This window comes from Myiozetetes cayanensis, unplaced genomic scaffold, assembly GCF_022539395.1.
Source record: "Myiozetetes cayanensis isolate MyiCay16 unplaced genomic scaffold, myiCay2020 scf15, whole genome shotgun sequence".
NCBI lineage: Eukaryota > Metazoa > Chordata > Aves > Passeriformes > Tyrannidae > Myiozetetes > Myiozetetes cayanensis.
This window is the reverse complement of record NW_026087159.1, coordinates 4,335,515-4,465,373: the sequence shown is the minus strand read 5'-3', so window position 1 is coordinate 4,465,373 and position 129,859 is coordinate 4,335,515. Positions and strand designations below refer to the sequence as shown.

The window sequence follows — 129,859 nt, the reverse complement described above, 5'->3', positions numbered from 1 at the left end:
GCTGCGTCCTCGCGTTTGCTCAGGGCTACTCCCAGCTGGCCTCCCCCGCAGGACCTGTGTGGTGAGAAGCCACCTCTCCACGGGTGTGAGCCCCACGCCCTGTCCTGCCGTGCGTGCTCGCAGTTCGGTGTTGCCTGTGCTGCCGTGGGCTGGGACGAGGGGCCCTGCCGGGACCATATCTCTTCCACGAAGGACAAGGGCAGAGGCTGGAGCCTTGCGGCGGGAGGACACCACGGCCGCGCGGCTGCGGTTTCAGTCCTTCTCCTTGGAGACCCCGGGAGGGACCCCGCAGTTCTGGTGGCGGTGGGCTCTGTGCTTTTCGCGATCAGCTGCGCTCCCAGCCAGGGCCGTGGGGCACCGGGCCCTGCCCAGGCGTACGGGAGAAAAGTGTCCCGCGGTGCAGGGGCCGCAGCTCAAGCGGGGAAAGGGTTGGAGGTCGCGGGCACCGCCCCCCGCACGGGCCGCCCCGTCGGTGTCGCAGGTGCAGCGGGCGCTGCTCCTTTAAGGCTCCGGTGCCGCCCTCTACCACCCCCCCGGCCCCACCTTCCCGCTCCGGGAGGCGCCGGCCGGAGCCGTGGCAGGTACCGGGAGGGTCGTGGGGACCGGGGGTCCCTCCGCTGAAGGGGGGTCGGGAGGTCCAGGGGGTTCCTCCGCGGACGGGGGACACCGGGGATCCCTCGGTTGGGGGAGGTGTCCGGGGATGCCGGGGGTCCCTCTATGGTTGGGGTGTCGAGCCGCGGTGTCCCGGAGCGGGGTCGGTCCCTGCCCTGGTGGCCCCGCTGCGAGCGCGGTGCCGGCGGCCCCGGACGCCCCCCGAGAGAGGAGCCCGGGGTCCGTCCCACCGCCTCCTGTTCCCCGGGGCGCGGCTGCGGGGACGGGAAGCTCCGTCCCGGCGGTGCCGGCAGTCCCAAGTGGGCAACGGGCTGAGCTGCAGGCCCCCGAGTAGGCGCCCCGGCTCCTTCGGGGCTGGAGCGGCCGCGGCCACCCGGGTCCCGGTGCCGGCGCCTCCGGACTGGATCCTGCCCCCGCCGTGGCTCCTGGAGCGTGTCCGCTCCCGGCGGCTCCGCGGGGCTCGGGCAGCTCCGGGCCCCGCTGCGTTCGTGGGAGCGGCAGCCCGGGGCGGCTCCTTCCTGCCGGGGCTGCCCGCGGGTGCTGGGCGTCAGCGCAGTCCCACGGAGCCGGCTGAGGTCACCGGGGCGGCGGGGCTGGCAGGCAGCCCGAGCCCAGCCCGGGGCAGGGCGGCGGAGGCGGCGGGCGGACCGCTGTCCTGGGTGCCGCGATCCGGTCCAGCCCCGGGAGCGGGCACGGAGCACCTCGCGGGGCGGGAGCCGCCGCGCTCAGCCGGTGGCATGTTCCTAGCACGGACACATCTGGCCAGGGCCAGCGATCCCGGGTGCAGCGATGTCGGAAGCCGTGGATCTGTCCTTCCTGTCGGACGTGGAGAGAGAATTGATCCTGCAAGTCTTGCAGCGCGATGAGGAGCTCCGTAAAGCAGAGGAGAGGAGGATCAGGTGTGGACGCGTCTGGGACTGGGCAGTACCTGGTTCCCTGCTTTGCTCTGGAAGTGGGTGGAGGAGTGAGAGTGCTGGTGATGGGGGTTCCCCGGGACGGCTCTGACAGCTCCCGGTGTCGCGTCTGAGCAGGCGCCTGAAGAATGAGCTGCTGGAGATACGGCGCAAGGGAGCCAAGCGGGGCAGCCAGCGCTACAGCGAGCGGACCTGCGCCCGCTGCCAGCAGAGCCTGGGCCGTGTCAGCCCCAAGGCCAACACGTGCCGGGGCTGCAACCACTTGGTGTGTCGGGACTGCCGTTCCTACAGCCCCAACAGCTCCTGGCGCTGCAAAGTGTGCACCAAAGAGGCGTGAGTACCTGGGGACAAGTGGCAGAGACCTTCTGCGTGTGCTTCCTGTTCCCTTCCTTTTCCCAGTCTCCCCAGCTAGATGCCCCATGGCTGGCCTTTGCTAGCCTAGCCACTGGTCCTCTTCACTGCAGGACAGCTGGCTCTGCTGTTGCTCCTGGAGGGGGTTCCCATGGTTGGGTGACGGTGAATTGAATCACACCCCAATCTTGTGTCTCCTCCATGCCCTCCTTGCTCCTTTCCTCCCTTTTATTTGATTCTAGCCTCCCCCTGTGCCTCTTGCACAGCTTCTGTTTCAAGCATCCCAGGTTTCCTCCTTCTTGGCCTCCCTTGTCCTGTAAAACCTATCGTGTTCCCATAATTGCTGGGGATGTAGCTGAGCCCATCAAGTGCCCAGTGAATTGTCTCTGCCCAGTCGCCTGCCAGTCATGCCCATTGTGCCTGTGTTCTCCTTGGGTGGTGGGAGCACCAAGGGTGGGTTGGGGTGCAAGGATCAGCCCCACACTTCCCCTGACTGCCCCTCGCCACCTCCCTGCCCTGCAGTGAGCTGAAGAAGACAACGGGTGACTGGTTCTATGACCAGAGGGTCAACCGCTTCGCCAACCACCTGGGCAGTGACATGGTGCGGCTGTCACTGCGGCACAGGCCGGCAGGTAGGGGTGCCACAGCAATGCCTCCTCCCACAGCCCAGCCACCTGGGATGCTCCCCCTTTCCCCAGTGTGTTTGAACAGTGTGGAGTTGGATGGGAGCAGCTCCTGCTTCAGGCAATGGGCTTGGAGCAGGGGTCCTCCTGATGCCTCTCTCCTTCCAGCCAGCAAAAGAGAGACTGTGGGACAAACCCTCCTCCAGAAAGCTCAGCTTGGTGAGCCCAAAAGTTCCTCTGCAGCTCGGCAGCCAAGCCCCCCTGCACCCCGAGAGGGGTCCAGGTAAGAATCCCTGCTGTCCCCCCTGCTCCAGGCACCAGCCCTCATCTGCTGCGGGGATGGGAGCGATGCTGCCACCCCGCTTGGATTATTGATGGCGCAGAAGCTCTCTCAGACCAACCTCCTTGCCAAACAGGACATACCTGTGGTTTTGTTTGTCTGCAGTTTGTTTCCAGATGCCTCAGACCCTCGGGATGGCAAAAGTGACACAGAGTCCATGGAAAACATGAGCCTGGATGGCTACAGATCTAGTCCTGGTGATGGGGGGGGCAGGTGAGGGTCTCCTCAGGTGGGTTGTCCTTGGCAAGACTGGCTGGCAAAGGATGAGGACTTTCATCTGAAGTGTGTTTTTCTTGGTCTAGTGAGGGGGAGCTAGCTCCTCTGGCTAGGCTGAAACTTGTCCCTGGGCAGGCATGTCCTCTGCTCCCAGGCTGGTGTGCTATAGGGAGCTTATGTGCCTCCAGGGAGCCTGTGAGGAGATGATACTTTCCAGCCAGTACTTGCTCTCCCAGCTGGGCTCGTGGCCTGGGACAGATCTTTCTGTGTCCTCTGCAGAAGTAACTCCCTGGAGAGAACCATCCCTGGAAAACAGGTTGCTGCACCGGCAGGACCTGCTGCCTCCAGCCTGACCCTCCCTCTCCGCTCCAAAAACACGTACTCTGACGGACGGGTGCGTGACGCTGCTCCAGCAGGCCCAGCCCTGTCCTGGGGCATGGGGCTGGGAGTCCCGTGGGGTGCCCAGCCCTGCCCTGCTCTGAGGGAACTCTCCTCCCCAGGATGCCACTGCAGGGACCCGCAGCAGCGCCTTGGTGGATGAGCATGAAACGATATTCAAGAAGAACCCCCGGCGGGTGGTGAGGCCTGCAGGTGAGAGCTGCAGGGGTGCAGGGGGTTTGGGTGCTGACATGGCCAGGGTGGGCAGCTGCTTCTCCTTGGGCTGAGGTGGGCTTTTGGTGCAGGTGGGAGAGGGTGGGGCAGTCCCTTGCTTGAGAGAACAGCAGGGCTCTGCTAGTCTTGCTCCGTGCTGTTGCCTCCTGCTCACCACCTCTCATGCAGACTACACCAAGTCGGTGATCGACCTGCGTCCCGAGGACTTCATGGGGGATGGTGGATCTTTGGGGGACAGGAGCAAGTCGGTCCCTGGCCTCAACACGGAGCTGGTGAGACCCTCGGAGTGCTGTGGTGGAGGAGCCGGATATCCAGCCAGCTGTGCCCTGCTGCTCCACACACAGTTGGCTTGTCTCCCTCCTTGCAGGAGGAGGAGGAGGAGGACATTGATAACCTGGTGGAGATCCATCGGCAGCGGGTGGCCCGGGGCAGCATGCGCAGCGGCACCTCCTCGGTGAGTCCCCGTGGTGTGGCTGTGCTCTGCTCTGCTGCAGAGAGGAATGATGGAGAAAGGCTGTGCCAGTGGGTTAGGTGGGATAAAGGCAGGGTGGTGCAGAGGCAAAAACGTGAGGCATGGCGGTTTCTTTCCCTTGAAGGGAATTGAAATGCAGAGACCCATCTCTCTTCTGGGGAACCTCCATGGGGGTGGGAGTCACTCAGTGGCCATCCCCAGCCACAGAGGGTGAGAGAGGCTGTGTGGAGGAGGCACATGAGGTAGCCTTGCTGGGGATGAAGAGGGGCCACCAAGTGATGCTGTGCCAGCTCAGCCCCGCCATGTCTTCCAGAGCACGCTGGGGAGCATGGTCAGCATTTACAGCGAGGCCGGCGACTTTGGCAGCGTGGCAGTCACTGGAGGCATCTCCTTCTCCCTGAGCTACGAGCAGAAGACACAGACCTTGTTCATCCACGTGAAGGAGTGTCGCCAGCTGGCCTATGGGGACGAGGGCAGGAAGCGCTCCAACCCGTGAGAGCTGGGGGAGTGGTGGCTGCTGGCACCACTGGTGGTGCCCACCTGGGTTGTGGGGTGTCTGCCAGAGATGGGAGCTGTAAGTGGGGGGTCTTGGCAAGGCAAGGAGTCTGGGGTTGCCCTGGGGAGCTCGGGGGGGGTTAACTGTGGGGAGACCTTGGTGAAGTGCTGCCTGCTCCTCCCTGCAGGTATGTGAAGACCTATCTCCTGCCTGACAAATCCCGGCAGGGGAAACGCAAGACAACAATCAAACGCAACACCATCAACCCCCTGTACAATGAGCTGCTAAAGGTGAGCAGGGATGGATTGGGGTGCAGGTACTCAGTCCAGGGGATGCTGCTGGAACAAGCCAATGGTGGGTTGGGCTCCTAACCCTGAGGCAGAGAATCTACAGAGAACCTGTGCCCAGAGACTGCGTCCTGAAAGCTGGAAAGACTTAATCCCAGACTGGGTCACTGCTCTGGTCTGTCCGTGATGTCAAATCCCGGTGCCCTGGTGGAGTGGAGGCACAGCTGCAGATGTAAACAGTCACAGGACATGTCCCTGGTTCCTCTGGCATTCCCCAGGGGCATCCTGCTTACTCTGGGTATTTCCTTCCGTGGCAAGGGCTTCCAGGCCACTGGAAACAGGTTATGTTGGTGGGAGGGCAGCACAGCTGCAGAGGCAGAAATAAGGCAGCTCTGGGCCCCAGGGCAGAACAACTTTTCACTGTCCTGCTGCAGCCACTTTAGGGTGGTGCGACTGGCTGACTCTGTCCCCAAGCCTGGCAGTGCCTTGCTGAGGCCAGGCTCACTTGGACAGGAGGAAGTGGGAGCTGTGGTTTGGTTTTTAGGCTCTCACAGAGAGGTTTACTAAGGTCTTATGCTCTGCCCCCCGAGGCTCTGTGGGCTGGCAGAGCTCTGCTTGCTGTGGGACGGGTGGACAGATGCCATGAATCCTGGCTCTGAGGTCTATCTGTCTGGAGAGCGTTGGCTCCTGCACCACTGCTCCAGGACTCTGAGATTTCAGCAGGCATGGAAAGAAGAACAGACTTCTGTGCACATCCGTTGCTCCTCAAACCTTTTTCCTCTCCTGATCAAGAGCTGTGGCTGATGGTGTTTGCCAAGCCTGTCCCTGCCTGCTGCTGGTTGCTCACCAGGGGTCTTCCCGTCTTCCTCCCTAGTACGAGATTAGCAAGTCCCTCCTGCTCACGAGGACACTGCAGTTCTCGGTGTGGCACCACGATCGCTTTGGCCGCAACACGTTCCTGGGGGAGGCGGAGGTCCCACTGGATGCCTGGAACTTTGACAGCCACCTGGAGGAGTTCCTGCCCCTGCATGGCAAGGTGAGCTGTCAAAAGGCTCGTGCCGTATCAAATCTTTGGAGAAGTGAACAGCCCAGAAGCAGACAGCAGTGCTATCATAAAAAAGGGCCTCGAGCCTCGCTTCCCACCTCTTCCTCAGGTGGTTGAGCCTAAATAAGCTCCCAAAGGAGCTGGGGTGATCCGGTGATGCTGGGGAGGGTTTGCAGGCACTTGAGCCGGCTCAGCCACATCTAGGAGAAGCCAAGCCCTCTATCCTGTCTGCCGTGGCCTCTCTGCAGTGTTTGGTAAGTCTCATGTCCTTTGCAGGCTGGGGCAGATGCTGCTGGTCTCCACCAGTACAAGGGAGAGTTGGTTGTCTCCATGAAGTACATCCCATCTGTCAAGCACCCTGGGGCTGGGAATGGCAGGAAAGGTGAGTGCTGCAGCTCCAGGTTGTCTGTGTAGCCTTGCAGGATCTGCTTGTGGCCACACGATCTGGCTCTGCTTGGGCTTCTTGGGTGGTGTCACTGCAGCCTTCTCCAACACCTGCAAGGCTGCTCTGGGTCAGGGCAGACCTGGCTGTCCTCAGGCTGGCTGAGCCATGCCAGTGCTTCCTTGGGGCTGGACCAGGCTGGATCTGCATGAAGCAATTGTCCACCTTCACCTCAGCAGGCACGGCCAGTACGGGAGAAGGCAAGAGGAAATGGCATCCCAGCCTCATCCCTGCCCCTGGGATGAAGGGTGTTCAGCAGAAGCTTTCCAGAAGTTTTTGTGGTGGTGGAAATTGAAGTTGATTAATTGGTGTGTTGGGTTTTTTCCAGGCAAAACAGGGGAAGGTGGTGAGATCCAGGTCTGGATCAAAGAAGCCAAGAACCTCACAGCTGCCAAATCTGGGGGGACCTCAGACAGTTTTGTCAAGGGGTGAGTGAGGGTCCTGGGTGGGCGAGCAATGAAGGCACTGTCCTCCCTGGCTATATTTCCAATGCTGTTGTGGGCTCCTGGCAGCAGGGTCTCTCCATTAGCTGCCCTGCCCTGCCTGTGTCAGTACCGAGTCACCATCTGACCAGAGACAAGGTGCTCCTGGTAGCAGGTGCTCTCCTGGATTTTGGCTAGTTGAGAGGTTGTGGTGGAAGGCTCTGTGCAGGGCAGGGCTCCAGTTGCCATCCAATCATCTTCCCAAAGGTCACCATGCTATGGGGCAGCATGACTAGGGGCGAGGAGGCTCCAGTCTTTGCCCTCCCCAGACCACTTCCAGTCTGCTGAGTGACTTTTCAGGAGGCAGGGAGAGACCACCCCTTTCAGGGTGTCATAGTCCTTCCTGAGCCACGTCAGGAAAGGTGGAAAGAGCAGCTCCAGGCCAGGTCCTGGGGTGCTGAGGTGCTCCAGAGCAGAAGGCAGTTACCCATGTGCTGCTAACCCAAGGGATTGCTTCCCCCAGCTACCTCCTACCACACAAAAACAAAGCCTCCAAGAGGAAGACACCTGTGGTGAAGAAGACCCTGAACCCTCATTACAACCACACCTTTGTCTACAACGGTGTCAACCCCGAGGACCTGCAACACATCTGCCTGGAGCTGACAGTCTGGGACCGGGAGCCACTGTCCAGCAACGACTTCCTTGGGGGTGTCCGTCTGGGGGTGGGCAATGGTGAGGAGCCCTGTGGTCCCATCAGACCCTGGGGACAAGCAGCCTTTCTTGGGGCTGCTGCACTGTGAGCAGGAACCTGCTCTGGCAGTGACTTCTGCCCACTTCCATCCCTTCTCCCAGGCATGAGCAACGGGCAGGCTGTGGACTGGATGGACTCCATGGGCGAGGAGCTGAACCTGTGGCAGAAGATGTGCCAGTATCCAGGCTCGTGGGCAGAGGGGACGCTCCAGCTCCGCTCCACCATGGCCAAGCTGAGGCCATAGGCTGTGGCACCAGCACAGGATTCAACTGAGGGCTGGCACCACTGCTCCGGAGCCACACTCTCTGCAGGGCTTGGTAGGGCTGCCAAACGTGGGTTGTATCATTATTTTTTTTTCTTTAATAAACATGACCTTCTCTAAACAGGCTTGGGCAGAAAGTCTTCTTGGCCTAGCTTCATTTGAAGGCTTTTCCTTTTGTCATAAGCCTAGCACCAGATTTCAGGCTGAACTAAAGTCCTTGTGGACCCTCCCTTTCCCCCCCCAGGCAAAATGCTTTGAAATGTCATTGGGTTTCTATTTCTTTCCATTCTTCTTCCTCCCACCCTTCCTGTTTCACAGTCTGCTCCCTCCCTGTCCTCTCCACCCACCTCGCTGTGCACAGCCCAGCCCCAGCCCCAGCCCTGGCTGCAGGGACCAGGATAGAACCATGTGGGATCAGCTTGGGGGGCCAGGGGTCAGGGACCCCAGGAAACATTTGTTTTCCAGGCCTCTCAGCAACACATCTGCCAGCATAGACTTTTTATACAAATTTATTTATTTCAAGTTAATATTCTACTGCCAAAGTAGTTCCCAGGAAGGGTGCCCTGTGGGTGGTGGAAGGGGGAAGCAAGTGGCAGGGGGGAGGGCGAGCCCTCGGGATGGGCTGCATTCCTGGCTGGCTGCCACAGGCTCTGCTGAATGTGGGGCCATTTGCTTTTAATAAGGGCTTTCTGGATGGGAGGGTTGTGCACAGGGTGAGGGTGGCCATGGGGAGGCTAAAGCTGCTGTGTTAGAGGCTGTTGCAGTGCTGCCCTGCCTGCTCTCTGCTCTGGCTCTACATCTTCCCCCTGTCCTGGGATTTGAGCAGGAGCGCTCCAGTGTCTCCTGCAATGGTCCTGGCCAAGCTGAGCCATCCCACTCCTCAGCCAGAGAGCTCCTGGCTGCTGGGCAGTGGGGACGCTGCTGGCACACGGCCCCTGTCCTCATCCCTATTCACCTCCCTATGCCAGAACAGTCAGAGAGGGGCTCCCCTTCCCTGGGGGTCCTTGGCACCCTGTTTCTCCTCTATGGTGGGCGACTAGAAAAGCAGAAAGGAAGGTGTCCATCCTCTGAGGGCAGTGGAGCGGGGGGGGTTCTCCCTGGTGCTGTCTCACTCGCAGGGGTCCCCGCTCTGTGCCCGCCGAGCCGCCTCCCGCTCGCCCAGCAGGTACGTGTCGATGAAGACGAAGAGCTCGTCGGGGCTGACGGGGGCGATGTAGCGCTCGCGGTCAGTGCCCGCCTTGTCCAACAGCACCGCGTTGAAGTGGGAGCGGGTGAGGTGCAGGAACTGCCTGGGGGCGCAGGAGGGGTCACCACTCAGGGCTGAGGGGTTACACTGAGGGCTGAGCCTGCCCACTTCAGGTCCTCCTGAACTGGGGGCTCCCACTTCTTCCTTGGGGCTGTGAGCAGTGTGGGGCTCTGGTGATGCTGCATTCAGACTTGCTGGGGGGTCCTCCCATTGCATAAATCCCTCCGGTGCAGGAGGAAGGGACTATCCATGAATCCAACTGCAACCTCATGCTCTGCCATCCCCGGAGGTGTCCCCATCCCCAGAGGTGTCCCCATCCCCGGTCCCCTTGCACAGGCACCTGGCTCTGCAGGAGAGCCTCCCATCTGCCCTACCTGAGCTCCTGGATGATGCCAAGGGACAGCTGGTGCTCCCGGATGCGTCCCACCTCGTGTGGGGGCTGCCCCACCAGCTCAATGATGGTGACATGGCGCAGGTCCAGCCCACAGGTGGCTTGCTGTGGAGGAGGGGGGCAGTGAGGGTGTGATGGAGGTGGAGGTAGGGAGGGGAGCAGCAGGAGGTTCTCCTCACCTGCAGCATGGAGATCTGCATCTTGTAGTAGCGGTTAGAGGGGTCAGGGGCCGAGATGACAAAGAGGCGGCGTTTCTCATTGAACTGATCCAGCAGGCTGGCGGCTGAGTTCACAGCAGTGTTGATCTGCATGGCTGTCGCAAGACAAGGGTGTGGGGAGGTGCCATTGTGCCCCCCATCACCCCTTTGCCCTGCTGGGCAGCATCTTCTTGAACTGCCAGGCATCACCATGGGCAAGTCCTGCCCTTCCCACACCACTTACGTGTGCAGAGGGGCTGGGAGCCCGTCCACTGCTGGGTGGACTGGCAGACCCGCAGAGAGGTGCCCTGGCGTTCATAGCCCCCATCACACAGGTACTCGCAGGTGGCACCGTAGTTGTTGCCGTCGGAGGTGCAGGAGATGTACCCGTTCTGCGGAGGCTTCAGAACAGGGCAGCGCCTCACTGCGAAGAGGGGAGCTGGGTGAGGGCTGGGGGTGATGGAGCACAGCCCCAGCCGTGGCGTGTGGAGCCTGGAGCCATGGGAGAGACAGCTGGGAGCCCCAGGGTAGCCCACTTGCCTTGGACACGGACACTGAACTTGCAGCTGGCTCGGTTGTACGCCTGGTCGTGGGCGGTGTAGCGGATCACATGCTCTCCTTCGGGAATTCAGAGCCTGGCTCTGGGCCCCGCAGCATCACCCTGAACCCAGCAGACGGGTTTCTCCATCAGGGCCCCATAGCCTCCAGCCCTTGCTGGCAGTGCCTGCGGCACCTCCACCCTCACCTCTTGATGACACCGTCAGCAGAGTCCTTCACGCGAGGAGGGTCCCAGTAGACAGTCGCAGTCAGCTTGCCTGGCTCGGCTATCCGCTCCCGGGAGTCCGGACAGCGGATCTTGGGAGGCTCCAGGTCTGCCCACAGGGAGGATAGGGTGTTGGGGAACCTGTGGATGCTGGAGCTGGGCTATAAGACTCGGGCACCAACCCCAGCACTGAACCACCACAGGGATGCTGCACATAGCCAGGTGCCCTGGAGCCATTGGGAACTGCTGTAAAGCCAGTGCTGGGTGCCCCAGTCCTGGGCTGGTGCCTGCACTTTGGGGCTAATGGCACCATGAGGAGCAGAGGGACCAGCGGTCCCATGATGGGGAGGTGTAAGAGCTAGCACCTGGCAATACCCATTTTGGATGTGGGGTGACACCTGCAGACACCCCAGGGACGGAGGTGTGCCCCAGAATCTTGGGTTGAAAATTTACCTACACAGATTGGCTCGGTCCCACTCCAGCGCCCATCCTCCATGCAGATGCGGCTCCGGTCGCCCTCCAGCTGGTAGCCAGGCAGGCAGGTGTAGTCACAGCGGGAATCCATCTGCACTCCAGCTGAGCACACGTAGGAGCCCCGCAGCACTGCTGGCAGCACGTGGCACCGGATTTCTGGAATGGAGAGAGCAAAGAGGGGAAGGAAGTGGCAGCCAGCCATGTGAGTGGGCAGAGCATCCAGGACTGGCCTCTGGGGGAGCCCGTGGAGGCTCTGGCAAGGCAAGAGCTGGGCACACTCACGTCGGCAGTACGCCATCCCGGACCAGTGGCGGTTGTGCAGGCACTGGACCACACTGGAACCCACCAGCCGGTACCCACGGGTGCAGCTCAGCTCGCAGCGTGTCCCCAGGCTGCTGCGGTAGGAGCTGCCCCGGGGTGAGTAGCAGGTGGCATCTCCACGGTGGATGTTGAGTGTGGCGCACCACTGGGGCACTGTGGGAGAGGAGGAAGGTGAGGGAGACTCCCACTGTGCCTCAGTTTCCCCATGAGGACCCAAAGGACTGGTTGGGTGCTGTTACCTCGACGGTAATCCAGGGCAGGTTCAGCGGGGGTTTCTTCTGCATACACCTCATTGGTGTGACTCTCCGTGTAATAGCCAGACCCTAGGGAGGAGGAAAGAGATGGGGGCTGTGGGGTGGTTCATGGCTGCAAAGCATCCCCAACAAACAATCCCATCTCCCGGCAGACCCTGTCCTGTATCCTTGGGGCTGCTGTCAAGGGTTAAGCCAGGCTGACTGAGAGCACAGTCCCCAGTGACATGGTTTGTGCTGGCACCAGCCACAGACTAAACAGTGGCAGAAGCAACTGTGGTTATGGCAGGAAACGGGTGCTGGCACGGAGTGGGCTGGCACCGACCCCCAGCTTCGTGCTGCTGGGAAGTCCTTCCACACGCTCCCATGGCACCGTTCCTGCCACGGGGTATCCCAAGGGAAGGAAGAAAGCTGTTCTCTCCTGCCCATCCCCTGGTCAAACGAGGGATGAGAAGCACGCTGCCCAGCCCCCTCCAGGGGGCTGGAGGGGATGCAATCCCTTGTCTGTGCTTCAAGGAAGGATGAAGCTACTGGAGAAGCTTGGCCGGAGCTGCTGGCCCCAAGCCATCCACGCTGCGCAGAGGGGCCCCCCAGAGGGGATGAAGACAGCCTTGCGCCATCCTTGCGGGCCACCCTCTAGCCCACACTGTGTCTTCATGGGCAAGGGACCCGCCAGTGGGGAGAGAACCGTTCAGGGGGAGAGGGCTGACTTCCTTCCCCGCGGCCCCTCGGCGCCTCGGCCGGCCGCGGCATTCCCGAGCACTGAGCTCACGTTTCCGCCGCGTTTCCTCTGGCCCCCGCCAGCGCTGCCCCCTCCTCTCCGCCAGCCCACCCCACCACGCTCCCCCTCTGGCATGGCGGGGATGCTCAGCCTCGAAAGAACCCCAGGAGAAGCGGCAGCCCCGCTGTGGCTGCACCCAATCATCTCCTCTTTCTCCCCGTTTTGTGTTTTGGGAAGGGGATATCCGCCGGGACCAATCCAAGCAGCAGCCCTGCCGTCACGGGGAAGAAGCTCCATTACAAATCTTTCAGACGCGAACTTTACTACAGAGTGACTCTCCACTGCTTCTCACAAGTCGCCCACTCACTGTTCACAAGCCTTTTGTCCTGATGCCTTTTCCACACTGCGATGGTGCCCTGGAGAGTGGAGGAGCAGGGGGTGAGCACAGGGATGGTACCCACGGGGCTAGCCGTGGGGATGTGTTGGTGACCTGGTGAGAAGGGTTGTTTCCCAGGGGCATACGCCGAGCTCTCCACCGGGGCCCTGGGGGCGGCGTGCACTGTGTCCCCACAGGCAAATGTGCCATTTTTATGGAGGCATTACCTTTTCCTTCTCGCATGTGGTCAGCTCACAGCCCCAGCTGCACCGGGCAGGAGCATCCCCAACCAGGTGTGCTGGCACCATGGCCAGGAGAGGGGATGAAAGCAGGGAAGGAGGAAACTGCCCCAAACAAGGCTTGCAATCCTTGAAACAGCTGCCCAGCCGTGGGGCGGTTGGGACTGAGTGCTCCTTCCAGGCAAACATCTGCTGGCCGATGGCTCCCGTGGGAGCAGAGAGTAAAGGAGAAGCTGTGCTCCTGCAAGCAAGGGTGTGATGGAGAGGCTGGTTTTCTGCTCCTCTCTGGATGCCTCCCAGCACCCACTTTGTTCCTCCTTGCACCCCTCAGCGCACCCCTGTAAGCACCCAGTACCCCCAGGCACAGATGCTCTCCCGGCATTGCTCCAGGCACGCTCCCTCCGCCCCCAGCACGAGCCCCCGACGCGAGAGAGACCCTGCAGGCTGCCATGCCCGGGAGCCCCGCTGTGCCCACACTCACCTTCGTGCCACGTGGATGACACCAGCCTGGCAAGGACAACCAGCAGGACGGGGGCCGCCTCCTGCGCCATGCTGGGGGTCGGGGGTTCGGGCAGCCCACCTGCCGTGCTGGGTCCAGGGGCAGCCGCGAGCCCTGACGAGGATGGAGAGGGGCTGGAAGCAGGACGACGGCCCCCTGCGTCGCTTGGTCACCGCACAGACGCCTGTCTCTCCTGCCTGGACGTGCTGCTGGTGCTGAGCAAACTTACTTTCCCCCTTGGCTGCCCGTCCCAAACATTCAAAAGCCGTGAGTCAGGCCCAAAATGATGAGATTGTAAAAAATTACAAGTCCTAGGATCGCCTGTTTTCTAATGCTCCTCCTGCTTTTCCGAGGCTTTAAAAAGTTGTAAGAGGTTTTTCTTTGCAAGCAGAAGAGCCAGGAGTCTGTTTAAACACAAGAGAGAGCCAAGCCGAGCCTCTGTCAGCCCTGCCGGGCTCTGGGAAAGTGTGTGTGTGTGGGGGGGGGGTGGGGGACACACAAGTACAAAACCGCAGGAGCCAGGACCCTTTTCCCACCTCTTTCCAGGAGGGAGGGGGAAACTCTGCTGCAGACGGCGGGCTCTGAAACTGCTCATGAGGCAAGCACTCCCAGCTGGGGTCTGTTTTCCAGCTGAAGTTCAGCCCTCGCGAGACAGAGGTAACAAATTGCCTTCGATAGGACCCACCGTTCCACATCCTCCGGGGTTGGGGGTCGGAGCGGAGCTGGAGCCAACTGGGATTTGGGCTCTGGAACACGGGACTGAGTAAGGAAAAACGAGGGATGAGCCTGGCACAGACAGGTAGGAGCACTGGCGTGGGGTGGTGAGGGGGGAGGACGTACTGCCTCAATGGGCTAATTATGTGTCAGCCAGGCCAGTGAGCGCACTGATTAATAACGCTGTCCTGGGCAGGAGAGGGCTGCCGGGAGGGGCTGCTGCTGCCGACTGTGGGGAGCCCACACCCCCCTGCAGCCTGGGGACATCTCCGGGAGGTGATGGGGATGTTCACCCCACGAAGGGCAGGAAGCCCGCCGCTTGGTGGCACGGTGGTACTGCCATGTGCTGGGCCACAAGGTGGCTCTCCTGTTGGACACCTGGTCAGGAGGGGGCTCCCTCTGGGGTTGCGGCTGCATCGGCGGCCGCTGGGGCAGGAGAGCAGGAACTGGCTGGCACCGAGCAGGAGGTGGAACGGGGAAGGCGAAGGGTGTCACGGGGAGGCAGGAAATGGTGGTATGGGTCGGGCAGGGGGTGGCAGGGGTGGCACGGGGCGGGTAGGCGGCGGCACGGTGCAGGCGGTGGCATCGGACAGGGCATGGCAGGGAACAGGCAGGGGGCGACACCGGACAGGGCGTTGCACCGGAGAGGTAACACGGGACAGGCACCGGACAGGGGATGGCAGGAAACAGGCGAGGGGTGACACCGGACAGAGGTCGGCACTGGAAAGGGGGTGACACGGGCCAGGCAGCGGGCGGCACCGGGCAGGGAAAGGCAGGAAACAGGCAGGGAGTGACAGGGGGCAGGCAGAGGGTGGCACCAGACAGGGGGTGACAGCGGTATCCCGACGGGGAGGAGCTCCACTCTTCCGACGTGCCCCGCCCTTTCCGTGAGCTCTCGGGCCCCTCCGGAGGGTGGGGCGGGGCCGGCCCCGCCCAGGGGCGTGTCCTGGGCGTGTCCCGGGCGTGTCCCCGCGGCCCCGCCCGGCCCCGCTCCCGGCAGTCGCGCCGTGTCGGCCATGGCGTCCCCGTCGCGGCGGCTGCAGACGAAGCCGGTGATCACCTGCCTCAAGAGCGTCCTGCTCACCTACACCTTCATCTTCTGGGTGAGCGCCCACCCCGCCCCGCCCAACCCCCCGCGACGAGTCGCGGCCGCGCCGCTCTGTCGTGACAGTCGGTAGCCACGGCAGCTTTCCCCTTTCCTCAGGTGTCGGGCATTGTGCTGCTGGCCGTGGGCGTCTGGGGCAGGGTGAGCCTGGCCGTCTACTTCTCCCTGCTGGACGAGAAGGCCACCAATGTCCCCTTCGTCCTGGTGGGCGCTGGCACCGTCGTTGTCCTCCTGGGCACCTTTGGCTGCTTTGCCACCTGCCGCGGCAGCACCTGGATGCTCAAGCTGGTGGGTGGTCCCGAACAGGGCGTGATGGGGTCCCATCCTCTCCTAATCCATCCTGACCTGCCCTGATCCATCCCGAAACGTCCCAGCCTTCCCAACCCTATCCCTATCCCATCCCATACCAACTTGTCCTGTTCAAACCCCATCCCTACGAAATCCAATCCTGTTCCAACCCCTCCTGTTCCAGCCCCGTCCCGTCCCATCCTTCCCTGTTCTGTCCCATCCTTCCTTGTTCTGTCCCATCCTGCCCTGTTCCGTCCCATCCTGCCCCGTTCCGTCCCATCCTGCCCCGTTCCGTCCCATCCTGCCCCGTTCTGTCCCATCCTATGCCATCCTGTGCCGTCTTACCCCATCCCATCCCATCCCATCCCGTCCTATCCCATCCTATCCACCCCCTCCCATCCCACCCTTTCTGCCCACAGTATGCCATGCTCCTGTCCCTCATCTTCCTCATCGTCCTGGTGGCCGCCGTCGTGGGTTTTGTCTTCAGGCACGAGGTGAGTCTGGGTGGCCACTGCCATCTCGGAGTGAGTTTGATGCTGGTTTTAACCCTAGTGCAGTTGCAGGTGTCGCTGGAGGGACAGGGGTGCTGCTGGAGAGTGGTGCTTAACTTAGTAGAAATGGTATTAAAACAGCCCAAAGATCTTGGTCCCTGTAAGGACCCAGAAGGATGAGCCTAGGTCGGGGTCAGCCCAATGCAGCACACTGCCCCTCCACCAGAACAGGCAGAGTAGCCCTGGACTGTAATTTCTGCCTCTGATCTATCTTCTGCAGTAATTTCAGTAATTAAAGCTCCTCAGAGGGTTCCTGCACCACAGAGCAGCCTGCTTGGGGGGAGTTGGCACTGCGCAGGTTCTTGTTATTACATGCAGCATCCCTGCTGCCATGGTGCATCCAGCTGCCCTTTAATACAGCCTCTAATTGCCTGGTGGCTGGGAAGTGTCTGCTGGCCACAGCCAGAGTCATTCCTGCCATCACGGAGTGGTGACTAATGCGGGGACTTGGTCCTGGAGCGTGGGAGGGGACAGCACCACCACTGAGACCTTTCTCCTGCAGATTAAGACAAACTTTGAGAGTAACCTGAACCTGGCCTTGGAGAACTACAACGTGACTGCAGATCGGCACAGCGAGGCCGTCGACACCATCCAGAGGACAGTGAGTACTCCAGGCTGGCGTCTGGCTGGCATAAGGTGGGAATGCTCCCCTCACCCCAGGGTCTCCCCATGGCATCAGTGTCCCTGTCATATGTGCACCATCTCACAGATGCTGGATGAGATCCTGCAGTTCTTGGAGAAGCAAGGGCTGGGGACCCATGGGAGTGATGGTGGGACTAGGGAGTCAGTACCCTGGTGTGACCATGCTCCCCAAAATGTGCTTCCACCTCCAGCTGCACTGCTGTGGGGTGCAGAACTACTCGGACTGGGAGAGGACTGAATACTTCAGCCAGAAGGGCATCCCCCAGAGCTGTTGCAAGAGACCAAGTGACTGCTCGGAGAAAGATCTGAAAGACCCAAACAAGGCCAAGCTGAAAGTGTTTGTGGATGTAAGTTATGCTCAGAAAAATCTCCCTGCCAGTCCTAGAGGCAGGGATGGGTGTGTGGAGAAGGGCTAGTTTGTCCCTGGGAGGCTTGAAAGGAGAACTGCTCTATTAGTGCAGCTGGTCTGTGGCCGAGAGACTCCTCAGGAGTGCAGGCAGGGGAAGGGTCTGGAGTCCTCTCTGCTGTCTCTGGTCTCCCCACTCCTTTCTTGGAAGTCAGGGACCAGCTGGACCCAAGCATTGGCACTTGGGGCTGTGTGTTTTGGAGAACAGGTGAGTAAGGAAGTAGTTTCCCAGTAAAGTTTATTTCGGTAGTGCTGACACCTCCCATTGGTGCAAAGTCCTGACCTGGTGGTGAGCACAGGTGACCTCATCCGGCAGAGATGGTTGGATGATGCAAGGCACATTGCTCTGATGAGTCACCTTGTTCAACATAGTGCTCTTGCTGGGAGCAGCTCAAGGGCAGTGTCCCCTTGATAAAGTGTCTGGGCTGGGAGTCTGTCTGAGGCAACACTGATAGGGAAATTGCTTTGCTGAGGTCGGGCAGCAGAGGGACAGCCAGAACCCCAATCTGCCTGCACAGGAGCATCTTCCCCTGGAGCTGCTGGTGCTCTGGGGAGGTGCTGCTTTGTTCTTCTGGGAGTGAAAAGCACTGGACCCATATGCTTGCTTTCCCTCCTCTGCAGGGTTGTTTTTTCCTGGTAACGTCAACAATGGAGTCCAAAATGAGTATTGTGGCTGGAATCTCCTTTGGCATCGCGTGTTTCCAGGTAAATCTCCCTTTCCTGGCTCGGGAGAAGTGCAGAGTGAAGCTAGTGTGTCTCTGGAGGTATTTAATTTCAGTTCAAAGTCTGATCTGTACAAAAGGCACGGCCGGTTTCAGCCCGGGAGGAGCAGCTATTCCGCAGATTCCCCTTGGGTTTAATCTCACCACTGTGCAGGCTCCAGTCTCTTGCACTCAGGGCTGAAGCAGCAATTCTCTTTCCATGAGCCTAAGATGTTAGGGAAGAGCCTCCATCTGAAACCACTGACTTAGGGAAAACCAGAGACAAACAAACTCCCCGTGCCTGCTCTTGGCAGGGATCAAATCTGAGCCCTTTCTTTTCATACCCACCAACCTTTCCTGTTATCAGGGAGGTGTTTTGGCATTGCTTCTGTGTGACAGGGTCCCTGCGAATACCTGTGGAGCACAACACTTGTGCTGGTGGCTGACACCCCACGTGCCACCCTACCCTGCCATTGTTTCCCCTCCCTCCCACTCCCCAATCTCTCCTTTGTCCTGCAGGACACTTCCTGCAGGAGCCGCAGCAGCAGCACGCTCGCCAGCCCCTGCTCCGGCAGGCGTTATCCCGGCAGGAAATGAGAGGCCCCTGCCCCCAGCTCCGCCAGGCTGGGTGTTGGGCACGCTGACGCTGCGGTGGGGTTTCCCAAGGTGCCCAGGGTTTTCCAGTGCACCGCTGCGGGAGCTGCAGGATGTGCAACTCTCGGCACCAAGCGCCTGGCCTTGGCTTTGGAGGGGCTTGAATTCACCCTCCCCTTGACCCAGCACACAGAGGCCATAACATGAGCACTGCTGGCCAGCACCACTGGCTGCCGGTGCTGGCGTGGGGAGAAGGAACCCTGCCAAGATCCTCTGCTGTAATGAGTGCGTTGCCGTGTGTTTTCCGTACCGGATGGACTGAACTGGGGGAGAGGCATGGGCTGACAGCTCGTGCTACCAAGTGCTTCGAGAGAGCCTGGGAGATGCAGCTGCTCTGCTGTGCCCAGCCACTCGCCCCATGCTCCTCCTTGGTTGAGCTGTGCTTGCTGTGGGGCCACTGAGATGTGGCTGACACACAAATGGTGAACTCACACACACTCCCAGCTGCAAAAGTATCCAGGCTTGGGAATTATGACCAGTTCCTACCTTTTATTGCTCCTTCAGCAAGCCTTGCTGGCTGTGTGGCTGACAGGGACTCATTGTGCTGATGTGCCTCCAACTCCACTTGTGGAGGCCAGGCTTGTGCAGGACCTGTCCCTGAATGTCTGCACGGGTGCTGGGGGGCTGTGTTGTGATAACAGAGCATGTTGTGGTAACAGTACCGTGTCCTTCAGATGCTGATGTGAGAACAGCAGCCTTGCTTCCCCCCTGCCCTTGTAAGAGGAAGAGGTACTGCCATTCTCTGGTGGCTGTGTAATTGGCTGTGACTCTCCTGATATCTGTGTAATCTCCACAATTACCATAAAACAGTAGATGCTTCATGAAGCAAAATGTAGCAGGTTTGGATGTGGAATGTCTCTTGTGAGGAGCTTGTTTGGCTGGTGCCTGCCAGGATCCTCTGCTTCAGCCACTTTCAGTGATTCCAAAGCAGGGCACAACAGCCCCTGTTGTGATTTGTAAACACCACTGTCCATCTTTGGATTTTATATAACTCCGGAGCAATTTCTCAGGTTTTTCTCCTTAAAACACCTCATCTTGGTTTTGGCCAGCCCTGATATGTGGGATTTTTTTTCTCTTTTTCAGTTGATTGGCATCATTCTTGCCTGCTGCCTGTCCCGGTACATCACGAATAATCAGTACGAGATGGTGTAGCTGGCCCCCAGCACGCTGTGCCTGTGGCTGGGTATGTCTGTAAGCTTAGTGGGCTGTCTCTGCATCCCTGTCTATGCCTGGTCACCCCTGGGATAGGGGCACCATGTGTGGGGCATGTGCTTGGAGGCAACCTGCAAGACCATGTCTCCTATGTAATTTTAAGCTGTGTATAAATCCATCCTGTCTGTTAACTTCTTGCTGTTGTGCATTGCAGGGAATGCTCTCCAAGGCTGGGGAGGATGCCTCCACCTCAAGTTTTCCTCTGGATGCCACCTTGTGAAATCTTGCTTTGAACTGACTGATCTTCTTCTCGACTAGCTCATAGAAACGAGTGCACGAGCTGTCCTGGTGTGCTCAGGGACTTGTCCTGACACTACTCTGCTGTGCCACTGCCTGGGATAATTAGTGTAGCTGCGGTGGTTACAGCCAGCACGTTCCTCCAGGCGCTGCAGCCCCCGGCTCTTTCCTTTACAGTGCAGAGTGCTGTGCCGTGTTGAACTGACTGTGCTGGTGTCCTCGTGGGACTCAGTGCTCATCTTCAGTGCCTCCATTGGGAAAGCGATGCCTCCCCTCCCCTCTGGCAGCCCCTTGAGATCCCCTGACTCTCTGGATATGGTTGCTCTTGAGATGAGGCCGTTGCCCCATTAACACACGGCCCTGCCTGCCCAAAGCCTTGGCTCGGCCAGGTCTCGGCTTGTTGCCAAGCTCCCTCTCATCCCTACCCGGGGTTTTATATACTTTTTTTATAGTTGTACTTCTTGAAGTACAGGCTGTAGTGGTTCTTTGTAAGCTGTAGTGAGATTTGGTGATGTAGCTCCTGGTGCCTTTACCTTGGTAGGTGTCCTTGCACCGAGTCAGCTGTGACTTGATTGTCAGTATTATATGCTGCTTCAACTCATTTTATGTATTGAGTAGAACTCTTTTGTCCTGAGACACAATAAATATTAAGATATTTTAGTCTATGAAACCTCCTTGACTTTTCTTTCATGTCCTGGAAATTCCTCTGCTTGAAGAGCAGCAAGCCCCCCAGGGGATGATCTGCTCACCCTGGGCCAGGGAGGAACCTCTGGCCATTGCAGTTCGCATTCCTCCAACGTGCACTGGTGCACTTGTGCTTGCAAATAACTTCTGTAATTGAATTTTCTTCATAACAGAGGTTGTGTAACAGTGCTGAAGCAGAGGGCCTGGAGCATCCCAGCCCAGGAGCCAGGTGGGTTAAGTTCAACCCATTACAGACGTGCATCCTTGGCTGGCCACTGTCTTGGAGTGAAGGGCACGGCAGTGCCAGCTGCTCCCCAGGGCAAGAAATGTGGATTTAAGCTTTTACGTTCCTTTGTTACTGCTCCTCTCGGGGCTGTTCCATCAGCAAACCTTTGCCTTGCTGAGCCTGATGCTGCAATGATGTAGTGAATCTGCCCTCTGCCAAGCTTGGGGGATTTTTGGGTCTCAAACACTGAACTCAAATGAGCTGTGTCTGGCTGGATGCTGGGCTGCCCGTCCTGTTCCTGGAGAGGAGGCAGGTGTAAACAGAACAGTGAAGCCAGGGGTGTAGCAGTGGTGGCCCTTTGTCAGTGTCACCATTCTGGCAAGCACTGCTGGGTGAGCTGTCCCAGCCCAGGCACCCCAAGGCACGGGTCAGGCTCCCTGCTGACGGGGGAACCTGCAGGGGAACACCCAAAATCCTTGTGTTGCATTTAACCTAGGTGAGTAAATCAAGACTGTTGTCAGCTCCTGGCAGGCTGAAAGCCTCCTGGCTTAGGATGGCGAGGCAGAGTGCGTCAGAGTATAGAAACTGGGCTGGAGATTGGCTGATGGCAATTAACGGATGGATGGAGACAGGGCAAGGACATGTGAGAAGCAGAGCCATATTTGGACAAACCCCTCCTCATCTGAAAGCCTGCACAGAGGGAAGGACAGTGCCCTGCCCTGGTCTGTGTCCCTGCCTCCACAGGCAGATCCCTTCCCAGGGTGGCTGGAGGAGGTGATGCCAGGTGGAGAGGATAGTGCTGGCAGAGGGTGACATGGGGAGCCTGGAGGTTTCTGAGCTGCTGCAGGAAAAACAGCACGGATTGTGCCAACGTGGGGAGTGTGGAGGCTTGTTCAGCCTGCTCATCCCCATAGGCAGCAACAGCACTGTGGCCATCAGAGTGTGTGGATCTTACCTGGTTGAATAGCATCTATATAGATAACTCACTTTATTTTGGAGAGAAGTTCCAGAGGAACAGGCATGTGCCTGGGGAGGTGCAGGCAGACCTGGGACACTGCTCTCCTGGCAAAGGCATTGTATGCACCTTGGTCACCTGTCTGGACCCATGGAGCAGGGACAGAAGGGCTCTGGTTTCTTGCACCAGCTATTGGTTGGCTGGGCTTCACACATCCCCCACTGTGTCTGAACCTTCCCTCGTCGGGGGATAAATGTCTCAGGGGACTTGTCAGAAAGCTGATTGGTGTCCCTTGGGATGTCATGTGGGGAGTTCTGCTGCACCATGCACCCAGTGTTTTAACCACACTGTCAGCACAGCCATGAACAGGGATGAAGGGAACTGCTCTGAAAATGTGCTTATGTCCCCATGGGAGATGCGGGAATGGTGGGAGGGTCTGGCTCTGACCTCTCCTCCCTTCTCTGTATGTACATTCTGGCCATGGCAGTGTGTGCTTCCTTGGTGACACAGAGAGGGTTTCACCTGTGATACCCATGGGATGTCAGAGCTCCTTGGCTGCTGCTGGCTGCCTGGGATGAGAGCTTGAGCTTGGGTCTGGGGTGAGCCCCGAGGCTGTGGGCTGGGGACAGCTGGTCACCCTTGGGGTACTCCACACCCTCTGATCCCTCTAACTTTGGCTGCTTGGTTCCTCGGGGAGATCCTTGCACCAGCTCCTGCCTCTACCTCTGCTGAGACAACTCCAGAGGGAACTGGTGGCACCCCTGGGCTGTCAGTAACAACTACTGAACACATCACAGCATGCTGGAACAGGGGGTCAGGACATGCTGAACAACCACAAGTGCCATCAGAGAGCAAATTAGGGACCTCTGCACGTTCCCAGTGAGGTGAGTGCCGGCAGATCCAGTACCTGAGTTATGGATGCTCATGACGAGGTAGCCAAGCCATTAGATCACTTCTCGGACCCATTAAGCATCAGACTGAGACTAAAAGACTTTCCATTTTCTTTGCAATCGCTCATACAAGACGTTTATTGTTTGCCTCTTGCTGCTCAGCGTGGTGGCGATGCGCTCGAGCGCGGCCTCACCCAGCCCCGCCGGAGCAGGGCAGGATGCTGGGGGATACACATGCTGAGGGTGCCGCAGTCGGCAGGTTCACACCTCACTGGACATCAAACAGGTATTGACCCGCATGTTGGCTGTGTCAGGATGCACCTGGCTGGGTGGTGACGTGGCAGGTGGGCGCTACACCCTGCCCAGCATGCGCGCAATCCACCAGTTGCAGGGCATGATGATCCGGCAGATGACCCTCCCGCCCTGGTAGCAGTAGGGGTAGGGGTAGTAGCCCAGGAGGGGCTCGCAGACCCGCCGGCAGTAGCGGTTGGCACGGCGGCACTGGGCACAGCAGTAGCCTCGCTCGTCCCACAGGGGATGGAACTCCAGCCCATTCTCTGACTGTGGGGAAGAGGCAGAGTCAGTGCAGTGAGGGGAGTGTGAGGCTGGATGGACAGGACATCCTGGGAAGGCAGCCAGGGTACCCCAGAGGCATGGAGAGAGCACCCCAGGAACAGGGACAGGGCACTCTAGAGGCATGGACAGGGCATTCCAGCAGCACAGATGGGACATCTCAAGGAGCATAGCTAGGACACCCTGGAACCATGGCCAAGATACCCCAGGGTTGTGGCCAGGGCACCCCAGACCATGGGCAGGGCACCCCAGAGTGTGATTCTTTCACTCACATAGTCATTGACAGGTAGGTCCTCCTCAGTGAGCTGCCGTGCTCGGCGCTTGGGCCCCAGCTGTGCATCCTTCTCCGCCTCGTGTTCGCTCCCTCCATCCAACCAGCTCTGGTTGTCTACGAGCAGCTCAGGGTCTTCTTCTTCTGCCCCTTCAAGGTTGGCCAGCTCAGGAGCTAGAGGAAGAGCCCAAATGTTGCTGTCAACAACTATGGAGCAGAGGGACAAAAGCTGCAGCAAGAACTAATGTCTCTACCGGAATTTGGTGCCAAGATACAGAAAAAAACCACCAGGAAATCAGTACTCCATTTCCTCCTGCTCTCAGCCAACCTGAGAGAAGGGCTGTAGGAGGTAATGGCCCATTCCATCCCATTCCCATGCCCGTGGGTGATGGGTGTCCATGGGTGCTGTTGACATTTCCTGTGTGAGGCTGTGGGTGTGTAGAAGCACATCTTCATGGTGGGATCTGCTGCTGGGAGGTGGATTTGTAGGGCCACAGCAAAGTGGCAAGATTTGGAGCAGATTATGTCCAGATACAGCATTCATAGCTTGGGTAAGACCCACAGCATCATTAATTTCCTTTGCTGGGGGAGATGTCAGGAAGCCTCGGGACACTGCTGTCCTGGCAAAGGCACTGGATGGACGTGGGTGACCCAGCTGGACCCACTGACCTGGGACACAAGCCCTGCTGCAGACGGGGTCTAAGAGCAGGGATGAGGAAGCAGAAAGGGGACAAGTCAAGGATACCAGCCTCTCTCTGCACCAAGGCTCTCTGATGCCCACCTGCCCTCAGGACCACCTGTGGCTGGTACCTGTGGGGGACATGATGTGGCTGCAGAGCAGAGGGAGTTTTCACAGTAGGGATTTTTAAACTAGCTCATTCGGCTGGAAGTGGGTTAGAGAGAGCGGGTAATTACACTGGCAGATCTCAGAGGCCACAACCTCTGTGAGGGCTGTGTAGTGAGCAGCTGGAGGTGGCAACCCCGCCGTGTGATTTAGATGCAGATGTCTGCTCGCACTCTGATGTTCATGCAGTGTCGAGAATTTAGGCGTCCCAGTTTCCAGCAGTGCTGGTTTCTTTGCAGGTACAAAGGATTGCTTTTTTTTCCCTCTTGTTATGAGGAGGGTGGCCACTGCAAAGTGCATGTCGGTGGGGAGCTGGCAGAGACAAGCACTTTGCTGAGAGAAACTTCAGCCCCTGCTATTACACTGGCTGAGATCTCCTGCGGTCACGGGCAACATTGTGTTCATGTCTGAGATGTACAGCAAGGAGGTGAAAAAGGGTTCCCACCATGTCACAGTGCGGGACATGGGAAGGGGGCCATGAGTGTGTGACAGAGCTGCTTCTGGTGAGAGGGCTCAAGAGCACCTTGGGGAGGAGATGGCTCCTTGTACCTGCTATTGGTGTGGGGTGGATCCAGAAGATGGTCACATTTCTGCAGATGTCAAAAATTTTTGAACTCTTCAGGAACTCCTTGTTCTGAATGGGCTTTTCCCCAGGCACCCAGACTACAGACTGCTCAAAGTAGGTGGTGGTGATTTCTTCTCCCTGGAAAAAGAGCAAGATTTGACCCTGGCATGCTCACCGACGTGGGAGACTCCCTCTCCCCACCACTGGCTGCTTCTCCTTCCCTTGGTTCACCCAGAGGCATCTGGACTTTGTCTGCCTTGGCTCATGGTGCTTGCTGGGTGCACACAAAGTACCCAGCTGGTCCTCACATGGGGGACCCATCACAAGCCCTGTCTTTCCTGTCCACCTTCAGTCAAAACCACTGTGTTCTCTCCCCTCCTAGTTGATCATCCGAGGGCCTTATCCTGTGCAGTCCCCACCATCTGGAAGAGCCTTTGGAGCACCCCAACTCATTCAAAACACAAGATTAAACATCTCCTCTCTGCTCTACTCTTAGTACTTAATGCCTCTCTCCTTCTGCTACTGATTTTGTGATCGAACACTTTAATTTATTCCTCACAGAAATTCTTTGCACGGCTGTATCCTGTAATTTATACCACATGTCTCTGTCGTTGCATTAGTCCGTGGTGTGTTTTGGCAGGCACTTAGGGAGGGACATATATAAAGATTATTGGATGGATCTTTGCTGAGTTCTCTGCCAGGGCAACGCTGTCTGCGTTGGTGGTGGTAGCCCTTAGAGCAAGCTGGCAAAAGGTGTTTTTCTCTCAGAAGGTGTCTGGAGCTGTATATCTCTCTTATAGAGTTTTTTTTCTTATGACTTTGGGAAGACACAGGAAGGAGCCAACACAACCTGACCCAGTCTGGGTCATTTTGGGATTCTCTGGTAGAAGCTGCAGGGTTGGGGCAGTGCTGCTTGCAGGACCTGGCAGCATGCAGGCTCTGAGAAGAGATGGTGGAGCTTAAATCTACATTTATCTCGCTGGGTTTTACATTTCAGCTCTCTACCCGGGGCGATGTTCTGCTAAAGCCTGGGAAGTCATATCCCTTTTATGATGGTAGCTGAAAAGATCTATTAGCTTCTTAGGGCATAATCAAAGAATCGGTGTCTGGGAATTTGGGTCATGATTCAGGGAAATGTTTCTGCCCACGCTTCCTTTCAAACACATGTCCTGGTGGTGTTTTATCTGCGGCAGCGTCCTTGGGGGGGATTCAATCTGCTAACACCCATCGTCTCTCAAATGGGGAGGCAGGAAGGCTGTGCCACCAGGGGGGCCTTGGGGAGGGGGACAGGGCCAGGGGACAACTGCCATCAGAGGACTGAGCCATCACTCCGGGGCACGCTGTCAGAGAGGGGTTAAAATAGGGAGTCCAACACCTTTTTCCGCGTTGCATACAAAATGTGAGGCTCCTTGCAGCAAGGTGCAGAGGGCAAAAGATAAATGGATGCAGGAAGCAACCAGGTACATCAGTGGGAGGAAAGTCCACACAGGGAAGTGGCCCCAGACTGGTGCTTCCCACCTCTCAGGTCTATATGCCACGAGTTTTCTCGAATTGCATTTCTTAGAAGTGGCTGCTCTTTAAAATCCCTTACTTCTACCTCATTCTGCTTGAGAACACGAGGCTCAAATCTTGGAGAAAACAATTTGATTGACTTTTTGGTGCCTGCTAATCCTGAGCTGCCTTGCGACCTTTTGACTACAACAGGATTATTGTTCTTGATCTCCGGTATTGTGCTGAGAGGTTTTTGTCTGTCGCTGTCTAATCCCGTCTCTTTTCACTTGTTTTTATAAGCAATCCTCTGAAATAAGAGCATTTTATGAAGCGATCACAGCTCATTATTTCTTTATTGCAGCATCTCTGGGAAGGCTGGAGCAGATGGGAGGGTGGCAGGAATGGCAGCCACTCTCCTGTGCCAGGGAGAGGAGTGGGTTTCACTGGGGACAGAGGTACCCCCTGTTTTATTCACCTACCTCAAGCTCGGGGATCTTGGCCTCTGTCGTCTCAGGTAGGACTTTAGTCTGAGTTTTGATGAAACATTTTTGAAGTCCCACAAAGAAGATGCCGGTTATTCCCTATAGGATCAAAGCAAACACCCAAAAAGCAGTCAGGGCAAAGAGTAGGACGAATAACCCATTGTACAGAAGGTACAGCTGGTGGAGGGCTTAGTCATATTTTTGGTGTTGATGTTTTTGTGCCACCTCTGTTCCACAGTGGTGCTAAGATGCACTAACAGGTTCTCCTAAGGGATATTTCATTTTATGGTTTGGGAGAACTGGGATTTTTGCAAATATTTTAAAGCAGGTAGTCATAAAATTTTACTCCGCTCCCCTTCTCCTTATGACTATCATGAGCTCTCATTATCATAAATAAAAATATGCAGAATAGCATCTGACCGTTATGGTTATATGAACATTCAGCCCCCAGTTCCTGCTAGGCTATTAGCTCAAAATTTTGCCATATGTCACTGCACCAGGTATTTCCCTACAAATTTTAATTAGGTTTCAGAGAGAGCCTACAACAGTGTCATGAGGTTTTAATGCTCTCCAGACAGATGAATGTACTGGGCCTGGATAGACTGATGATGGTTGTGTTCCTTTGCAAGGGTAAATCCGATAACCAGGTCTTGCTTGAAGATGTATTTCATCGGAGCTGAACCATGCCACTATAAAATACCAGTGGAAGCTTATGTAGATACACATCTCCTTTTCTTTGAGGGCATCCCCAGAGAGTTTGAGCATTTCTCTCCCTGATGAAGGAGAAAATAGTCCTCCACAGCACTCTAAGGGATCCCATCAGTCCTGCTGCAGGACTGGGGGGTCTCAGGAACAAAGTGCCACACTCACATTTTTGAAGTCATGGATCTCCAGGATTTCCTCGCTGCCGTTCCCGCTGGTGAAGGTCTCTGTCCTGGCCAGGGGGTCAATCTCCATCACAATCTTCTTCTTCTCACCATTGCTGAAGAACGTGTGTTCCATATCATAGACCTGTAAGGGCCAAAGTCACACAAGGGTCAGCTCAGAACCCCTCCCAGTTTCACACACTGCCCAGTGGGTGAACAGGTTGGTGCTTGGTGCGTGATCACCCATGCTGGGTATCCTGCCATGGCTGCTTCCTCACGTGGCGGCTTGTGCCAAAGCAACCTTCTGGATAGCACAAGGAGAGGCAGCTCCCATGTGCCAGAGCTCGGCAGAAGTGCAGGATGCAGCCAGAATGAGGGGCAACTTGTCTGTCAAGCCTGGGATGTGTGTCAAACCTAGGAAAAAATGCTCATCGCACACTTGCACCAGGAGCTTTGCCACAGCTCAGCCTTTGCTAGTGCTTTCTGTGGCATGAGCCTGGTTACAGCCCAGGCTGGACTGAAGTCCTGAACCCAAGGGGACCTCATTTTCCCTCCTCCCTGCCTTGCTTGCTCCATCACTGTCTCCCTGTCTTTCTTGCTCCGTCATTGCATCCCCATCTCGCTTACTCCATCACTGTGTCCCCAGCTCACTCGCTCCATCTCTGCGCCTTCTGTTTTTCCTGGAAAGGCAGAGGTAAGAGCCTTTCTCTGCCTGGAGGAGATGAAGGATTGCCTGCGGATCAAAGACCTCCTTGAGGGCTGCTGAAGAGCTTCGGGGCGTAGCAGCCGGCTTCCCGTCGGCACTCCTCCCCACGGGGAGCCGGGGTGAGCAGCGCCGGAGGGAGCAGCCCTCTCCTCCTCGCAGGTGCTCGCCGCACTCAGCCAGCCCGGCAGCCCTCCAGTCTCTGCGGATGCCTGACCCTTAAAGGATGAGTAGTGGCAGATGCTATTTGAAGCACAGAAATGATCCTGCTGGCACAGCGAGAGCTGGCGAGCCTCGGGGAGCCTTGATTCCAAAATCAAACGGTGCTGTGTGGAAGCAAAGGGCTTGTGCAAAACCCCTCAAGTCCACTGGGCAGGGAGGAGGGGTGGAGGCACGGTGATGGGAAAGCCCTGTTAATCCCCTGACATGGCCATGGAGCCAGGGAAGGAGCACCCTGGCCCACTGGTGTGGGGCAGGGGCTCAGCCTTCAGTGCTAACCCAAACCCCCTTTCACAGTCTCCTGATTCCTGCACATATCTCCCCATTTGGGAGGTTCAAAGTCTCTTAGCAATGTTTCCAGCATCAGCATTCCCCATTTTGCATCCACCTGGGCACAGAACTGGCTGTGGGAACTGCTAGGTACCTTCACCCCTGCTTAAAGGTTAGAGGAGTGATATGTACCTTGGCAGTCATGAGCATCTCCTGTTGGTCTGCAGGAAGCTTTTACAAAGATATATAGCTCTCAATGGATTTTATGATACAGTAAAAACAGTCTGAAGCCTAAAATGACTGTATGGCTGCTGGTTTTGACTGACAAAATGTGCATGGTGCCATGAATCATTTCTAGGAGGGCAGGATCCCAGGTGGCACCTTACCTTTGAGTGCCTTTCCATTTACAAAGAATTACTTTGGCCAGTGCAGCGTCCAGCTAACCCACTTGGGTTTTGCCAGCTCTGTACTGTTCAGGGAGCTGTGAGATATTTTCTAGGGCTACAAATGACACTTTCTGGCGAATCATTGAAATATGTCCCCCTGTGAGGCTGCGATGAACCCCTTGTCAGCTGCACCATCTGCCTAGCTGGCCGGCGCGGGTGCTGCCTTGCAGGGGGCAGAGCCACATCCAAGGCAACCCCTCGGAGGCACAACTCTTCTTTCAAGTTTTTTTCCCCACTCTCTGGTTACATTATGGGTACTTGAAGGGTTTCTTGTTCTTTAAAGAGTTTCATTCCCCTTGGTTTATATTTTTGGGTGTTAGGAAGTTCCAGCCTCCCCCATCCTGCTTTTCCCCAAGTGCTCCTGAGTCAGGTGGAGAAGACACTGCTCTGCAGCCATGGGGACACAGCAGTGCTGGACACTGGGAGTGTCAGCATGCAGCTCCACCACAGGAACATCTCTGCTTTCCTGTGACCTCACACTCCACTTGTCTGCCCATCAGGTATTGGCGAGGGCTGGATGGACTCCATTGTCCACCAGTGCCCACTGGTGAGGATGCCAAGGGCTGCTGTTCTGGATATGCTTTCTGAGGCTGTGGCAATGTCTCTGCACTGCTGGCTTGGAGAAATTCTTCCCTTCAGGGGTTAACAGCCTCTTCCCCTCATGGCTGGCATGACCTCTGTTTTTCTAGGAACAGTAAAGGCTTTATAACCATCTTGGCAGGATCCTGGAGGCACATCTGGCTTTTATTGCCTTTTCTTTTATTTTGGGGGGTATTTGTTTCTATTTGCTGATAAGAAGATGGTTTCCAGCAAGCAGGGTGCTTCCTCTGCCCAGCAGGAGGGCAGCCTGGCCACGCTGGAGCAGCTCCGGTGTGGGGCAGGGAGGAGAGATGAGATGCCAGTGTGGGAAAGAGGCTGCCTTGGCTGCACATGGGAATTTTGTAGACATTCTTGAGAGTTGTCAAAACCTGCTGGTGCCAGGGTGCAAAGTGAGGCCTCCTGGATGAGCATGGATATTCAAAGGAAAGGAGAATGAGGGGTACTGGGGAGGCTGTTGGCTTCAAGGTTAAGCAATTTACTTGGGGTATGGGATAAAAAAATGGTTTGGGCAGAACTGTCAGGATGCTGGGCAGCAGTGGGCAGAGACGGATAGGGGATGCACAGTCCTTCTGCCACCCTGACATGCTTGGTACTTACAGAAGTGTCCTTCTGGAGCTGGGAATAAACGAGCCCAATCCAGTTAGCAGGAGCTCCTCCAGAAGCTAATCCATCTCACCATCCCCTCACATTGCAGACACATTAAAGTAAGAAATATAATCCATGACAATCAATCACCACTGCGTCCTGGCTTTCTCTCCTCTTTATGCAGTGGCATAATGACTTTTCCACCAGTTTCTGGCAAGATAATTGAAATGAAATGGAAAATATTTTCTTACTTGTCATAAAATTTGCTGCCGGTGAAATAAGAGTAACTTTAACTCTTCGTGGCGTAGCTCCCATCCCCTGTAATTGTCAACTGGGGAAAGAATGCGGTGACAGGGAAAAAACTCAGCCTGTATTAAGTAAAAGCTAGTTATGAATAATACAGAGGTTTTTAAAAGTGCCATGAATACTTGTGGTCTGAGAAAATGCACTTTGTGAAGTTGCTTGGGTTTTGGGGAGTAGTTAAAAGTTTCAGGGGCTAAGGGGAGGGGGACGACTCTGTCTGGGGAAACAAGGCTTTGAAATGCTGTATCAAAGAGTTTTTACTTACTTTTCTGGATGTTGGGTTCCAGAGGTATTTGACACCAAAAAATATCAGAATAAGAGAAAGGAGCAGCACGCTGAGGAGCAGTCCACAGAGCTGGTACCTGGGGCAGCTCTTCTTCCGCGGCTTGGCTGCTTCTGCCTAATTAATGACAAAACAGTGATAGCCAGGGTGTGCTGAGGATTCGAGGAGGGAGGACGACACGCACGTATCAGACATTTGTGGTACTGTAGCGATGCAGGGTGGCAAAGCAAGCCATGAACTTACGTCCAGAAAGCGGCAGTGCTCCGGGCTATCCCGAGCCGTCCCTCCCATGGTCTCCTCCGTGTGCGAGGACGCCAGCCCGCTCCGAGGTGGAGTTAGAGAGGCTCTGTCTGCACACGCGGTGGGAAGGCTGGGTCACGGCCGCCCCCACGGAGGTGCAGCCAGCTTTCCCCACAGCCTGCGGGGCCCCAGGCACTCCCACAGCGCTCCTGTCTGCAGGCACAAGCCATTCCCACGCTGCTGGAGATGAGCCCACATGAAGCCTCACAGCACGGTCGGTGTCCATCACTTACGTCCAGGGTCACATTTTTGGTTTAATCTCTGCTTCCACCCTACACTGTTGCTCATGCACCAATGGCTGGAGGTGCTCAGGCTGTGCAAATGCTGCCGGCCTCCCTGTAGCTTGGGGACGTGGGCACTGCTGCAATCAGGGGGTTGCTTACCTCTGCTTGTGCATGTGAGGGGGGCTCTGCAGCGGGTGCCCCCCAGGAGCTGCCAGTGGGGCCACTGTGTGGCAGGGGGGACATGGGCATGGTGGGGGGAGAAGGGCATGGCAGGGGACCAAGTGTGTGTGGGACGTGTGTATGAGCATGTGTGTGCAGGCACACGGGCACGGGTGGGCATGGGTGTGTATGTGCATGCACGTGTGTGCACACAGGAGAGTGCGTGTGTGTGTGCAATGTGTTTGCACGAACATGCACACGGCTGTGCACGTACACGCGTGTGAGCACATGTGCAATGTGTGTGCGCCGTGAATCCTGATCTCTCCCAGCGGAGGGCTGTGGCATCCCACGCCCGCCTCGTGCAGAGCCTTGCCCCGAAGTCGGCCTAGCCAGGAATTTCCTGACTAATTTTTTTCTTTCAATATGCTCAAAAATTTCCCCGTGTTGAAATCGTGACGTTTCTTCATGGAAATGAACCCATCTCAGGAAAGGCTTTCAGAAATACCGAGTGAGGTTTCTAGTCTGAACATGATGAGGCTCCCTGGTGTAGAAGGGCTAGCATGGAATTCTTTTTCCAAGCTGTTTACTCTAATAAAAACCCAGAGAGCATCATGTACTAATTAAAATTGCACAGAAAAAATTGAAAACCCACATCGAGTTTTGCTTAGGATGAGAAATGGAGGCAGAAATTGCTTTTAGCAGGTCCAGGGCTGGCTTTGGAAGCATTGGGAACATCGCTACCTGCAGCCTGGGGGTAAATCCTGGAGGGACAGAAGTGGAGATGCTGAATAGCTTGTGGAGAGCATTGTGCACTTGTGTGTGCCCTGGTGTGTATCTGCTCCCTGAAAAAGGGTTTGGGCTCCCTGGTCCTGGAGCAGCAGGAACTCCTCGCCCCTTGGCAGTGCCAGGGGTGTGAAATGCACCAGGGGAGTTTAATATTTGAGATGCCAATAACAGAAGGGAATCATATTGATGAGGTTATTTGGAGGAGGGAAAAAATCCCTTTTTAAAGGAAAAAAATCACAGGCAGCCTTTGAAAACGTCTGAGAGATTTTGGAAATCTAAATGCAGCAAATCTGTGCACACACCAGGTTTGTCTGTCTCCACTTCTCACTAGAAAGTTCCATCTCAAAAGCTTTTGTTATTCACTGGAAACTGAAGTATTTGAAAACATTTTCCTTTCTTGTCAAAATTAGAGTTTCAGAGGAAAACTTTGGAACAGCTCTACTGAAAGATGGTTCTGATTACAGGAAAGAATTACAGCAGTGGCGTTAAACAGACGTAATTGATCAGCAGAGCAGGGATCTTCACCATATCCCCCACTCAAGGCACAGGAAACACTGCAAATACCACTCGTAAACTAAATTAGGCATTATTATTTTATTACTGTTGTAAGGTAAATGTCAAGCTTTTTAATGGCAATCACTGTAACTCCAGCAGGAGTCAGGTGTCTGAATTAGTTGGAAGAGGTGAGAACCTCCCAGGGCCAGGAGTTAATAAAACTCAATAAATATCACCAGTCCCTTCCAGCGCTTGGAATGCCGGGGATGGAGCAGCCAGGGTGAGCAGTGGGGGCGTGGGGGGATCCTGCAGCTGGGCTGGAGACCTAGTTCTGCTGCAGCCTGTAAAGTTGGGCACTGCTGCCCAGGAGGGATGGGGAGCTGTGGAAGTGGGCACATACAATGCAGACATACACATGCACACACACGTGGAGCCCCAGAGCCAGCTCAGCACTCTGTATCCTTGCTCCATACAGGGCAGGGAGCAGAATGAGACCCCTCCACACTGCTGTTCTCCACAGAGAGCATTATGAATACTCAGCCTTGAACGGGGGGGGTCGACAGGAGCAAAACCCCGTGCAACCCCAAGTGTCCTCAGCTCAGCGGCTGTGGGTGTGCGACAGCCACTGGATCCTGACAAGGAGACAGATAGTTGAGATGCAGAGAGTGACAGAAACTGCAGGATGACACTCATCAAGAATGGTTCCCCCCCCCTTCCCCATTCCCCAATGCTCAGAGTTGAGGGTTTTAGAGGGGAAAAAAAAAATTATGAAAAGACAAAAATTTTGGGGAAAAACCCTCAATCTCTTTAAGATGACAATCAGGTTCCCTGTACAAAAAGCAGTTCTGATGAAAATCTCTCATCAATGCCAATGAAGAGGGAACAATCACTAATTTTCCTTGAAGCTAATGAGCACGAGTGCATATGACAGGGGAGAATTTAATCTGATGCAAACTGAGGAAGAGAAGCAATACTGATATTAATGTGTGACTAATTGATACCCAGAAGAACATTTGAAATGATTAAAAGGCATTTGATTTTTGTACAGGACAATAAGAGGCTCATTGGCTATGACTGGTGCATCCTTTCAGTTTTCTACTCCTTGTTCCAATTTGCCTGGAAAAATCCATCATATCTGCAGCGTAGCTTGACTGCTGCATAAAATCTCTGTGCCTGGAAATGTTATACCAAGAAATTCCTCCTGGACAGCACAAAGGATGGTACACAGTGTGAGCGGGGGTGAAAAGCCCGGCAGAAATAAAACAGGTCCCCGAACCACTGAAAAGCAGCTCCCCAAAGCAGTGGGGCAAGGGCAGCAACCTCCAGCTGAAACCCCCTCGTGATTAATATCGTGCTCTTCTTTATAATGAAAAACCCATTAAGGTCAGTGGCAGCATCTCTGAGCAGCACTAAATTGGAACGATGGAGACAGTAAAGTTAAAAATGAGGCATAATATTAATGTGGATAGTGAATTAATTGGGCAATTCCATGGGCAGTAAGTAAATCACATCATTTACCGTGGGATGGTGCTCTTTCTGGAGGGTGGTGTGGTGGCAGTGGTGCCACCTGCTCCTGGACAGAACCAGGGGAGTGACACAGAACCTCAGCACCTGAGGGACCCCACTGTGTCTCCCCCCACACCAGGCTTTGCCCCTTCTCCTTGTTTTCCACAGAGGAAAAATGCCTTTTTTAGGTGCTTAAGACCCAAAATACATCCAGAGGACTGGCTGACAGCCTGTCTGAGGTGATATACCCATGGCACAAAGTGCCTGTCCCTTGATTCTCAGCTGTGGTGCAAGGTGTCTGTCCCCCTCTGCAGCTGCACCCACAAAGCTTTGAGCAAGTTGCCAGTGGACTTATAGAAAGGCTGTTCCTTTGGTTTGGGTGGGTCTCTCAGGAAAGGCTTCTTCACCATCAGGAGGTGTGTAGTGCCACTACACAGCCCTTGGCCATCTTCTACTACTTTTGTGCCTTGGACTGGGACCAGCTGTGGGGGCAGAGGGCAGGGATTTGTACCAGAATAAAGCATTTGCATGCACGTGGCTGAGGTTGCCATCTCCTTCTCTACTTCCAGCATTCCCAGACCGCAAAACAGAGAAAGGGAAAAATCACATAAAAAAGAAAATTGCTCATTAGCCAGAGCCTGATTACACAGAACTGTCTTTGCTTCAAACCATCCTGTTTTTTGTAACATTTGTCAGATGAGAGGACAAGCATCTCCTCTTATCAACCAGTCATACATGGCCTTAACTGAAAATTTCAGTAAGGGAGGTTTCAGTAATTGGCCTATTCATCATTCATTGTTTATCTTAAGTTCACATCTTCGTAGGGAACTCCAGAGACATCCTTGATTTAAGTTAAGAAACTTAATCATTATGATAAAACTGCTCAGGGAGCTGGAGTTCGTGTTGGAGACGTGCGTGGCCATGTGGCACTCCAGCAGCCGCTACTCCCAGCAAATTATTCAAAACTGACAAAGCTTTCTGGAGAAAAAGAAAAGATAAATTCGTGGTGGCCGTTCTGATGGAGGCACTCAGAAAGTTATTACTGAAGACACACGCTTCTCCTTGCTCATAGCCCATGAAAAATCCCGCTCCTCGGAGCCCAGGGGACGGCTGCCTCATTGCTGCTGCTGCGACTCCCTCGTCAACAGAAGTTATTAACAGCGCTGGAGAATTTTATCCAAATGCCAGTTTCATCTTGATAAATAACAATTTCATGTCTCTGTTCTACCAGACGACTACACGGTTTTATTTCAAACACTTAACTTCTTCTGAAATGCTTCCCCATGCAGAAGGCTTAGCTCAGCTGCAGAATGTGTGCTGAGAAGTTTTTATTTTCACCGGGCTCTGAATACCTGTAGCACAAAGACCAAACCCATAAGTCACTTTTCCCAATAAAGAGCTGCTTCCTACGGGGAGAGCTAAAATGTAATTGAAAGCCACGTGTGTGTTGGTGTCACACTAAAAAGCCTTTTATTAAAAATAGTTGGAGGGTTATTTAGATCTGAAGGAATATTCTGCAGTTCCTCTTGGGCGTGCAAGAAAGGAAAGCAGGAGGAGGGTCACCTGAGAGTGATGGGTTGGTGTCTCCCCTGCCCTGCAGGGATCTTCCCCCTGTCGCCCATTCTCCAAAACCACCGTACAGGGTGGTGTTTGGTTCGCCATTCACAGCAGCAGATGATGCTCGGAGTGGTGCCAATGCTCTTCTGGCAGCAGCTAATTGCCAGCCTGCTTCATTAGAAGCTGGTAATTTTGTAATGACTATGTCTGAGGTGCAGGAGAAAGGGGTGGATGAGGCCAGCCTGGTTCCTCAGAGGGTTGCAGGTGTGGTACCACAGGTCTGGGGGTCCCTTGCAGGAGGGAGGGATACTCTGGGTCCCTCCAGCAGCAGCACTAAGCCCAACGTGGAAAGGCACCAGGTTCCCCTTTGAGGGACTGCCAGGTCAGTACCTCACCTCAGCTGAGAACTTGACAGTGAGAGAGCTACAGGGAGAAGAAAAATTTTGGTAAAAATGACTTCATTGCACTGGGATTGTGTGAAGAGAATAACTGGTGTGTTATCACTACTTAGCAAACCTAAAATATTTCATATTAACATATTGAACATTTCCTGCTGAATCAGTTCAGTATTGCAGAGGCTCCTGCCTTATTTTATTGTCACCTGATATACATAATAATGTTACTTACTTACTAAAGCAAGAAAGACAGAGTTGAAATTACTCCCAAATGCTACGAATCAAGAAAGAATCCATTAAACTAAAGCATTTCAATGCAGTTAATTTTTCTTTGATTGTCATTAAATCTCCCATCGATGGCCTTTGCCATTAATTGCTCTGTGTTGCTGCAAGCACTGTTTTCCCTGGTCCTCTGAGACCACATGCAGCCACAGCCCAGAGATGGGAGGATGAATTCCCAGGTGTACCGGGTGCGCTGAGGTTCCTGGGAAGATTCTGAAACTCAGGAGAGGAAGGTTTTCCTGGTCCTTTCTCAGTGGTGTCTCCACACAGCCTTACCTGTTTCCCTGTGCCTCCAGCTCTACTACTACCTTTTTCACAGCTCTCACATGTACAGTCAAGCTGTTCACAGCCCCAGAGTCCTTTTGGGAAAAAAGCAGCTATTTTAAAAATCAATAAAATAAATAAAACTATCTAAAGTCAGCATGATTGCCCACCTCTGCCTCCAACAGAGAGAAGCAGTGGAAAGCTCTGTAACTCTTTTGGGGTTCATCAGCTGGTGCTGGCTCCCCTCTGGATGCTCACTGGAAGCCAAGGGGGCCTGGGGGTGTCGAGGTTGGGGGGCACTCCAGACAGCTGTGCCTCCACCTGGGGCATCAGGTGTTCCTCATGAGCAAAGGTGATTGGAGCCAACGTTGTTCAGCTGGCTGGGAGGGTATATAGGGGATGGGGTGGGTGCAGGGGGTTTGGGTTCTGCCCCGGGCTGTTGGGGACGGGGGGGCTGCAGAGCTCCCAGGAGTACAGTGTGCTGAGTATCCGAGTGAAGAAATTGGGACAAATGCAGAAAAGAAGGTAGGCAACAGAGCAGGGGGAGGCTCTGGTGTGTGCGGGTGAGGTGGGAGCCGTGGGGTCACGGCAGTGATGTGTGTGACTGACCAGTCCCGTCCCTGTAGGGCAGTGGCACCTCTGTCATGCTGCGCTGTGTGCCCGCGGGGCGATGATGGCAGGGGAGGGTCTCCTCCCTTTCCCCTGCAGCTTTCTCTCCGCCTCAGCCATGTGTGCTCGCAGATGGGCTGCCGAGGGGGTGCAGAGGGGAGACGATGAGCATATTGTTGCTGATGTGCCGCGGCGCTCGCCCGCCTCCGGGATGGGTCTGGCTGCCGGGGCCGCGGGCACAGCGCTCCTGCCGCGCTCCCTCCAGCCCAGCTGTAGGGGCAGCCCTGTCCTAAGGCTACTCCGTGAGGTGTAGCTACTCCGTGGTGAGTCTGTGCCTTTGGGATCACCATCACACACGTCTGCTGTGTTTGGGGTGTCTGCCCTTGCCTTCTGCACAACATACACATAAGGGTCTGCTCCGGAGGGCTTGGCTTGCTGTCATAGCCTGGCTGTGCCACACAAAACCCACTTGTAGCGGACTGAGACAGCCTCTGTACCTTTGGAGCAGTCTGGGAATGCAGAGAGCATCTGCAATGCCCTCTGATGACGCATCCCTCTCTCCCTCCTGCTCTTATTTTTTCCCTGACACTGGGGTTTGAAGCTCCATCTCACCCTCTTTCTCTCCTACTGCTCTGCTCTCCCCTTGCTGTACCTGGCAGGTCTTTTTTTCCCCTCCCTCCTCCCAAGGTGCTTGCCTTTTGTTGAATTTTAATCTTTCTTCACTTTGTTCCTGCTCTCTCTCCTGGTTCCCACTGCTTTCTCCTTGCTCTTTCCCTCTCCATGTCACCTGCAAAGATCTTCTCTTCCACCTCCAGCATCTCCCTGCTCCCCAGTTCTGCGGCAGGAGGGGCTACAGACCCTGGCACTGGTGTCTGTCCCTGGTGAGGTCTTGGCTGGGAAGTGGAAGTTCCCAGGAGAACTTGCTTTACTTTGCTGTCAGCTGCAGTGATTGGTTTCTGCCTTTTCACAATTCTTTTTGTTCTGTGAGAAACTGCTTGCTAAAGAAAGCACATTTTTCTTGCTTACTGGGAGTTCCTGTTTGTCATTTTTATAAATCAGTGTTTATTGGCCTAATTATTGTAAATGCAGAGCCCAATAAAGGTGACTGTGATTGCAATATCTGATAATGAATTTTATAACAAACCTGCTGAGCCTGAAAGCTGCCAGCAGGAAAGACATTATGTCAGGTTAATGACAGAGAGGAGAAATCTTCCTCGCTAAGCTTTTTTTCCCAAGATGTGAAGGATCTCTGGTGGAGGCTGCTGGGGGTTCTGCTGGGCTGGAGCACCTCAGGCTGCTGGCATCTGGGTCTCCAGTGCTGCACCCCAAAGCTTTTGGGGCTCCTTCACTGCTCTCCCAGCCTTGCCCTGATGGAGGGATGCTTTACCAGGGTAGAGGGCTGTGAGGAGGCTCAGACCTCACTCTGGGTGTGTAGACATTGGGTACCCAGAGGTGCTCATTTTTCTGCTCCTGCTCCCCCCATTTGACTTAATCCCACCAAGCAAATGCTGAACATGACACATAGGGAAAGCAGCTTAAATAACACCTAAAGCTAGCTCAACTCAACTCCATAAAGAGATTAATTAAAAAAAATTAATTTTGCTCTGCAGGGGTAGGTTTTTCAGGGAGATGCTGGTGCCTGACCTAACCTCATGACCTTCCAGGTGCCCTGGAGGAGGAGGAATCTCCTCCCTGCCCTTATTCAGCCTTGAGTGGGGCTACCCCTCTGTCATCCCACCTTTTCCTACCCATGGTGTCTGCTGAAATGGTGCAGATAGGAGTAATTTTTCAGGAAAATCAGGGGTGCTCTTGCAAGGTCCTGGTGCTGTGAGGATGTGGGGGGTTCATGGGCTCCTTTTGGGTTGTCTAGACAGCCTGGTGTGATGGCATTGCAAGTGCTCCAGACCCACATGGTGCTCAAGTGAGGAACCTGGGGCTGTGCTGGTGTGTGGTGTCTGCCCTCTTCTCTAAACACTGCCTGACATGGTGGCCTCAGGCTCATGCTTTGTCTTGTGATGGTTCTGGGAAAAGCCAGTGGCAGCTGCCCATGTGTGTATTCCCAGGGCATGGCTCTTTCCCAGAGTTTGGACCTGGATCTGCAGTTCAAAGCTGCAAGTGTTGGGCTCTGGGCTTTTAGTCCATGCATGGCAGCTGTCGGCTCTGCTGAGCCCAGGTCTGCGTGGCTCTGTGTCTGTGTGATCTGAGAGCTGGCTCTGCCCTGCTGCAGCAATGGGGATGACTTACTAGGTCTGGATTAGACCCAGAGTCTAATCAGAGTGGTTTTGTGAAACCTGGGCTTGGAGCGTTTGATTTAGTTCACTTGCCTGCAGTAGGAATTAAGTGCAAAAGGAAAAGAGTAAAGACTAGAAGAGAACATGTTTTCTCTTAAATAATGCAGAGGAGCATGGAGGAGGATGGACAAGTGTGATTTAGTCCTTTTCCCCTATGTTTTTTGCTGCTCATCACCGGTGCACCCCAGGGGACCAAGGGAGTTGTTTGCCCTCTGCAAAGTATGATGCCCCTGCTGAGCCTTCTCTCCCAAACTGTGAGCAAGGGGCTGGAGCTGCTTTCTTTTGCTGTCTTTAATATTTGGTTGGCAGCTGCTGTGTTTGATGCGACTCAATGTGAGAGCAAATTGGATTAACTGAAACATTTACTGGGATAAGCAGTGAAAAAACAAAACAACCTGCACAGGGTTTGTTTGCAGAAACTGGTGTCTGCAGATGTGGCTGAGCTCACCAGGAGCTCCCAGTGGACAGCAAAGAAAGATCCTGGGGTGGAAAGGGGGGTGTGGGGGTCGAGAGGGTCACAAACCCACTGCTAGGTGGCCCATCAGGATCTCCCTGGGAGCAGTGTGACCCAGTGATTTACTGGTGTCACCCGCCACACTTGTGAAAACACTTGACTTTAGCAGATAACCCTTTCAATAGTGCACTCAGCAGGAGGAGGACATGGACACCTTGGGAAAATGTAGTGAAATTTGGGAGATATTTGTTTGGATGGATGAGCACCAAGCACCACAGTGAACAAAGCAAGTTGTGGTTTGGTGTTCTTGAACAGAGTAACTTCTTCTCTCTGCACCTGGAAATGACCCTCCTTTGCCCAGGAGGGGACAAGGCACAGGAGAGATGCAGACAGAAGAAGTTCTTGCTGCTGGAGGCAAAAGGCTGGGGCAGAGGGCTGGTGACTGTGATTTCCCTGCCTGCTGCTCAGCCTGCTGCCAGGAGCACTGCCAGGGTAATACCCTGCCCTGCTCCCCACTCAGCCCACAGAGCACAATTATTTCATTAATCTCATGTCATCTCCTCCTCGGTTGATCCAGCTGCAATATTGCAGAAATAACTTCCTGCTGCTCCCTGAGGAGGAGCAGACTTCAGAGGCCAGGAGAGTTCTTCCCTCTACTCCCTGCTTGCAGTGGGCTGTGGGCCCTAAAGCTACCAGAAGGCTTGAAAGTCTTTGATTCCTTCTAACTCCTACAGTCAGGGATGCATAAAAAGTGGCTCATGAAGAAAAAAAAATCCAACCAGTTATTATAATCATCAAACCCTTCAAATTCCCAGGGCAGCTTATTGAGGTCTAGATGAAGTCACGTCCCCATCCCAGACACCAAAACATCACGCTGCATCAGCCGGTGGCTGGCAGATGCTGTCAAGCAAGTGGCGTTGCAGATCATTCCCCATTCTCTTTGTGCACCCAGTTTCTTTGGATGCTCATCTGGCTTCTCCCCCGAGTTACTTCCCAGACCACATGCTGCTCCCTCTGTGCATGCCATCCTGGTGTCATGATCCCTCTGGCTCTTGCCCGGCCAGGAGCGTTCATGGGGTGCTGGTTTGTGGAGCCTCGTTAGCTGCAGATAAATGAGGAGTCAGGTGAATTCTTACTCCAATTCTTAAAATGCTGTTTTAATGCATAATATATGTCCAGGGGTAACTCTGTTTCTATTTAAACGTGGGGAAGAGTGCACTGCTGAATTTTAAGTACGTTATCACAGAAAACAATGACTGTGCCGAGTGAGTGACATGTTTAATGAATATAGCAAGGGGAGCAGGGCTAGCATCGGCACCCCTTCGTGCTGGTGCAGCCTCCATTAGCTGCATGAGGGATGTTTCTCCCAAGCACAGTAGTGACAAATTATATGATCAATATGCAGGCTGATCTGTGGTCTAATCTTACTTAGCCCCAGTAAGCCTGGGATTGATCCAGATCTAATCTTGCTTATCCTGGACAAACCCAGGAGCAGATCCAGATCCTGAGGTAATGCATCCCATGCAAATCCAGAATGGCTCTATTGGTTTGCTGGCATTGTCACTCTGGTTTCCCCTTGCTGTGGAGGGGTTTATCTGCGTTATCTGCCCCTTGATGTGTAACGCAATCAAAGCAGCTGATGAAACTTGATGAATCTTGATTAACTGTTGGCAGTGAGTGTTGGGCGTCTCCAGCTGCAGGAGTGTGGTTGCTGCTGCAGCTGGGAAAACACGGGACTTCCTACGTAAGAGCAGTACAATAGAGGGAGGAGATTAAGTGCTGGCTGTGAATCAAGGCACCCTCTGTTCTCGTTGCACCTGAGCTGAGGGAACTTTTCTTTTGCTGCCAAAGGTGGTTGTGGAGTCATGGATGCCTGCAGAAGGTACAGTCTGTGTTGATGAGCCTCTGGCTCCCACTTAAAATGCTTCTTGGTCTCATCTCAGTCCCTGGAGGTCTCCACCCGTGACTTTAGTGAGAGAAGGGCTGTAACATCCGATGTCCCCTGACTTTGCTGCACTGCCCTGCAAAGGCTGGTCCTTGCAGCCCACTATGCCTGTGTGCAGCCCATGGGCTCCAGCTTGCACAGGGCTGCTGCTCCTGTGGGTCAAGGGGCTTCTGCTTCAAGGCCTTCCTGTGACTCTAATAATTTCAGGAAGGGGAAAAAAAGGTAATTACTTTCTGGGGTGGAATTTCTCAAGCCTTTATTCAGACCACTGGGGAATTTGTCAGGAACACGGATTGTGGTTTTATTCAGTGATTCCTGAGTTATACCAGCACAGGGAAAATGGCATGTCTTGCAGCTTGATGTTGTTGTGATGTCTTTCTTTGCTCTCAGGTTTGAAAGAAAAATACCAGACCCCCAAAATCTCTCTTCAAAACATAAAACTTGCCCTTAGCTTAATTCAGTGGAGATTCAAGCAGCTGCTCCTACAGCTTAAAGAGAAAAAAGGCCTTGTGCTATTAACATGTCTAAAGAAATTGGATGTAGAAATATGAAGGTCCCTCGTCTTTTAAGAGCTGTACTCAGTGCCTCTGGCTCCTGGCTTCTATGTGAGCTGTGTGGCATTGTGGGATGCAAATAGGTTTCAGGAGCTGACCCTGCTGGGCTGAAAGGGGGATGTTGTGCCCCGGAACCTTGAGGAGAGGTGCTGGGAAGTGATGAGGGCTCTCTCCTATCCTACAGCTTTTACAGCCCCATGCAGGTGTGTTGTCAGAGGCTGTGGGACTGAATCCTGGAGGCTTGATGCCAGAGCTGAGCTACAGCTGTGTCTGCAGCCTGGACCTGTATTTTTCAGAGTGCTTTGATCTGAAAAGTGCTTTAGCAGTGTAAATATAATGTAGAAGGTTCTCAAATGCCCCAGAAATGTTCTCGAAGAAAATATGCTTTCCCCCTTCCTTTCCCTTGAACAGGAAATAATTCCAAATTCATCCAAATGTGCTTTTCTAATCAAAGGGGCCACTTTGTACTTCTGAATCCAAGGGGAGGGGATTGGAGCACAAATAAAACAAAACTCCTTCTCAGTGCTGCGTTTGTAAGACTGATCTCCCATGGCTAAATCCATCTGTGTTTCTCCTTTGGCGAGAGCAGGAGGATCTTCCCACTGCAGCTGGGCACTTCACTTCAGAGGCTGAGCTGGTGCATGGGGAGAAGGATGAAGTGCTGGAGTAGCCCAGGTTTCTATGGCAGTGTGCAGCAGCCGCTCTCCTTATCTTTCCAACTTGATCGGGAGAAATTGCTTTTGTCAATTTTAATTTCAGCTGAGCTGAGCAGGATAAACAAAGGGAGGTGCAGGAGAAGCAGATGGTTAGTCACAGAGCACGGAGCAGTCAGGAAGACTGTGCAGCTTTTTATAGCATATAATGGCCTTTCCTTGCATTTAGCTATCCATCACCATGTAATTCCCAAAATAAACTGGGATTGTGCAATATATGTGAGGTATGTAAATGTCACAGCAGGTCTGGAATATTCAGCCCACAGAAGTTTTGGCAGTAGTTGGGAGCATCCACACAAAAAGCTTTCTGCTGGTTGGTGTCAGTTCCTGGTTTGGAAAACCCCCTGAGGAGGCTGCTCATCCCATGCTGGGTCAGGGCATCTCTGCTAAGCCTGGCTGAGACCCTCTTCTGCAGCTTGGGAGATGTGCTAGTGACACTGATGCTTCTTGGTGTAACCAGGTTTAATAAGGGGTTTGTGTCTTACCCTGCAGTTCTCCCTTCTGATTACACCAATCAGGGTCATGCAGACAGACCCCCTGGAGACTCCACCTGTCCCAGGTCAGGAGGTGGCTGAAGAAGCAGGGGAAGGAGACATTTCATGGCCCTGCACTGTGCTTCCTTGCCTCACATTAATGGAGCTTTGTTAGCCACACAGGAATTGTTGGGAGGGTGGAGAATCAGTGCTTGGTGCCTACAATGACCTTGTACCTGGACTTGGGTGCTCCCACCACAGGAGATATTTTGGTCGTGGGATGTCTCCTCATGCCCTCCAGCTGCACTGCCCTCTCCCCTTCTCCTGCAGAGCTGGTCCCAGGGTGGGAGGGTGTCCTGGGTTCATGCCCTCTGGCACGTGCAGGGTTGGCAGGAGGCTGCCTGTGGCTGAGATGCCCCAAGGCTGCTGCCATGGCACCGTGTCCGAACCAGCTGGGGAGATGTGATCTTTCCCAGAGCTGGTGCACTCGGAGTACAGTGCAGATTGGTGGATATTTGTTTCAATAAGAACCATGCTGGTGTTTGCAAACCCTTTTAAATTGCTCTCAGCAAGCACTGCTGCATCTGGAGCAAAGTCTGCTTCCAGAAAAGCCTGTGGGAAGAGGAGGTCTGGGGGGCAGCAGTAGGAGCCTGAATCCTTGCCAGGTTTCCATCCTGCAGAGCCTGTCGGGGCCAGACCAGGGATGTGCTGTGGCTGCTGCTTCCTTTGAACAACGGATAGGCAGTCCCCACTCTGGAACACCCCCATTAAAGCATCCCAGTGCAATTTCAAATAATGAGCAAATATGAAGAAAATCAAAGTGTGTTTGAACTTCGTTAATGAACAGAAAGAGGACTAAATGTTTTCAATAAACTGTTTGCTGCAAATTTGCAGAATACCTAAACCAACTCTGTCCGTTCCAGCTCAGGTTCTGCAGCGCCTAAAGCCATGAAAATCTCAGTGCTGGAATGATGGGAGCAGCCAGAGCCTGGTGGGCGAAGCTGCCGGTGGTGGCTGTGATTTCTGGAGATAGGAGACTTAGACAAAATCCCAGTAAGTGTGTTCCATTTCTTGGTGTGAGCAGGAACATCCCTTTAGCGAGAGCAGCAGGGGACAGCTTGCTGGTGCTGCTGGCTGGAAAAGGGTCCTGGACTTGGAAGAAATCAAAGTTCAAAGGAGGCAACCGCGGGTGGACTGGCTCGCATTAAAGACGATGATCCCCATGGCACTATTGTGCACTGCAAGGGAGCCGTTTAGTATTTATTTCCCTTTATTAGTTGTTTACTGGAGGCTGAGAAGTGGTGTTGCTGCTTCGTAGGGTCCACCTGAACTCCCGGCCGTTCAGGCAGATCCGGGGGGCTCCCAGCCCGGAGCAGCAGCGGGCTTTGTCTGCGAAGGCAGCCGGAATTTCAACGAGCTGTGTTTTCATTCTTCAGGGCTGGAAACTTGATCTCGGTCACGGGCTGGCTGCTCATGGCTTTTCCTAGGGACAGACAGACAGGGAAGGATGGTTGAGCCCCCCCAGCTGCACTCTCCGAGTTTAACGCAGGTTCGGGGCGCCTTGCGAGGGTGGCTCACACCGGCGGCTGCCTCCACCGGGACCCTCGGTTGTCACTCAGTGCCAGCCCTGGCTCCACAGCGCCGTCAGCTGATTAGCTCGCTAATTAAAGTAAATCATGATGGCAGGGCTGGGGTATATGTTAGATCTCTGCCGTGGGGGGTGTGTTTTCACGTAGTGTATCACGTAACTCTGACGTGTGGTCTCGGCTGTAATTGTGACTTTGCCCTTTGAAGGTGGTGCCTGCCTTAGGTTTAATGGTTATTTCCTGTTTGCAGGAGAGCTTGGTGCCCTCAATAAATCACAGCTTGGCTGCATGAGGGTCCTGGATGTTGTGTAGAGAACCAGGGAATCATAGCAAGGCTTGGATTGCAAAAGAGCTTAAAGTTTGTGTCGTTCCAACCCCCTGCCGTGGGCAGGGACACCTTCCACTAGACCATGTTGACCACAGCTCCTTCCAGTCTGGTCTTGAGCGCTTCCAGGGATGGGGCATCCACAACTTCTCTGGGCAACCTGTGCCAGGGCCTCACCTCCCTATCTTTTACAGGAATTCTCCCTTACATCTAATCTAAATCTCTCCTTTTAGTCCAAAATCATTACCCCTTGTCTTATCATTATCTACCCATGGACAAGTGTGTCAGGAGGATGTGCAGGAGGAGCTGTGCTGTGGGCAACTGCTTTCTCTGGAATCCTGGTGTGCTCCCCACAGGTTCCAAGGCTGGATCTCTGGTCCCAGCTCTGCAGAGTTCCTGGGCATCTGTTGCCAGGCTGCTGCCACTCACTTCTCTTTAGCCAGAGCTGGGTTGATGGCAGTGGAGTGTCTCCTCACTCCAGACATGTCCTGGCTGTATCCACGTGGTACCTGGTGCTGCTTGTGAGTGTGTCACATATTGGAGTAGGTCTTGCTTTAAAGGCAGCTCCTCCATCAGGTAGGATGCTGTCCCTCTCAAGATCCCCTCCTTGCTTTCAGGGGTGACTCAAGACTGCAGAAACACAAAATTTCCCCAAATGCTCTCAAACAGAAGACCGGTCCCTTGGTCTTGTTTACATCACCTGTAAACAAGATGAACAAGAGAACAGATGCACCTTTTGCTGTTAATAGATTAAAATTACAGATGATCACAAAATAACAGCGTACAGAATAAATGCTTAGCTGATGTAAATTACTTTTTCCTCCATTTCTTTCCATTAGCCACCAGTCATTTACCCCAGGGAGAGCTCTGTCCCTGGGAAACACCCAAGCTAGATGTGGAGCAGCAGGCTGGGTAAGTGCTGGGTAAGATAGCACTGCTGATGGACTGAGATGAAATGAAGTGAGAAAATCAGAGGGACTGGGAGATGGAAGATGCTACCTGTCATATTATCTCTATTTCTTAAAAATGAAAAAAAAAAAAAAAGAGATATGAAGAAAGGCTGAAAGCTGTTTCTGCCTTATTTGTGGTCTTCTGTTCTGAGTATCACTTGCTCCAGGACAGGATTTGGCCTGCAGAGCAGTATGGAAAGTTTGCAGCATTGGCAACAACACTGTGTGATTCAGGAGCGATCCCTTAAACAAGATTATTACTCATTTTACCAGGCACAGCTATCCATTATGGTTAATAAAACACTGCATAAGTGATTCTCAGCCTGACCCAAACAATATGTCTTGTGGCCCAGCTGGGCTTATGTTTATCCTGAGTCTCACACTTAGGATATATTGGCATCAGTAGACATTGAGATGTTGGTACCTGATGTCATGGACAGACAGGATCTGTCTCTTACTTTCCAAAGGGGTAAGTGATGTGAGATGCTGGATAGGCCTGGTTGCCACCTCCCTGCTGTGTCCTTTTCTGAAGGATAGGGTCCATGTCAGCTCTGGTAGCATGTTGTCCCAGGGTTCCAGGGACAAGGCAGATCTGTCCCAGGCTGGGCACAGTGCACACCAACTTCATGGCAGGTGGGTGGCCTCCTGAGGGACTATGCTTCATCCTTTTGCACTTCTGGAGATGCAGCTGCTGTTTTGGGTGCCCAGAGTGTGGTGTTTCATCACCCCAGAGTAAGTGAGGTCTGCAGACTGGGGAAGGGGAGGAGGACCCGTCTGTGCTGCAGAAGGAAGGCTTTGCCTGGTATTTCTGTTGGAAATGAGGCCCAGGAAGTTGTTTGTGGAAGTGCACCCAATGTAGGGATGGTGATAAGGCTACCTCTGCATGCTTGTGCTGCTCAGCAGCCTGTGCTGTGGGGGGACAGAGCCAACAACCTTGCCTATACATTGCCTTTTGCATCCAGCATTCCACCTGTTCTGTGAGGCACTGGGAACAGCTCAAGGAGAGCTGGGGCAGTGGTATGAGCTGGTCCCTGCCAGGATGCTGTTACCCACAAATAAGGAGCAAGCCCTTGCTCTGAGGCGTGCTGGTGGCTGGCTGGGGGGCTCTGCTCCAGGCCATCCATCTGGCATCTTTCTGAGACGCTGTGCTCATTTTTATCACCGTGCCAAAACAAATCCTTGCAGACTATTAATCACTGGCTTGGAACAGCATCCACCCAGGTTCAGTTGTGATAAGATATGCCAGCCCTTGTCTGACACTGTGTAGCCATTTCAAGAGGACATAATTACAGCGATTGTTAGGCATTTTTCTAGCTTTTTCTCCCTTCCCTCGCAGGTAATGTTATGTGACGAATCACTTTTCCTGACATCCCACATCACTGAGTACTCAGCTCAAACACTACTGGTATCCTGGCTGTGCTGCAGTGTGGGAACATCAGGCTCACTGCAGACAGCACAGGTGGGGTGCCAGAACGTGAGAATCTCAGTTTCATGGGTGAAAATGATCCATGTGGTGATGCTGGGGCAGAGCTGGGGTTTTGACAGGAGTTTCCCTATGTCTGCAGTTGCAGGAGTGGCAGGGGGTGCTGGAGAGGAGGGAAGCACACCATGACTGGTGCCTGGACTGCTAATTGCCAGGTGGAGGATAAGGCAGCCAGTGTTTGAAATGTCAAACTGTGGGATGCTGCTAAGTCAGTACCAGTGAGAAACCAGAGCCGTGTTCTCCAGTGGGCACCTTGGTGGGATGGAGCTGTGTCCTGGCCCTGCAGCTACTTCTCATCTGGTGCTACATGTCTCCACCAGCAGCTCTGGAGCTGGGGCAAGTTGCACCAACTGAGGAATGCTGCCGAAATCTCCCAGCTGGCCTTCAGCGCTGCGGCAGGAGGATGTATATCCCAGAAATGTGTTCCCCTGCCTGTTGGCATGCTGGCCAGGAGGCTTGTGGCTCAGGTGTAAAGGCAGATGAATGTTTGGGAGCAATCAACATTCTGCCAGTGCCAGGTATCTAATTTGTGCTGGAAGATGGAAGCATTGCCCTCTCTCTGACCCCTTGCATGGGGTCAGCAGCAGACGAAGTAGCATGCAGGAATAAAGGGGGAGAAAAGTAGAAAGAGGAATGTAGAATAAGTGATTTAGTTGTGTTCATGACTGTTTTGAAAGATGGGATGGGCGTTGCTGGAGCAGCTGTGCGGAGTTGGCTGAGCTCTATGTGCTGTCTGTGAAGCTGTTCAGACTAGAGGCACTGCACTTCTCCGTTTCACTAAATCACTGCCCTTCCCCAGGTACCTTTATTCCCCGACCTTCGCAATCTGTTTGTGCATGAGGGGACCCAGGGACTGAATTAAGACGTGCTATTTGTAAGCAGGGTAGAAAGAGCGGAGATTCTGCCATCACCCGGGATAACCTTCGCCAGCAGGCGGGTCTCCTGCAGAGAGGGTTCGGTTGCCTCTTAATTCATCCATGGCAGTGCTGCCTTGTAAACCCTGAGGCCGTCTGTTCTTCACCTGTGTGGGGAACAGCACGCGCGGTTTGTAATCCAGGCAGGCGTCCAACGCGCTGTGCGGAGGGTCCACCATGGAATTGTGCACGGAGCTGCACCGCCGCATTCCCTCGACTCAGCTCCTGCATGTGCCAGGGGCACGCATTCCAGTTGCCTTGTGCTTCATTTTCTACCCTCCCTCTTCTGTCCTCCTCGCTTTTAATCTTTGCTTAACTTGTTGTGCAGGCAATTGCAGGGCATTTAGCGCATGGTGATGTGTGTTTGGGGCCTGAGCTGGAAATACGGCTCATTATCTGGAGTGGATAATATTAAGCACTTCTCTCTGTTGGCCATTTGATCACAAGGTTATCCTGTTTGATGGTTTTATACCCTGGAATTGATTGCATGGGAAATGTTTAGCCAGCATGGCTGGAACCTGTGTCTCCCCGCAGGCTGCCAGGTGCAGGTGAGCTACAGCACTGTGGGGAGCCACTTGTGGGGGGGGTGACCAGCAGCCCTCTTCAGACCCTCAGGTCAGCTTTTCTTGCAAGCTATCGGATTAAATTATTCAAGCTGCACGGTGTTGTGGTGTGATCCTGCAGCAGCCAGTGGGGCAGAGGCCAGTGAAGTGGGGGGAAAGGCTGTATCACTTATTACAGCCCCTGAATCATGCAGCATTTTTTGTTTCAGACCTTGAAGGCTCCAGAGAGACCTTGGAGCACCTTCTAGTACCTAAAAGGGGCTACAAGAGAGCTGAAGAGGGATTTTGCACAGAGGCATGGAGTCGTAGGACAAGGAGGAATAGCTTCAGGCTGACAGAGGGTAGATTTAGATTAGATATTGGAACGAAATTCTTGCCTGTGAGCGTGGTGAGTCACTGCCACAGGTTACCCAGAGAAGATGCGGATGCTCTGTGCGTGTTCAAGGCCAGGCTGGATGGAGCTGTGAGCACCTGGCCTAGTGAAAGGTGTCCTTGCAAATGGCAGGGGGGCTGGGAAAGAGATGATTCTTAAGGTTCCTTCCAACCCAAACCATTCTGTGATGCTGGCTGCCCTTGCCTTGCTATTGCTCTGTGCAGGCTGCAGAGAGCCAGTCACTTCCCAGCTCCTTGCTGTGCCCTATGCTGCCTTTGTTCACACAGGATGTGCCTGCTTGGCTCCCTAGGTACTTCCAGAAAGGACCATCCAACTATTTCTCCCCTTTCCCCATGTTTTTCTGCCAGGCAGGCTGTGTACATCGGGAGTGGGTCCAGCGGGCTTCCTCTGGACTGACACCAGTGTTGGAGCGGAGAATCAGCCCTGCACCTGTCACTTTTTAAATATAGACTTTAAATCTGATTATAACTGCCTGTCTGGCACTGCATTATGTGCTTCATGATTATTCAGCATTATGTAATCTTTGATAAAAGATGCTGCATCAGTAAAAGTGAATTAAACTATTGAGTGATAGGAGTTTATCGAATTCCTCAGAGTGATGTTGTCCTCTCTTTGGCACTTTAACCTCTCCTGTGGAAGGAGCGTGCCAGACGCTGCCCTTGCTAACAGCCAGGAAACCCTGCTGACTTGGGTGGAATTGCAGGAGTACAAATAAAGTTAGATTTCAGCTTAGAAAGACAGTTTTTTATAGTCTAAAGACTCAATATTTTACAGCAGCGGTCCCTTATCTGCATTATGTGCAAACTGCTAACAGAGTTACACAGACAGATGTCTGCAAGTCCTGAAGATGCTCGATAAAGTTTGGCTTTCAGAGGGCTGATGGGCAGAGCTGGCCAGAATCCCTTCACTCCAAATCCTCTTGAGAATGGACACTGAATTCCCACAAGATCAAAGGGAAAAAAATGGGTTTAATTCTAATGTCTTATTTTCTAAATGTTCCCCTAAATACAAAATCTTGTGTTTTTCTCCAGTTAGGCCTTCCCTTTTTCCTCCCACAGTAGATGTCTGATGGCTGAATGGTCTAGGGATTTTGTTCTGAGTTTTCCTATTTCTTCATTTCCTTTTTCTATACTACAGGTTGGTTTTTTTTTTTTTTTACTTTGCTGTGATATTAGAAACATTGCTAGGAGAAAAAAAAGCACAAACCTAAACCGTAACTCCTGACACCAGATGCTTTGAAAAGCTTTCAAGTTGTGCAGAACTGGATAAGCAAAGAAAGGAAAAAATAAACCTACATCATTTATTTTACTTCACCTAGAAGTTAAAAGGAAAAGGTGCTGGAAAGGGGAAAAACAACACTTTGGAAACATGAAATTAAAACAAAGGTTCTAAAAAATTAAAAAGATAAAGTTCCTTCTTGATGTTTAAAACAGATTTCAAAATTTCAAACTATTTTGTGCATGTTCCTGCAGAGAAATGGGATGCCTGGGGAGTCTGAGAGCCTTTTACTCCCCCCATCCTGTAGCAGAGGATGTGAGTGATTGTTTGGGTACCACCATAGGAGCCTTGGATATGGAGGGATGCAGAGTGGGCATTGAGCCCCCCCAAAGCCCATCATCCCCTGCAGTCTCACATCCTAGGAGAGACAGAGATGCGAGCAGGAGCTCGGTCAGGCAGCAGATGTTTGTGGGCAAGGGCCCATCCCCTGTTTGTCCTTTTCCCTCATCCCTGCACAAGGAATGTTTAATAAAACCCCTAGGCTTGCTGGCCCTCTTATATCATAGTTTTAAATATACATGTTTCAGATGCTGAGATTTACTCTTTGACAGGTATGACAGAGACAGCTATAAATATTAGGCTGGAAAGGAGACACCATGTTAGTGCTCTAACAAAGGGCTGCAAGCTGCAATGCTTGCTTTTGATTAAAAGCTTTCCTTATTCTCCAGTGTGGGCAGAACCAATATCTCCATTCCATGTTGCTTGGACCCATAAATGTGGTAGGTGACTGACAGGTCATGGTGCTGTCCTGCTCCTCAGCCTTCAGGCTGGCCCTGTGCCCACCCTGGACCCCCCCAACCTGATGCTGGGGTCATCAAGCTGGCTCCAAGAAGGGTGATGCAGCTCCCCAATTGCAGCAGGACTGGAGTAGGGTGCTACAATACGGGCTGCTGTCTTACAGAGAGCTCTTGCAGGGGATTTGGCCAAGGGGGGGACATGGGGACCACTAGTTCCTTCCCTCCCAGCCAGGCCACCAGGCATCGATGCTAGGGGCATCGTCAGGTGCATTGCAACAGGAGTGTTGGGCTTTGGATAAACTAATTGTGTTGCAAGGAGTGGAGCGAAGCTTTTAGATTTCAGAGCCAAAATGTGGCATCTTTATTAATGTGTCTACTTGAGTTCCCTGGGACGCGATGTTTTCTCCTCACCCTGGCCATCCATCTGAACTGATAATAGGACTATTAATCCATTTTGTTGACAGCACGCACAGACCTCCAGTGAGGCAGGAGATGGGGATGGGTGGGGCTGCAATCGATGCTGTTTTGTTCCAAAGGGATCTTGTCACAGCCTCTGGCAAACTGAGCATTAGCTGGAGGTGAAAGGATGGAGTGTTAAGGTTATGGGTGATCTGCAGCTGGCCAGCTGTGGCCTGGCTTCTCCTTGGCTAACTGGAGAGCATCCTGCAGAAAGCCACTGAGATAAGAGATGTTCTACAGAACCCAAACCTGCAGGAGACCTTGTGCTCCAGGGCATATCCCACTGTGCAGGTTCTACGCTCAGCAACCTCATACCTGTCATTAACACACCTCTAATCCTCCTCCATACCCACAGTGAAGTTTCTCAGAATTTCAGGCCTTTTCAGCCCTGCCTGGCACAGCATTCATCATGTCAGTGATTTTTCTCTACAGTAGCAGAAGTACATATATGCAATAAATAAAAAAATGCATATGTTCTATATATGTGATATATGAAGAAATATTTCAGTGGAAAAAGAGCTGGGACATGAGGTGTATCCCTGCCCAGCTCTCACTCCTCCACAGAGTCCCTGCCAGTGGCTGATCCCAGGCGCCTTTATATTCAGACTGATCCTGTCTGGTTTTAAATATCTCAAGCCACAGAACTTTCTCCCTCCAGGGAACCACGTCGCAGCCTCATAATTTTCGCTGTCAGCAGAGGGGATTTTTTCCCCTGTGACATTCAACCTAAATGCTCCATTTCTTCATTTCCTGTCATCCCTTCTGGTGATGCCCCTTGTACTCTATTAAATAATTCCTTCCCTCCCTCTCTATTTACTCCAACCAGATCTGTAAGGCTCTTAGTTTGTCTCCCCATGGACAGCTCTTAACCAAGCAATATATATATTTAAGCCTTTTAATCTTCTTTCAGAAATCAGTCTCCCTGTGCCTTTGATCATTTGTGTGGCTTCCCTCTGAACTGCCGCCAACACGTCTGTGCCGAGGGAGCCCCGTGCTCCAGCTTCGGCCACACCTGAGCCTCCCAGTGCCTCGCTACTGCCCTCGGATGGACCGGGCCCAAACACCAGAGGCTGATCCATCCCTACTGGCTTTATGCACAGCACCCTCCTGCATCCCCCTTGCTGACCCCCAGGCCCTTCACCGGGGAGTAGCTCCAGCACTTGGCTCAGCCCATCCTGCTGTTGGCTCCTGCTTGCCTTTGCCTTCCAGCCGCGCTCACTCACATCTGTCCAAGGCACAGCTCCTTTAGTTGCTTCCTGCCCATATTTCTAATCTCACTAGGCCCTTTTTGTGTTAATTTTCTATGCTTGCTGGAGCTCACAGCACCTCCCAGTATAGCATCATCTGCCAAATTCATTAATGTGTAGTTTACTCCTTCTTTCCAGGTCATTAATGAGGGTATTAAATGAGAGCAGCCCTAACCTAGATCCCTGCAGTACCCCATAAACACCTCCCCCTGCTTCTAATTACCCTTTGTTTATGATCCTTCAGCCAGGTTTTCAATCCACATGGCACAGTTCAAGTCATCAGAATTAATTTTTTCATGGGAGACTTCGAAAAGGCTTTGCCCCTCTGTGCTGTCCCCACCTGCCGCCTCCACGTGTCCCACCCCTACTCCCCCGTGGGTCACAATGACCTACGATGCTGCTTTCCAGGGAGGGTAAGAATCACCCGGCAAAGGCTTTTTTCCTCTGCTGAGGGATTGGTGTCCGTGGATGGATGCTATCCCGGGGGATGGCGACCGTAGATGGGTGCTGTCGTGCGGAACGGTGTCCCCGGAGGCAGGGGGTGTCCCGGTCCCCTCCTAGGCTCTGTTCCCGGCGGTGGCGTGCCCGTGGCCGGGCTGTGCCGTCCGAGGGGCCCCGCCGTGCGCCGCCCGGGCCGGTCCCGCCGCAGCTCCCGCGGGCGGCCGCGAGATGGCGCCGTTGTGCCTGGGAAGGAGCGGCGGGGCCCGACGGCGCGGGCGGGGCGGGGAGCGCCGGGCCGGGGACACCGCGCTGTGCCCGCGGGGCGCGTCCCCGTCCAGGCGTCGGGTCCCGCTGCCAACCGCCCCGACGGGACCTGTGCCGCCGCAGATCCGCTGAGCCCCTGCCCCGCTGCCGTTCCCGCCGGCCGGCCGCTACCGACGGGTGGGCTGCGGGGCTGTTCGCGGCGTGGATGCGCAGGCACCGGCCCGTCTTTAACCCCGTGGCGGGGAGCGGCGTGTTGGGAGGTTTCCGAGCCGGGCGTCGACCGCGCCCGCCATGCAACGGCGCCGCGCCTCCGCCCCGTCCTGGTGACACCTCCCCTGGGCGCCGTAACGAGACCCCGGGACCCTGCGTACGGGAGCGCGGAGTCTCGAGGTGAGGCACCGGCACACGGACAACGAGACACTTTATTTCGTTGTTAGGAGGAGGCGGCACGGCAGGGATTTGTCCAGGGTTCAGCAGGGCGCAGCGAGCGATGCCGGGGCTGGAGCCTCCCGGGAGCGCCCGGCGTTCCGGGCCCCCAGGGGTGTCACACTGTCCGGGGGGGCGGGCACCCTCCTGCCAGAGAGTGAAAGAGACCGAACGGGCCTGGGGGCGCTCCCGCTGCCCGCAGGGACCCGCTGCCCGCAGGGACCCGCTGCCGCCGCCCCGCGCGATGAGGAAGGAACAGTCGGTGACCGCGGCCGCGCAAACAAAGCGCCGGCGCGCCTTCAGCTCGCGGGCAGCGGGGCGAGCTCAGCGGCGCAGGGCAGCACAGACAGTAGGGGCAGCAGAGGCACCCACGCTCCCGGCCGGCCGGCAGGTCCCTCTCCATCTCATCCCATCCCATCCCATTCCCAACCCGTCCCGCTCCGCTCCCGGGCCCCGTCGGCCCCGCCCCAGCCCCGCCCCCGCCCGGCGACGCCTTCCCATTGGCGGCGACGCGGAGGACCGGCCACGCCCCTCGCGCCCATTGGCCGCGGCTCGGCCCGCCCGCCCCCGCGCCGCCCGCCCGCGCCGCCCGCCCCGCACCGCCCGCCGGCGCTCCGGACTGCGGGCAGTGGCGCGGCCGCCGCAGCGAGCGCCGGCGGGAGCGGGCTCGGCTCGGCGCGGCTCCGCTCGGCTCTGCACGGCTCGGCTCGGCTCGGTGCCGCTCGGCTTGGCAACCCCGCACTGGCTCGCCATGCACGGTCCTTCCGGGGCGCCACCGGCGCGGGCGCCTGAGCGGGCAGCGTTGGCGTGTGCGCGGCGGGACCGCGGCTCCCGGTGCCCGCAGCCGCCCGCCCGCCCGCCGCCGGGGCAGCCCGGCCAGCGCTGCCCGCATGAGCGCGGCGGGCGCCTGAGGCGGGCGGCCGGCGGCCGTCGGGGCGCGGCGCGGCGGGCGGAGGGGGCGGCGCGGCGATGGGGGCTCTCCCGGCGCTGCTGGGGGCCGCCTTGCTGTGGGCCGGCGCCGGGGCCCTCGTCAACCTCAAGTACTCGGTGGAGGAGGAGCAGCGGGCCGGCACGGTGATCGCCAACGTCGCCAAGGACGCCCGGGACGCCGGGTTCGTGCTGGACCCTCGGCAGCCCACTGCTTTCAGGGTGGTCTCCAACTCGGCCCCTCACCTGGTGGACATCAGCCCCGGGTCGGGGCTGCTGGTAACCAAGCAGAAGATTGACCGGGACCTGCTGTGCCGACAGAGCCCCAAGTGCGTCATCTCACTGGAGGTGATGTCCAGCTCCATGGAGATCTGCGTGATCAAGCTGGAGATCAAGGACCTCAACGACAACGCGCCCAGCTTCCCCACTGACCAAATCGAGCTGGAGATCTCAGAGACAGCCAGCCCTGGTACCCGGGTGCCACTGGAGAGTGCCTATGACCCGGACTCGGGCAGTTTTGGTGTGCAGAGCTATGAGATCACCCCCAATGACCTCTTTGGACTGGAGACCAAGACACGGGGTGATGGGTCCCGTTTTGCTGAGCTGGTGGTGGAGAAGAGCCTAGACCGTGAGACTCAGTCCCACTACAGCTACGTGATCACAGCACTGGATGGTGGTGACCCACCCAACTTTGGCACCGTGGAGCTCAGCATCCGTGTCATCGACTCCAATGACAACAACCCGCTCTTTGAGGAGCCAGCCTACACCGTCAGTGTGCCTGAAAATGCTCCCCCAGGTACCCCAGTCATCCGCCTCAATGCCTCTGACCCGGATGAGGGCACCAATGGCCAGGTCCTCTACTCTTTCCACAGCTATGTCTCAGAGCGGGCCCGGGAGCTCTTCCAGATCGACCCCCAGAGCGGCCTCATCACGGTGAGCGGTGCCATTGACTACGAGGAGGGTCACGTGTATGAGCTGGATGTGCAGGCCAAGGACTTAGGGCCTAACTCCATCCCTGCCCACTGCAAAGTGACCATCAGTGTCCAGGATGCCAACGACAACCCGCCCCTCATCAACCTGCTGTCTGTGAACAGCGAGCTGGTGGAGGTGAGCGAGAACGCCCCGCCGGGGTACGTCATCGCCCTGGTGCGGGTCTCGGATCGTGACTCCGGGGCCAATGGGCGGGTGCAGTGCAAGCTCCTGGGCAATGTGCCTTTTCGACTCCAGGAGTACGAGAGCTTCTCCACCATCCTGGTTGACGGGCGGCTGGACCGGGAACAGAGGGACCAGTACAACCTCACCATCCAGGCCAGGGACAATGGCATCCCCTCTCTGCAGGCCACCAAGTCCTTCACGGTCAAGATCACTGATGAGAATGACAACCATCCCCATTTTTCCAAGCCCTATTACCAGGTCATCGTGCAGGAGAACAACACCCCAGGGGCCTACCTCCTCTCAGTCTCTGCCAGAGACCCTGACCTGGGCCTCAATGGCAGTGTCTCCTACCAGATTGTGCCCTCCCAAGTCAGGGACATGCCTGTCTTCACTTATGTCTCCATCAACCCCAACTCTGGAGATATTTATGCTTTGAGGTCTTTCAATCATGAACAGACAAAGGCCTTTGAATTCAAGGTCTTGGCAAAAGATGGGGGTAATCCCTCTCTGCAGAGCAATGCCACTGTCAGGGTGATCGTCCTGGATGTCAATGACAACACCCCTGTGATCACGGCCCCGCCGCTGGTCAACGGGACGGCAGAGGTGTACATCCCCAGGAACGCGGGGGTCGGCTACCTGGTGACAGTGGTCAAGGCAGATGACTATGATGAGGGTGAAAATGGCAGACTTTCCTATGAAATGGTGGAAGGAGACAGAGGGTTTTTTGAGATAGACCAGGTCAATGGAGAGATAAGGACCACCAGAGCCTTTGGGGAGAATGCCAAGACAGCCTACGAGTTGATTGTGGTGGCTCATGACCATGGGAAAACATCTCTCTCGGCTTCTGCCTTGATTTTGATATACCTGTCTCCAGCCCTGGATGCCCAAGAGTCCATAGGATCTGTTAACCTCTCCCTTATTTTCATTATTGCCCTGGGGTCTATTGCAGCCATTCTTTTTGTCACCATGATCTTCGTGGCAGTTAAGTGCAAAAGGGATAACAAGGAAATCAGGACCTACAACTGCAGGTAAAGACATATTTGTTTCTGTGTACCTGCGGGTCTGCTTTGATTTTTGCCATCACAGTTACTTTTGCATTTGCTGCTACATATTTGGTGGGGGTTGAGGGAGGTAGATTTGCTTTAGGAACAAAAGTGAGGTTTCCATCCCTCTAAGAAAATTTCCTGCGAAGCTTTAAAAAATTGCTCTCTGGGAGGAGAGCAGGAGAAATCCCTGCCGAGTAACGAATCGACTTAATTGTGCGGCTTGACAATCTGTTGCAGCATCCCTGGTTTTCCGCGCTCCGTCGCAGGAAGCGGGGAGAACGGTTTTACCGGGGACGTGGCTGGTTCCCCTGAGCAGCCCCCTATCTCCAGCACAGCTTCCAAGGGCTGGTGAGGGGGGAAACCCCCCCAGCCACCGCAGCATCTCCACAGCCGACGGTGCGAGCGGCGCGGTGGCATCCCTAAGCCCTCGCTCGCCGCTCAAAAGAGCTATTGTGCGCCCGCTGCGGCTCCACGCCACGGCCAGCGATGGGGCCAACTGCATAAAATAGTGGCAACCCCCCCCTCCCCGGCTGTCCCCGATGCGCAGCTCCAGCACCCGGCATGGCTGGCTGGGCTGGGAGTGCTGGGGCGAGGGAGGATTTTTGCAGTGCTGTGTCATTTTGCCCTGGCTCGATGCGTGCTCCGGGGTCCGAAATGCCGGAGGGGAGGTCAGCCCCGTGCCCGGAGCCACTGAAAGGCTGATAGGGGAAATCCAGTCCCCCTGAATATGTAACAGCCTGGCGATTATTGTCTCTCTTTTACTATTCTCTGTGTTACACAAGTTAGGAGACAAATGCTAACCACACATGAATATCAATCAGATGCCATAAAAGAGCAGCTGCAATGCCTCATAAATGGTTTAATCCTGTTACTAGTGAAATAGCCATGACTTCTCCATTCCTTTGGCACTGAGTCGTTTCAGAGGGGAGGGATGGAAATTAATTTTGCTCTACCTTGGAAACGCACGCTCGGCCCTGGCAATTCAGCGGCGCGGGGGGATGTGCGGTCTTTAAAGTTTTATTTACGCAGAAATAATGCCGGAGAGTTCGGGTATTGTACCCCGTTTTCACAGTGTAAAGTGCGTATATAAGCCTTTTTGCTCGATGGGGGAAAAATCATCTGGAAATAAAGGTCGGTCTGTGCTGTATTATGGGATGTCTAGCTTCAAGTGAAAGCTCACAGACCAGATTTCTTGCCAGCTCGGCCCATTAAATGAGGATAGGACTTGAATGGATAAAAATCATGTTGTGGTGGTGCCCCTAACAGCTTCCCACATATGTATAAGCGCTGGGTTTACTGTGACGGCTTAGGGATTAATGAAGTGCGGTTTAATTAAATAATTGGTCAATAGAGAAAGGACAGCAAAATGAATGCCTGCAGGAAATAATTGGGCTCTCGCATTGCCAAACTTAAACATTTAGGTAAACAAAACAATTAAAGCTTCATCAAGCATTGTTAGACGAGTCAGCAGCATATAGATTGTTGGCACAACAGAAATCCCTGCCTTCCCCTGATTTATTTGCACACTCAGGGGGATGCTTGGGCTGTTGTCAGTGTGTCTGAGCAGAAGTCAGCTGCAGAGGTGGGGGAGCACCAGGCAGGCTCAGCAGTGGCTTGTGAGCATGGGGCACCCTCTCCCCGTGCCTTTAGGCTTTGCAGTGCCTTGTTTTAGAGGTTCTTCACACGAGCTGCTGGAGAGTCTTCAAAAATGTGTTAATTTATGGGGCATATATGAGGGCTCTTCGACTTGGTGGCATTTTCATGCTCAGGCAATTAGCTTTCTGGAACGAGAATATTTGTCCAATATTTGCCTTTCCAGATAAACTGTATTATTTATTCATCCCATTATTTCTGTTGCAGCTATCTTTTTTTTCTTTCTTTCTTTCTCTTTAATGCTGTTATCATAAAAAGAAGAGGAGCAAAATCCTGGCTTTCAAATGTGTATTCTGACTGTGGGTAGCATTTGATGTGCCTCCTTGGGAAATACTGAGCTGCCCAATGCTGTGCATGTACAAATTCATGGCAGGGACTGTTTTGTTGCTCACTACAGAAAGCGAAGCCACAGTCAGTCTGAGCTCAGCATAGCCAGCTAATGCAAGGTGCAAATAATTTGTCATTATTTGCTTGGGTGGTGTTTTGCAGTAACTTTTTTCCTCCGATGTTTTGCAGAACACAAACAAGGTACTTCATCAGTTGATTCTTTTGGCAGGTGGGAAGCAAAGAGGGAAAGCAAGGCAGAGAAAAACAAGCTTGCAGTAAAAAAAAAAAAAAAAAAGGTCAAAAAGCCTAATTTCTCTTTGCAAAACACGGTTTCTGTTCTCCGATTTCCAGAAGGTAAAAGCATTTCCCAGTAGAAGGGGATGTGTGTGTCAGGGGGTGAGGAAAGAATGGGATTCGGTTGGATAAAAGATTTTGAGTTATCAGGTATGATCAGGAGATAGTCAAAACACCAGCAATTTATATAAAGCATTAATAAACAAACAGCCTTTGGAGTGTGAGAGAATACAGCTTGCCAGCTAGGACTGCTTCTGGGTCTGCTTTATTTACTGCTATGGAAGATGAACTGGGAAAGAAATCTGCTATTCATTTTGAATTTTCATTACAAGGAGCAAATTAAATCACTTTTAAAATCCTTATTACGCATGGAAATGAATGCAGGTACCCTTTTCAGTTCATGGATTTTTAACATCTCCATTTTTCTCTTCTGTAGGCTGGACTTTACTCCTAGTAACTAAATATCAGCAATTACAAACACTAGAATAAAACAGGGGCATTCTTCCTTCCCATTATTTTTCGTATTTGACCTGAAAACATTATACATATAAAAATAAACTAAAGACGGTGTCGTGCCACCAGACCCAAAACATGACGTAATATGCATGACTAAGAAGTCTACATGGAGAAGGGGGCCAAGCCCTCTGGGTTTCTGCATGTGTATTTAGCAGGGCAGGATTTCGGATGCTCTCAGCTTCTCATTTTCTTTCTGCCCCCCAGAATCGCAGAGTACTCCTATGGGCATCAAAAGAAATCAAGCAAGAAGAAGAAGATCAGCAAGAATGATATCCGCCTGGTACCGCGGGATGTGGAGGAGACGGATAAAATGAACGTTGTGAGCTGCTCCTCTCTCACTTCATCCCTCAACTACTTCGACTACCACCAGCAGACCCTGCCGCTGGGCTGCCGCCGCTCCGAAAGCACCTTCCTCAACGTGGAGAGCCAGAACAACAGGAACGCCGGCTCCAACCACATTTACCATCACACCTTCACGGGGCAGAGCCCCCAGCAGCCCGACCTCATCATCAACGGGATGCCGCTGCCAGAGGTGAGTGCAGGTGGACAGCCCGAGCCCTGGGAGCATCGGGAATGGGTTTGTGCCTGGACTGCACGGACCGCGGAGTGCGGGTCTGTTTATGTAAGCGCTGCCAAAACGAGGTGTGGAGCAAACGGGCAGTGGTGGTTTCTGTGTGCTGGACACGCCAGGGCATGGGAGTGATGGAGGATGGACGGGGGGGAGCAGCAGGTACCCGCCTTGTGTGTTCTGGGGCAGCCCCGATGTGTGGCTATGGGTGGATGTTTCACCCCCAGGCACTGCACAGAAGTGCCCAGGTGGGGATGGGCCAGGCCAGGCTGCCTCAAGGCTAGAGGTGGCTGTGTTGCAGGTGGATTTTGAGTGTGGAGATGCTCAAGGCAGGAGACACTCGTTGCCTTCACAGGAGTTTTCTTAAAAGGTTGAGGACAGTGGTGTTGGTAGCTGTTGCTCTGCAAGCAGCTGGTTGTGCTGGGGATGCAGACAGCAGAGGATGCCCCAGTGGGATTACCTGTACACCTGACCCGCTGCTGTTCCTTCACCATGCAGGATCCTTGCTGGCATGGGAGGGATGGATGGTACCTGCCGAAGGCAGGGAAAGGGGCCACTCTGATCCACTCCATCCTCATCAGTTTCTTCTAATTCTTCAGCTTTCCTGTACATCACAGGCATCATTTAATGTTGCTTGTTTGTCTCTCTTTGAATTATTGTTTCATATTAAGCAAAACAATCAAAGGTTTGTCATGTTTCTCGCTTTGAACAGGATAACAAAGCTGGAGAAGCAGTTGAAATATTTATGGCTTGCTCTGTTTTGTCTTGAGTGTGCTGGTGCAAATGCAAAACGGTGCTGCTGAAGTCAGTGGAGCTGCTTCAGATTCATCCTGGTGCTACAGAGAGCAGAGCCCAGCCCTCTGTGAGAGTCTGCAGGGCTGCTGGAGAGGGCTGGTGCTGGTGGCCTGGTCCTGCTGTGGTTGTATTGGCAAAATGCTTATTGAACCCTGGTGTTTAACCTCTGCTGAAGCCTCACAGAACCAGCTCCTGAGAGGCTGTGTACTGGTGTGGGCACAGTTTTGGCCACTTGCTCTGTGGGAATGACCTCAAATTAAGTACTTATATATTCTTCTTGCATGTTTTCAGCCACAGATCTGCGTGGGCATTTCTGCTCCCAAATGCCCTATTGGGTAGAAGCAGGAACTTTGCATCTGAGACTGGATGGGAGCAGTTTGGGATAAGCCAGTCTCTGGTCAAATAAGGCAGAAGAGCTGCTAATGAATCCACCAACTCCTTGTGCTGTGCCTGGGCGGGCTGGGGGTGGGAAACACCACCCTTCATGTGTTAGGGGGTCTCCACTGATGCTCAGATTTGCCTGTGCTCTTTGCTGAAGTCTTAGGATGCCCAGCTGCCTGGGTTTGCATCCCAAGGTTGTGGGTGAGCACCGCTGTTGGGATGCTGGGGGCAGCAGTCCCTGAGGAATTCCTGCCTTCCTGGAGCAGTGTCCTTTGGAGAGGGTTCTGGTGTGCATCTCTGGCTGGTGCCTTGCTATGGGCACTGAGCACTGGAACATCTTGTCAGCCTCTGATTCACTGCCACCAGTCATAAAATCCATCACATGTTGGCACTATCCAGAAGTGCATGCCAGCAGTGGGAGGTCTGTGGTGCCGGGGAGGAGGAAGGACCATCAGCAACATCATAGCTCAGCTGATAAAGTTAACAGCCAGCTGCAAACAGAAGGCAGTGCTGCCCATGCTTTTCCTGCACAGAGCAGATAGCCTGGGGTTCCCACAGAATGTGCCCTCCAGAGACTCCCCTGCCTTGTCCTCATGTGAGGGATCTGGGATGGTTGTTGTCTCTCCCTGTGGCTCCAGCTCACCCCATTTCCCTCAGGCAAGTGGGATATGCTGCAAAAAGCCAGTACCTCACTTGGAGAAAGAAGTTTGTCTCTTGTAATAAGTGCCCTGGAGTGTCAGTGAAACAGCAGGAGGGCAGAGGGCTGCTCACCAGTCCTGCAAAGGGACCAGCAGCTCTTGGGTGAGAGAAGCATGTCCTGGTGGGGTCTGCTCACTTCCTGGGGATGCTTTTGGACAAAAGGGCAGAGCCAGGGCAAAGGGAGGAGAAATCCCAGCTGGAAGCTGTTTGGAAGTTTGGTTTAGGGTGGGAATGTTTTTGTTTTTTGGCAGAGTCCCACCGTTGTGCTTCCAGCTGTTGCTGGGGAAGTTATTGCACTGGAGGTGTGGGTTCTACTGGCTTCTAAAAATCCCAGTGATCCACTGAGGATGAGGAGGTTCAGCAGTAACTAGAGTGAGAGCCCTGTTCTAGCACACAGGGTGACATGGAAACCCCATAAGAGATGCTTCCATGGAAAACCATCACAGCCTTTCACCCCTGTAGCCCATCGCTGCCGTAGCAGGTGCTGCGGTGTAATGCGGTGGCTGTGCAGTGTGCTATTGGTACACCTCCAAGTGATGAGGATTTAATAAGCACAGTTCCTGCCCAGGGCTTCCAGAGCAAAGCCATTCTCTGCACATCATCCAGTGGTACTTTGTCTGGGCTGGTTTGAATCACCTCCAGTGATGAAGCCGCTGGCATTTCCCTGGGGAGCCTTTATGAGGTGTCAGCATCGGGAAGATATCACTGCTGCTCCCCCTAGGAGTGACTTTTCCTGATGGGAAGGCAAAGCATCAGTTGATAACAGATAAAATTCGGAGGTAAATGTGTTGCTGGCAGTGTCACTTAGCATATGATGGTTGTGGCTGGGGGTAAGTGATTGCTTCTGCAGGCATGCACTGCCCCAGCAGCGGTGGATTTGTGATGTGGCTGGTCTTTAATGTGAGGCTCATTTAGTTTAACAGTCAGGCACCTTGAAATAAAAGTCCCCAGGGATGGCTTGTTTGTGGAGCTTCAGGAAATGTTTCTTCCCGTGAGGTGGCAGGTCTCAGGACTGGTGGTGGTGCCGTGCTCGTGCTGGCAGTAATTGGGTTTGTTGGTGCTCCCCACCTTTTCCCTGCTGACCCAGAAAGGATTAAACACTAGTGTCTAGCGGGGCTGCAATCCCACTCTGAGAATGCAAAAGAAGTTTGAAACCATCCTTAATAAACTTTTCCCTTTGGGTGGGGACAAGCTCGGCTGCTGGCTCTGCTTGTGCCAGGGCACAGCTTCCAAGGGAGCACTGGGAGGCAGTGGGGGTTATCCTGGGATGTTCTGGCCCTGCTGGGGTTCAGTGGTGCCTTGGTGTTGGGGTACTGCTGGAGAATGCCTGCCTGCAGCCTTTGAGCATCCTTGTGGCTGTAGGCAGTGATGGCAAAAAGTGTTTGTGAGTAGCTCTGGTGATCATGACTGACAGAGGGAGGCTTGGCCCCCGTTAGTGTTTTGACTTGTTTTACAGGAGGGAGAGTGGGACATGTTGGAGCTGCAAGGGCATTGCCGGTCAGAGTCTTTGCTGCTGCCAAGGGCTCTTTTTTATCTTCCTTCTGAGCTGGAGGAGAAGGCAGCTTTGAAACCAAAAGGGCTTGTTGTCAGGTTTTGCGTGTGCATTGCTGGGACTTGTACCAGGAGATTAAAAATCAAAATTAATAGGAGCCATTAGGCAGCTTCCTTGATAAAAATGCGTGTTGCATTGGGGTGGTGTGGAAACCGGTCTGAATGCTGAGCCTTTTAGGATCCTGGGAACACGACTTGCATGTAGAGTAGCCACCCTTGGGTAACACTTACATGCCTGGATTTTGGCTTCAGGGTTTGAAAAGTAAACAGTGTATGTGTAATGGCTGCATCTGCGTTTCAGAGACAGTTTTACATCCCAAATCTGCACCACTTTGGGAAACGCTGCCAAAGCATTGTTTGCTGCCCTGGGTTGGGGAATATACCCTGGGGCATGGCAGCTCACTCTGCCCCTTGGTCTCCCCTGGGGCCACTGTGGTGGCCAGTCCCAGGCAGGACCAGCATGGGAGAGGTGAGGAGGTGTGAAAGAGAGTGGGTGAGCCTTCTTTGCCAGATTGGATGTGTGAAGGTGGAATTAGCATGGAGGTTTTTTACTGACTCTTGCTGGGGGTCCGGGATGGCTCCATCGTGGCAACGCTGGGGAAGGGAAGCAGCAGTGCTGACATTGCACTGTAAGCAGGGTGTGGATTAGTCATGGTCTTGCTCTGGTGCTGCTTTGGTAGCTCCCACTGGAGAAGCGGGGCAAGGTGGAGCAGCCCCTGACCCAACAGGACCTGAGTCCTCTGGGGACTCACACACCCGGTGGCTCCCAGACCTGGATCTGGAGCCGGGGGGGTCATGGTGATCTGCCGCCTCCTGAGCTGATGGCCACCATCAGTAAGATGGGGAATTACTGGTTTTAGTGATAATCCTGGTCTAATCCCCCAACCTTGATACACTCCCGCGTAATCCTCACTCACACTGATTTAGTTTGGGCTCCTCGTGGCTGCAGGGATTATTTGAGGGAGCAAGAGTTGCAGGATAAGGCCCTGTTGGTTTCAGATCTGCTTTGTACTACCTGGAAAGTGTTCTCCTCACTGTGGGAAATGGTTTTCTAAGCACAATAGAACAATTTTCGTTTCAGGCAGCACCGGCAGCTTTTGCTCTGGCTATCTGACGGTGTTAACTAAAGCACATTTCTACAACACACAAAGATTTTTGTTTTGTAAGAAATGAAATCAGCGTGGCTGTTTCTCTTTCTCTGTCATTTCTCTACTTGTCAATTCTTTCTTCCCCTCCAGCTTATCCTCCTCTTCTCCGCTAGCCTTAAAAAGCCCCCAAAGTGTCTGTTATAATCACATTTTGTGTGTTACAACCAGAATGAATGTACTCACTTTAATATGCTGGGTTTGAGGAAATCAGTTTCTGTCTGGTATAACAGACAATTTGTTATAAACCATGCCATTTAGAAGTGAAGGGCCTTGCTTTAGTGCAGCGCTGGGGAAACGTCATGATACATAATTGGAAGGGATTTGGCTTGCTTCTGAGTAATGCTGTGTATAGAGCAGGGGGAAAAGGAGAAAAAGGAGATGATTTCCAACACGGAGAAAGTTTGCAGTGTTGAGACATGCCAGGCGGATGAAATAAGGCTTATTTTCAGCAGGGATAATAATTAAAGCATTATCAGTGATGATGTTCCACGAGCAGGAAGGCTGACTTCGCAGCCAGCGTTGCCAGTCTTGTTTTCTCCTTGGGAGGTCACTGTAACTCAGCACTTTTTTGTGCCTGCGACGTGATGTGCACCGCCACGGGTAAGCGCAGGTCACAGCTCTCCTCCTGCCTTGGTGTTTCGGTGCATCCCTCTCTGGGAGCCAGCCCCAGCCTTTATCCTCCAAGAACCCATCGGAGAGGAGCAATGCTTTCAGCTTTAGACAGCCATGGGTTATCCCCTCCCTGGGGACAGCTCCCAGTCCCTGTCCGGGCAGGCAGCGTCACGCTGCATCGCCGAGGACCGGAGCCTCTGGGGTGGGAACCCCAAGCTTCTCCCCTGCTCACTCCAAATCCCAGCAGATCGCTCTGCTTAACTACTCCCAAAGTGTTTTGTGTATCGCTGTAGGTTCCCTGACCTCTCCGAGCGTTGCAGGCTGACATTATGGAAATCAGCCGCTTTTTATTCCATTGCGAGGTCAGCCTAACCAAATTATACATCTCCTAATGTAATCGCTCCAAGCTGTTGTATGGAGAAATTCATTTGAATACCTTGCAACAGAGATAAATACGCCAGCTCCCATTCATGTTTATCCACGCCACCCTTGCTGTGCTGGGTCCTAGGGAAACCTTTAGTTCAACACACTCTGGCTTTTCCTAAGATCGTAGAATCATGTAAGTTGGAAAAGGCATCTAAGATCATCTAGTTCAACTGGCAGCTGAACACTGCCAGGTTCACCAATTAACCATGTATTTTTTTCGTATTGATGATATGGGGCTGTGACCCCATCCTGGCAGCTCTTTGGGTTTTCCAAGGGTTTTCCAGCCTGCAGTAGGGTCCTTGTTGGGTGGGTTTGCTCCAAGGCTCTGTGGAGGATTAGGGCTGGTGTGTGGTGTGGGGGCAGTAGCCGTGTTGGATTTAACAGTAAAACCCCTCTCCTCTGACAGCAAGTCCTGAGTGCTCCCATGGATATGATTATATTGTTATTTATCACATACTGTATATTATATCTTATACATCATAGGTCATATACTATGTAGAATCAGAGAATCATTTAGGTTGGAAAAGACCTCTAAAAATCAAGTTCAGACATTAACCTAACACTGCCAGGTCCACCCCTTGTATCCATATGCACATAAAAAGTGTGTATAAAAGTTTTACATGTTGCACCTAATTAGGTAAATGAGTGTAGAATATGTCATATAAGCATCTTGTTCGTTTTTATGCTGCTGGTTTGGGTTTTATGGTTCATTTTTACTGAAAGTAGAGAGGCTCCTCTTGTTTTCATAGAATCTTAGAATGATTTGGGTTGGAAGGTTCCTTAAATATTTCCTCTTAGTAAATTTGAATTTCTGATTCATATTTCTGATGCATAACTTGTGAAGTCTATAAAAAAGATTTTGCATGTCAGATAAGAATTCTCCCTTAAATTGGGAAAGATTTCTACTAAGCTTTTTTAAAAATTACATCAGAAGGGTGATCTTGTATGCTACTTACAGGCTTTCTTATAGCAGTTTCCAAGTGAACTTGTTTGTATTGAGCAATTTGAACTTTGTGGTTTCTCCATCTTGTTTCCTTTACATATAGCACACGCTCATGCAGAGGCATCGTTGAGGCCAAGTGCAGTAGCCTTTGAATAACCCTGTGTGCATCTGCTTGGCTGGGTGGAAGAGCTGTATTTTCCAGCTGCCATCTCCTGAAGTCCCTCCTGAGGGCTTTGAGCCAGAGAAACTCCTCAGCCAGGTGCCCTCCCAGGTCTTTGGGCTCTTGCCCTCCATCACTCTGCTCTGGTCAGGTTTTTGCTGAATTCCCATCAGCCAGGAAGGGCAGAACCCAGCCCACCCATCATCTCCTGTATGCTTCCATCCACTGGTTCTGCCTTCAGGGTCTCCAGGGATGAGGCCTCCATCTTTCTTGCTCCTGGGAGTCCTCTCTCCTGACTCCTTGTCTGCTCTGACAGCAGCTCCTGCTCTCCTGTGAGAGCTCAGGTGGGCAGGACCCCCATCCCTGCCTGCTTCCTCTTTCCTGCCAGGCTGCCTAGGGGGCTGGGCATGGCCTCGCTTCAATAAATTATTAGATATTGTTCCCAGTAGTGGCTATAGTTGAGTTCCAATCATTTTCTGTTAATTAAAATACAGGATGGTCTTATTGGTAGCATAAACAGTTGTAATCTGTGTACTTATAAGTGTAATTATAATTTAAATTAGAGCATGCTCTGAATTGGTGATAGATGGGGTGCTCTGCAGGCAGTGCTGCCCTCGCTGTCCCCAGGAGAACATCACTCTGGAAAAGGGACACTGAGGCTGTTGATGGCTCCCAATTTTGCTGCTCCTGCTGGGGCAGAGCTTGCCAATGGCACCTGTTGGAGGGTTTGCTGGAGAAGAGAGCACAGCATCATTGCTTCAGTGTCTTCCTCCAGTTTCTTGTCTTAAGTTTGGAGCAAGATAATGGCTTATGTCAGCCAGGCAAGTGATTAGTGCCGAGCCTTGAAGTTACTCCCTGTTTAACATGGAATTGTGGTGAGTTCTCCTTAGGCTGCTGAAGGCTGGAGTGCAGTGACTGCTGATGCTGGCAGATGTGCATGGCAGGTATTGCACTTCATACACTCTGCTGGAACCCTGGAGCACCCCACAGGTAACCCCAGCGCTCCTCCACCTGACACCTCATACCTGGGGCAGGTCAGTGTTAAATGGCAGAGGTCAGTGTGTGCTGGAGCCCTGTAGATGAGGTCCTTGTCTCAACATCCTGTTGGTCACCAGAGACCTGAATGTGAATCCTTCGTGTTTCTCACTGGTATCTGGAGCTTGCTGGATTATACCATCTTTTGTAATGGCAGGTGTATGCCACAGGGCAGGTTTTAAAATTCCCGTGTTGGAGGATTGCATTAACCCATCCTAAGTCAGGTATGTAAAATTCCATTAAGCGAAACCCCTCTGGCATTTTCTCACCCGTGCTCGAGCTCTGCAGGCTATGCTAATGCAGTGTGTTTGCTCATCTATTAGAAGGATGATGGCTTTAAAATAATAACATTTATCTTTGGCAGCAGACCTACAATAGTGCACTCCGAGTACAATTTTGTGAAAGGCTCTGCAGATGTTGCCTCATTCAATCTGGGTCAAAAAGAGTGCTTAGAATCATAAAGGTTAGAAAGAGATCAAATAATTTGGTGGTTTTATTGCTGAATAATGTACTTGGAAAATATCATTCACCGTTATTAGACTAAGTGAGTACAGAAAACACAAGGCTCAATAGTCATTTCTCAGTATTGGCTGATTTTACTGTTTTTATAATGTAGCTAAATTCCCTGTTATTGATTCTAGCATCGATTATCGATCTGGAAATCTAAATGTATGTGATGGTGGGAGCGCACGGGAGTTGGACAAGCAGGGAATTAGGCTTCCACACCTCCCTGCAGTGCCTGGTGGTGGGCAGCACACCCTGGAGGAGATTGAGGCTGCTTTTGGGGAGCTGTCAGGGTTCTGGGAGCTGTTCTCTCAAGCAAAGAAGAAAAAACAGGAAAACACCCATTATGCGTGTTCTTTTCCATGCCTGAGAGCTTATGTAAACTTGGTGAGACAAACCCAGATGGGCTGGGACGCCGGCACCAGGACGGGGCTCGGAGCCCACGCCTGCGCCTCCCATCACCTGCTCCCTCCTGGACTTTTCATATTCAGATTCACATCTGGATGCTCTGGCAGGGACCCAGATTAGGCTACATTCAGTAAGCAAATCCGCACGGCTGTTGGCTTAGAAACAGTATCCAAACCTGTCTGCCCAGTGAAACACTTTTCCAGGCGTTTCCAAGTGGTTCATCTGCTTTCTTGTTCCCCCCCAGTGTGGCTGTGTTCCTAATCTGAGGGAAGTACTGTGCTTGGACTGAGATCTCTCCCTGTACAACAACTAATTGCAGGGGTTGGGTTAGTGAGAGACCAAAGCTGTGTCCCATACGGGCTCTGCATCCCGTGGTGAGCCCATGGACCAGAGCTGGCAGCATCGCTGTGGGAGCCGCTGGCTCCTGCCGGGCTGGGGCTTGTTCAGCCACGCAATGGATTCTTTTGTTTGGAAGAAAAAAAGATGAATTTTGGAATATGTTCATCTCTTGTTCTTTGCACTTAGTTGTTGTCAGCATTAATATGCCATTAACACATGCTCATTAGGAGGAGAATGATTGTACCCTGCAGAGTATGGGGGAAACCTTCATTAGGCACTAACATATTGAACTGAGCTGCAAACTTCACTTGGGAAAACTGGGGAACGTTCTGCTCAGCATCAAGTTTCTCTGATTTCTCCTTGTTGGTCTGATAGAAGCACCTCATCTTCTAGCATGTGTATTTGGCCAGGACTGGGGGATGTGCAGGAGAGCCTGGGCTCAGCCTGGGCTCAGGCTCCAGCGCTGAAATCCTTCTCAGGACCTCAAATCCATCTTCCCTCAGATCTAAGATGTCCTCATCAGAGCTTATATTGGCACACAGTGAGGACACGAGCCCATGTCCCCCCTCCAAGGGCCCTGTTGGCTCTCCAGGCTTAATGAGATGAATTCTTCGCAGAGCTGGGAGATGCTCTGGGAACAGATTTGTTGAGAAAGGAGGTGCCATTTCTACATCCTCGCTTTTCACACTGTAACGACGTTTTAAGCGTTCATCTGGCCTTGCTGCCTCCAGTCTGAAGCCATAACCTGCCATGTGTGACAGGGCAATTGCTCGCCCCAGTAATGATTACAGCGGAGCCCGGCGTTGTTCCCTTGTTTGCTCGGCGCGTGGCAGCTCGAGGCATGTGCATGGTGCTCTCTTAAAGTCAATCAATAAGAATAATTGCAAGTTCAGGTGGGGGTGAGAGAAGAAAGGGCTGTAGCAGACAAATATTTGCCGATTAAGACCCTGTTTACATGCAGATGCCTCTGTGATAGGTAACAAGGGACGTACAATAAGGACCATATGTGGTGTTTAATCAGAATTTATTCTAAATGGGGCGATTTCCTAGATTTCCACAGAGCTGGCAGCTGTACTCTATATTAAAAGTGAACGTCCCTGCCCTCTCTGCGCTGGGGTTTTGCAGGATTTTTTAGTGTGGGTGCAGTCTGGTCCCATCCCCCCTTTGCAGAGGAGAAATGGTGTTTGTCATGCCTGGGTTTCCTGTCATGAATGTGATGAGAGCACAGTCATGTCAGGAGCTCAGGAAGGTGCTGGAGGAGGTAGCCCCTTCTTCTTATGCCCTCAGCAGCCTTAGGAGCAATAACGCTGGGCTGAGTGGTGCCTGCTGCCCACAGGACAGTCGGTGATTGCAAGGGTGTGCTGGAGCTCCAGCCAGTTGTGGGGAGACCCAGTCTGCAGGCTGGAGGGTCTCTCTGTCTTCAAAGATGAGAGAGGGCTAGAAGTGCCCACCCCCAGCTCATGTTGCCTTTGGTGATCTGCCTCCCTTTTGTCATTGATCCTGAAACCTAACAAGGAAGTGTGCCAAAACCAGAGAGGTGACCCACGATCATCTGTCCCTGACAGGGAGGGGAATGAGGTGTTGAGGTGAGATACCACCACGCAACAGGTCAAGCGTGTGGAAGCTTTTCAGTGTCTACCAGTGCCATCGTTAGAAGTACAGCACCGTGTCCTGGTGGCTGGCAGGGCAGACGGACGCTCCCGCCGTTGAGGAGGCAGGTCGGTGGCTGTCCTGGCTCAACCCAACCTCTCCATGGTTGTTTCTCCTCCGACCCCTAATGAAGTCCCCCTCTCAGCCTGCCGTGCTGTCTGCAGGCAGAGCAGCCACAGGCTCCCATCTAATTGCGTCTCTCCCATGTTGGAGATGTGGCGGTGTCCGTTTGCTGGATGCTGCGTGACTCATGTAATCACCATGCGAAATGCATCATTCATAAACTGTTTAGTGCGACCTTTTGTACAGTAGCACTAATTATTATTATCACAGAAGCCCAGTAAACTAGACTAGTAATTATCAGGGATTTATTTGAATGGACAGCTAAGCTATTCTTGGCAAGTTAGTCAAAGCAGTTGTCATGACAGCCACACAAATGTGTCTTATGAATTGGGTTAATTAGGGTAATTAATAACTGTTGTTTTGCCCTTTTTAACAAGGTATGGCTTAGACACTATCAAAAAATAGCAATTGTACCTAACAGAAATAGTCTTCTTCTAGCAGCATCCTTCACATCACAAAATAAAAGTAGTAAATACCTGTTGAGTTGTTGTTTCACAAAGAGATGTGTCATGCATCTTTCTCCTTGAGAAAACACAGAGGGTTAGAGGCTCTGTTGTAATTTTTCTGCTGTACTTCCTCTCCTGGGCAGTATTACCTGGAGACTGATCATCATCATTATTGATATTATCATTATTTATTGCACTGCTGGGCTGCACTGAGCCATTGTCGCAGAGAGGCCTCTACTGTGCCCAGCTCCTTGTGAGTGGTGAGGGCAGTCCCAAGGTGCTTCTGTCAGTCAGAGCAGGCCCCACAAGGACTTAAAGCCAATTTCAAAGTCATGACCATAAATTATTGCTGTTTTGCTGATGCATCGTCACCATCGTCATCAGGACAGCGGGTGCCAAGTCGCCGCATCCTCGCTCAGCAAAGCATCTGCTTCTTTTGAAAGGACGGTTTTGCTGAAGAAATGGTTTGATTCTCATAGAATATTCCGAGCTGGAAGAGACCCATGAGCACCATGGAGTCCAGCTTCTGGCTCTCTTCAAAAATCACACCATGATTGTCGTGGTTGTTGCTGATACTGAGCAATGGTGATCACTAAAGCTCTTAATAACCAAATAGCAGCAAAAAGCCTCGAAAGGAAAAAATCCATAGTCCCCATCCCAGGGGCATAGCTGTGTGCCTCACAGAGGGTTGTAGCCTGTGGTGGTGCTGATTATTGAAAATGGCCCAAGATTATGGATGCATCTGAGGAATATTACATAAGTTTCGTAGGAAAATGACCTGAATAGATGAGTGAAGGCTCTGGCTGGTTCTTCAGCTGCACCGAGCCCTGTCTATTTATATCACCTCTGGGCTTTCAAAGCCCTCTTTTAACTAAAGCTTATTTGATATTGCATGTCTTTTAAAAAGAAAATAATAATAAAAAAAGAGGAATAAAAAAAAAAGAAGGAAGGTGGGGAAAAAAATGCCTAAAGAAAAACACCTCTATGAAGAAGGTAGGGTTTTAATGAAGAAATATTTTATACTATTCTCCTACAACCTTAGGGCTAATAGCCTGGAACTGGTACTTTGGCTCCTTAAAAAGCCCAACAAGACAAGCCAATTACGGCCTCTGAAACATTTTTATTTTTAGTTCCTTGTAATAGCAATTTATCCTTGGCTATGGTACATTAACTGGAAGGAACAAGAAGTAGTAAGGTTTTGGCATCTTTGTAATAACCAAAGGGCTATGTTTACCAGGCTGTTAATAACATGAGGTGGCTGTGGGCAGGGGAGAGGGCAGTGTGGGAATGGGGAGAGGGGCATCCAGGTCTGATCCCCTAACCTGGCACGTGCTTTATTATCATTTATTTCCCTGCAGTTTGTTCTGGGAGAACACAGGTTCCTGGTGGGCTGAATTCCTCGGTCGTCTACCATCTCTGAGCTGGTAGCGTGGCTCAGAGGGGAGGAAAGGCTCTTTGGAGGGTGCTGGTGTGTCCCCAAGGGTGCTGGCACCTTTGGGAAGCAGTGGATTTTGAGGGGGGATGAGCTGAGCTGAGCCAGGCTTCGCACCTGCTCCCCACCTGGACTCTGCCCATGGTGCTGTGGTGCCAAGGACAGCGATGGCAGCGGGAGGAGGGCTGGTCCTGCTCAGGTTTACAGCCAGTCTTATGGCTGCAGGGTAATTTTGTGGGCTGGAGAGCTGTGTTTTTCTGCCCAAGTACGTAAAAAAAAAAAATTAAAACAGGGGAAAACTGGTTTTGATAAAGAGTTTTGTTGTGAGCAAAATTCCCTCGAGGCTTTGAGTGGGAGCTGCCTGAGGCTGTCCTGATTGCAAGCCTTCCCAAGCAATTCCAGATAAACAGTGTAAGTGATAAAACTGTGAGCACGCAGGACAGTGTTTGCCTTGGTTTTATTATCCACCAGTGCTGGGGGATTTTAGCTGAAGCCAGGTGGGAGCTGCTGGTGTGGAGGTTCCACTCCAGAGCTGGGTCTGGCTGCGCATGACTGTGTGCCCTGGGCACACGTGGGACCAGATCCAGCCTCTGGTGAAGCCATAGCATGAAGATGTCTGTGGGGTGTGTAGGTGATATGTGAAGCCCTGTCTGCTTGCCCAAAAATCAGAAGAAATGGGCTTTGCACCGAAAAATGGGACAGGGCCAAGGTCCCCATTCCCCCTGACTGCCCTGGAACTTGTGCACACTCGGGGATGCATCCAGCGGGGTGACCAGCCTGGCAACTCATCACTCTGATGTGCAGAGTTGGCAGCAGCATCTCACACCTCCTCTATTTTTAACTGAGCTGCAATGATTTTTGGTTTTTCTTTTTTCTTCTTTCTTTTTCTTTTTTTATATTTGTCTTTTTTTGCGGTGACAAATCTGTGATTTCTCCTGTTCCCTACAAAACGCATCGGCCTGACCTGCCTCTCCAGAAGGTGAATGACAAGGAGTTTTATTTAGCCCTAGCGATGGGAATGTTTAAAAAAAGGTTCATCTGTTATATTTGTTTTCATTCCTAATGGCAGGAGGCAGGGAAAGGACAGTTCTGAAAGGTTTTTTAACAAATCTGTAAGTCATGCCCCATTACCCTGGGGCTGCTGATTAGATCCAGATTGTTTTTTGCACTACTTAGGGAGGGGTGTAGTCTGTGCTGGGAGCTGCATGCATGGATCCATTACACATCTGAAAGTCCCAAACATAGGTGATGGGAGAAAAACCTTTTATTAGGTTTATTTGCTTTATATCCCTGCAGGGAATTTTCCTTGGTGTATTGAGGCAGCAACCCAGTGCAAAAGGCTGTGCCCCAGGGGACCAGCAAGCTGAGCCCCCTGCCCTTCAGTGGGCACATGGGATGGAGACATGGCCCCCACTGCCCCCAAATCCCTCCTGTCCCAGCCAGGGGGGAAGCTCTGGGCAGCTCCTGGGGCATCACCAGACTCCTGGATGCTCTCAATCCAGAGAATGTGTCTATAAGCTCTTCCTTAGAAAGCCTGCCTCACTTCTGGGCCAGTATTTTGATTTTCAGTCGATTTTGAGGGGAGGTGTCAAACGAGTGCTTGCCCCGATCATTCTGATGGAGGGACCTCTGTGCCATGTCCACCAATGAGTTCTGGGTTATAAATGCCATCTGGATGTAAGGCAGATTTTTAGGATTACATTTTTGCTCTTCATAACCATACTGTGTATATCTGATCTGTTGACAAATCCAGCTGGGTGATGCTATTTGTGGTTTTGTAGGGTGCAATTTTGGCTTTGTTGTGTGTTGCTGCTCTTGGGATTCAATCTGGGGTTTTAATCCTATACCCTTTTTTGAAATCACTTCTCAGCAGCTCCTTTCCCCTTGCCTTGGATCAATTTTCAAACAAAAAATGACAAAGCCTATATTTATTTGAGGAGGGGACAGGAGTTCAGCACGGATTAGTGGGATAACTGCACTGTAATAGTCTGGTTTGATACTTCTGCTCATTCTGATGTGTGGAGTGATGCTAAAATCACTCTCCCAGTGATTTCTCTGCAATGCTTTTTATTTCATCAAGAGAAAATGGAGGCTGGACTCTTTTCCTTCGGTGTTTAATAAAGTCCATCAGAACCAAATGCCCTTTATTTAAGCTGCAGTAGTAATTAGAGGGTTGGTGGTGTTAAGTAGCCATAGAGTCTAGCTCTGAGGAATGTTCATTGTACCTCATTAAATTTGAAATTACTGCTTAAAAGACCAGAAATAAATATTCTGTTTATATTTCGGGGATAGTAAATCTAAATGGATGCTGTGTTTGCACATCCTTGTCTCTGCTCATTCCTGCTGAAGCGAGCGAGGCACTGCTCCAGTAGACTTAGGCAGCAATCAGAGTGTCTGCAAAACAGCCCAACCCCAAAACCAACCCTGGTTTCATTGATCAAGGGCAGGAAAATGATCTGCTGTATTACATCTAATTATAAAACATCAATATCAGATGCTAAATGCACTTACTTTTTCGGAGACACTATGTTGGTAGTTCACAGTTTGCAGTCTCCTGTATGAGAGGCTTTGGCAGCAAGCTGGGTATGGGGAGATGGCTGCAGAGGGAGATGCCAGAGGTCAGGTCCTTTCAGCTCTTCCAGGTGACTGGCTCTTAAATGCTGCTTAGAAGCTGAATTGCTTCATGTTTTCCTTCCGTCTTGCCTGGGGCTGTTGACAGTCAGAGGTGCATCCTCTGCCCCTCTCCCCCCTGGCTTGTGCTGTACCCATGTAGCTGGAGCTACTCATGGACTCAGGTGGCTAGATGGGTCCTTTCCACAGGCCCCGAGCCTATGAGGGTCCCAGAGCCACAGCATAGCTTGGCTGTTGGAGGAGAGGGTGGTGGGCTGCTTGGGGGTGACACAGGCATCGCTCTCCCCACCATGTCCATCAGCATTTGCTGACTTTCCCCCACGGTGGAAGCCCCAGTAGCTATTTGGGTGGAGTTTGCACTGGTGTTTAACCCAAAACCTTGAGGTGCTGCTGCTCTTACATCTCTGACACAATGCCAGGAGGTGCCAATGCTGAAAAGTCAGGAAATAGGAAATACAGGTCTGCTCCCTGACACACCTTCCCAGGCTATGGCCACGGTGCTCAGACCCTCACACGCGGTTTTGGATGTCGATGCTGTCAGTGCCTGAGCTGAGCTGGTGGTGAGTGCAGGGAAGGAGAAGGAGAACTCCTCAAGTGGGTCAGGCACTGTGTATGGTCACCGGTCCTGGCTCCTGACCCACGCTCTGAGGCAGCAGTGGCCTCGTGAGCAGCCAGTAGCACAGGGGCTAATTACGTGGCATCACACACAACGGGGGAAAATCTCTCCTGACGTCCTTTGTGATCTGCTCCCAGCCCGGAGCTGGATCTGACGAGTCTTCTACCGGTGTGCAGAGAGAGACCAGCTGCAGTGCTGGGTGTGAGAGCATGAGGACCAGCCTGGCAGTTCCTCTCAGGGCCAGGGGGTTAGGTTTCCATGGGGTTTCATAGAGCGCCTGCTCCCAGCGGGAAGGAATCTCAGACCGCTTACTTATTTCCCCTGGGCTAAATAAGCAGCTTGGTAAATGATAATGACTTTCCCTCATTGCTGATGCATACTTCATTTGACCTGGGCCCTACTTTGAAATTTTCTGTTTCCCAAGTGCAGCTGGAGTGTTCTTATTTAATTTGCATGAATTCTATATCACCCACAATATAATTCAAACCATAAGAATTAAATGCTGGCGAGATCTAATAGGCAGCAACAGCTCTATTGCAGATGCTGGAGCCTGTGATTGAGTGGCCCATGGAGAGCAGGACCGAGGATACAGAAGGACCAGGAGAAGCGGTCTTGTAAGCCCTACCCTTCCCACCAGGGAGGCCCAGTGGATTTTTGGGAACAATTTGCCATTTCTCTGGTCCCCTATGATGCCTGCAGCATGGAGGGAAAGTCAGGAGACCAGTGCTCCAGGTGAAGATGTGCAGGTTGATGCAGAGGATAAGGAGCTGTCGCGTGTTTCTGGAGGACTTTCTGAAACCCAAAAGGAGAGATGCACATTGCAGCCTGGGAGAAAGGTCCACTTTGTTTTTTAGTAATATAGGGTGACATGCAAGCTTTATTAACAAGGCACGTAGAGGAAAAAAAGGCTCAAGGGATAACCCTGAAAAAGTGGCGCTAAATGTGTCATTTTTATGAAGCTGATTTTGTGAAGTGTCCATACATGCTTTGGCAGGAGGTTGCAGCAGGTTTACAATAATTTGTAGAAAGATAGAAATGTTTTCACCCTGAAGTGAGAAGAAGGGCAAAAAAACCTGCATTGAGATGCTTTAGAGTCGTCTTCTGAGGCAGAGACTGGCAGAGGGATGGATACCTGTCACTTTGGCTCAGGAGAGATGGGTCTGGCTTTGAGCAACTGTGGACTTTGCTGGGGGCTGGTGTGTAGACTGAGAGACCAAACCCTCCATCAAGAGCCTGGATCCAGATGCAGTGGCGAAAGATGGATTTTCACCTCCATGGATATTGTTCTGGAAAAAAAACACATTTGAAATAGCTGAAAAGAGGGAAGAGTAGTAAAGAACCAGATCCTGGGCATTTGCCCTGAGGCAACCAGGCTACACAGGCATGGCTGTGCTGATCTGAGCCTGCTGGCATGGCCCAGGCCACATCTCTTCCACCCTGGGGACCAACCCCAGCCAGCATCCTCTGTTTCTCCAGCAGTCCACAGCAGTGGTCGTGTCTGGAGTTGTTGCAGCCTGCTGACCTTTCCACTGGCACTTGCATTAATTCCCCTTAAACCACCTTTGAATCTTCCGGGATTCATTTCTGTTTCTAAGGCAGAGTGAGCAGTTAGAGGAGTGCCCTGTTGCTAACAGACCTTTTGCTGTTGGGGAAGTCACCCCCATCAATATCTGAGTCAAGAGGAGTTGTACTGATGTTTGTGTATCTTTTTTTCTTTTTTTTTTTTTTTAATTTAATGGAATTGGCAGTCCTCAACTGAAAGCAACCACTGGGGGAAAAAAATATTTAATATTTCCCTCCTCATTGCTGAATTCTGAGTGTGTCTGTTGTTGTATTTATATTTGTGTTGCTAAGGCAGCGGTTAAAAACATTTTTCAAATTAGGCACTGGTAAGCCGTATGCCGAGCCAGGGCTCTCTCTTTGGTGGCATTGACACCAACACTCCTGCATCTGGAGAGCAAATCCTGAGCCCGGAGACCAGCAGGGTTCCTCTCCTCCCAGAGAAATTCAGGCAGAGACCACAGACTTTATGCTAGGTGTTTATCCAGTGCTTTCCAATGTCTGGAGTGTATTGTTTATTCATAGCACAGAGACTGAGGGGCTGATCATGACAAGTGTGAGCGTCCTTTATTTGTGTCACAACGAGCAGGAGATAAGAGTTGGCAGCGTGTTTGGGAGGTCCTTGCCATACCCATCTCTGAACATGGAAAAGAGAGGCTGGACTTGGGGCTGGGCTCCGCTTTGATTTCTACAGGAGTGATGCTGATTAGTGAGAAAGTGACAGGTTGTTTGCTTTTGCCAAAATAACGAAGAAGATGAGGGCCAGCCTCTTGATGATGCACTTGATGAAGAGCACACTTTTCATCAGTGCCAGCCAGCCTTACCTTTTCCCTCTTTTTTTGTGCTTTGAGTTTGTTCTTTGGGTCTCATTAAGAGAGGGAGCGGAGCCTTTCCCAATTAAAATGTTGACATGTTGAAGATGCTCTCCTTCCCCATCATTTTGCCTCTGTTTGTAAGTGATTGCACCTTGCAGAATGAACTAGAATTAAATCAAGTGAACTTCGATCGAATAATGCAAGCTATAAAGCAGCCGTTCTCCATGAAAAATCTAATTTCTTTTTTATTTTTCTGTTTTGATCCCCTAGTCTGCATGGAGATAACCTTGACAGATAACCCCATGGCTAAGGAAAGGTCTTGCAAACTGCTGGGCTGCCCCGTGCACCAGCAGAAGTGTGCTGGTGTGGGCAGGACAGGCAGCTCGCACCGAGAGTGCAGACCCTCAGCCCAGGGGAAGCGGATTTCCCATCCTTATGGTCATGTGGCTCCTTGCTTTGTCTGAAATCTGGAAGCAATCAGGATTGCTCGTGCTGTGTCCAGTGGACGGGGCATTCGAAGCCTGGGAACGGATGTTGTGACCGACCCCGCGGGAACACGCTGGCTCTCACGTGTGGATGTCCGGGCTTGCATCAGTGACGTGGTGCAGAGCAGCCCGTGCAGGGGGGCACGTGGGGCGGGGAGCTGACAGGAATGACGTTACTCCAGGCCATCAGACATAAATCATGGGGAATTCACTCACTGGCGAATGGTTTCAGTTGAGCCAGGTCTTCTTTTTTGGTCTGAAATCAATAGCAAAGCTCCCAGTGATGTTGCTCAGAGGGGGACTTAGTACCAGGTCTGTATCTGGGCTGTGGCAGATGTGATGGCATCATGTGAGGCATTTCCTCAGCCTGCAGAGGGGTTTTGGTGGCAGTGGTCAAGCGTTCCCTGCAGATGACCTTGGGTACTCCTTGTCCTCTGAAGCCTGGGTCGTGCGGTGTCAGTGCTCTGAGCATTTTAAAGCTCTGTGATGTACCTGTATATATTAACATTTGTTGTCTGAGTCCTCTGGCCCACCTGTTCCTCTCCTGGTTTTCCCAGGGCTGAACTGTGCACATATAGGGATGAAGGTGATGGAGGTAGTGGTGGGTACAGGAGTCTCGCTGCTGCCAGGCATGGCAGTGGGGCTGAGAATGCAGGAATGGAACCAGCTGAGGCTCTGGGCTTGTGGGAAGTGTTCCTATGTCTATGAGTGCTGGGTGATAGAGGGGGCTCCCCAGTGAGCAAGGATTGTGTGGAAACTGGCTCTGATCCCTCCTGCCCTACACTGCTCAGCTACCCTCAGTCCTTTTGTGGGGCTGAGATCTACTGTGCAGCTGCTGGGGCTGGATGCTGTGGGGTTGCATCCCTCCCTCTGGGATGGCTGCGTCAGAGCTGATGGATAAACACAGGATCAGGTATTTTCTGCGGCATTTAAAGTCTTGAGCATCATATACTTTAAAAATACATGTGTCTGTTTGCTCCTGAGCTCTAACCATCAAAGTCGTCCAGCAGGACTGAGGATGCAGGAACTGCAGGGACCAGTAGTTTGTGCAGTAAATCTCCTGCGTGACTCTCCAGCAGTAATTACTGTGTGAAAGTAATAACTGAGCTGTGCTGAGTGCTAGGCCAACTCCCCCAGCTCGCAGCTCCTCGCATGTTTCTCTCTGGGAGGTTCCTGTTTGGTAAATTAGATATTGTGCTGTACTTCAGAAAAGGTTACACTTAACCAACGCTGCCTTTGCTTTATTATCTTGGCAGAGCGGTGTAACCTCTGCTGGGGTACGATTGGATTTCACGTTCGGCTCTGCTGCAGTGGCTCCTCTCCCTGCCTCCTGCCATTGTGATTACGTTAGCAGCAGACTCTGCTTTCCTTTATTTATTGAGACATTAAAGATGCATGCATTTATTTTTACCGTGTTCATAATTGCCATAAAAACAGGCCATAGTATCCCAGAGCGACTCTTTGGGAAGGAGAACAACTATGGGGATGGGGTAAGGAGGAGCCACAGCAGAGAGGAGGCAGGACATGGCTCTGGGGCAGGTGAATGTGCCCATTTCTGTCCTGAGGGAATGGTGCTGTTGTTCTAGAGGAAGGAGGGCAAAGTCCCACCACATGGCATCCACTGTGACTCACCATGCATCTCCTACCACGCCCTACCATGCCAATACCACTGCATCCCACCCCACGGCTCCCATCATATCCCACCACGAAGCTCCCACACATCCCACCATGCAACAGCTGCTGCATCCTACTGCACAGCTCCCACCATGTCCCACTGTGCATCTCCCACCATGTCCCACCATGCAGCACCCATCACGTGCCCCAAGATGGCTCCCACCATGGCCTTCTGGTTGCTTTTTTTTTGTTCTTTACCTGCTGCCAGCACCAGAACCCTGGGACTGTGTAATCTGAGGTTAAAAGAGGGCGTTTTGAGTGCAGAGCGAGTTAGTGGGTTTTGCTTGCAAATGACAAGTCCTTTGACTTTTCTGCCTACTTTCACTCCCCTCCAACTTTTAAGCATGTCACCCATTGTTTGCTTTTTATTAATAACAGAGCCCACTGTCTCTGCAAATGAAATGAGGTAAAACAAAGAAAAGTACCGGCATTAAGTTCTCTGGCAGGGGATTACCTTGCTGGCATTTACATATCTATGCAATAAATATTGTAACATGTTAATTATACACTAATAAGAAAAATACCTTTTGAACTTTCAGTCAAATTGACACACACAGAACTGAGTCCATCTGGGAATTAAAAGCAATTAGTTTTGTAACAGAGCATAGTCACATTGTTTCTTCTCTGCAAATTGTTCGGTGGTCATCAGCCAGCCTTTCTTTCTGGTGAAAGTAGGTGGAAAGACTAGCAGGAACTGGAGTTTTCCATGGCTGGCTCTGTCCTGCTTGCGGGGGCCTGTCCCATGGTGTGATGCTCCTTCCCTCTTGTGGGGTTTCATCCTGGCCCTGCAAACCTGACTGTTCCTGGTCACAGAAATCAGACTTGTAACCATCTCTGTTTTCTTTTCCTCCTTCCAGACTGAAAACTACTCCTTTGATTCCAACTACGTGAACAGCAGAGCTCATTTAATAAAAAGGTATGTAGGTTTGCTTGGAGGTGCTTGGGTTTGCCCAGCCAAATCTCCAGTGTTTGATGCCCTTCTGTACTGTGTTATATACTGCTTGCTTATTTTAACATGCAAAACTTTTCAAGAGTGATCATTTGATTTTAAAAACAGTACTTATGTCCCATTAAGCCCCCCCTGCTCTTGGTTGGCAATAAAGGAAAATCTTTTTTCCTTCTCTTTGGTTCCTTCACACCAGGAAGGTGCAGTGAGTGGGGTGGAGTGCTGTTACCCTGACAACTTTCAAATTCTGAGAGTTTATTCCATTTGACTGAACAGAAATAAAAGGGTAGATTTGAGTGGGGGAGTCTCCCTGCCATGTAAAGCGGGGAAAATTTAAAAAAAGTTGTTTGGGGGCAGGTAATTGGGTTGTGTGCACACTTAGTCTTTAGTTTGAATACCGAGACAAACAGCACTTGGCTGAGCTGGTTTCTTCCGTGGGTAAAAAGAAACAGTTCAATTGCAACCTGGCAATTGCCTTTGGGGATTTTAACCCTTTGGATGAAACATTGGTCTCCTCAAGGCTTAGCAGTGGCGAGGAAATGTCTCTGGGAGGTTAACGCCGGGGTTATCTGGATGAAACCCGCTGGACTGTGTTAAACTGGAGGTGAGCATCCCCCCGCGGGGCAGGAGGTGAGGTTTGCCGCTGCCTCCCGGCGACTGCCGAGGCAGGGAAAGGCACTGACACAGCACGATCAATACTCATCAGGAGCCGCCGCCGCGCAGGGCTGGAGGGCCGGCTCCCTGCGCAGGATGCGGGCGCAGGAGGTGGCCGGCAGCTCTTTGCCCACCTCCCCTCTTCTCCCCAGGGACCGGCCGAGGTGTGCGGCGAACAAGCCATGCCCGTGCCCCTGCCCGTACTCGGTGGCTCTGCAGAAGCCGTCGCTGAAACAAGGGTTTTACAGAGGGCAGGAGCCGGCTCTGAAGTGTTAAGATCTGATCTGAACAGTAAAAATATCCAATTATCTGCCTGGCTGAGATTCCATTTGTTTACATCTTAAAAATCTGAGGAGTAAGGGAGTTGCGAGCGCATTGTTTGAGCAGCGCGGGTTCAGCCGGAGAAGGGCAGGTATATTTGCCCGTGTGGCTCGTGATGTTTAACGATGCTAATGCGACTGCGAGAGTTGGCTTGCCTGCACCACGCTGCTCCTCGCCAGAGTGTCTTCAGGCATGCTGAAAAAAACCCAAATCTATTAATCTTTCCTCGTTCACACCTAAGATAAAGGCAAACAGCGCTCCCGCCTGCCGCAGCGGGGCTTACTCCGAGGCTGTATTGTTTGGGAAATGCTGCCGCCGCCGATTCCCCCAGACCTGCCCATCCTTTAGAGAAGTGTCAGCCGCGGAAACATGTCGTGTGGCTGCTGCATTACGGTCTGGTTCACTGCGGGGAAGATAAATGCGTTGTAACACGGGTTGCCTGTGCATTATGAACAGCAGCTCCGTGTAGGACAGCGGTTCCCCTCGCTTTCTACCTTTGTCTTGTATCTTAAGTACAACGGGTGCCAGGAATGCTGTGCAGACATCTGAGAACAAAAATTATTTTCTGTAACATACTGCGGCATCATTTTCATCCTTTGCCTTTATGAAGATGTTTTAGCTCTTCTATTTTTGGTGAGTGAATCTCCTCAAATCCACCACTTAATTAATCTATTTGTACTTTTCCTGTTTTGTCTGCCTGCCTCTCTCGCTCATCTACACACACACAAATGAATTGTAGATTTGTAGTGCTTTCTTAACTTAAAAATCTTTGATGTAGCCTGGAATCAAAGTCAGTGGCTTCAACAGGGACATCGTTATTTAAAAGGTAATGTTTGAAGGTTTACCAATTTATATGTATTTCAGAGCTCCCCCCTCACGTGCTTTTGCAGAGCATCAGATGGTAGGTGGTCTGCTTGGTTTCCGTGGAGACACAAAAGGGCTTTTCAAAGTAATGAAAATCTCCAGCTCTTTGGGGCTTTGAAGCACAGGCCGTGTCTTCCACTGATGTTTCACACCAAACCAGCCAGAGAGAAAGTTCGGAGTGGTGGGTGCAGGTGGATCCTCCCAGTGAGTGCAGATTTCCCATGTAGATTTACATTTCCCAGGAGTGCAGAGTGGGTGTCCCAAGGGACACCCCCATGGCTGTGCCACCCAGGGTAGGTGCATTTCAAGATGTCCCTGATGCTTGCTGCAGCCCAGTGTCCCAGGGCATTGCCCCTCCCAGGGCACTGGAGAGCAGCAGAAGGAACCTGAATGCATCCAGAAATGCAACTCTTCATAGAGTCTAGAATGGTTTGGGTTGGAAGGGACCTCAAAGATCATCTAGTTCCGCTCCTCTGCCATGGGCAGGGACACCTTCCACTAGACCAGGTTGCTCAAAGCCCTGTCCATAAGCACTTTCAGGGATGGAATATTCACAGCTTCTCTGGGCAACCTGTGCCAGTGCCTCACCACTCACACAGAGAAGAATTTCTTCCTAGTATCTAAATCTCTAGATCTTTCTTCTTTCAGTTTAAAACCATTCCCCCTTGTCCTATTACTATCTGCCCGTGTACAAAGTCACCTTCCCTCTTTTCTATAAGCCCCCTTTAGGTACTGGAAGGGGCTCAAAGGTCTTCCTGAGGCCTTCTCCAGGATGACCAATCCCAGCTCTCTCAGCCTGTCTTCGTAGGAACCATCCCTCTAGCCTGGGAGCTGGGTACTATGGCGTGATGGAGCTGCTTAGCCCTTGGGGGAAATCTGGGAGCAGCTCAGCCCTTGGGTCTCCCCAGGAAGTGGATGTGCTTGCAGGGGCTGTCAGGGATGTTTGACTGTGTATCATATTTCCTTAAAGCTGTGTGAACTTGGACCCAGAATCACTGGCCTATTTTTAAAAATAAGAATGGCATCATCACGATGAAAAGAAATTCCCATTTCTAGGAAGACTTTTGTTTTCAAGCATTAAGTGATTAGGATTTGACCTGTAACCTGAAAAAATAGAGTTTAAATCCCATGTCATTTCAACATGAAGTAGTACTACATGGGGGAGTCAAGTTATAGAAACAACTGATTTTAATGTATATTTTTAAAATTTTAATTCAAAGCCTGTTTCACTCTCAGCTTCCATAAGACCCACAGCAGCCTGACTGTACCCACAGGCTCACACCATACCCACGGGCAGAAGGGGTGGTGAAGGCTGCATGCTGTGTTTTGGGGTGCAGAGGTGCCGAGCAGAGGGTGCTCCACTCACATCCCCAGCTCTCCATGCCTTCGGAGCAATCCCAGGGACCTTCCCTTCCCAGCTCGCTGAGGTGTCAGGGCTGCCTTGTCCCACCCAGTAAGTGACAGCTGTGTTTCCCCAGCAGCTCCACGTTCAAGGACTTGGAGGGGAACAGTCTGAAGGACAGTGGCCATGAGGAGAGCGACCAGACAGACAGCGAGCATGATGTGCAGCGGGGCCTCTACTGCGACACGGCTGTCAACGACGTGCTGAACACCAGTGTCCCTTCCATGGGGTCCCAAGGCCCTGAGCAAGGTGAGCCACTGCCCTGTGCCCTGGGGGGCTGCCCATCGCCCCCCAAATGACCCATCCAGTGTCTCAGCCTCAGTGGGTGTGCGATGAGAATGCTTAGTGCCTGCTGGGGATAATGCTGTGCATCATCAGAGGGCTGGGTAGATATAAATTAATCTTCATGCCCCGCCTGTCAGGTAAGCAGGCAGTTAGGATTATCCTGTTTCACAGGCAGAAAACTCAAGGCCCTGAGCATCTGCCTGACAGTGAGTGAGCGAGTGGCAGAGTTGGGATTAAGGCAGGAATTAGGGATGCTGTGTCCAGGGCTGATCCCTGCCCACACTCCCCTCTGGAGCACTGAAGGTGTGCCCTTGTCCACACACTGCTCTCGCCACCGCTGGAGCTTGTACGCAGGCGCTGTGTGGGCAACTTTTCCAAAAGGTCAGCACAGCATGTAGGCAATTAGTCAGACATCCCACGAGGGATTAGCTCAGGCCAGTGGGTGAGGGTTTGCATCCTTTCCCTTGCATAGGCGGCAGGTTTCAGCTCTTACCATCCCCATGTGCAGGGGTGAAGCCCTGCTCTGAAATCAGACTGGTATTAGCTAGAGGAAAGAAGTCAGAGGAGTTCAGCTGAGCCCAAGTGTCGTTTGTACTTGGGCATGAATGTCGCTTTTAATGTCTGAGGGATGCAAACATCCTATGCAAACATCCTGTCTTTTTCAATTAAGAAGCCTGAATGCAGTTTGGTGCTCCAGCGCAGGGGAGCCTCGGGGCACTTGGCTATATCTTGAGATAAGCTGTAGCTGAGGCTCAACTGGAAGCCCCACTGCTAAAAGACTTAAGGATATGAAAACAAAATGCTGTGATTATGAACTGGTCTTCAGCTGTTTAATTCAATTCATGGTAAACATCATTAAAAGCCTTTGTTTTGCTGTCATAAAAGAGTCAAACGGGGGAGAGAGAGTTCTTGCCATCTGCGCCACCGAATGTGGTTTTTTTTCTGGAGAGAAGCTGATCGCTGTATTAATTCTCGATAGAGTCTGTTAAATGGCCGTAGTTAACCCTGTAAGACTCCACAAGGAGGGGAATGCAGAGGTCACCTACCCATTCCACGCTGCCAGCCACACTAATTGGAGAGGGATGGCATCCGCAGCGATAATGTATTTCCAGACAACCCTACTGTGGCCAAAGATGAAAAAAATTAAACATTTATACAACTGTACAGTGGCAGTTTAATTCTCTGCAGACCGGTGCCGTGTCAGAGAATGCGGGCTGATAGCTATCATTTATTATTCTTCTACTACAAAGAAATGCTTTTTCATTTCGATCAGGAGAGGGTTTCCTGAGATGCGTTTGCAGTAAGGGATGACTGTTGGAGCAAAAATGTTCATAATTGATTCCCGTCCTGGTGAATGGTCTGAGCAACATCTGTTAATTTTTTGTCACATTTCTTCAGCAAAAAAAACAATCTCAATGGACTGCAGATAGGGTTTTACAGGGATTACATTTCTGATAAGTCTGCATGCCGGCTCTGATAACAATGCAAATAAGTTAAAGAGGATGAGTTGGAGGCAGAGCTCATTGGTACAGTCAGATGGGAATAAATATGGTTCACTCCACTGTAGCATGAACTCCTCGTTGCATGTAAAATACACCCCAAAAATCAGGTGTGTTTCCAGAAGGCAACTTCCAAAAGCAACCTCTGTCTGTCTCCCAGTCCTGCAATGGCTGGGGGGATTGGTGCTCCTGGGTCTGGCTTATTTCTGGGAGGAAAGCTGCATTGCCATCCAGCTGCACCTGCAGGCAGGTGTGCCAGGGCCAACTCTCCTGACCCTTGGGGCCCACGCTGTCTTGTGCAGACGAGCACAGGGGCTGTGACATTATTGGGGTGTTGGTGGAGCAGTGAGAGGAGCAGCACAGGTGGGAAAGTTAATAGGCAATGTCATAGAAGCTGAAAAAAAGGGTAAAGAGAGTATTTTCTCAGCTGATTTGTCAAGCAGAGACTGCAGAAAATAATCAGGAAAATCAAGATGCTGAGATGATGGTGATGACAGCGGTTCCCACATGATTAAAGCGATGGTTTTGGCATGGTAATTTTCACCCAATTTTGGGACAGAATGGCAGGGTGGAGAGAAAACACAGGAAGATCAAAGACAAGGATGTGCAGGACCAATGGCTGACTATTGCCCCAAATACACAGTCTGTGTCTGAAGGGCAGCCTGCTGGCTCATGTCCCCATGCATTGCTTTTGCTTGCTGTCCCTGCCCAAACTGCATCTCATGCAATCCCAGATAAATGGGGTGGGAGAGTCATTTTGGTTGGAATTTGCTTGTCAGTGGTAGTGATCTCCTGGCTGGGAGCTGGTGAGGTGCTCCTTTGGCCAGTCTTTGCTGGCCTTGGACTTCAGCTTATGACACCATGAGTCCTGTGTGGATGGCCAGCTCTCAGAGTTTGTCCCACTAATTTGTGAGCCTTTATCTGCTCAGTGGGTAAGCCTGGATCTGCCAAGGCAGGCAGTGGTTGGCAGAAATCCTTGTAGCTAGGGCGTAGAATACAATCCCTCTGTGGTGGCTCAGAGTGGTTAGTGTGGACCTGTCCGGCCAGCCTTTTCCTACTGAGATGCTGGATTTCCTGCAGAAAGAGGTAGGCTTGGATGGGTCCAAGCTCCTTTGTCTTCTTAAACCAGTGCATGAGCTGGCACTGGTGGTGGATTCATGGGCATGGAAGCCCCAGGGAGCTGCTGGTGCTTCGCTGTCCTGGTGCCACTCTTGGGTGGGAGTGACACCAGCTGCCAGTCCCGCTGGCAGAAGCCCTTTCTCCTCCTTTGGGAATGACCTAGATTTCCAGAAAAATGGCAAACCATAGTGTGGAGAGCGTTGAGCTTTAGTAGGTAGCAGTAGGTCATCAGAAATACTGCCTGGAGCTCAGCCACATCGCTTATTTTCGGAGCAGGACTTCTGCCCAGTCCCTCTTTACCTCAGGATCTTAATTATTGATTATAAATTCATCAGATGAAAAGATGGCTTTAATTGCTCTAATATGTACCCAATTTGGAGTTCATTATCGCCCAGAATTGTTTTCCCTCCCTTGCTAATTGATACCAAATGGGATGCAGAGGAAGGCGGGCACCGGTGCTGCTCCACCTTCGGTGATTGCCTCGCTGCCATTTAATTGTTTGTTTATTTGAGGAGGTGTTAAGCGCTGCTAGAAGTTTGTATGCATTCTTTTCCTAACGGCGTCCTCAGCTGAACTTCCAAAGGGATTTGTCTGAGAAAGGGGTTGCTTTCAATTGGCTGTTGGATCTCGGCAACGTTTTGGGTTGACTGGAGAAGTCTATTGGAGGATGGGGATAAATCCTGGGGTCCCCCTTCGTGTCTTGGCCTATTTCATTGCAAGATGGGGTGGATTTTCTCACTTGTCTTGGTGTAACCTTGACTCGAAGTCCAGCACTGGAGGGAACTCTTGACTTCCAGCAAGGAGCTGAAGCAAGGAGACCCACCTCCACTTTGCCTCTGTGGACAGCTGTGGGGGATGCCGGCGTTCGTGGGAGCTTTGCCATCAGGTTTGAAGCTCCTGACACCTGTTCCTCCCAGCAACACGGGGGAGTCTCAGCATGAAATGTTTTCCAACGCTGCAGTGTGGTGGTGCTTTTCCCAGGAAATGGCAGTGTGGACCAGATGTTTCACAGGGTAATTGAAAATTCCATTTTATCAGAAAGTGTTTGCTGTCAAAAAGTTTTATCTTTACTTCAACAAAGAGGTTGATTAGATCCCTCAGGACCTGAATTAGCATCTTTGAGGCTAGATGCTCTGTTTTGTGATTCAGGTAGTTATTCCTCCCTAGGTTTTGCTCATACTGGGATTTTTTTTTCTTTAAATCCCTTTACCCTCTTCCAAACATAGTGTTTGTGCAGGTTTGGCTTGTTTTCTTTGTGTGGATGTATACGAGCACCTAGATCTGCTTAAATGCATTCTATTACCTTTTTCACCTTGCCTTGGGCGAGAGCCATTCTTGTACACTATAAGTCATAAGAGTTCTTGCCATCACAAAAATCAGAAAGGAAATATTTCAAATATATGTTTTTAATGTTAGAAGCAACAGATTTCAAACTTATCTTAATTCCCAGTGCGAACCATCAACTGTAGAAAGAAAATCATTGGTCCAATGAGGCAGTGATTTGCTGTTTAAGATAAAAATAGAAATAGAAAATACAAAAATAATAAGCACTCACTAATCATAAAAAAGGCACTGTTAGAAATGGTCCCCACAGCCATAAAATAGTGGAAAAGCTTTAAAATCAAAATGAGAGGGTTTTTAAGCAATGTCAGTAATGGATCTCTACAGAGAATTGCTTCTAAAAGCATCACTTCCACTTTTCTGGTGCCAGATCAGCAGTAAAGGTTCGCGTGAAATGTCATCTGGAAAGACCTGATCCTGCATACATTTCCACATCTGCATAACTTTGCTCACAGAGGTGGTTTAATTGTGTCAGAGTCCCATAAACTCTAGCAAGACGAAGAGTTCTTTGAATAGAAATGAGTTATATTTAAATGGTTATGTTAAGTCATCTTTATACTGTCACACAGTATAGAAATAAGCTTTGGACGTGAAGCAGAATTGGGCACATGATATTCACTGAAACTTTTCTTGCTGGTTGTATCCCAAATTACTCACATATGTCATCATTTAGGGGATCAGGTTTTATCTAGAATATTCCAATTGGTTCTTATGCTCATCTCCATACTATCTGGAGATAGTTGTGCATTTCAGTTGTAAATTGAGAACATGACTAATGTTATTAACTGGAGGCAAACACAGGTATTAGAAACTGTTGATTTTTTAAGCTGATTTCCAGCAGTCGTTCCACCTGCATCTCCATTTTACTCTGCAGAAAAGGCTTTCTGTAAAGCTGTATGTACATGAAGACCTAAGTGACATATTCTAGGGCTTTGGAGGCTGCATTTCCCTGGGACTTTCTACAAATTAATAAAAATACCTACTTTCTTGTATTCATATATGCAGCACTAGACATAAAGTATGACATTCATATGTGAGTGACAGCACATCCCTTAAGATGGATAAATGCTGTAAGCTTTCTTTGCAGGGCAATGTCAATTATTACAGCTCTCCTGATTTCTGTATTATTGCATGGCTCTCTGGTAAAGCAGCCTCAGTGAGCTCATGGTGCTCCTGCAGTGGCCAGCCTGGAGGGAACAATCAGCTTCTCACAATACTTTGAAACCCCAGAGAAGGATTTTTATGACGAGTGGGTAAGCTGGGCTTTAGGAAGAGGAGTTGATTGTCTTATGATTCCAGACTTTTAAGTGATTACTTGTTGAGCATCTAAATCAGCTCATGGATGGCTCTGTGGTGGTTACTCATGCTTTTGTACATATTCTCTCCATCCTCCCCAAACTCCTGCTGACATTACCCAGCCAGGATTATGGGGGAACATAATATGTTTTGTTAGGCCAGTGAATGTAACTTGGAAAAAATTCTGTCAAGATGCTCAGACTAATGAGTCTCTCTTCAGGATGCCCCTCGTTGTTGCCAGGTGTGTGGTGCTTAGCTCCTTCTGCAGAGGGTGTTGTGGACAGGCAGAAATGGCAGGGGGACAGGCTGCCCCATGGAAGGGCTCAGCTCCTGTCACCACCACGTTGTGTCACAGCAGGGCAGGGCAGTGGTCACTCGAGGAGGTTTAATCCATGCACAGACATTCTTGCTGGCATGGACAGATCCCTTGTTGCTCTTCCTTACTTTTGCAGCTTTGTAACTTTGAGCACAGCTTGGAGAATTCCATGCTGGATAGTGATGGCGGGGCAGGGGTGACACTGAAGTCATCTCTGTAGCAATGAGTGAAGCAAATCCCTTTTTGCAACAGCAGAATTAAATAACAAACAGATGTGCAACCTCCTTTGTTTGCAGAAGAAGCATTATCCTATATCCCACATTCCTGGCACTCTTCCTTCAGATTTCAGGTTCCTTCAAAGTTAGTTCTTGCAGTGTCTTCATCACTGAAGTTACTCCATCCAGGGTTACAGGACTTATAACCTTTAGATCCTTGAGTCCTTTTCCCCTAAGCACAGAGAACACTCACCAGATGTGAGCATTTTGGCAACTTTGAGGGGAAAATTAAAACTTGAATCTGTGCCCTGTTGTGTAGGTTTGTAATGGATGAATGATCAGCCCAGAAAGTTGGAGAGTTTCTAGTGTTTTATTGTACTTTTTAATGAGATTTTGTCAAATTCAGTCATTGCTTACCCATATTTTTGCTGGGTGACTGGAGAGCAATTTATAGAAGATATGAAGAAGTGCTATTTCTGATTAGAGAATTTCAGCTTCTATTTGTGCTTGGTTTTGTTAACTGTTCCTAAACTCCAGCCTAAGCAAAAGCTTTGCAGAGATCTTTGTCTCAGGGTTCAGCTGAAGGACGGGACACCTCTAACCCTGGCTCTTCCAAAGCATCCTTTTCTAAAACCACTACCCAATACTTGGATTTGCAGTTACTTTATTATAAATAAGCAATTCAGTCAAGCTTGCAGCTTTCTTTTGCCTTAAAAACAAGTCAAAAAAAGGCTTGTGGACTTTTTTCCCCTTTGCCAGTAACCTCTGAGGAAACCTTTAACACTTTCTGTCTCACAGCAGTTGAGCCTAGCAAAATGGTCAAGGTAATGGCCACCAGATTTAACAGTAGGGAAGGTATATGAATAAAACCAAACCTTCTGCTAACGCAGCAAGCCAGCACTTCCCGATCTCCTCCTGTAATCAATCTACATCGTTAATGACTCTGAAAACAGACTGAACTGCTGGGGCTGGCACTGGGAAACTTGCATTACAAACTAACCATCTCTTATTAACCTTTTGGTGTTTCCTTCACAACACTAATTAGAGCCAAATAAAACTACTGTTTGTGAAACTCTTAAGTTAAAATATAATTTTCAGAGAAAATATGGTAAACTCCAAAGCTCCTGTTTGCTTGGCCTTTCTTTTTAATTATGATGGAGGATGGCTGTTACTTGTTTAACAGAGGCTTACATGATTAATGCTGCAATGTTACTGTAATTAAAACAGCAAAAAAAGATGTGATTGGGGCCTGTATAATTTACAGACATCTCGGCATTCTGGTGGCAGAGCAGCTCTAAGTGTTGCAAAGAGGAATCATAAAAATTTATTCTAATTAAAATTGCCAGATTGACTAAACAACAGGTGACTTATGTAACTTGAGCGACTTGTGCTTGGGGTGAGAAATCATCTGAAATCAGTGAATTATACAAAGCTGCCTATTATTCCACTAAATGGGAAAGTGTGCGCTTGCCATGGCAACCCGCATCAATTTTGCAGCCGCTGGAAAATACAGGGCCCTTTATTAAAGGAATAATCACCACAAACAGCGTGCTGACCCTCGGCTCTGCGGGTGCAGGGCACACGGCGCGGCGAGTTCAGAGCAGCCTTCTGGGCACTGGTGGTTGCCATCAGGATAAATCCCTCCCACGGTCCCGAAACATGTGCCCGGCAGCGCGGGGGTGATTCGGGTACGGCGCTGGACCGGCGTCTCCAGAGGGGTTTGTACAAGTTGGGTGCCTGTTGTTTTTCCCTCTGAAAAAGCGGTGTAATTAAATCAGTATCTGCAATAACGATAAATCACTTGGACCTCTCCTAATTAGGCTGCATGCTGTGGAGAGCTGTAGGGCAGGGCCTGCATCTCCCCTGGGTGCAGGGGAAGGAGCCTGCCCATCTCCAAAATACAGTGATACGGGCGAGCGTCTGAACTGCTCCAGTTCCTGCAGATAACTGCTGAAGGGAGACACACCACTGGGTTTGTATGTAGGTTGTTTTACTAAATGATCTATGTAATAATATATAAGTCAAAACTCTGTGATAATTGGCACCAAACAGCAAAGAGAACTCGCAGCTTTTATCTGTCTTGAGAGAAGTGCTGCCACTCAAAACTTGCGAGCGCTATATTTTATTTCTCATACAGCATATATGAATGTAAGACTAGATATTTTTAAATGGGTCACAGAATTATTAAGGAGTTTGGCAGCCTTTCCTCACTGTACGTGCAGGTATGCCGGGGAACGGGTGGGCTGGGGAGCAGGAGTGTGGGCTGTGCCAGGCTCTGGCTGGGTGTGTGTTGCCTTTGCACAGTGATTTCCCTTTCTATCCTGCATTTAACCCCTGTGTCTGTTTAGAAAATAAGGTCTCCATAGCAGATATTATAGATATATGTTAGTCACAATGTGTATAATAACAGTAAGCGTAATGTGGCCCTATTTTTGCTGAGTATCTGTAATAGTAATGATCAGCTTCCCGGCTCTCAGCATTAGCTCTCCTAGCGTTTTTATTTTTCAGCAGAAACCCTTTTCTATTCCATTTTCCATATTGTATTTGCACCCCTTTTCAAGAATGACTTGCTTTGTAACCAGCTTCATTAGCTACCAGCATGTTGTGTTTCATTACCAACATCCACAGCTGGCTGTGGGTGACAGCACATGGCAGTGGGTGACCAGCAGTCACTGCTCTGTCACCTCACCTTCGAGCAGTGACAGTCACAGCTGGGGCAGGGAAGTGGAGCCAGGTCAAGGTGGGTTGGGCTCGAGGTCTGGGTGTCATAAATAGGGGGACATCTGGATATGTGGAGTGATTAGGTGTAGTGAAGGCAGAGCTTTATCCTGAAGAAATCCTGGGTTAACTCACTCCCTGCAAGTAAATTGAACCACAGGAAAAAAAAAAGAAGAAAAAGAGGAAAAAAAAAGATGAAAAAACCCCTCTCTGAATTGAAGCAATAGGAAATGAAAATTGCTGAGATACACTGTCATGTGGGTAGTGGTGCTACCAACCTTGTGCTGCAGTAATTACCTCTATGCATGCAATTTGTGCTCAGCTACGACTGATTTCCCACATCATCCGGTGCCCAGGCTATATTCAATCAGTCCCAGCTGGAGAAAACTATCTTGGATCATTTGGTGAGATTTCACCACAGATGCTACCTTGCATCTTAGGGAAGTGCTGGAGAGCTCTGTGCCGCAGAGCTGCCCTGGCACATGGCTGGAACTACGGCAACAGTCACGGGAGAGTCCCTGCAGTGAGGGGGTGCCATGTCTTGTGGGGTGCTGAGGACACACAGCTGCTGGGGGTGGAAGGCGAGGAGCTTCTGGCAGTTCCTAGGGAGAAGACTTGGTGCCGGGTGTGTGCTGGGGAGAGCAGGTTTTGTGGTTGTTCCTGCAGTGTTTTATGTGAAAAACGTAAGAGCGAAGAGCGTTGAAAATTTTTGTGAGAAGCCAGGAGAGGTGGGTGTCCTCATCTCTTGCAAACCAAAATAGGTCGAGCACTTGATTTCCTCTGACTGCTTTGGAAGTGTCGGCTTCATTAAAGAGATGAGGCAGAGGAGTAGCTGGTGCGAGTGCAGCAGGCGGTGCTGCCTCGTCTGCTCGGGCACTTTCCCCAGTCAGCTGGTGAATGGCAAACGGCTCCCGAGCCAGGTGAGAGCCTCTGGGTTTGACCTGAGAGAGGAACGACTTTCTCAGCTACCCGCGGTTCTGGGTTTGGTACAACTCGGTGAGAAGTTATATAGGGGCAGCTCCTGGTGGGGAAAAGGCATTTGTCTAGAAAGATGAAGTCAAAACTGTGCATAGTGGTAATTTGGGAAAAGTCAGAGTGCCAGTGTTTTTGGGAGCAGTAGCTGCATTACTGGAGAGTATAAATACCTTTGGAGATGGTCTGGCACGGTCAGGTGGGTCCCTGGGTGGGTGCTCTGTATATATTGGACTTTTTCACTCTCTGTGTTTGCCAGTTCATCAACATCACAGAATGGTTTGGCTTGAAAGGGAACTTAAGGATAATCTACTTCTAAACCCCCTACAGTGGGCAGGGACACCTTCCTCTAGACCAGTTTGTTTAGAGCCTCATCCAGCCTGGCCTTGAACACTTCCAGGAATGGGACATCCTCAACTTCTCTGGGCAGCTGGTGCCAGTGCCTCACCACCTTCACAGAAAGTAATTTCTTCCTAATAACTAATCTAAATCTGTCAGTCTAGAGCTATTCCCCCTTGCCCTATCCCTCCATGCCCTTGTCAAAAGTCCCTTCCAGCTCTCCTGTTGCCCCTTTATTTGTTATTTGTGCCACTGACACTGCTGCTTACCAGCACATTTCAGTGAGAGCCATGTTTTCTTGGTGCTCTGCTTGGCCTCGCCGTGTCTTCTACAGCAGGAGCCGTCCCTGGAGTGCAGGAGTGCTGTCTGCCTCGCAGCTCTTGCTGGGTGACTTCCATGTCCTGCATCTGTTCTGACAGGCGGTGCTTTTGCAGCCGCTCTCTGATTAGTTTGGGTCCCTCAGATGCATTGATTTACAGACCTTTCCTCTGCAGTACAGCTTTTCTCGATGACAGTCCATGAAGCACATGATAACTCAGCAGCCTAAATTATTCAGGCAAATTGAATGTGTTTGGCTTGTTCCAAACTTTTGTTTCCTTTCTGTGCTGTCAGGAGCACAGGTAGCCCTGATGCTTGTATCCAGCTTGTTCAACTGCCAAGGAGACACAAACAGCTCAAGTATAACCCATGTTTTACCTCGTTTGTCGCTTATTTACACCTTCTGTTGCACTTTTTCTGGGCACTTCCGTGCCTCATAAAAATGTTTATCTTGTACATAGGGTTGCTCCCCTCTGGTACACTGCGGGGCTCTGGGAAGTCTTTCCATCTTGTGGTGAAAACACCCCTGGAAAATCCAACAAAAATTCTTTGTCTGTTCCACCCTTTAGCTATGTGTCCTATTGTGGAAGTATATTCACTCATGCAAATATTTTGACCCATTAGTCATCACTGTAGGATCCAGAAACCTCACATTAATAAAGACAAGTAATTAAAATGAACAATTCTACCTGCAATTCCCTCATTGCCTGCCCTCTTCTTTTTCATTCTTCCTCCATTGTTACTGGGTAGATATGTTCAATTAATTCACCATAAAAATCCTCACAAGCCCTTCACTGGGCAGACGTGCCTTGCAGGGACCACTGAGCTATGGCAGGCAGGTGGAGAGGAGATGCTTTGTCAGTGCAAACATGTCCCCTGGCTTTCTGGAGACTGTTCTGCATCAGGAGCTTCTGGGTATAGCTGAAAGTATCAGTTTTCACCCTCCGAACACATCTGGAGATTTAGGACCTCGCTCAAAGCCTCTTGAATCCAGCAGGGCTCTTTCAACTGAGACCGTTGGGCTTGAAATACGACCCGAGAGAGAGAGCATTCTCAGGGGATGTGCTCTGAACTTTGCTTGAGTCATTGGTCATCTAAGCCTGCATTCAGAAGTGAACTTAGGGAGGAGATCTCTGCTGCTGAACCTCTCCCTAATTCAGCGAACAAGGCAGAGCCGCTGCTGGGGGATGGAGGTTTGCCTTGGAAAATTCCAGCTGCAAATGAGACGCATGATTTTAGGAATTAGAATAATTACCCCCTGGAACAGGTTCCCAAGGGATGTGATATATTCTGTATCACTTAGAGTCTTTAAATCACATTTGCATGTTTTTCCGAAAAGCGTGCCTAGTCACTCAAAGTGAAGGGTTGTGCTTGAGAAGCACAGCGTGACAGAACTGAGCAGCCCGTGGTTTGCAGGGGAGCTGAGCAGGGAGTCACCGTGGTCCCACATGGATTAAACTCTGCAGATCCCTGGAGGAGTGGGTTTTGGCACATCCTCAAGAAGAGCTCACGACTGTCCCCTTGGCTGGCACTGTCTGCTGTGCAGGAATGTGCAGAACTGAGCAAGTAACCACACTGGGGATGATTCAGAAGCGAACTCCCCCAGCCAAAAGCTGCCTTCCCTTTCCAAACACACTCAGTCCCTTCCTCTGAATCAGATATCCCCAGGCACTGAGCAATCCTGGCTGTATCAGTGTTTCCAGGACCTTCCCTCCCACCGCTCCCTGAGTGATGAGAGTGTTTTTGAAGATCTCATTTCCTGGCCTTTCCCTTTCATCTCTCCAAACAGCAAGTAAACGAGCAGCCCTTTAGTTTTTAGTTACTGCGCTGCACCCAGTGAGCTATCAGAGGCTGTTGACGATGACTTTTCTCTTTTCCATGCTCCTGCCTGCAGGATTTGGGGAGATAATTCATTTGGTCCTGGTGCTTTGTCAACTTTCAGCAGTTGTAATTGCCTAATGATCAGTGCTGATGCTGTTGCTAAGCCTGTTAAAACTTTGTCCTGCTGAACAGCCAGACTGTGCCTGTCTCATCATGTTCTGCCTGCTGTGATGACTGGGGCTGCCTTTGATGCTCCCTCCCCAGCCTCAGCTGTGGTTCCTGCTTCCCACCCACCTCAGCCGCTGCTGAGGGGATGGATGGATGCAGCAGGGTGCTACCTGTGCTAGGGAACCACACCCGGAGTTACAAATAGCTGAAGAATAATCCCACAGAGAGCCAGATGCTTTTCCAGGATGAATCTGCTCCTGCCTGCCCCAATGCCCATGCCAGCTCTGAGGAACCTGGAGCTGGGTGGTGATGATGGTCCATTGTCTGCACCCTCATGGGGTGGGCAAGAGAAGCTCTCTGGAGGGGGCTGTCACTGGTAGGGCATTGCTATTTAGCATCCTGCATCCCCTTTCTGTTCTTCCTTCTCTCGGGTGCCTTTTCCACCCTCATTATAATTTTTTTAGGGCTCTAATTGGCCATGTTTCCTGCTCTCACCTTCTTTGCTATGCATCTGAGGTGCCCAACTGGCTGGTGCCATCTCTCGAAGCCCCTGACGCTCATCCTTGCCTGTTTCAAGGCTGTTTTTTAATGGCACACACTGAACATCAGTGCATTACCATCCCTTTTCCAAGAACAGTCTCCATCCACTCTTCTCTCGTCCCCCAGTGCCTCATCCAATTTAATTAATTATACTTAGTATATTACGCATCCTGTCAAAGTTTTTCCTTTCCGAGGTTTAATGGTTTTTTAATTCTAATGCATGCTGCATGTGTAAGTGTTTTAGAAATGAGGCGAGCGTGCAGTGGCAAAGAGGCAGCATTACATCTGAGTGCCACAGACAGCCAGGGTGGATCCCTGCAGAGGGGCTCCAGCAGAATTTCTGCAGGACTGTGCTGCCTGCCTTCTCCTTGCATCGCCTTTCTTGTGCTTGGGGGATAAACAGGCTGATTCCCACTGCAGAGGGACATGTTTGGGTTAAACCCGCCCACTTAGGCTTCATTTCATGCTCCTGCTCAGGGCAGCAGGTGCCCAGCCAGCAACTCAGCCCCAGCGCTGGCCGTGTCTCCTCAGCTGCTGCAGCCCTGTGGTGAACTCCAGTGTAATGAACTTGACTCTTCTCCTTGCACTAACTCTGTCTGAAAGCACCAATTACATCAGTCATTTCAGCCTTGCTTTATCCCTTTGAAGAACAGCCGCGTTGAGGATGTGGTGGGTACTAGACTAATCAGGTAACGCCGGCCTTTATTTCCCAGTCACAGTTAAAAGGTTTGGTCAGGAAAGTGGTTCAAGAGGAATGACTTTGTGGGGTCTTATACTGACTAGCTTTGGGTATTTCCAGATAAAACCTGCTCAGACTAACAGGGTTGTGGGTTGGTGGTTGTTTTTTTCTTGCCTGTCAGTGTTGCAAAGCGCTTAGGTTTTGAAAATCCAGCTGGGCTCTGTCTGTCTGTCACACCATCACTGGGAGTAATGATGCTGTGGTACAATTTAGCTGACAGCCCTGTGAACTGGAGCCAGTAGCCAACACAATCCAGCCTGACCTCGGGGCAGTGCTTCAGGAACGTGCCTTGGGAAACCAGAAATCATCGGAGGCTGTGCTGGCAGAGGCTGGGGCAGAGCTTGCTGGAGCAGAGCACTGGAGCAGCCTGTCTTGGGAAGCAGGAGTCTTCTACCTCTGTGTTGGAGTCACAGCAAGGGATGTGTGGTAGGACCACAGGGTGCTGTGCAGACCCCCCATGTAGGACTCAGTGTCACTGCCCGGGTGCCCATGGATTGGCATCAGCTTGGCCGGGAGGACTGGAGCTGTGGAGCTGACTGCTTTCCTTGTAGTACTTATGGAAGTCATGAAAATACTTTATTTTCCATTCCTGTTGTTCAGCCATCTCCCTGCAGCTCTGCAGTTAACAGCCCCAGACATACTCAAAGGCTTGTTCTCCATCTCACCCCACGGTTGTAGGGCCAACACAACAGGATGGGATGGGATGGGATGGGATGGGATGAGACCTTAGCTGGATTTCTGGAATTGAGGTTGTCCATGACTCACAGGCAGTGTCATTTCCCCAAGCTTACAGTGAGGTTTTAGATTTGATTATTGACCTTGTAGTAATTTTACATGCATGTTTATCTGCACTCTGAATTAATGAAGGTGAACTTAATTGCCGTAATGAAGTTTCATCTAATTAAATGGGCCAGATTCCCAGACTTTGGCAATTCTGTGATCTCTGCTGTTGGCCATGGGGCCAGTCTGACCTGCAGCTGGCAATCCCCTTGGCATCGCTGTTGTCCTTCATCGATGTGGAGCTGGAGCCTCCTTTGAGCTGTCTGTGTAAATCCATGGCCATGCAGAGAGAACAGGAGTGTCCTTGTGAGTTGTGGTGCCGGGTCAGGCACTGTTGGGTGCTGGACAATGTAGAGAAGCTTTTGCAGACCTGTCTCTGTGGCCATCCCAGATCCCTTTGGGATTTTCTGATGCACTCGCCACCCTAGGCCAGTGTCTCATCAGGGTACATCCCTGTGCTTCAGATGAGAAGATCCACCAGCATGGAAAACTCCATGTTCATCCAAAAAAGCAGAGCACCAGGGAGGGCATTAACGCTGCGCTCCAGGATGGAGGCATGAGAGGTCAATGTCATGATGACAGATGGCCAGCAACCAACATTTTGGTTTTCTAAAAAAAGGGGAAAAACTCCCTTGCTATCTCTTGACGATGGGGAACGCCCTATCGTGCTGGGAAGCCTTCCAGCTCCCTCTACTCTTCAGAGCTGCGCACTTTTAGGAAGTACAGAGAGCTTCTCATAATGTTTTGCCTTGTGGGTACGTCTATGATTAATTCCATGCAAGCATTACTGGTGCAATAACAATACTGGAGGTCCTAAAACTGAAAAAGGAAACACATTTGGCTCGTACTTCATACACAATCACTTACACTTAAGCTATTGATAGTTGATTGGGATCTGTAGACTGCTGGGCTGGTGCCACTGGGTTTCTGAACGCATTCAATAGCTGGAACAGACAGCGAGGCTGTAGGTTTTGGCAAGCTGTAGGTCTCATTAGTCAGGCTGACTGTATCTGACACGAGAGATTCCCATCCACCAAGATGAAGCTCACTTCCCTAGGCTTTGGCTGACGTCCCAACAATATTTACATGAAGGACAACAGAGGATCAGTGTTAGATTAAGGCTCTGAGTTTCCAGTAGGCAGACAGTTAAATATTCTATTGAAATACTCTTTTGATTATTTAGATAATAATGAAGTTTATGCATGTCCTTGAGAAATCTGGGGAAAGGCAGTTGTTTTATGCTAAGCATGCAAAGATGTGTTTAATCTTGATAATAGGAGTAAATTATGTATCAGCATTTATAACCTCATCTCCTTTATTTCTCACTTGTTGTGTGGAAGGACCAGCAATGTTGCAGGGAAGGGAGAGCTGTGCTGGGCGGGTGGCAGGAGGAGGGGCTGGGCAGCATCCCGCTCCTGCCAGCGCCCTGGCCCTCTCATCCCTGCGGAGAGAGGGTGAGGATGGGTTGTTCTGCTTCTTCCTGGCCAGGGGAGGTGCTGGTTGCAGTAGTATGTTCACCATGAGCCTCCCAAGGAGCAAACATCCACATTCCTGCAGTGAGGGCAGGGATGCTTCTCCGACAGGCACTGGGCCAGGAGCTGGCCTGGTACAAGCATCTGGGAATTGCTTCTTATCTCCCCCAACTGTAATTTCTGTTTTCTTGAATTTTTATCAGAATTGTTGAGTAACTATTTTCTGAGCAACGCCTAATTTTGAATAGGACAGAGTAATAATTTGATTTACTTCTGCTATTGGAATGTGGCTGTCTGGCTGGTCCTGCATTACCCTGAATGTGAATTTGTTTCATCTTTGACAATAGCAGAGAACAGTAACCTTTGGATTAATTTGTTTTAGCGACTAAAGTCCCATTAAATGGAAGGCAGCTGGTGTCAAAGGCATAAACGGAGACAAAGTTTTGCTCCCAATTGTGGGAAATATGTTTAAACAGACTAGAAATGTTTCCATCTCTGCAGGGTATAATATACTCAAATGGTTGCATTAACATGAAAAAAGTATAAGAAAGAGTGTATTTAGGACAATCCCTCTGTATCCAGTGTTAATGAAATTGAATTCCAGTAATGAAGTCAAGGGGTTGTATTCTGCGCTCGTGCAGGCAGCGCAGTAGCTGCCATTAGCATTAATGGGAGCTGTGCTGATGAATTACGGAGCTGTAATGGTTCGAGATGGAAAAGGTCTATCAGAACCCGGAGTGCTCTCCTCTCCGAGGACTGGATCCTGCATCCCAACATCAGTTAGGATGCTAATGAGCCCTGTATGGAGGCATGAGTAGCGGAGTTTCAGAGGTGAAATCCCCGCCACTCAGGGGCCAGCATGAGCTCCACGGACCACTTAAGAATAGGATTAATTGGAGTTTAAATGGTGTGTTCCGCCGGTCTTCTGAAAGGGAATTAATTTTTCCTTGTGAATGAGGTGGGGATTGCCCTGCGGTCCTGGATAAAGGGGAGCAGCCAGCATTAAATTGCATTCCAGCCCGTAATACCTTCTGGGTCTGACTCTGCTGTAGTGCGTGGCATGCCCACACACCATCTTCTTTTGCTTCAGGTGATTGCCCTCCTTCCCATAGCGTTCTTCTCATCCCAAAGGCATCAGCATGCCCAGGAAGGCATTTTTCTAGAGAAAATCCTTTGCATCAAATCTATCCTTACCCTCCGGTGTGCAGCTGCCAGGCATCCAGCTCTGTTTGTTCATCAGTTCTCATTCATAATACAGGGACCATTCTGCAGAAGAAAGGGAGTTATTAATGGTAATACAGAGCCGGGGGAGGGGTGAATGGGCCAACCCTTGGCTGGTGTAAATCAGTGGGAGTCCTTGGCGCTTCCTGGGAGTGGTCTGTGTCTGCAACAGCTGGGAATGAGCTCCCTCACAACTCTCCGTTGACCATTCCAGAAGTGCTGCCCATGAGCAGCATTCAGCCATGGGTCCTTATCAGCAATTGCCCAGTAAATTAATTTAATTCACATCCGTTGTTTCGTTAAAATAATTACAGTGCTTTGTCCAAGCACTGTTGACCTTCTGTGTCGGGACAGACAATCCAGGATTAAAAATAGAGCGTTTTTAGCTTGCATAAATCCCAAATAATGGTGAAAGAGAGGAAAAGAAAGGCTCTTCGTTGCAGTAAAGAGCATTTGTCACTGTTCCTGGTTATTAGGATCCTCCGAGCATTGTGCAAGGGAAGCCCTGCCAGGATTGCATTGCTGCACTGACTGGAGATTTCTTATTAGGAAAGGCGAGGAAGGCTCTGTAAAGCCCATAGGTCAAAAATATAATACACTATTCCCCACCTCTTGTTTCCTGATATTATGCTATTAGAGGGAGATAAGGAAGAGGTGCAGAGTTTTAATTTACAAGCAAATGATGAACCATGGCTGGGGACTGTTTGTATTTTGCTCAAGCTTATTAGTTTATCTGGAGTGTAATGCAGTGGATCACTGCTCCTGAACCAGGAACAGCTGCTCCTCTTGGAGCGGAGTGGAAGTGGGCTCTGTCAGAGTGCTGAGGGTGGTGGGTGCTGCACAGGGGCTGGGGGGCCACACCTTGTGCCTTGTGGCATACATTCCTGAGAAAATGAAGGTGCTGGAGTTGAAAAGAAACCCCAGCTTAGCTGGAAGAGGAGTGTTAAATAATGCAGTTGTGCATTGTCCATGAAAGATGGCTAACCATGAGTAAACATCCACAGCAGTGTTTGATCCCTTCGTGTTTACTATTTATTCATATTTATTATTCATAAATTCCATCACAAATGTTGGGCCTGCACCCCAGTGAGACATTTGCATTTTATTTTAAGTTTGTTCCCCCCCCCCACCCCTCAGTTTCATGAACTGAGATTTAATGATTTGCTTTTCCACATCCCTCCCGTGCTGGCTCTCCCTGGTTCTCCTCTTCTTGTTTCAGGAAGAGATTTCTAACATGGAAAAGTGATATTTGAATAGATTCCCCTAAGGCAATCAATTTACTTCTAATTTGTCTGGAACTAAGCTTTTCTTTGTTGCAATGAGAAAGGATTGAAACTGCTGTAAAATTTATTAGCTTCCAGGAAGATTTTGAAATGAATTTTTTAATGATCGTGCTGTTTGCTGTACCCAGGAGCAGTGTCATCATGATTACAGTATAATCATACAGTTGCTGAAGGAACACCGAAATGTGGAGATAAAGCCAGGCCCCTGCACGAGGGTACCTGTGGTACCAGCCCAGGTACAGGCACCGTGCCTGGCTGGGGCAGGCACAGGGCTGGGGACTTTGGGCTGGGGCACAACGCTCACCTATGTACCTGCTGCCCCATTCATGTCCCAGAAGGCTCAGATTCTTCCAGTCACTCTTTTTTTTTTAGCTTATTTTTCATTTTCAAGCGACTCCTCCGCTCCTTTTCCTTGCTCCCCATGTAATAGCACAAATGAGCTCTACTTACTCACCTCGGCAAAGCTGCTCTGACATGGATTGGATTGAACTGAGCGGCTGTTTGAAAATGGAAACTCCAGGGACTATTGTCATCGCCCAAATTGCACCTTAGATTGTATAACAGCACATGTCATCTGGCCATTTATCAGGAATATTACATTCCCAGGCACTTGCACCTTGCTACGATTTAACTTTGTCTCTTTGGCCAGCGCTGCAATTCCACTGGAGATAATTCAATTGCTCTGAGAGCTGAATGGGCACCTCACACACCCTCTCTGTGCTGTTCTGCCGCAGGTATGTGGGTGTTGAATAGGAGACTAGGAACACTTGTTCACCTTGGACATTCCTTAATCCCTCCTTTTGGTGAGGGAAGACCCTTCCTGTTTGGAGCTGGAGGCTGTGTTGCTCCACTGCCCATCATGTGTCCTTTGCTGCTCCTCCTGCGCTCTGACTCTCAGGCATCCTTCCTGTCTCCCTGCTCTTCTGACCAAGAGCTTTCTTAGTGGAATTGGGAAGTGCTGAGGGTCTTGGCTGGGCAGGGGATTTTGTCTCTCCTAGGAGAGATGCTGGTTTTCAGCATCTGCTGCCTGGCTGGGACCCACAGGCAGTGCAGTTAGGGCTTGAGGCTGGCTGGGGTTGGTTTCTAGTTGCCTTTGTGCTAGTCCCCCAGGTTGTGAGCAGAAAAGCTTTGAAATCTGGAGCTCAGTGTGGTTTTTGCTTTACTTGTTGAGGAGTATATTTATTCCAGAGGTGGCTGTGGGGTTTATGTTATTTTATATTTGCTATGCGAGAGCTTACGTTTAGCAATGACACTTTTTTCCTGCCAAGTGTGACTTCAGGATAAAGCTTACCTCTTGATGAAGATGCTTCTGCCAGTACGTTTTGTACCTGGGGAACATTTTGAAAGTGACCCTGTCCTAAGGTGCTCTGAAACAAGATTGAGGATTTGTGCTGGGTGAGAGCAGACTGTCTGAAATAGGGACATTGCTGCTGCAGGACCTGCTTATCTTGCATACAGCTATCACCTGTGAATGACACCTGTGCTCAGGTGAGCTGCTCAGCATCTCTCCAGACCACCTGGGGGCCACACGGATGTCCCCACAGCCCAAGTGGCAACAGGACTATCACCCCAGTGTGTGTGATGTCCTCAGCTCATCAGAAAACCCAGCCCAGCTCAGGAAGGCTCGCGCAGCCCTGGGCCACGGTGTTCCCCATCCCAGGGCTGTGGTGTTCCCTGTCCCTGTGTCATGGTGTTCCTTTTCCCCATGGCCATGGTTTTCTCCTTCCCTGTTCTGTGTTGTTCCCCTTTCCTGTGCTGTGGGGTTCCCCTTTCCCGGGCCATAGCGTTCCTCATCCCCAGCCTATGCTGTCCAGTAGATCCCTGCCAGCCTCGTTGGGTCTCACCCCACTCTGCCCCTCTGTTGTTTCTCCCTCTCACCCAACTCAGTCAGGCAGCAGTTTCACACCAGCTTGCTCAGCCCCCTGCCATCCACAGGGAGGTGAAGAGCCGCCTGTTTTGTCTGCCTGCCACTTATCATGTCATGCGTGTGCAGTACTTATTACCTGGGCTTTGCTCCTTGCATTAAGAACATTTTTTTAGTGCAGACAGTAACAGTCGTATTGACTAGGGCAGATCTAGGGCTCTAAAAGAAGTTCCTGTTGTCCTATTTCCGATTGTTAAAGTGGTAAAAAAAAAAGACAGAGCAGTACAGTAATGTGAATGTGAACGTGAATGACTGTCCTGGGTGCTGTCAAGGCTGGGTGAGTCAGACTGGAGCTGCAAAGGGCAGCTCCAGGAGCTTGCCCGGCGGCTCCGTGCCTGCCTCTGCTCAGGGCAGGAGGAGGATGTGAGGTAACAGCTCTGGGATCAGCCAGTGGAGAAGCCCAGACCCTGCTGCACATGCCTTCTTTGGCCCTGGGATAGCAGAGGAGTGGTGTTTCTGTCTATCAACAGGACTTTCTTGTGGCGTAAAAACAGTATTTTCTATCAACTACAGGGGTAAGACAGTGATGGATGAGTAGCTGAGGATACCCGTTCCGCCATGGAGAACAGGCTTCTCCTCAGGGCTCTGCTGCCAGGTCAGGGCTTCTCTGGGCAGCCTAGACACATGTTGTCCCTGAGAGCAGGATGGTTTCTGGCTGCAGGATGTGGTCTGAAGGCTGAGATGTGTGGTAGGGGCAGAAGCAGAGTGACAGAATGTGCTGTGGAGCTACCTGTTGTCTCAGGTCTGTGGGTGATGGTGACTTCTGCCCCTCTGCCTGTCAGCCCAGCCTCTTTCAGTCTTGTTAACATTCCCTTCCTAAAGTAAAAGATTGAAACACTGTAATTTAATGTAATGCTTTTCAGCTCTTCTCCCTGCATTTCAGCTGCTGCTGGTGTGAATTGTAGACAAGCATTGTGGTGTCCAAAGCTATTACCTCCCTGGCAGATAGGCTCCACACCACATCTTCAGTGAAACTGCTCTTAAAGCATGGGTCCCTTTCTAGACTTTGAGTAGTATCCACTTGCAGTGATCAGGGAAGTCCTCCTATTGTTTTTAACTGTAAAATATGACAGCTTGGAATAAATGCATCAAGGCAAGAAAAACCTGCCTGTGCTCTCTCTGGAGAGTGGTTTGCCTTGGCTGGATAGATTCGGGGCTGAGCCATGATTCTGGGTGAGGAAGGTGAGAAACAGCAGCTCCCCTGTGCCTTCCCACACTGGACCAGCCAGCCCAGCATGCTCCCAGGATCTGGCCTTTCATGTTTGTGGAGAGACTGAAGTGATGTGTGCTCCAGCAACGTGCCCAAGGTCACACAGCACAATAAATCAGTGTCTCATCGGGGATGAGAATCCAAGATATTTCTGTAGCCCCTCCAGCCATCACCAAGTCCTGTGCTATCACAGCCAGAACACACAACTTTGTATGCCTGTAGCACCCTTTTGAAGTTAAGCTGTGGATAAATAGGGAGACAGCAACACTTTCTGGGCAGTTTTTCTTTTTTTTCTTCCTATTTTGCTCAAGTACTTGAAATTAACAGAATTAAAGTATAAGATCATGGGCTTTTAGAGCTTGGTGCAGGTTGTTCTGTGCATAGGGCTCAGGGCATCCTTCTCTCAAGCTGCTGTAAAGGCAGCTGCCAAAACCCAGACCTCCTCCCCTCTGCCCAGAGCCACGCTCCACACCACTGTGTCACTGCTCTGATGTAGAGAAAAAGCTGATCTTTTACCCATAGATTTTTCAATTAATTGGCTTCTTCTCCTTTAAAAAAAAAAATCCTTTTTTGGTGTTATTTTTCCTTTTTTTCTTTTTTTGAGGTCTGCCTTTTACTCGTTTATTCTCTGTAAGTGTTAAGCTGCTCATATTTTGGTGCATTGTGTTATGTGCTGAGAATTTTTATCAGCCGCCCTAGTGCTCGAATGTGGTGGAAATACCAATGTGTCTGAGGAGCGGAGGTTATGCACACAGATGTACAGAGCATCAAAATGAATGGTTTGCAGACAGACAGGGAGGAAACCCAGGCTGAGTCTGCACCTTTGCCACCTTCGATCCATCAAACCGGCACCGACCGAGCGCGGTCTCGTATGGGTAATGGCATTAGTGCTTTAATGCTGCTTTGCGTGTATGTAGGTTATGGTAGGAAGGAAGGTAGGTCTTTGCATAGGGAAAGGTTGTGCTTTAAGAGGACCAGCTGAAATTACAAGCTCTTATCAAATGAAGGAAAAGCTGAGACTGAAAAGCGGCCAGGATCCTGTGGTGTTCGGCGGGAGCCGCAGTCGGAGGCTCAGAAAAGTCAGTGGACGGTGAAACTGCTGGATTTGATTTCCAGCTTTGCACTTGGCTGAGCCTGGCTGCTTCCCTGGGCCCCAGTTTGTCCATCTGTGATGTGGGGGTGAAGCAGTGCAGTCATCCCTTGGGATCGGCCAGCAGCGTGGGAATGCACACAAGCACCAGGCACAAGGGTTTGCACTTGCCTGGGAGCCCTTGGACCTAGAAATGGAGGGTCCTTGGAAAGGGTTAAACCATCACGCCATATTTCAGCACTGTAAAGTGGTGTTGGGACAGCCCCAAGTCAAGAGAAGGGATCTTTATTGCTCTCGTATGAATAAAGCCCCAGCACTGGGAATGACACATTTAATCTTCAGTGGAGTGGACAATCTTGGAGATTTATAAAGCCTCTGTTGTGTGGGAGGTCAATGGGGATTAAGCAACAAGTTAAAACACACATATACACCAGGACCAAAAAGAATCTCCCTTCCTCCCTTTTTCCTTTCCTCCCTCTTTTCCTTTCCCACCTCTGCAAAAAGTCAAGCTTAAATGTCATGTCAAACCAAGGTGGCTTAAAACGTGGTGGATTTTAACGCTGGTCACTAAACCCAGGAACCACTGGCTCTGAGGGCTTGATACACAGACAGACCTTCTGTGATGGATTTGCTGCTGTCACTCCTTCCCCAGGTTTCTCGTCTGGTGGTGGCAGGTGACACACAACCTGTTGGAAATTGAACTCCAGTCTGTAGAGCAGCCAAGAAATGGCAGCACAATCCCTCTTCCGAGCCTTGCCTTAAAGCCAATTGCTGTTTGAGTTAGAATCACTGCTGTTTGGGGTAGGATCACCTCTCCTTGGGAGTGGGGGGATGCGCAGCACCTGGCTCAGCATGGTTGGTAGGCACCCCCAGCTGGGCTCCCCTCCTCACCATCCCTTGTGTTCTCCCCACGCAGATCAGAGCGAAGGATTTCACTGCCGGGAGGAGTGCCGCATCCTGGGCCACTCGGACAGGTGCTGGATGCCCCGCGGTGCCGTCCCCAGCCGCGCCAAGTCCCCCGAGCACGGCAGGAACGTCATCGCTCTCTCCATCGAGGCGACGGCGGTGGACACGGAGCCTTATGCAGACTGCAGCACAAAAAGGACCTTCGCCACCTTCGGCAAGGAGGGCGGTGAGCCTGCGGCCGAGGAGCGGCTCGCCAACCCCAAAGGCAAAAGAACGGTGGACCCGGCCGCCTGCAGCCCCAAGGTGAGCGGCGCCGTCCGCGAGGCGGGCAATGGGTGCGAGGCCGTCAGCCCCGTCACCTCGCCCCTCCACCTGAAGAGCCCTTTGTCCGGCAAACCGGTGGCGCCCTACGGTGCCGGGCACTGTGCTGGCAACCGGGAACGGGAGCCCTTTGGGAATAGTGGCCCTTCCCGGCCGACGGAGGCAGAGCCCCGGGGGGCGGACAGCGAGAGCAGTGGGCAGGAGGGCAACCCGCTCCTGCAGGAACGCCGGGAAAAGGACTCACCCGGTGCCCGGAGACTAAAGGACATCGTCCTCTGAGCAGCACCCGGCGACAGGAGGATGAGGATAAGGATGAGGAATGAGGGACCGCACGACTCCCAGCGCAGATTGTTTTTATCGCTTACCAATGGTTCACAGATTGCTGTATTTAAAAGCTTTCCCTAAATGTATTGTTTATAAATGAAGCTATCGTTAATGTGACAATCCCACTTGTCTCGACAGGCGGCAGGGGTGTGCAGCCGGAGCGGAGTAGCCGGTGTTTTGCTTTGCCGGGAGGCAGCGGGTGGCGGGGGCAGAGGCGAGAACCACCCCCAGTCCTCAGGAGTGCTCGGTATCCCCTCCTTGGAGTTTATATATTTTTATATCTCAAAACAAAGATAAATTTCCATTCCTGGAAAAGAATTGAGTGGCAAATTCCTTATTCGGACATCTTTAGTAACCACCCTGGCGGTTTTGTAGTCTGGACAAAGTAGCGGCTGTTTCTCGTGTGCGGCTGTTCAAAGTGACAGTCGGGTGAGTTTCCACATTCACCCAACACGAGGTTGTTTGTATTTTAAGGTGTTGGTGTTTTGCTATGGACACCCCTGCAACTATGAATCCTTTTGCTGTCACATGCTTATCTGTACTATTATTGTATTTGATATTGCAAATTACTGTATGTCTAGTGATGGCAAAAGGCTTTCAGGCTTAAAAAAAAAAAGAATTAAAAAAAAAAATCACAATCATCTTACTTAAACTTTGGGGACCCTGCAGTTTGCAGCCCCGGTGGAGCAAGCGCTTCTTCCAGCCCCCACCATTGCCTGCAGCCTCCCCTGGCTCTTGCAGGGCAGTGACAGGGCATTACGGGAATATGTTTTGGGGAAAATCCTTCCTGGATTGCAATTGTCAGATGCACTGTGCTGAACTTCTTCCCTTATCCATTTCTTTTGCGTAATTTCAAGGCAATGCATGGAAAGTTTTTTTTGCAGAAGTTGGTTGTTTTTGTTTTTTTCCAGTTCCCAGATTTAGATATCCCCCGTCTCCAATCATTTCCAAATCAAAGAGATGGAATTATTTAAGAGATCTAAATTACCTTCTCAATTAGACACACACATCCAAGTCAGTGTTTCCCAGTTACAATTACACCAAGTGTGTGTGTGTATGTATGTCATCATGGCATGGATTTTAGACTGTTCTGATTTCCTTCTATCCCTGCTTCACAAATAAGTATGGAATGAGCAATAGTGATGTTAATTTAGGGGCAGACAGGTGATATGTAACAACGCTACTAATTCAATTAATGTGCCTTCTTAATGGAGAAAAAATTAAAGCAATTCATTATTTTTTCTCATAATTAAGGACTTTTTTTGTGTGGGTACAAATTTACTCATATAAAATTGATTTAAAAATTGAGCTACTTTAATAGCCATTTTGTAGAAGGGAGAGAGGGAAGGGATTCCACAGCTCTCTGCTCTCTTGCAGTGATAATTCCTCAGTGAGGTATGAGTAAAGTAGGAGGATTTCAGTTAGTGTATTATTATTTTTACTATTATTATTAACCCTTCACTGAACAGATTTTTCCTACCCTAAATAATGTTTCCTAGAATTTAAAATTGATTATGGAAGGGAAAATATATAGCTCTTGCCAATGTTTGCTGTACCAGCAAGTCAAAATTAGTGGTTTCTAGAGAAAAAGTCTTTCTAGGTCTACATATCATGATAAAGTATTTGTTACTTTGATTTATTTAAATGAAAACAAGAAAACAAGATGCAATCATTATTATCCTCATAATAAAATTAAACTCCAGCCATTTTTTTTTCTGGGGCAAATTGATGTTGGCTGAAGCCATAGCCAGTCCGAGACAGGTCCGCAGTCAGCCTGTTCCCCCTGCCACTTGCTAGGTCCAGGAATTGGGAAAGAATCAACAAAAAACAGTCATCTAATGAAATTTGTTACACTTCCCTCACTGGTGTGATGACTACCTCATTCAGCTCCCATCCCATGTGTTAATGTGATGTCCTGCATCCCTCCAGAAAGCAAACCGGGGATTTTCCCCCGTGTTCTGGATTCTGAGCCCATTTTTCAGGGATATGTTGTTTCTGTTCCTGCCGTGTTTCCTGCCTGTGTACCGTTACTGCTGTCATTTATTTCTGGGGTTTTTTCCCCAAATGTGTTTTTTTTTAATAACACAAGCAAAGAAGAAAGGGGCTGGCTTGAGGCTATTGGAGTAACTGGGCGTTCTGTAACCGTCAGGCTGGGTTTGTTCTGATGTTACCTGGTTTTGTCAGCTCGGGGAGGTTTGCTGGGGGGGAAGCTTCTCATATGCGTTTGCTGAAAGACAGAGCCTGCGATGCCCCCGTATGTCAGATGCTCTTGGCTTCCCAGGGCAACAACCCCATGTGCCCCACATCTCTGCCAGGATAGGACCCAGCTGCCCCATCGTGGGATGGGGATTGTGGGTCCCCCCCTCATCATCCCCAGCTGTCTGGAAAAGCACCGGCCGTTAATTTCTGCCGAGTGTTGCTCTCTGCCTGCGGAGCTGCCACCACCAGCCCAGCATTTTGGATGAAAAATAGATGCTAACTGAAAAGGAAGAGAGAAAAAAAAAGAAAAAATAGAAACATTTCTCTAATTTACCCAGAGGAAACGTTCCTTGCCACTCTGAATAAAAGCACAGCTGAGAAAGAATGTGAAATAATTCTCTATTAAAAGGGGGCATTAAAGAGGTCAGCAAACCCTTATGCCTGCAAGAAAATCGTTTAAACATCAGTTTTCTGGGCTGACCCAGGCTGCAGCAGGGGATGCTGAGCGAGGGGCCCTTCCCTGGTACGGCCTCGCTGTGCGGGGCTGAGGGGAGACCCAGGGAGTGGCCCCAGCTTCTCTGCCTTGGCCCTCTCCAGAATATTTTGGTACTCCTGTCACTGTCCCTCTGTGTCACTCGAGATGAGTTCAGGCTCCTGGGCAAATCGCAGTCTCTTGGTTTTTTTCCTAGTTGCATCAGAACTGGCCATGCAAAAAATGTTCCGAGCTGCAGGGGGGCGGGAAGGCTTTTTGGGAGAGTTCCAGATGTAATTATTGTGCTTTTTAATAACTTAAACCTGTCCTCAGATTTGGTTCAGGAAAAATCGCTGGGATCCGTTGGTTTCCTTCGGGCAAACTTGCTCTGCTCCCCTCTTTATCCAGGAGAGCAGCAGCCACCGACGATTCTCCCCCGAGCATGACGAGGACCCATCTGGAGCAGCCCTGGGGCTGGGGGCCAGTGGGCTGAACTCTTCCCTGCTCCCTGGGGTGCCCCTGGCTCTTCCCACCCTCGAGGCTGCAGGACTATGCTGGGAGGAATGGTGGAGGGCTGGGAGGGATGACTGATGGCTGGAAAAATCCCTCTTGAGCACTGTCCTACTGATGTTGTTGCCGTTCCCTGTTTGTTGTGAGCTGGAGGTGGCCTGTGGATCACACGTTGTGCAGAAGTGAATTCCTTTCTTTTTTTTATTTTTTGGGGTTTTTTTTACAAATAGGAAACAAGTTGCTTTTGTAAAGAACACACTGTCTGATGGGTATGTTGAAATTATTCTTGGGGGGAAAAAAAAAAACTAATTATGAATGGAAAACACATTTGTCTGTCATTGGGGAAAATTGATGGTCTTGTTGCTACAGCTGCTTTTGCAGCTATGGGTAATCTCTGATCCAACCTGTGAGCTGCGGTACCCGCCGGGGAGAAGCCCAGCTGCCCCCGCTGCAAGCACTGCTGAGACGGAGCCTTCGCCGGCATCAGCTGATGTTCAGCTGATCTAAGCTGGGATAGAATCTCCAAACACTCCTCATGGAACTGGCTCTCAGCAGCACACGCCTCCTTGCAGCCTGGCGAGGCCGGCGGTGGCTGGGCTGCCGCGGGACTGAGCGCGGTACGTCTCGTCATGGTGTCTCCGTTGCCGAGTATATGAAGAATAAATTGTTGTATATGCTGATATGTATGTTATGTACATTTTCACAGTGATTGAATCATTGTAAACAACAAAATGGAAAAAGGAAAAAAAAAAGAATCACCATTCTGTCTATTTTATGAAGATGATAAAGCAGCTTTATTAAATTATTACGATTCTGTTTCCAAATGGTGTACCTGCCACATTGGGATTTTTTCATCTGATGAGAACTTTGTTTTTCACCTAAATGTGATTTTCTTTTCTCTGCTTTGAGCATCTAATGCATTTTAGTATTAAAGCAATTATTGAATAAAATGGAAAGTAAGTGTTTGGTTAAATATGCCTGAGTGGCTTTGCTTTGATGGGCTCCAGGTGCTGGTCCTGCAGAAGCCAGCACATGGCTGGGTGCTTGTCCCTGTCCCACAGCTGATCTGCTTTGGCACCCGAGAGGCTGCAAACCTCAGGCAGAACTTTCCTGGCCCTGAGGAGGGGTCATCACCATCCCCACAAGTGACTCACTGGGACAGGCAGGCTCTGAGTTCCAGTGTCAGAGCCCCTCTCCTCGGCCCTGTGAAACTGGGCATGTTTCTGGTCCTTTGCACTGCCACTCCTCACTTTCAAGGGAAACACAAGTATGACAGAGTTGAGCACAGGTAGCAAACACCTCCAAAACACACTTCTCCACTGAGACATGAGGAGAAAAGACTTTTTCCTTAGTTTTTCAGGAGGGTGCTTTGGAGGCTGTGAGGAGATGGTGAGGAGCATCCACTGCCTCTGAATTAGCCTTTCATGGACCACTGTTACACATGGAGCATCTGAGTGCTTTGTAGCTACAAGGCTAAATGCTCCCCCCAATGGACTCTACTCATTCAGTGGCTCAGTCAGGGTGACACCAAAGTGGAACTGGAACAAAGCAGCGACATGAGAAGCCCTTTCCCTGGGTTGGGAAGATGCTTGAACTGCACAGCTGAGCATCACCCTGCATAGCTGGGGCACACAGGGAACAGGGATCAGCTGGAGTTAACCACACCAGAATGGGCTCCCATTACTTTAAACCACCAGTAAAGGCTCCAGCAATGCAGCAGGGGCTGTGGTCAACTTTGGCACAGGTGTGTGTTGGCAGGGACATCCCAGGTGACAGTTCACAGCCAGCCCAGTGCCTGCAGCTGCAGCTTGTTTGCACCCTCATTAGTGAGTCATTTGGTAGGTGGGGAGAAGGAGATAAATCCAGGCTGTGGAGGGGAGGCTGGTGGTTGTTTGGAGTTTGTAGCCTGTCTGGGAAGCAGTGGTACTGTTGCTGCAGAGTGATGCCTGTGTGCCTGAGGAGGCAGTGGGCTGTTGCAGCATCTCCAGGCTGTGACCTTGCCTGCACCAAGGGCCCAGGGCCAGAGCTGTGCCAGCACCGTGGACTTGTCTGCCAGGTAGGAGCTGACTCTGTCTGGGGAGGGATTGTCTCAGTGAGCTGCCCTTGAATATCAGCAGTGGGAGGTGGAGGAGCAGCAGCTGCGGGGCTGCCCAGGCTGCAGGGAGGGTCACTGGGGGACTGGTTTGGGGGTAATGCAGAGCCCCAGCCCAGGGCCGGGTATAGGCTGACTGTGGGCTCAGACAAAACAGGGCTGAAACCTCCACGGAGGGAGGACTCTGTAGCATCCCAGACCAGCCCCGATCCAGAACTTGCCAGGGCTCCGTGGGTGCTGGGCTTGCTCCTAGTTTCATAACCTCTCTCCACTCCAAGACCCATCAGCTCGCTGTGCCGGCTGTGGGCTGGGAGCTCGGAGGTGTCAGGTTGGAGACATGTCCCTGCTGTGTTCCCCAGCCAGTTATCACTGTCCTCTGTCCCCGCCGGCGCACCCGAAAGAGCTGCAGCTTCTCCTCTGCTGAGAGAGCTGCGGGACCGCGTTGGGCTTCAGTAACAGCGCCGGGAAGGGCCGAGGTGGGCGGCCGGAGGGCGGGATTGAGCGTCTGCTGCAGACAAAAACGGGATCCTTATTTCACGCGTGCTTGTCTGGAAACGCCGCTGGTCCCTCGGGATGTGCTGGATCTCGCTGCTTGGCGGCTGCTGGGTGCTGAGGGAAGGATCCTGGGCTGCAGGGAGCCCCAGCCGGGTCCCTGGGGCTGCGTGGGGGGCACTTGTGCCAGGCAGGTCTGTTTCTGGCTCTGGTTGTGCCATGCACAACTGATAGGTAACAGGAACAGTTGGTGTGGAGAGCAGGGTGCTGCAGGTGGGCTGGGCTCCCTAGGGAGCTTCTGCCCACCCAGACCTAGGAGAACCCATCACTGGTCCCCTGAGCTCCCCAGCATGGCCAAGAGAGGGTTCCTAGGGCTGCAGCCTTGGCTGGCTGTCCCTCTCATATGGAAGAGAGTTTCTAGGGGTGCTGTACTGCACCCCAAGGTACAGATTCCCCACGCCTGTGCCCCCTGCAGTGAGGGGCTCAGCCATGAAGATCAGCTCGATGAAGCCAAAGAGAGAATAAATTAGCAAAGACAGCAGTAAACCACCACTGGACAAGGTTCAGAGCTGGTTCAGAGACATGGATCTCATTTCTGTTTCTTCTGGACATTATTCTATATTATGTTTGATGTTAAACTGGAATATCTAAATAGAGCCAAATTGGATTAACAAGCAATGACTTATCATACGCTTTGACTGTTAAGCCCACAAAGACAAGAACAAATAAATTGGAGGAATCAAAGACCTGAAAGCACAGAGCAAAAATATATATAATATATCTCTGTTTGAAGCAGGGCTCTGCAAACGTGGAGTATTGTGGGTAGGAAAGGGGGGAGCAAATGTCCCTGTCCTGCCTTTCTGTCTGAGCTGGACCCAGGTTCTGCTCCCATGCCTATTTGCCTTGGGCAGGAACCAGCATCCAACTTTCCTGGCAGCCCCAGTAGGCTTCTCCTTGTTTAACTTGCAGTTGCTTTTTGTTTTGTGTTGTTGTCCTTTTCTTTTGAATGTGATGTAACCGAGCGTCCCCAAAGAGCCATCAGAGAACAAACACAGGCAGGTGTACAATTATAGAGCTCACCTCTCTGCTGCTGCACACAGCCCTGCTCAGCTCCCTCCCTGCTCCGGCCCTCGGTGGCAGAATGGACTGTGCAGGAAGGATGGCTCTTTGGGGACAGACTCTGGGCTTTAGGGTAGACATCACACCATTGGCAGGGGTGTCTGGGCAGCTTCTGTGGGGACGTGGCTGGTAACTGCTGTGCTGCAGCGTGATCAGTCACTGCAAGCCAGCCTTTAAAATAAAACAAGCCAAGAAAGCAGCACTGTAGTGCTGCTGTGGAAAACCCTGCCGTGGCACTTTCCATTAATACAGATAAAAAATTGAGACACAGGGCAAACAATATTAACCCCATCACTGATCAAGCTTAAAAGCTTTTCCCAAGAAAAATTGTCTCAGGGTTGCAGTTAAATAATGGGCAAGGGGGTGGCTGCCTGCAGAAGCCTCTGCCACAGTCCCGACAGGTGCTCCTGCCCAGGGCATGGGAAGGTGGCCGGGATGGCAGCAGAAGGTCAAACGCCAGGCTGTGATCCCTTGCAAAGCTTTAGGACAGAAGAAGCTCCAAATTGCCCCTGTGCTTTAGGAGGAGATGGCACAGGAGAAGATAATCAACCTTGGCAGAGGCCAATCTATGCTGCCTGAGGGTGATGAATTTTTTTCCAAGGCCAAAATAAAAAGGAATTACGATAATAAAATCTTCAAGAGGGAAACTTAGTGTAAGGGTTTCCAGCTTTGCAAACAGGAGAAATGGGGTTTAACTGATGGGAGCTCACATTTCCCCAACTGTGGAGGAAACTGGGGCAGGGGCTCCCTGCACCCTTAGGGCAGGGTGTCTAGCTTGGTCCTGCTCCATGGATGCAGCAGAGTTGGTTTTCCCTTTCTCCCCAAACCTCTGCCTTTTCCACCTTGTCTTCACTCCCAGCCCCTTTTGGGAGCAGCAACTCTGCCCATGAAGGTGGATGCTGTATCACCAGTGCATTTTGTCATTGCCCATCACTTGTGCTGGGCTTGGCAGACGTGAGCCCCCAGCACATCAGACCTGCTCTGTGGTGCTATGGTGCTGATGCAGCTTCATGGGCCAGGGGCCACCTGGGAAGGGCTAGACGTGAGGTGGGGGATCTGAGAAGGGGGTTTTAGTGATGGTGCCTGTAGCAGTTCCGTTCCAGTCCTGCTGCTCTACTCCCTCAGTGTCCATGCAGAGAGCTGACAGAGGCGGGGTTGTTTTGCCTGGAAAGGAAAAATGAGCAAACAACATTCTCCAGGTTCCTTTCTTTTCCTTCTTTTTTTTTTTTTTAAACTTTCCTGTTAAGGAAAGAACCTTTTTTTAACTCCCCTCTCTGCCTCTGCTGCACACTGGCTCAAAGGCTGTTCTTTATGTATTTGATTCTCTGCAAAATTGATCTTATTCTCTTTGGAGGAGTTAGGTTTAAATCACAGGATGAAATTCTGGCCACAGTGAATCAATAACAAATCTCCTATCAACCTCAGACTGGGGTTGAGACTTTGGACATGGAGCTTCGGTTCCCTGCTTCCCAGTGGGAAATGTCATTTTTTGATGGAGGACCTTTTTGTCCTTGCCCAGCAAGCAAGTCCCAAGGTCTCCATTAAAGCACATTGGTTTTGTTGTCTTTCTGTTCCAACCCTGCCTGCCTATGCTTGGGACTAAGACAAGGACTGAAGTCTCCAGTTGTAAATTCCAGTGGAAAACCTCCAATCCACTGTTAGTTGTCTCCCCAGCCCTCCTCTGGCTCATTCTCTGCCTCTGTCAGGAAGGTGCTTATGGGTGTGAAGGCACAGCATGGCAGTGGCTGGCCCAGCTGAGTGAGGCAGGAGATTTGCTCAGCCAGCAGTGAGCTCTGGCTCTCTGTACCATCCCTCCTCCACCATTTGTCCCGATCTCCAAACCAGAGTGTGGTTCTGCATCCTGCAGTGTCTCTTCCCTGGCTCATGGCATAAGGAGGTTGTCCAGCACTGTCACCCACAAACATTCCGGGGGGGGGGTCTCCTGGGCAAAAAAAAAATATTCTTTTTTACTTTCTTTATTCCTTTCTTTTTGTTGCCATAGTAACTGCATCCCACCTCCTCGAAGGTGATGGGGGCTGGCTGGACAGCCCAGGCACCCACTGGGCCATGGGCAGGATGCAGCCCCTGGCATGGGAAGGGTAATCCTGGGTCCCCTCCACCTGCAGTGGGTCTGGCAGCCACATTTCTGGGGCTGGACGGTGTCAGGGTCCCACCTCCACAGAGATGTCCCCAAGGCAGCTGCGTCGCCCCTTCCCACTCCCCCGAGGCAGATGGTACAGCAAAGCTGTGTCTTTATCGGAGGATACTGAAAGTGTTCAGCTGCTTTTGAAGTCTCCAAAGAGAGCTGGGATATTTCTTGATCTGCTCTTAAATAAGTCATCGGCGCTGCTGTTAACTCGCATTAAGCGCTGGAAGATGCCGGGTGCGCGGGGAGAGGCGGGCACACCGGGACGGAGCCTGCCAGCATGGGGCACGCAGCCGCGGGGCCCAGCCTGGGGAGCGGGCTTTGAGGTATTAAATATTTGATGTGCAAAGTTTATTTTAGCCTGAGTCAGACAGGAATCACTGCGTCTCCAGAATGCAGCCTCGGATGGTTTAGTGTTTGTTTTGCACCTCAGTGTCTCGTTTCCCTGTCCTACCCAGTATCGGCGCATCCCCGGCCGTGGGGGCTGTACCTGAGCCCCTGCCCGCTGCACACAGCTGCTTCCTTGCCTCCCTGTACATCCCCACACGCGTCCGGGGGCACCACATCCCTTCAGAGGACCTTGACAGAGGCATGCCTCACCCTTTTGCCTTGAACACATAACGGTTGGCACTCAAACATCCTTTTTTTCTGTCCCTTTGCTTGCACTACCTGCGATAGGAGCAGGGTTTGCAGAAGGCTGAAGCAGTGTCTGGTGTCCGGGAGGCATTTGGTGTTAACAGAAATGTTGACAGGTCAGACTGTGTTTTTTAAATGCTGCTTTTTCACTTTTGCTTATTCCCCTTGGACTCTCTTCCCACCCAGCAGCACCTTTAGCATTTATCTCATTTGAGTCCTCTAAGCAAATCATATCTCTACATTTATTGCATCTTTGGGAATAGTAATTTTCAAGTCAGCTTTCACATTACTCCATATTTGTTACTAGTCCTCTGTCGAGGGAAAACCTGGCTCTTTATTAGTTCGCTGCCTGATACAAAACATTTAATTTGAACAGAAACCACCAAGAGAGAGATACATATTGCTTTTCATAACCAAAGTGTCAACATCTTGACCAGACTGTAGCTGAAGCAATCTTTACCATATGGTGGGTTTTTATACTTTAACGTCACATCTGCATCCCCGCTGCCTCTCCTTTCATTCCAGAGATGCTGTGCTGGTGATAAAAGGCACTGTCTGCGTGTCCCTCCACAACACAATCACAAAAGGACCCCTCAGCAGATAAGAAACTAAACCAGAGATACAATAGCTGTGGCTTCCCACTGGCTTTCTGCTCAATAGCTTTCTGCTATGCGGTTAAAAAAAAAAAAAAAAGAGAGAGAAAGAAAAGAAAAAAAGAGGAAAAGAAGGAAAAGAATAGCAATGAAGGAGCATGTGTTGGGAAAATAAGCCTCTGTAAATCCCAGGGAGGGTATGGCTGGAGAACATGCTGGGAATAGTGACTAGAACTGGGCTGAAACAAGATGAAACTCTTTTATCCAGATTCCTGGTATATGGGACGTTCCCGACAGCTTCATTGAAGCTCAGGAGCCTTCAGAGCATTCAGACTTGGTTTTCAGGAAAATGGGGCTATGTTAGTGTTGGGTTTTATTGCAATATAATGCAAGAATCTGTATTAAACTCTGTCAGATCCTGATAGGAACAGGATGTACAGTTTCTAGCTTGAAAGCCTGTTCAGAGCTCCAGTTGGGAGGCACCTGTCTGTACCTGCACAACTTCTACCTGTATGAGCAGCAGGCAAAGGTTGTGCACAAACTGCTGCCAAGGCAGGGTCAGGGCTGTGCTGAGGGTGTTGAGAGAGCTCAGAGCATTGCCTCTGATTTCTGCTTGCTCAGGCCCTGCCTGTCCCAGCTCCTGACAAAGGCACTGGCTCGATGCTGGTTCTTCCTTCTGAAGGATGCCAGGAGCTTTGTTCCTTTAAGTGTGCTGTGAGCATCCTCCTCCTCCTCCTGGCAGCTGAATTTCTTGGCATGCCCTGAGAATTGGCTACAAATGCCCGTTTTTATTATACTGAGGATGCACAGGCTCCATCACCAGCTCTCTCCTTTTCTTACCTGGGCTGGTCCAGAGCTCTGACCTGTGAACAGAGGAACCAGGGCTCCCATTCACTTCCCACCTCCACAGTGGGCATTTTAACTCTAGTGTTTTCTTATATGCTTCCCTGTCCTTTCTTTTTCTACTGCCAGGGCCTCAAGTTTTGTCCACCTGCCTTCCCATGCCATTTTCCACATCGCCACTTCACAGACCCTGTGGACTTCCCTTGGGTGCAAGGAATACCAGGGTTGGGCTCCATGCTTGGCATGTGCCCCAAACGCCTGCCTCAGCATTTTGCATGCAGCAGAGGATTTTATTGTACTGCTTTAATGGGAAGTCATGCAGCTCTGAACCCCAAACACACAGCTTTGTAAGAGTAGTGGCTGGAGGAATCCGCAGATAATTCAGTCCTGCCTCCCTTAAGTGAAATAGGATGTTAATACAATACAGTGGAGAATCGCTAATACAATCCTATTTTTATACTAGCACTTTCATGTCATATTAGAAGAAGATTCGACTTTTAGATCTTTTTTAGCAATTTAGCACAGTGAGGATTTCATTATACTGACAGAACTATTGACAAAAAGAAACACATTAGAATTGGGAGGATAATGGTCCTGGGGAAGAGGAAGTTTTGCAAGGCTTTTCATTTAAAACTGGACTGGGCAAAGTAACAGGCAGTGTGCTGAGGGGAATAATCCTGCATTAGCAAAGGGGTGGACTGGATGACCTTTTAAGTCTTGTCACAGACTAATAGAAGTCGGAGATGGAAGAGACTTTTAGGTCACATCAAACGCTTCTTCCAACCCAGCACAAGATTATTTCTCGATATATTTGATGGTGTTTTTTTCCACTTCTAGAAGTTCCAAGTCACGAAGCTTTCTCTCCTAAGGAGCACTGTTTTCACACTGTTTTACTCAGTAAGCGTGCGCTTAACTTTGCGCGCTATCATTAATTCCCCTGAATTAAAGTTGTTAAATCCTGCAGAGACTTAAATTGGATTACTCACAGCCTGCAAAGTTAAGCACCTGCATAAGACTTTGCAAGAGGGAGGTTTAACAGATCTTAGCATTAAGTTCTTCTCACTTTTCCACTGTAATCTTTATTTTACTTCACAGCCCTCTCACCTTTCCTTTGCCTGGTTCAGCTCAGCCTCTCCTCTTCCCTCCTCCTGATGCACAGACAGTTCTCACCTTCCCTGAGGTTGGTGATGTCAACCTCTCCTCACCAGGCTGACTGTGGCTCTGCAGGCATGAGAGAGGTGGAGAACTGCCTTGCCACCAGCGGTGTGTTTTCTGGCACTGGATTTAAATTGGGATGCTCTTGCTGCACCGAACAATTAAAATGCTTTTCCCACCTCCTGCTCCATGGCTGCTTTGTAGCAAGAGGAGAGGGAGGCATGGGGATGCAGTCGGGGCTGGTGGTGCTATCCAGCAGGTGATCTGGCAAGGTGATGAACTTCGCTTGCCGTGGCTCTGTGACAGGAGGAGGAGAAACTTTCCTGTTCCATCTGCTCCCAGCCTTCTTGACTAGGTACCCGCTTTCCACGCCGGGAGCAGATGTTCCTGCTGGAAATAGGCTTCCCTTCTGAAGTTGGAGCCATCACTTTGCATTAGAGCCTGCAAGCCTGCTTTCTGCCTTATAGTGCTTTCCCTGCTGACAGGGTGTGAGGCACAAAACATTTTAAATGAAGATCTTTACAATTGTGAACATGCTGCAATAAATATTAATACTAACTTGTTAAATGGCAAATCAGCAATTTATATAATGGCTGGGGATGCCTCTCCTTAAGTGACACATGGCAGTTGGGTGTTGCTCTGTGTTTCCCAGCCTTGGCTGGGAATGGGTGGAGATGGGTGTTTCTTGTTCTCCTGATGCCCTGGGACATGGTCCCTGATGCTGTGCCACACTTGCCACCCTGGGGACTGCAGTACAAGTGGTTTGCAGTGAGGACTTGAAGCCCAAGCTGCTCTGGCTGGTTCCAGTAGTGTGCCAGGGGTGCCAGGCATTTCTCTGTGTGAACTATCTATGAGGGTCTGAGGGTTGCCCTGCAAAGCCCACTTAAGCCTGGTATCTCAGGCATGTTTACAGCCCAGATTCCTTCTTCCTCTGTTTAGTCATCTTGAAGGGACAGACGAGATCCTTCTGTACCTCTGTGCTGGAGGGTACAGATGTATATTGTTAGAGCTGGCATAACTGTTGAATGAAAGGCACCTCAGAAGGGTGATCTATTGCTGTTAATTAACGTAATACATTATTATGATGGAAATCTGAATAGGCCAACTAAAGCAAATGCTCAGGTTCTGTTGATTCCCTGGTGAGCTCTGGGATTGTAAACAGCTTGACCAGGCTCCAGCCCAGCTCTTTGGCTGCCTCTTGCCTCCTGAACAGCCGTGTATTGTCCAGGCAGGAGGTGGATTTTCAGCAGAGACAAAAGCAAAACAAGTTCCTTTTTTAGATTTTAAGCTTGAGTTCATCCAGAGAAGACAATTTACTTCTCTTTGTTGTTTCCAGCATCATTCATCCCTTCTGTTTGTGCTCTGTAGAGGCTGAGCCTGGGATATCATCTGAAAGAAGTTTCTCTTTCAGGATCTTTGATGTTAGGTTTGTTATATGTATATTTGAAAAGTACTTCTGCAATGACAAAGCTCGGTACTACTCCTGCTGGGATGATGTGTGTGTGAACCTTGCCAGTGAGTGGCAGTGATTAATCCAACAGCACCATGTGCTTTTGTTACTGAACCACTTGCAATGTGGACAAAGCAGCAGCACGTTGGATTTAAATTGGTGACAAATGGGATGGAGTAGTTTTCCTTGTCCTCAGGTGTGAGGGAGTTTGAGAGGGACACTGGTGTGACCCCCACAAATGACCAGGCTTTTATGCCTGGGCTGTTGGGGATGGGTGGGCTCCTGCTGTTTTGCCAGGGGAGGCTTCCAGCTCTCAGCCCTTTGTGCCCAACGAGGCCAGAGAAGGGATGTGAAATGCTGCAGTGACCCAGATGATCCTCCACATCCTCTGCAGGTGGCTACCCCCAACCAGGAAGGCTCTGTTGATGCCTGGATCTAAACCATCACTCAAACACCTGCCCTGCATTGCACAGCTGGATCCCTTGCCAGCTCCTGCCAGGGTGCCATTAACTCCAGGTTTGCTCTTTAGCACCTTCCCACCTACAAGCAGAGCAGAAGGTGGCTGTGCCAGCCCATTTCAGGACTCGGCTCTGTGCTCAGCCTCCAGCACAAGCCAGCAGCAGATTCTGGGAGAAGGTCTTGGAAACAAGGGCTGAGCTTTCCTACAGCAGAGCCTGCCGGCTTCAATCAGTGAGAGACACTGGGATGCCCTGAGCCAGGGATGGCAGCCAGGCTGCCAGGCCTGGTAGCCAGCTGATCCACTCCCCTGTTTATATGTCTTGTCTCTTTTGAAGCAGCTTGTGCCCTTGGCTACCGCAACATCTGGTGGTAATAAACTGTACAATGTAATTGTGCTGTGTGTGGAAAAGGGTTTACTTTTTTTTCCATTAAAATTTATTACCTAATAATTTCATATGGCCAGGGTTGGCTGGGAATGTCATTGTGGCACTGGTGGTAATTTGTGGGGTGTTCTTTTTGCCACAGTCTGTGGTGCTGTAGAAGACCTGACGCCCACAGGGACACACTGAGTGCACTGAGCAGGCCCAGGCGACCTGGCACGTGGCCCTGCCAGGCTCTGTGTCCCTGTTAGATGGGGCTGAAATCTGCTTTTGTTTGCTAGATGCTACATAAATAAAATCCAGATCTGTCACATTTGCTGCTAATTGGCTTGCAGGGGCTGCTTGTTTGAATTGTGGAGCTCTCACAGAAATGGGTGACCTTTGGCAGTGCTAATGTTTCCCGAGAAATCCCCAAAGCTCCATGCCTTCCATTGCTCCTGCTGTGAAATCTGCTGAGAGGAGCTGTTCCCTTGCTCTCCCATGCCTTCCCCTGACTCCTCTGCTCTCCCATGCTTTCTCCCCTCTCCTCTGCTCTCTGATGCCTTCTCCGCCACTGCCCTCAGCTCCTCTTCAATGACATTGCCAGGAATGCTGCTCGTTAATTAACAACGAGTTAATTAATGAGCAGCAAAAGTCCAGTGCTTGGAGTTGATAAGAAAGGGCAAGCAAAGAAAGCATTGCCACTTTTGGTGGCTTCTGGGCTGTTTCTGCGGCAGCATTCAGGGTGCTGGCACATCTGTAGATGTTCTCCAGGCTGAGCTGCATCCTGGAAAGGAGCAAACACTTCCCTGCAGGAGAAAATCCTGGCATGGTGTGGATGGTGATTTGCAGAGGACCTCGATATGGGTGGCAGTTGGGACAGAGGTGCCAAAGCAGGATGAGAAGTGGAGTGGGACAGCACCCTAAACCTGCCCCACAGCATGCAAAACCTACCCCACAGAACTGCCTGAAGCTCAGCAGGATTTGTGCTTTTTTCCTAGCAGGGTACTTGGCTATTTCTTTCCTGTCCATCCTTGCAATGTCTCTTCTTATTATTCCTTTATTTGTATTGATTTTAGTTCACTGTAACCTGAATTGCTTGGTGTGTAAATCGCTGGAGTCTGGCTCTCCCTTCTGTGTGGCTCTGATTTGGGGTGTAATCCCTCAAATAAAATCCTCCCTGAGGGGTCAAGCCCCCCCATGCCAGCCCACCTGTCATGTCCCTTCATCCTTGCTTATCCTCCCAAAATACCCCTGGGTTCTGCTCCTGGCAGGGAGTTTTGGGTGATGCCTGCTCAGCCCCTGCTATTTGTGCTCTCAGTTCCCAGCTTAACCATGGTGATTTACATGGCAACCCGATGAGGCCTGGCATTTCAGTGCCTTTATGCATTTAGCGGCATCAGCTCCCATGTAATTTAATTGTCTGTGTTTTAAACATAAATCAGCAAACTGTGGGCTGGAGCAGAGCAAACTCCTCACTGGGCACGGAGGCTGCTCCTGCTGCCTGCCCCTCTGGCGAGACACAGCCTATCCTGGTGTCCCTGCTCCTCAGGAATGTGCTGCAGCAAAAATTTAGGCTGTGGGTGTTTCACTTGGACGAGTCTCCCTTTGGGGCTTCTAATTTAGGTCAGCCTGGAGCTGAGTTCTGTGAATGGTGAGACTGGGAGGTGGGTTCCTGCATCCCCCTTTAGAGCAGGCTCTGCAGCTGGGGCTGCCACCCCCAAAGCCCCTTAGAACAGGATGCCTCAAGGGCTCCCCTTTCAGCCAGTTTTTTCTGAACTTGGCCAAAGGGCTCAGAATTCATTAGGCACTGTGACTAATAGTCGTGACTCAACCAGCCTCATTTCCTGAGGAAATAGGGCTAAATGCTTCCCCTCCTTCCCCATAAGTTCATGGAGAGTCGCTCCTCTTGTCAAGGCTTTGATCACCCAGAGTCAAGCATCTGGGTAAAAGGGTGTTTGAGTTTCACTCCTCTTTCTTTGTGCAGCAGCTCCCTCATTTGAAGAGGGTGAGAGTAGTACCCCTGCTGCTTCGTGTAGCCGTGGGATGTGGTGCAGGGGATAATGTGCCAACAGTGTGGGAACAGGAATGAGGATGTGCTAATTGGATGGAGTTTGGGCTGAGGGACAGGCTCCCCCTGCACTCCCCTTGGTGCATCCCTGCTGGCACCATGGGATTGCTGCCGACAGATTCCCACTGCCGCAGCTGTGTCCCTGTGAACGATGGTGGGAAGCGCGCGCCAAAATCCTCGAGGGCTGTTGGCCCTGCTGTCCTTCCATGCCCAGCAGGAAGGCTCTGTGCTGGCCAAGGCCACTAGTTCCCATCACAGCCAAGGCCCGGGACGAGCTGCATCTCCCTGCCAGGTCCCTGGGCTGCGGGGGGCAAACAGGGGGATGATCCCATGCTGGGCAGGTCACAGCTGCAGGCTGAGCAAGCCAAGGTGATGCTTTTCCCAGACATCCCACAGTCTATTGAGCCTGTCCTGTCTGCAGTCCACTACAGGCACTACAAAGGTGGGAGAGGGACTGAGATGGAGCTGCTCGTGTGGCCACCATAGCAAACCCCTGCACATCTCTTGTGTTCCCTTCCTGCCCCCCTGGCCAGCAGCCTTCAGCCCACAAGAGCAGCAAATATCTCTGTGGTGAATGCATGTGTTTCATCTTTCTAAATGTTTTGCTTTGCCCTTCTTTTGCACTCTTCCACAAAGGATTTTGCAGGCTCTTTTGAGTGTACAAATCCTCCTAAGCAGGGTAAATCAAGGACCAGAGGGAAGTAAAAAATAACTTAGGGAAAAAATAAACCTTACACTGCCAGGTCTTAGCAGATGTATGCCAGGGTACATGTTATACTCCTACTAGGTTGGAGCTATGGCAATAAGGAGCTTCTTTACACCAGCTTTTTGCAAGTCTTTTTGTATGCAAGGGCTCCCTGTAGTGTAGAGCAGCTTCCCTGCAGCAGTACAGCATCTTCACACATGATCTGGGGTGGGAAGGGGCTGGAAGGGTCGTGCTGCAGAGCTGGCCACAGCCGGGCAGAGCATCCTGCCAGACAGGGCTATCTCAGCGTGGAGCCTGGCTCTGCAGGCGACAGGAGCTGCACTGCCTGTGCGTGGTAGGAGCAATGTGTGGAGCTGATTACCATAGTTAATTCAGCTCTGCGATTTTTGCTGGAGGAGGTTGGTATTTTGGGATTCATCAGGTGAATTAGGGTGAGCCAGGCCGTGACCTGCAGGCACTCCCACAAACACCTTAGTGGGCTGGGGCCAGGAGGGCACAGGGTAGCTGGGAGCAATTTATTCCCTTAACTACATTCACACTCTGCAGGCTTGAATGGAGAGTTACCTATTTTTGTGCACTGGGTTTATGCCCATGGAGAGATTGTCTTCTGTCCTGAACACAGATCAGTTGCAGGAGCACATGGCTTGTGCTGAGCAGTCACCTTGTCTCCCGGGACGTGCTGAAGGTGGCTCTGCTGCATGAGAGCAGATCTGTGCTACAAACCCTCCTATTGCTGTGGCTCTGCTCTGTGGCTAATGCCAGCTGAGACCCTCCTTGGTGGTGCCCAAGGGATTGGTCCCCCTCCTTAGCAGGAGAGTTTGGGAAGGCAATGCAAGCTGGGGCTGCTCTGCACTTCGAGGCAGAGGGGCTCCAACGGGGACCAGGGTGCAGACCAGGCAGGATCCTACTGGGGCACGTGGGTACGAGTCACTTGCTTACAGCAAAAGGATTGTCCTTGCTGGCATCAGGGCTGGAGTTGTTGTGGCCATGTGGAGCCACCGTTTTTGCAGAAAGAGGTGGGGTTTTGTGCAGACACTGATGCCTCCGGATCATGTGAGAGTAATGCAGAAACTGCCTCCCCCTACGGACTCGTTCTCCCAGTCACACTGATAGCAGGTCTTGCTCTAGCTTGGCTGTGGCTGAGGGATACTCTGAGCCCACTCCAAACCCCGATGTACAATCTCTCTCTCACCACCCGGGTCGGAGCCATCTCCCAGCTGGAGCTTTTGCTGCTTCCAGCAGGGCCCCTTGCATCCCACAGGAATGCAGGGAGGGTGGTGAGCACGGCCACCACGCGTGGTCTGGCCACTGCCTGGAGCCTGGGCATGGAGGGGAAGGCACTTCTCAGGCTCTCTGCCTTTCTCATCAAGCAGCTCCTCTATAATTTACGAGGAGCCTCTGCTGTATGAATATTTCCCGTAATGAGCAGCAGGCTCGTTTTCACACTTTTCCTCTGCTCTGTTTGTTTTATTTTATTTGCTTTTATCATGGGAGATCCACTCTCTGCCTCTTGCCTAGCCCCGCTCTTCCCCCTCCCGGTGCCGCCGTGCTCCCTGTCCCGCGTCCCTGCCGCTTTGTTGGCTCCTTTCAGAGGTCAGCGCCGGCCTCGCCGCGGCGCGGGCAGCGTGGGGCAGGGGGAGCAACAAAGGGAAGCAAAGAACCCTCTTCAAAAGGCTGGGGAGGAAGGCAGGTGGCCAGTGAGCATCGGGCAGGAAGACAAAGAGCTGGGAACAATGGGAGCTCCGTGGAGCACAAACACTTGCCGCTCTCATTATCCACCCATTGCCCAGACGAGTCAGAGACGCGGGGTGAGCTCTGCATCTCCGGAGTCGGAACAGAGGAGGAATGGCTGGGTGCTCAGAGCACAGCACCTTGGGGTGGTTAAGGGTCAGTGCCAAGGGACAGGGCTCCTCCGGGGTGCAGGCACTTGGACAAGGACAGCCTCAGCCACACGAGCACTGGGGCCACCTCCAGGCTGCAAGGATGGGTCTAACACTGATGGCCAGATGCTCGCCAGTACAGCCAGAAGGCAGAGGCTCCTCAGGGACACTCTATGGTTGCCATAAGAGAG

General features: G+C 51.4%; 5 protein-coding genes across 9 annotated transcripts; 3 read left to right on the top strand and 2 right to left on the bottom strand.

Moving 5' to 3' along the window:
- The first annotated feature begins 543 nt into the window (after nt 1-543).
- On the top strand, nt 544-7,966 carry SYTL4 (synaptotagmin like 4). 3 transcript variants are annotated; one of them, XM_050310375.1, is made up of 17 exons: nt 544-581; nt 1,360-1,511; nt 1,644-1,859; nt 2,400-2,509; nt 2,669-2,783; nt 2,946-3,053; nt 3,336-3,450; nt 3,557-3,647; nt 3,837-3,940; nt 4,036-4,122; nt 4,454-4,632; nt 4,824-4,926; nt 5,798-5,959; nt 6,245-6,350; nt 6,739-6,838; nt 7,356-7,564; nt 7,685-7,966. In XM_050310375.1, the coding sequence occupies exons 2-17, from the start codon at nt 1,402-1,404 to the stop codon at nt 7,825-7,827; spliced, it is 2,058 nt and encodes a 685-aa protein (XP_050166332.1). In that variant the 5' UTR covers nt 544-581; nt 1,360-1,401; the 3' UTR covers nt 7,828-7,966. The 3 variants fall into 3 exon arrangements, with proteins under 3 accessions (XP_050166332.1, XP_050166333.1, XP_050166335.1); XM_050310376.1 differs by having other exon boundaries at nt 550-581; nt 1,379-1,511; XM_050310378.1 differs by lacking the exon at nt 544-581 and having other exon boundaries at nt 1,250-1,511.
- Nucleotides 7,967-8,837: 871 nt separating this feature from the next.
- On the bottom strand, nt 8,838-13,442 carry SRPX2 (sushi repeat containing protein X-linked 2). Its single transcript, XM_050310478.1, is given in 11 exon segments — nt 8,838-9,134; nt 9,466-9,587; nt 9,662-9,795; nt 9,924-10,103; nt 10,220-10,300; nt 10,303-10,340; nt 10,425-10,551; nt 10,896-11,072; nt 11,199-11,390; nt 11,477-11,560; nt 13,306-13,442. Coding segments are annotated over 11 exon segments (1,386 nt in total). The 5' UTR covers nt 13,376-13,442; the 3' UTR covers nt 8,838-8,953.
- A 1,587-nt stretch (nt 13,443-15,029) lies between these two features.
- Nucleotides 15,030-20,503, top strand: TSPAN6 (tetraspanin 6). 2 transcript variants are annotated; one of them, XM_050310395.1, is made up of 8 exons: nt 15,030-15,140; nt 15,242-15,430; nt 15,850-15,924; nt 16,484-16,582; nt 16,815-16,970; nt 17,651-17,734; nt 19,468-19,567; nt 19,751-20,503. In XM_050310395.1, the coding sequence occupies exons 1-7, from the start codon at nt 15,054-15,056 to the stop codon at nt 19,534-19,536; spliced, it is 759 nt and encodes a 252-aa protein (XP_050166352.1). In that variant the 5' UTR covers nt 15,030-15,053; the 3' UTR covers nt 19,537-19,567; nt 19,751-20,503. The 2 variants fall into 2 exon arrangements, with proteins under 2 accessions (XP_050166352.1, XP_050166353.1); XM_050310396.1 differs by lacking the exon at nt 15,850-15,924 and having other exon boundaries at nt 15,039-15,140.
- A 2,240-nt stretch (nt 20,504-22,743) lies between these two features.
- TNMD (tenomodulin) lies at nt 22,744-28,375 on the bottom strand. Its single transcript, XM_050310573.1, has 6 exons — nt 28,308-28,375; nt 27,685-27,825; nt 26,812-26,913; nt 24,826-24,979; nt 23,434-23,606; nt 22,744-23,149 (listed from the first exon to the last, which is right to left on the bottom strand). The coding sequence occupies exons 1-6, from the start codon at nt 28,338-28,340 to the stop codon at nt 22,940-22,942; spliced, it is 813 nt and encodes a 270-aa protein (XP_050166530.1). The 5' UTR covers nt 28,341-28,375; the 3' UTR covers nt 22,744-22,939.
- Nucleotides 28,376-56,130: 27,755 nt separating this feature from the next.
- Nucleotides 56,131-114,640, top strand: PCDH19 (protocadherin 19). 2 transcript variants are annotated; one of them, XM_050310459.1, is made up of 5 exons: nt 56,131-58,273; nt 61,286-61,613; nt 82,940-82,998; nt 86,349-86,518; nt 109,852-114,640. In XM_050310459.1, the coding sequence occupies exons 1-5, from the start codon at nt 56,133-56,135 to the stop codon at nt 110,439-110,441; spliced, it is 3,288 nt and encodes a 1,095-aa protein (XP_050166416.1). In that variant the 5' UTR covers nt 56,131-56,132; the 3' UTR covers nt 110,442-114,640. The 2 variants fall into 2 exon arrangements, with proteins under 2 accessions (XP_050166416.1, XP_050166415.1); XM_050310458.1 differs by having other exon boundaries at nt 86,346-86,518.
- Nucleotides 114,641-129,859: the final 15,219 nt, after the last annotated feature.

Excerpts from the sequence above, each read along its gene's own strand:
- TSPAN6 (XM_050310395.1), top strand. The coding sequence starts at position 15,054 with ATGGCGTCCCCGTCGCGGCGGCTGCAGACGAAGCCGGTGATCACCTGC. Across the intron at positions 15,141-15,241 it reads CCTACACCTTCATCTTCTGG|GTGTCGGGCATTGTGCTGCT; the intron begins GTGAGCGCCCAC and ends CCCTTTCCTCAG. Across the intron at positions 16,583-16,814 it reads TCGACACCATCCAGAGGACA|CTGCACTGCTGTGGGGTGCA; the intron begins GTGAGTACTCCA and ends TTCCACCTCCAG.
- PCDH19 (XM_050310458.1), top strand. The coding sequence starts at position 56,133 with ATGGGGGCTCTCCCGGCGCTGCTGGGGGCCGCCTTGCTGTGGGCCGGC. Across the intron at positions 82,999-86,345 it reads AGAGCTCATTTAATAAAAAG|CAGCTCCACGTTCAAGGACT; the intron begins GTATGTAGGTTT and ends GTGTTTCCCCAG. Across the intron at positions 86,519-109,851 it reads GTCCCAAGGCCCTGAGCAAG|ATCAGAGCGAAGGATTTCAC; the intron begins GTGAGCCACTGC and ends CTCCCCACGCAG.
- TNMD (XM_050310573.1), bottom strand. The coding sequence starts at position 28,340 with ATGGAGCGAGTGAGCTGGGGACACAGTGATGGA. Across the intron at positions 26,914-27,684 it reads AGATCCATGACTTCAAAAAT|GGAATAACCGGCATCTTCTT; the intron begins GTGAGTGTGGCA and ends TTGATCCTATAG. Across the intron at positions 23,150-23,433 it reads ACCTACCTGTCAATGACTAT|TCAGAGAATGGGCTGGAGTT; the intron begins GTGAGTGAAAGA and ends TCTTCCCCACAG.
- SYTL4 (XM_050310375.1), top strand. The coding sequence starts at position 1,402 with ATGTCGGAAGCCGTGGATCTGTCCTTCCTGTCGGACGTGGAGAGAGAA. Across the intron at positions 3,648-3,836 it reads GCGGGTGGTGAGGCCTGCAG|ACTACACCAAGTCGGTGATC; the intron begins GTGAGAGCTGCA and ends CCTCTCATGCAG. Across the intron at positions 4,927-5,797 it reads TGTACAATGAGCTGCTAAAG|TACGAGATTAGCAAGTCCCT; the intron begins GTGAGCAGGGAT and ends CTTCCTCCCTAG.